The sequence below is a fragment of the Labrus bergylta genome, chromosome 20, assembly GCF_963930695.1.
Source record: "Labrus bergylta chromosome 20, fLabBer1.1, whole genome shotgun sequence".
NCBI lineage: Eukaryota > Metazoa > Chordata > Actinopteri > Labriformes > Labridae > Labrus > Labrus bergylta.
In genome coordinates this window covers 15855501-15966219 of record NC_089214.1, presented here as the reverse complement: position 1 = coordinate 15966219, position 110719 = coordinate 15855501, and the positions used below count along the sequence as shown (strand labels likewise).

The 110719-nt window shown below is 40.2% G+C and overlaps 1 protein-coding gene across 2 annotated transcripts; it reads left to right on the top strand.

Annotated features, from left to right (window-relative positions):
• Positions 1-33572: 33572 nt before the first annotated feature.
• Positions 33573-98611, top strand: tgfbr1b (transforming growth factor, beta receptor 1 b). Of its 2 annotated transcripts, XM_029278442.2 has the most exons (9): positions 33573-33637; positions 65194-65448; positions 68994-69263; positions 72605-72835; positions 74216-74383; positions 76864-77020; positions 81186-81310; positions 81631-81761; positions 90663-98611. In XM_029278442.2, exons 1-9 carry the CDS (start codon positions 33574-33576, stop codon positions 90786-90788), a joined length of 1527 nt encoding a protein of 508 aa, XP_029134275.1. In that variant the 5' UTR covers position 33573; the 3' UTR covers positions 90789-98611. The 2 variants fall into 2 exon arrangements, with proteins under 2 accessions (XP_029134275.1, XP_065804805.1); XM_065948733.1 differs by lacking the exon at positions 33573-33637 and having other exon boundaries at positions 60215-65448.
• Positions 98612-110719: the final 12108 nt, after the last annotated feature.

The following is a 110719-nucleotide window of genomic DNA, read 5'->3' as shown; positions in this document are numbered from 1 at the left end:
AGGTCCATCTGTGAGAAATTGACCCCACCCAGGAAATCATTGCACCAGCCTCCACTGTTTGGGACACTGATTTGGATGTTGTGGTGTCAAGAAGACAAATGATAATAGATTAAAATGAAGGTTATGAATGTACTGAACTTCCCTTTGCCATAAAAAAAAAAAAATACAACCCTTTTGCCAGTGGTGGCCACTCGTCACTCGTATTAGAGGTATTAGTGAACATTCAACAATTATTGATCACATTAAGACATACTTTTGGTTGTTATATGAGGCTAAGTCTCTCAACCAAAACACACTCAACAAGATGTTGTGTGGAAGTAATTAACTTGTATCTGAATATATGAACTGACCACAGTTCAGAAATAGAATTCATTTAAATCAAAACTAAACTGTGAGTTAAATTCCTTCGCAAAAGCTACTCTGTAAATGTATAGGGATGTTAGGGATGCTGCAGCACAGGCAGTCTGCCAACCTTGCCCTGTGTGCTTGCCAGCTTTTCTGCCAGCTTGATTGCTTTACGAGAGAAGCCTTCTTGCTCTGATGGACTTTCAAGGCTCGTCATTTACAAAGATGAAAGTGACGTTCAGAGATGAATAAAAAGAGAAGTAGCTCCCTCAATGTTATTTAGACTGCGATTTTCTAAGAAAGAGAAAAGACATACACTGTTCCAGACTCAGTAAACCCATTTATTTTGTCCACAAAACTTGCACCTGTAAAACCAAGTATTTTTTATAAGCAGCAGATCAGTTTGGGGCTCGAGCAGGCTGAGGTGAGTACCGCAAGGAAAGGATTGGAGTTTTTTTAGGCTTTATTAAGCCAATACCAATCCATAACAAAACAGTCTCAAGGACCAGCTCAGACACGGATTTTTCAGACACAGCTCGAGACAGACAAAGTTATTTTTCCGCGACAGGAAGTAAAGTGTTGGTGTTGCTGGACCTCACATCCTAAGCCTTACCAAGGCAGCTTTGATGCAACATAATTCTCCGAAAAGAGCCACAGAGGAGGGAATTAATAATTTAACAACAAGATGGCAAAGTTAATGTTCAGCTTAAGAGAAACTGAAACTTCATGACATGAAAAGTAAAATAATTTTTTACCTTTTCGGCTGCATTCCCTTCTGTCATGATCACTGTCACTCGAGCAACTTTAATCCTTTGTAGCCACACTCAGGGGAATAGGGTTTTATACTTCACTTTAAAAAAGGGGAAATATGCTTTGGGAAATAATGCTTTTAAAATTCTGTACTTAATAAAAGACAGTACGCCGACACATAATGGCAACTAACCTACGAGGAAAAAAAGACATTGAGTTGAAAATTGCACACGCGCTGTAAGATAAGAGACATAAATATATAGATGCTATATTTAATAAATGAATGGTGTCAGGCTGAAAGGGAATCTAACACGATTTAAAGTGCATGATATACCAGCATGAAGCCCAAAGGCACATACAATACTGTCTATAGGCTAACACGTCAAAAACACAAGGTAACATTTATATCCAAGCCCACATATCATTGTTAACACTTATTTGCCTGGCACACAGCCCACTTAAATGTGTCTCATGGTGAAAGACCCTCAAACTTGATATTCCTCTCAACATCCTCATCAGGTCACATTGCAACATAGCTCTTGCTGCAACTTCATTTAATTCTAAAAACCAGTATAGTGCTGATCAATGGAGGCACTAAAGAACCTCTGTCTGTGCATTGTATAGAGCCTATCCTTTTGTTTCTTGAAAATCAAACTATGACAACAGCTGTGTCCATCTTTGAAGTCCTATATCAAATAATCTTCTTGACTTGCATTGTTTGGCTGCTTCCACCCACCTAATGCAGTGTTACCAGTTCAATTGCCCGGTGATTGGTGTGAACATCACTCAGTACATCTACATGCTCAGTAAAGTCGAGGTACGGTTATAGCTCTTTTACGCCATTAATTGGATAATTGTAAATGTCCCAGTTTATGAGCACAAAAGGAGAATCACATTATTGATGTATGTATGTCTAGTTCATTGTTATACCTAAAGGCAGACGACAACTGTACTTATATGAACTGTGCTACGATTTATGCTGTTCAACTGTTTCATATTATTTTCAAATCTTTATTTTTTATACTTTATTGTGGGAGAAAGTATTATTCTTATTTTCATATTTTCTCTGCTCTGCTTCAATTAACAATTCAACAGTTCAATTAGCAGACGCTTTTATCCAAAGCGATGAACATCAGAGAGTAAGTACAACACAAGCAAGGATCTAGAAAAATGTATTTTGTAATAATGTAATATGTTGTCAGCCATATTTAACTGGCTTTTAGTTTTTAGACATGTTGGCTGGCCTTTAAATAATACATGAGTTTAATCAGAGGTTTACGTTAATGTTACCAAACTAAGTCGACCAATCTTTTTCTTTCCCTTGCTCGCTCACTCACTGGATCACTTGTATGCATGAGTGTTAATCTATGCATCAAAGGTAATCTATACATGCATGCGGGTGAGTCTTGTGCGTACCATGAAATATGATCCTGCTGGCTCCGACTTATCTGAAAGGAGTGATGTAGCTCCATTTAATCTTTACTTAATTACACAACAATCACGTCTTTAAATTGTTAATGATGGATCAGCGACCTTTCATATCACAGTGCCAGACTCAACACATGAAGGACACAGCCAGCGGTTGTAATACAGCGTATAGTCCAGGGCCTCCCTCTCCGATTAAATACAAAGACAGGATTCGGGAAATGGTTTTAACTCGGACTCTAATCAGTAGCCAGAGGGCCGAGCTGCTCGTGTACAGCTCAGTGGTGGCCTTGGCTGCGGCCTTGACTGTCACTCTGCTACCGCATACACAAGTAATCTGTTGCTTTTTTTCTATCATTGTACGTAGGCAGACATGCTGAGTGTGCTTCACGTTTATCTGTTTGTCATGTACGAATAATAAATACACAGATCAGTGGAGCCCTGTTTGAAATCAGTCAGTCTTTAACCCACAAGCTAAAGCTACTTCAGACTGCAGTTAGATTTCTGTTTTAAATGACTGTGTTGCTGTTTGAAAGTTATTAGTGTGTTTCACCTTTCTCTGTGGAGGCATTGAATATACAGCACAGGGTACCATAATGCAAAAGAATGAAACCTTTTCCCGCTCCTCAGACCAACATCAGTTCTTTGTGTTTGCTCCAGGCTGAAAGCCACTCACCTTTTTCCTTGACCTGTTTCTTCATTGGTCAAAGGGATTGTAAAAACATCAACTCTGCCAAAGACTCTGTAGGCAAAATGATCTGACTCGAACAAAAGCTTTCCTTTGCTGGTTTTATTACAAAGAAAGCTGCATGTAGGCTGTTCATTTCTTCTAGCTGGTTCCATCTGCACAAGCTGATGTTGACAACAAGTAGAACCTGACTTAAAGTTGTAATGCATAAAGAAGTTTGCCAAGAAGTAACAAGTTGCAACTTGTCCCACACAGTACAGTAGGCTGAATGAATTGACAAAATATATGTCAATCAATCAATTGCTATAAGCTCAAGTCCCTTTACCATTTACCATATAGGATGTGGAAGTTTTAGCTTGACAGGCTTGAAGTACTGACTCCTAGATTTGACTCACAGATGGTTCTCCTTTAATGCAAAATTTGCTGTTTTGTAAATTGTACTTTGTCTCACTTTGTGTGTCTGCTGCTGACTGTCTAAGTATACTGTCATGTTCTCTTTGTAGTTCTCCTGATATGCGGACGAGGACTCGACCGCGATTCCTATTTTGTTTGTTTTATTTTTTTATTTTTTCGAGTCTGTCTGTCTTATAAACTTACGACCTTATGTACAGGAGGTAACCGTGCTCAGGCCCAGTTAGTCCTGGAGCTGGCACTCAATCACGCTCCTGCTGCCAATCCTGCAGCACACCTGGGACCCATCCAGTTGTCAAGCTCCTGCAGTATATATACACACTAGTTTTCACTGGATTGTTCAGTTCACCTTTGTGTTTCTGTGCCTTCGTAAACCGAATTCTTAATTTTGGGGATTTTATGTTGTTTGACCTGAGAACTAACTTTGCTGTGGTTGTCTCAGGATCTTTAATCATCTGGAATTTTTTATAATCGTCTTCTCAGCTCCACACAACTCCAACTAACATCATCGCCTTCACATCAACGATCATTTAATGAATGACTTCAAACTATAACCATCTGTTTCTGTTGTGGGGTAAGAGCATCCCAAGAGGCTGAGTCTTTCTGAAATTAAAATGGGGAGGGGTTTGGGCACTGGTCGCAGGTTCAATAGCTACCCCAATGCTAATGGCTGCATCAACCCCCACTCTCTCCTCCTACATTTCCTATATCTCTACAGCTTCCCTTTCCAAGCCTAAGAAATCTTTTTTTTTTCATGCTTCTTCACATAAAATTGTAAAATATCAGGGGGTGTCATCTCCTACATAATATCATTATAAGATTCAGAGAAAGTGAAGAATTCTCTGTACACAAACAAGCTATTTGATGGCTGTGGTCATCGGGCCCTGTGACAGCGCTGCATTAAAAACAGACACGATGCTGCGGTGGGCATCACTGCATGAACTCAGGAACACGTCACTGAGCACAGTTGGTCACTGCATCCACAAATGCAAACTGAAATGTGATGCTGACATCCAATTAAAAAAAAAACAACAACAATGACATTTCTCAGTTCCAACATCAAACGAGTTGTCTTCATGCTATCTTCAGTTATATATGAGCTTTCAGTGTTTTGAAAATCATGATAATACTAGTTGTATTAATATAGCACCTTTTAAAACAGATGTTTGCAAAGTGCTATGACAGATTCAGCAAAGGCATGAACTCAGGACAATAACAGAGCAGACATCAACAGACAGGCCTCAAAAGGAAGGTAAGAGCTATAAAGCAATACAATTCAAAGGAATTTCATAAAAGATAATGAAAAAGTTTACAAGATGATGAGGATAAGATAAAGAGGAAGAAGACAACATTCAACATTGCATTCTGTTACATTAAACATGTTAGACAACGTCCCAACTCTTTGGAAATTGAGATGTGAAATGAACCATGTTAAAGTGTGTTACAGTGTGCTTTCAGTGTTCAGTATCACTTGTGACTCATTAAGGTCACAATATTCACCATTAACTAGTTGCTTATAAGAATGATAATTAGAAGCATGTTGGTTTCTTGGTCATGAGTGATGTTGCCATTGACTAGTTTCCCTATTGATTAAAGGAGTCAAAATGAGCGCTGTGCTGTTTACATCCAGGTAGAGGAGCATTATGGTTTTGTCAGCGCCTATTCGCATTTTATTCTACATAACCACATTCTAGCTTGATGTGCAGGTACTGAGCTTCTGAATATACTGTTAGAAGTTTTGTTCAGTTTTTGGTCCTTGTACTGTAAGTCTATGAGTCCGAAAGAGTCATATCCATATCCATATCCAAAAAGTCACAGACACTTTTTCGTAAGAGCCACTGGCCCACTTCAGATTTTTAAAATAATTGTACATCTTTTGTTCCTCAGTATTTTTAACCACAGTGAAGAGTTTCAATTTATCATTCCTCTACATTTGCACTGCCTGTAAGATCATTAAATAAATTCAAGGCCTCTGCGTGTCATTTAGACAACTCCCACACACGATTCAGTGGCTATTACCTGAGCTTCTGTAAGCCTGCGCCCACCGGATGAGGCAACCTCATGAAATTTAAGTGACAGAATGACGCCGTAAACAGCTACATTATTTTTTTCATCCATAGAAAGCCTTATTGTACCAGTATGGGATGCTTCGTGTATTAAAAAAAAAACATACATTAGAAATGCATCCAAGCTACCACATATGGTGACTTAAAATGGTGTGATTTAGTAGCAGCTGTAAAAATAAAGAATTCCAGTAAGTATAAAGTGGTATTTGAAGTTTTAAATAAGAAAAACACTATGGTGACCGAATTAGGTGGCTGTTTAAGTTCTATGGGGGGATTTTTCTGCTTTTGTTGGAGTCCACTTGTCCCATGAAGTAGAAGGGTGACTTCAAATCAATACAAAGCTGTTTTGCATTACTACCATTATCCTATAATGAATGGTTCTATTCTGAGGGTAGTAATCTTCTTCAGGTTGGAAATGCCCTTATATAAATATGACTCTATAGGTACCCCTATAGAGTTCTTAGAGGAAGCTTTCTAGCAGCAGCTGTACTCTAGCTTACTATTTTTTCCGCAGAAATTCAGAGTGAGCTGATGTGAAAAACGCAGCAGGACGGGGTGACGTTTCCAAACTGTAACTGCTGCATGGTGCATAGAGTGTCTGCATGTGACCACTACGATCTCTGAGCACATAATTAGCAGCTGCGTTATGTTTTCTGTTTGTCAGTATGTTGTTCTCCACTCTTTTGTTGATGTTATCATGCCGTTGGACTGCACATAGCATTAATATAAAGGCAAATATTGTCATTATAGCATTGTGTACTTCCGCGTTGTTGTTTTTTTACATCATGTCTTACCTCAGGAGACCCCCCCCCCCCCTCCCGTCTAACAGCAATAGTCTCCAGCTGTGAGGAGCATATGTGAACAGCCAGGTCAGGAGAATCTCCGGAGCAGTCCTCTCGTAATTGTCTAGATATTTTCCGGAATGCATATGTGAAAACGGCTTTACACATGTACAGGACAGGATGAGTAAAGAGATAAGATGTTCAACTTTCTCCACAGAGGGTGCCAAAAAATAAACACAAATTGAAAGTCTCCTCACAGGAGCCAGGCTTTAGCTTGAAGGTTTACCTGGATGTTGCAGTTCTGCAGGTGCCATAGACGTTATCCTAAATAGTTGGCACCAGAATTACTTGTCGGCTACTTGTAAATTATTTTTGTGATTTTCAGTGCTGGTCAAATGTTCTGTTGAAGCTGTAACACAGTAGCTTGCCACTAGCTGGGGCTGTAGCTTCAGTGTTTGGCCACTGCTATATTGCCATCATGCTCCTCTACGTTTAATAAATAGAGAAACGGGTCTATGGCAACATCACTTGTTGAAGCAACACACAGTAAGTGTGACTTTAAGACTCAAGTCACCATTTGAAGATTGTAGCTGAACTATGTTAATGTGCATCCAAACATACAAAATGTTTTCAACTGACCTTTAGTGGTCTTTTAACATTTATGTGAAACATGACGTCAGAAACTTAGCTGAAAGATTTAAACTAGTGATCTGTGGGCTCTTGTAGGTTTCTGTGTTGGCCTGCATGCATTTCTTTCTTACATGGTTAGCATCCAAAGCTTTGACACAACTGTGTGATCAGTGTTAATACAAATGTTTAATGTCTATCTTGCATACACACTTGAAGTGATATAACTACAGTACAAACTTTAGTAAGCTGTGCCAAAAGATCTCATGTTGTAGAATGTTGTTTTCGAAAAGAGGAAGATAACAGTTGATTAGTTACACACCTTTTAAGTGGCATGTCAGCTCACACTGTACGACTGAATCGTTTATGACGCCCGACCAGACCTTGTGATGTACGTGCTCACACTGTACGAGTGAAATCGGGACGGAGCGTTGACAATTGTTAATAAAGTTTCATTTGAAAACTCCAACGGACTGGTCGGTGAAAGAGAAGGAAGAGGAAGTTGTTGTAGGATTTAGGAAAGTAGATATAATCGTAGATATATGGATACAAGTTTCAGAAAAGTGCTGCACTGATGATCTGTACCGAAAACTCAAAAAAAAAAGTCGGGTGCCGTCCAGCCGCTGGTCGCCATGACTACAGTCCTCCCTTGTCTCTCGTGATTATATTGTAGTCACAGACAACTTCTGCCGGACCCTTTAATGACGTAATTGACAAGATTTCAAATTCTAAATATCAATCATGTTTGAAATAAATCGGTGCAGATCGGGGACATTAAGATTGGATCTTTGTACGACTCACACTACAAGATAATCTGAGCAGATAATCAGTTCCGAGCAGCCTTGAGTCGGGAGCGACCCTGCGATTGTCGGGAAGGAAGAATCACAGCTCAAATCATCCCGAGTATCCTACAGTGTGAGCCAGGCTTTAGAGGCACCACCCCTCCCCCATAAGTAAAATCTTTACTCATTACAGCACCATCTAATCATCACTGTACTCTTCGTCTTCGTCCATCATCTGTGACTCCCGTCTTACCTCTCTCCTCTACCCACCTGTGAGAGGATTTTTTGAGCAGGTGGCTTGGGGAGGTGGTGGTCTGCCCTTTGGTAAGAGTTAATTGTACAAGTATCCCCATCTGTTCCAGAATCCACTTGTGAATCCTGGAAGCCATCTGTTGCCAACAGACCCATCAACATTAGAGACAGGCAGGATGAAGGGGAGGAAGAGGAGACAAGAGGGACAGAGATGAGAGAAGAAGACGGAAACAATTCTAAGAAACGACATGAGGGAAGATGACATGAAAAATAATAAGTAACTAAATATAGGTATTAATATTGCTTGTAAATTGGAGGGAAAACAGTGAAGCATATATAGCAACACAATGTAGGCTTTGATAGCACATCTGGTTCTTGCATAAATCACTGCTTAACTGCTGCAGTAATCGTGTTTCCATTAAGACGGTTTGGACATTCTAGCAGAGATTTCTGAAAATGGTCAAAGTTAAATTCATTTATATGTGCATTTGATTCCACTTTGGTTCAAATGAATATCTGCAGTTTGGTGAAGATGGTGATCTGCAGTTTATTTATTTTTGGTGGTGATTAATTTTCCAAGTGCCATTCAACTCAACTAACTTCATTAAGTGAGGAAGGTTACAGTGCTCACGATGTCCTTGTTGAGTCAATGCTGCTTTTGTAATCATTGACTCAAATGCCAAGTATCACATATTTTAATTAGTTTCTTTCATGTTCGGCTGTTGACAGGGATGTGCAAAATAATGTGCATATAAACTGGAGAATGAATAAATGCTTAGCCCTGAACTGTCTTACTTAAACAAAATGGAATTCACAAGTTTGAGCAGTGGCATCCATCAATTATATTATCTTTAGAAGTCCTAAGACAACTTTTCTATTTGAGTTACTATCATCCCAAGAGTATTAAATATTAAGAAACAAATTGTTTAATGTTCTGTGTAAACGTTCATCTGAACAACATTTAGAATTTCTTTATGTTATGAAGTGCCAGCTCTCGGGAAGTGCTGGGAGAAGATAGGCCTGTGGAAATCGTTTCACAAGCCAACGCGGTCAGACGCGATTTAAGAGTAAACAAACATGACGGGCAAGCTAAATGTGGCTAGCTGTTAGCTGGTACATCCATTAGGGTAACATTTTGGTCAAACTCCTTTCCTTGTCAGTTGGATTGTGGTTTGTTTTATAGGACACGTTGTAATATAACTCGTGCTGTTGCCACAAATCAACAAGTTGGTCCTGAATTCATGACATACATTTAACCTTATGCTTCGCGATTGCTGTTGTCGCCATGATAAGTTTGTTGTGCTTCCTGCTTAAGTCAGCTTGCTTCCCTATTGACTATTGTTCCGTTCCACGTGACAATTTACAGAGTCCGTACTCGGCTGTCCTCGGTGTTCTCCCCACACCACAGGATTTCCGATCGTAAATGTTGAACACGTTTAATATTTACGATTTCAAATCGGGGCGGCCCCGATCGTCTTCCGGGCAGATCTGGGAGGTTAAAATCACTCATAACACACCTCACACCAGAGGAGAATCTGGCAAGATAATCAGTGGAACATCAGATAGTCAGGCCTTTGCTGACTTTCGTCGGAAGGGGGGAATCGGGCCCAAAATCACTCCGATTATCTTGTAGTGTGTACCCCACTTTAGTCAAGTAAAAGCTGCATGTAATCAGTAAACACCAGCTGCATTGGCAAGAAATAGACAATAGAATATGAGCGGCCGTGGCACAGTTGGTAGAGCTGGTTGTCTCTGAACCGGACAGGTCGGGGGTTTGATCCCCAGCTCCTGCAGCCACATGTCCAACAACATTCAAATAAGCAATGAGTACGGTATGTTATTCTTCTTTTCTCTAGTCCCTCAATTAAACTACTTTTATACACAAGGGGATGAGCCGGCTGTTCCGTCCATGTAAACACGCTGTAGATACGGCTTGGACAACATCACAGTCATGACTCACTCTGAGTTATTTTCAGAGGATATACTTGATTTATTTCTAAACGAAGGCTGTAGATGAAAATGAGTCATTTTCCACAGCAAAGCGGTCCACTGTCAAACTCAGACACAGTAAGTAAACTGTGTTCAGTGTCATCATCAGTACAGTTGTGCAACACAATACCAGACTGACAGAAAAACCAAAAACCGAAGAACCAGCAGCTTCACTGTCATACCACAGAAGAATGAATGCCTTCATTTCAGCAGCAGTTGGATTGCTGACCTGTTGCATGAGGACTTTTAGAGATACTGAATATGTAATACATATAACTTCAAAATAATTGTATGTGATGTAAAGAGTAACCATATGATATATCCATAGACATGTAATTGCTTTTTTTGACTCTTGATTGCACTTTAAAATCTCTACTTTGGGGTTTGCACACATGCACAAAATTACTTACATTTTTCAACCCGATTATACCAATCACAGTTGTTACTGTAAATAAGTTCAATCAAATAAGGCATTCATAGTATCATTATAGCAGTCCTGTTGGCCAGTAAGGGAACCCCGCGTTAAAACATAAGCTTATGGTCTGGGAAGTCACTCATTAGAATGATTGCCTTCTTTTACAATTTAAAACTTGAGTGTTGAAACTTTTACATGCACTGATTCTCTCAGTAAACTATGTGACTAAACAACTGAAGCCCTGACGTATGCTTCCATGTGTGTGGTTTTACAAGTCAGCTACAGTTAAGGTTAAAATAATGAGCTTGGTTTAATACAGAAAACAAGTCTGCAGGAGAGTACAAGACATGCCATTTATGCAAGTGTTAAACTGAAACCAGTATCTTTCATTTCATGACCAGTATCTTTTAAGTTAACACAAGTAGGCTCACCACCCTCTTTGACACCTCTTGACTTCTGTGTTGTACATGTTACATTTTAAGAAAGCTCCTTGTGTACTGCGGCAGCTGTGGTGATGTTGGAAGAGTCGGTCCTCTCTCAGCTGGAAGATTGGAGGATCGATGCCACATGTCCGATGTTTCCTTGGGCAAGACACTTAAACCCAAGTTGCTTTGTCAGCGTGTGTATGTGTATGAATGGATTAGTTACTTCTTATGGTCACTTTACATAGAAACCACTGCCATCAGTGTGTGAATTGGTAGGTGTGACATGCGGTGTAAAAGAGCTTTGAGTAGTTAGAAGACTATACAAGCTCAAGTCCATTTACCATTTACATTATCATCACATTGTTAGGTCACTTAAACATAATCAGGGAAAAAACAGACATCAACAACATTTCTATAAGGACAAAACTCAGTCAACCAGCATCACAGACCTGTAAATACATTTTGTCTTGTTGGTTTAAGGCCAGAGCCAGGCTAAAGTTGAATCATATTTTTAAAAGAAATGCTACATTCTGCTGTGACGGATCAATATCTCATGTTTAATGATAAATACCATTGAGCAGACCGTCCAGGTACAAGCCGGCACACACTCATAAAGCGAGATAATTTTTCACGGGCAATCAATAAGGCGGAGATTACATGCAGTGATCCATTACAGCTGCAGATCAGTGCAGATTAATCACCAGTCCAACAGCTACAGGAAGATTGAATTAATAACACCTTTCATACCGACAAAATGCAAAAATCAGAGCCACACAGTATCATTAAGATGTGTAATATGACACGCTCAAAAACAGGCAGCACTTCCTCGAAGTAAGTACGAACTAAAGTGCATTATATCAGGAGGCCAATCCATAAATAGTCTAAGTAGGTCTGCATAATGTGCTTAATGCTTATAGGTTCTGATCACATACTAACTTATTCATCAGCAAGAATATACATTTCTAAGCTTATATTAACAGCCTACTGAATTCTGATGCACAAATACCTACAGTTACAGCTGCATGCTCTTATGTACAATAAAGCAGACTGAAATATAGAATGTGAATGGCATGTAAAAAGAGGATAGAATTGAAGAAATAAAGCAATATGTGCAAAATGCACAGCATTGAACAGTAGAGACTGTAGACTCAATGAAAACAGTTGTATCAAGTGAAGAATCAGTATTGCTCACTTGTGTTATTGAACAACTTGTTGTCACATTTGATTGGCCTGCATGTTTGAAAATGAATAATAAATAAAGGAGAAGTTATCAGCAGTCAGGGTCAGACAGAGTGACTGACACTCAGAGGGAGGAGCTGTACAGTCTGATGGCCACAGGCAGGAATGACTTCCTGTGGCCTTCTGTGGTGCAACATGAGGAAATGAGTGTGGCACTGAATGTGCTGCTGTGCTTTACCAGCATGTCATGGAGTGTGTGGGAGACATTGTCCAAGATGTATCTTGGACCGCAACTCTTTTTTAAATTTTTAATGTATTTCTTGTGTGATAAGGAGAACACTTCTGCTCCTCTCTGACACCACCGTCAGAGAGTCCAGCTTCTCCAGCACAACACCAGTGGCCCGGGGAAATCTGTTTGTTGAGTCTGTCTGCATCCACTACCCTCAGCCTGCTGCCCTGGAAGAGTCCGAAATGTAACAACGACCCGAAATGTTGTAAAAAAAAAAAAAAATGTAATAAAACCTGAAATGTAATAACTGGTCGATAATGTAACAAGATGTTGAGCCCAACACCTAATAATAAGATTTTTCTCCTAATAGTGTAATCATTTTATTACATCATAGAGTGGGTCAATAATGAATGGATTAAAGGGCATATTGCTTCAATGTAGAGTGTAGTATCATACATATATGACCTCAATAATGTAACAATGCGTAAAAAAAAAACACAAGCCCTGCAATTTGACAGCTGGGTAGCCTCGTATTTTCTCCTTTACACTTGGGGTATCCTCTCTGAAATAAAAATTCTGCCGAAGGAATGCTACAAGCCAGTATAATCAACTGCTACTCAATATTATTATTATTATTATACACTCAGTTTCAGTTGCCATGTGTGTTTACACAAACAAGCAGAGAATGTGGCGGTATTGAAAAATGGCAATATAACAATCATCATGCAAATCAGAGTGCCAACTAGCATTTGTAGGTGAAGAGCAGAGCTACGCAGATGGCGTAGGCCTAGATTCAAGAAGTATAAATTAGCGGGGGGCTGGTTGGTGCAGTGGTTAGTGCCCCATGTATGGAGGCCATGGTACTCCAAGTGGGCGGCCCAGGCTCGAGTCCCACCTGAGGTTACTTTCCCGCATGTCATTCCCTACTCTCTCTCTCCCTGATTTCCGACTCTATCCACTGTCCTGTCTCTCCATTAAAGGCACAAAAAGCTCAAAAATAAATCTTAGAAAAAAAAAAAAAGTATAAACTAGGCTTTCGACATTCTGTAACATTTAGTGATACATTTCTTTGGGCAGCAGAAAATCTATATGCTGCTTCTAGTTGCACGTATACATTGAATCATTGTAAAGTACAAAGCAAGAGGCAAAAGACTTCTCCATTACAAGCATGCCTAATTAAGAGTTACAGCTAATTAAGCATCATGGCTAATTAAGTATTACTTATATTGGGAGAAAGCCTTTTGGCCACCATTGCAGGAGATTTTATTAAACAGAAGTCGATTTAAACTAATTAGAGGAGGCAAAATCACTTTCTAGGCTAAGTATGCTGAATAAAATATGATGATGGAATACTTCTCTGACTGTGGCCTGAAGGTTAATGAAACAAACTTGTGACCGGGGGTTGAAGGCTTGTTTTGTATGCACACACTGACAGGAAATGGGGGGGGGGGGAAGCGTTAGATCCCAGAAATACACTTGTAGTATATTCATGAAGCATCTTTGGATCACCTAGTGTGTACATCAATCACTGAAATGTGTCAGATATTTTCTGCTTGGCCTCCTTCCATGTCTAACAGAAATCATTAAGTGAAGAAAAAAATGTGCTTGCTGGCTTGAGTTTAGTTTGGCTGGCACAGTGATAGAGGAAAGACATCAAATTGAGATAAATGACAACAAATGTTTCCTGAGAGAAAGGCGTGGTGAGGACGTTGAGGACACACAGGATGAAGAGATGACAGGATTTGTCAGTGTGAATGAAATCGAAAAAATAAAACACTGAGATCGATAAAAAAAAATAAAAAAATGTTGTAAGAAGCATTTTAAGGATGGATATATGCTAGAAAATAAAGCCCTGGTTAAAGCCACAGATGGTCGGAGTGTCTGCTGTTAAGTGCAAAACTCAGACAATGACTAACAGCTTCTTGCCAGGTCGCGCACTGTGGCTAGAAACAGTGTCACTAGAACTCTTCAATTCAAAGAAAAAAAACTATTCCTTTTGACATTTTGACAATGTATTAAACGTGAACAATTAGATTGTTTTCAAATGTGGTTTGATTTAACTAAAAAAATATATACAGGAAACAGGAGCCCTCAGAGTTGACCCATAATGGACCCCCAATGTCAGCTAATCACACGTAGTAGTGTCAGTTGTTGCACAGCAGTAGTGACAGTATCAGAATCAGCTTTATTGGCCATGTATGCTTACACACAAGGAATTTCTCTTCAGTTACTGAGTAATGTACAAAAAGAAAAAACTTAAGGACTAATATATACAAGGCTAAATAAGACAATAGTAATTTTATAGTAGTAGTGACAATTATTGAACAGTAGTTACAATGTTACAATTCACTTAGCAGACGCTTTTATCCAAAGTGACGTACATCAGAGAGTAAGTACAACACTAATCCATTCATACACCGCCACTGAAGCAGCAGGAGCAATGACCTTCCGGTTGAGAGGCGACGACTCTACCAACTGAGCCACAGCCGCCCAGTAGTGATAGTTGTTGCACAGTAGAAGTGACTTTCATTGAGTCACCGAGACCCTGAAGTGTCTTAAGTATCTAGGACAGAGATAATATACTCCTCCTTTAAGTTTATAAAGCATACATCTGGAGAGAATTTGTATCTGACGGTGATTTAGTAGTCCCCTCAAGTTGAATGTTTACCTTAAGGTCTTGTGTAGGAGAATTGCCAAATATGGATGTGTTACATGTTCTTGAAGCATGTTCTTGATGGAAAGCAGATGCTTTGGGTGCATATAGGCGATTGTCTCTGTATGTTCGAGAGAGATCATTATTGGCTTCATGATCCTCCTGGCCAGATGTGACCAGTGACTCTGTTTCTTGCTTAAATAAAAATTACACTCTTTGAAAGCAAGTCAGTCTCAATGGCAAATTTCTTCCTCATCAAACATATCAACAGCAAGGAAATCCACATCAACCCCAACATGATGCTGGCTCCAAACACTCTTAAAGGTTTCCCCAATTCAGTGACACTCCTCCTGTGAGATCTGTGATGTCATAACTTAATGAGTCAGAAATCTCATTCTGTAGGTCACATCCACATGCAGCCAGGAAACATAAAGAGTGTTTTGCACTCACCACCCACTTTCTATTTTGCTCAACATAATTGCACATTTAATGATGCAGTGAGGCAGACATCAACTAATTAACTTGTAAAGCTCAGGAACACGGTGTGACCATGCTGTTTTTACAAAATGCCTTAAGGTGGTCATCTATTCACAGGATATGTGTCACTAAAGGCACTTAGAAGTGCTTGAGTAATATTTATCTTGATCCTGATGTTAATATTTAAGCCTCATTCAACCTGTGGCTCCTTTGCTGAATTTCATTACCAACACTCTCTATCCATGAATTCTGACTCTATCCACTCTCCTGTCTCTGAAATGAAGGCATTAAAGAGCCCATATTATGCCCTTTTTGGGGTTCGTATATTTAATCTATATACCTACTTTTGTACGTTCACAATAGCAAACGTCCGAAAAAAGTGTCTGTTTTCATGTACTGCTCCTCCTTGCTCCCTCTACGCTCTGAGTTTGTCAGCTACACTCTGTTGAGCCCACACTGTTAGACCCCACGTGGGCTAAGTCTGCTCTGATTAGTCTGCTGATCCGCTCTGTCGTTATTGGTCAGTTGCTCAGTACGCGTCTCGGAAATTTCAACAGAAGCTGCAGGGCTTGCCACAACGAGCCAATGGGCTTAGATCAGTGATCTCACACTGACAATGACGCCGCACTGACAAATTTTTATCGAGGGGGGCTAGAACCGAGCGTTACATGTGGCTAATGCTACAGCTAACAGGAGGAGGTAGGAGAAGCCGCGTTTCTGCGGACTTTGAATTTTTGCACATAGATGTGCCTAAAGATGCACAGGACACTTGGAAAACACACTGAAGAGCATATAAAACCAGAAAAAGCATAATATGGGACCTTTGAGAGCCCAAAAATATATCATGAGAAAAAAGTAAGCTGTACAAAAGAAAAATCAGACAAAAGATCAACCTGAGGCCACTCAAGGAAATTAATCTGAATAACAGCTTGTCCATTATCAGATTACATGAATACTATTTTTAAACAAACAGCACTTTACTGCACTTTGTTTTATTTGAGGTCTAATGTAAATTATATATACTTTGTCAAATCAATCAAAACTAAATCACAATCAGGTTCCAAAAGAAACACTTTACTTGTATCATGTACATGCAGGGTCTTCTGGTGTAGCTAAAAGGTATCAGGACGTGGCCGTTCTTCTCTTTCATCTTTTAATCATGTCCACAGCTGACCTGCAACCTTAGAAACTCGAACTGTGTTGGAGTTCTAAGGCAACATCTATGGTTCATTTCTTCATATAAGTCTGCATATGGTGGCAGGATAATTAAATTAAATTGTAAAGTCTTTTTAAGAAGACAGCTGGTGGGTTCCAAGATCATATTTCGGCAATTTCCACTTGCCGCTTATGCTCTTCTCACGGAATGATTTCCGGCATGCAGCAACACTCAAATGCTACGAGTGGATACTCACAACAAAAGCTGAAATCAGGACTCTTGAAAGTGCACATTTTTTTCCCAGGCCAAACAATGTATTTATACAAAAGGGTTTAGTCAAAGGGTTTAGTCTCCACAACTGGACAGCGTGACTCAGCCTTTCTATCACTGAACAGGACTAAGCCATTGATGTGCGCTGACATTTTGTGAATATGCAACTAGAGTCTGTGCAGAAGGGATTGGCTGGAAGAGCCGCGGTATTAACGTCATGCTGCTTCTTATTACATAAAACACAAAATCACACATTTCACTTAGCTATGAAGAGTTAAAAATCCCGACAGGGTACGGTTTATAGCGGAACAGATTGTGTCAGTTTAAAGCAGACACTCGGTTGTGGGTTCTCCCTCATTGTTTCTGTTATTATGGTGCACACTGTACACATTACACCACATTGCAACGGTTGACTTGATGAGAATGAATCTGCTGAAGCTCTGCAGTTGCAGTCTGTGGTGTTTGTCGGCAAACCTGCTGACTCATGGCTCTGTGTGGCACAGAGTAGCCATGGGCATCATTTTGCATTCCCTTTTCTTTAATAAACTGCCAACAAAAGCTCACATGAGAGGAAACAATGCTGAGGAGAGTTCCTCACTACAGAAGTAGTAGCTGGCTACAGGGACGTGGGTGGAGGGCCTTCCTCTTATCAGCCTCCCACAAGGCTTGTCTCTGTGGGAAGCTAAACAAAACCTTGCTGCTGGATACTCTCATTACCAACGTTGATCGTATCGACTTTTGTTTATTTGCTTTCTGATTCAAAAGGAACAAACTGTACTGGCACTTTCCGGACCAGATAGATAGATTTTTGTTTCACTTAAAGATAGTGGAGCCATGGTTAATAGCTGTTGAACTTCTATTACTTGGGTTTTTCCATTTGCCATCTGCTGTACTCAGGCCACCAGGAGCAGCCATTAAAATAATTAACTCATTGGTAAAATGAATGGAAAAACTTCTAATGGATAAAAACGTCACATCTCCCTGTGAGTGACAGACAGGCTATTAAATAAACTCTGACAGAGGTGTTGTTATTGCTGAAGAAAAAGTGAAATTATTTGAAATCAAAATTGAGTTGTCTGCCGTCATGGCAACCCGTCATCCCTTTTTCTGTCTCTGGCTCATTTGATTAAAGTTTGTGTTGTGCGTACAAACCTCTCCAGTCTCTCCAGAACTTCACACCTGTCCACCTGCTGGCATCATTCAATTTCCAACTTTATCTCAACAGATGACCCGGTCACCTGCCCACCCAGATGCTTCTTATTGCCAATCAGCATCAGTACAAAGAGGTAGACTATCAGTCAAATCTTCGCTTTTGGCTCAGTCCTCAAAGTCTTTTGAGATTTTGATTTGAACAACAAATTACACTTTTTGATGTCAAAATGTGTTTTCACATTCAGGTGAAGGGAAAGATATATGGATAGGTGACTCAGACATGAAAGACATGTTTCACCTATAGTTAACTTCTGAGTTCTCTTAACCGCCACTTCTTTCCACTGTTGGGGGCCAGAAACTAATTATACCATAAACAATAACTCAAACAGTCACACCCACCCCTGCTCTCAGGAAAGTTCATACACAGCTCGGCTGCATATCAGTGCTGGCAGAGATGTAGGCTATAGCTTAAAATAGTTAGTAGAGCATCCATACCTTTTTTAAACATGAGATATTAAAAAGCAATTTTTCATACACTAGATTGTATTCGAGAAACTTAGGTACAAATAGAAGCTAGTACCAGCAATAGTAAGTAATCCATCAATTTGTTCTTTCAGTCTAATTGTTTTTAAATAACACAGATTCATTCGGTGTTCTTGGACCAAACTGTTACGGGGACTTTCTGAAACTTCCTATCCCCTAGGGAGTTCCCTGAGAACTACACTATATGGGGACTATTTTTCTGACGGCATTCGCACCGCCATGGTGCTGTGAGAGTACCTACTCTGAAGCAGGAGCTAAACAGGTTCCTCTAAACGGGGTTCTAGGAACTAAAATAGTTCACAGTTCCTGCGGTGTGGAATCAATAAAAAAAAGAAGGAGGGTCGTTCCAACAGTTCCTAGAACTATGAAAAAGTTCCTGTAGTCCTAAAATGCCTATTATTGGTTAAAGGAAAGCTGAATTACCATTCTGTCAATAAGTTGATTGTCTTACCACCAAAACCACAAGTTATAGTGAGCCCAACTGTGAGTTTAACGTGATATCTTCCAGGAAAACACAGACTTTTTTTAGAAGGGCCCCAACGCTGTCCTCAGGTTATTTCAAAAGTTAGGTTGTGAGATTGAAAGTGATCAGCCAAGAAACTTCATTAAATGATTTGTTAATTGATGTGACCATTACAGACCTATCCAGTGATGATGAGGGCGATGATGACGATGGTCAAACAGTTAACAGTTGATCAGTGTGAAGCAGGTACAGTTATGTGAATAGCGTTATGATGGCAACATTTTCACCACAATAACATGAGGACAACAATAACCACACCACAATCTTATGAGGTAACTGCTCCCTTCAGGTGGGGAGTGAGTGTCTGCCTCAAGCGAAGGAGCTCAAGTATCTCGGGATATTGTTCACGAGTGAGGGAAAAATGGATCGTGCGATTGATAGGAGGATTTGTGCAGCGGCTGCAGTATTGCAGGCAATGTGTCGGGCCATCGTGGTGAAGAGGGAGCTGAGCCAGAAGGCAACGCTCTCGATTTACCAGTTGATCAAAGTTCCAACCCTCACCTATGATCATGAGCTGTGGGAAGTGACTGAAAGAATGAGAATCGCGGATACAAGCGGCCGAAATGAGTTTCCTCCCAAGGGTGGCTGGACCCAGCCTTAGAGATAGCGAGGTGAGGAGCTCAGACATCCGATGGGAGCATGGATTAGAGCCGCTGCTCCGTCACATTATAAGGAGCCAGCTGAGGTGGTTTCGGGCATCTGATTAAGGGAACATCCATCTGGGAGTAGACCCCGGGGTAGACCCAGGGCTCCCTGGAGGGATTATATATCCCTTCTGGCCTGGGAATGCCATAGGATCCCCCAGGAGAAGCTGGAAAACGTTGCTGGGGAGAGGGAACATCAGGGTCGACTTGCTTAGCCTGCTGCAACCGGAGAAGCAGAAGATAATGGATGGATGGATAGACCGCAGTCTTATCCTTATCCTTACTGCTTCTTCCAACAGTATGCCATGTTCTGGAAAATGCAGCTTTGATATGTTGACAGGTTTTCTGACTCTATCCACTGTCCTATCTCTCCAATAAAGCCCTTAAAAGCCAGAAAATAAATCTGTGGGTGATTCAGACGAGATTAGACTATTTTTCAGAATCTCTGGCAGCATTTAAGGAGCTGTTGCAGAAATTTGCAAATAAGTCAGCTTCATTTTCAATTATCCTAACAGCTCAAATAATTGACACAGAAATCTCTATCATACCATATATTCTGTCATAAGTTTGAATAAACTAAGCAGCAAATATTTATCAAGAGAAGATCTGAAATCACCCTCCCAGAAGTCTTCTTTTCTAAAAGTGATTTCTACAGTCCTGCACAGAAACCTTCAGATGTGGCATCATTAAATCCTTTTAAGATACAACTCACTGTATAAATGAAACTGAGGTTTTGGCTGGCTGGAATTCAAATCCATTGCACACAAGTTGGTTCACATTAAGACAAACTCACTCTTTACCTAACTTTACCTAAGTTATATGAGAACAATCAGCATGCAACAAGCAGCGTCTAAATGGATACATTCATATTTTATCACTTAATTCCATCCAACAATGTTATTGAAATAAATTGGAAATGCTGCCTGGGGAAATCAGAAGCTGCCACTGATGTGTGAAACACTTCAGTCATCACAAAATTAAATAATTTCAAAGTCTAAGAGGTTATCTGTTATTATTTGCCATTGCTTCTCACATAGGACCCTTTTTGAATAAAAGAAAAACAATTTTCATAGTAGATTTATATTTAACTTTTTTTAATTAGTCCTGAAGAATTGATAATTCTGCTATCAACATTTACTTGTGTTTCGGTTTAATGGCTGTGTGCTGCAGCTCTGCAGGCTGTAGTGTTTTTTTTTATCTTAATCTGAGCACTGCTCTTGAGGCCCCAGGAACCATAAACAAACTTTTTACATCTAAAGCAGATATTCAATAATTTAGCTCTGTTGGTTTTTGGGAATATCTGTGGATGTTTTTAAACATAAAACATTGCTTTACTGTTTATGTAGAGCACAGTGATGGGAAAAGGGATGACATTAGCCTACTTGGAAAGGGGTGTAAATAATGCAATAATTCAATTAAATAAACTTTATTTGTCCCCGGGGGGGGCAATTCAAAGGCAATAATTGAACGTTTCTACTTGTCCTCATCTGTCAAGATTAACCTAACTGTATCTGTGGTTTGGTAGAAAATGTAATATTAAAGTGGACATTTTTATTAAATATTTACTTTTTTGATGTAATTAATAAGAAACCTGGATCTCCACATCCTGTAGGATTCTACCCTAATAAGTTTTCTGGCAACATGTGCGGCTGTGTCTCTTTCACCATTGAGGCTTTGTAAATGTAATCTTACAAAGAGCCAACATTCACCGTGGTTAGGGGAAAGGTGGAGAGGGGAGGGAAAACATTAAGCTGGGTGAAGACTATGAGGAGTCATAATGATGAAAAGCCACAAATTCACCTTGAAAGAGAGCCAAGATCAAAATGATGCAGCAACCAGTCCTGAATCACAATGCTGAATTCAGTAGACTACAATAAAAGGAAATGTTCCCTTTTGTTGGTGCAACTCCTTATCACACAAAAAGAAGGACAAGTGGGATAAAAATGGTGGCTCTCCAAGGAAGATTAAAAAAGAAGAAATCAACAAAGAGTCAGAGAATGAACTGACAACAACAAGAATAGATATGGTCACAACATACCTCACAAAATATAAAAATGGGCATGGGGATGCATTTTAGTCGACCAGTTGATAGAGTCGGTTGTCTCTCATTCAGAAGGTTGTGGGGCAAGTGTCCTTGGGCAAGACACTGAATTCTAAACTGATCCTGCAGCTGCATCAGCGGCATGTGACTGTGTAAGAATAGATAACCTAATAATGATGGATAATTCACACAACATCCTCTGCCATCCAGGTGTGAATGTGGTGTGAGTGGGAAAGTGTGACCTGCGTTGTGAAAAGCACTTTGAGTAGTCAGAAGACTAGAAAGCTGTTATACAATCTGAAGTCCATTTACCATCCGACATGTTGTCTTTGTGCCATTTTTTTATTGAATTGTTTAAAATATTTTGCATATCACAACATTCTGTTTTTATTTACATTTAAAAACCATCCCAACTGTTTATTTGAGCTTTTATTTATTTAATTTCCATTTGTCTCTACAGTGCGCTCATGACCTTAAATGTGTTCTATATTAAAAAAAAACAAAGATACCAACAACATTAAAGTTGTATCTGTTGATTTTGATATTTTTCTTCCTTTTTCATTGTTTTCTGAAGTCCTGTAGAACTTTTTTTTTCCACTGACAGGATGTCAATGTGGAGACAGGATGTAAATTTGTATCTTTTGAAACTGGACATGCTGGATAGGATTCTGTTTTCTTTCATCCTCAGCTTAATGAAAATAGTGTTTTTCACAGACAGCAGTACAATGGAGGTTTTCTTTATCTGGCCCTGAGATAGACACAAAACAAACAATTTTGACATTTTCTTCACAGAGTGTAGATCACTGTGTGGTTCTGTCCAGCATTAAGCTTCTGTATTTTCCTGTTATGTTATAATAACATAAAAAAGGGGGGTGCCAGTGCATTCGGATTGGAGTAATAGTCCTCCACAGTTTGGATGGATTCATGGTTTGAATTGTATGTTCATTGTACTTTCATTGGGTTTTTATGCCTTTAGGGTATTTAGATATCACTGGAATTTAAACTAACCGACAACTCAACACACTTTTTTTACTAAGAAATCTTAAAAGCTAATAATGTGCAAACGAAATACAAGTGATTTATTATCAAAAAAAAAATCTGTGCATTGGTCACGGCTTCTGAACCAGCCCATTCCTACAAATAGGCCCGTTTTTCTTTCACTTTGGGTAAGGAAACCATTATATTGGGTTCTTGGACCCTGATGTAGGGTCCAATACTTACCTTTACCTTTACCTTTACCTTTCCTTGATGTCATTATATTTTTGGGATGTGGTTAGTGATTCATCCATCCATTATCTATACCACTTATCCTGTTCAGGATCCCAGCTGTCATTGGGCAAGAGGCGGGGTTACACCCTGGACTGGTCGCCAGTCAATCACAGGGCTGACATATAGAGACAAACAACCAGCTACACTCACATTCACAGCTATGGGCAATTTAGAGTCACCAATTAATCTAACCAGCATGTCTTTGGACTGCTTTTGGAGAACCCGCAGAGAACAGAGAGACCCTGTCCGATGGGGGATTCAAACCAGGAACCTCCTCGCTGTGAGGAAACAGTGCTAACCACTGCACCACTGTGAAGCCCACTGTGGTTAGTGATTACATGCACATGTATGGATAAACAGCTTAAACCCAAGGATGAAAAGTGAGTGTGAAAAGGACAGAAAACAGAAAAAGTTCTGAATCCCATTTAATTATCGTGAAGACATTTCTCTAGCAAAGTTCACAGTTCGGCCAGTAAATGTTCCAGTTAAGGTTTGTGTGAAAACTTCTGTTCTTTGTGAGGACACATGCAGCTCACAGGAGTTTTGTTCAAGTGTGCACAAAGCAACATTTGTCTGCAAGGTCCTTCACTTACGCAGTACAAAACTAAAAAAACATCTGAAATTAAATAGGAATGAGACTAAAGAAGCCTTCATTGCTGCTGAGAGAATCAAAACAAAGTTTTGCAAGTTAAAGAGCCGGGGCATCAGACTTCTGTTGAATTTGTTATTGAGAAGGAACTTTAAAACAGCCTCCCAAGGAGACTTTCAAAATTCTTAAAAAAAAAAAAAAAAAAGCTGATGATGCTTCTGAAGCGGTTGATGAATTTACTTGCCCAAAAGGCTGGTTCTGTGGATGGCCCTGTCAGGAATGTTAATAATTTGAATTTGAAGACTTTAATGGAAAAAAAAAAACATCTGTTTGAGCTCAAGATTCAGGCTGATTCAGGTGCTTTGAAGAATAGACAATGTGCTTCACTTGTAGGAAATAGGGGCATATATATGTTTTCTATGCCATTGTACTTGTAATTCACAAGACATAAAAGCAAGAAAGCCCCCAGTCACAGCCTCAGTGTGAATAGAATTGTGTATGCCCCACCATGTAATTGGCTAAAGAGTTGTACGTTGGAATCAAAGCAGCTCCTTTTAGTTAGAATATTCCTCCCTGCACTGTTCGCTGTTAAACACCTTTTACATTACAGCGTCTGAGAGCCATGCATAATGTAAATGGATATATCCTCCAGTGTAGGCAGGCTGATTACCCCCGCTGCAGTCTCATCTGCTAAAAGAGGTGTTAGGCGTAATATGCCACTTTTAGCTTGAGAGGAAAAAGACATCTGGAAGACACCAAGGTGCTTCAGTCCCCCCCCCCTGCCCTGTCCTTACACACACTCTTAATATTCATACACAAAATCAGCATAGAGAACCCTCAGAGTGTCATTTAGCAGGGAAATTTCCTCAGCTAGAGGGCTTCAAAGGTTTTTAAAAGTCCCACCTCCCAGCATGGTTATTAGGCGTGAGGGGAAGTATGGAAGATGCTTCCACATATCCATTGCTCTTCAAAGCAAGGATCTGCAAAGGCAGCATACATGAAACATGATCTGATAGGCGAGGAACTTGCCAAGGGAATTAATGCTGTGCCATAAAAAGGTGTTAAATGCCCCTCCTCACAGCTACTTTGGTACCAGACCTCGTTGCTGCAAAATGTTTTAATTTGTCTTGTATTATTTTCTCCTCACACATGCAAAACCCTCTCTGCACAATCCTGTCCATGTCACATACAGCAAATCAATATCTCTTCTCCTTTTCATATTGCAAGTTCAAGCCGTGATATTTACGCCCCTGTACCATCTCGTCTTCTATACGAATTTCATGGAGTAACAGTGGGACCAAGTCGTCCCACCTCTGTGAACTTTGGAGGAAGAGACAAAGGCATTACAGGGGGAAGACGGAGCAAGATGGGATTACTTTTAAGACAGTGGAGCCAGGGGGGGAGTACAGTACTGTGTGTGTTTTATTTCTGCGTGCATGTGTAAGTGGAGCCCCCGCTGTTTTATTTACACTTTGCGCTCCTACAACTCTGTAATGCAATGTGAAATCACAGACTTGGTTACCAATAGTAAGCCGTTGCAAAATGCAAAGTAGCTTCGTTGCCTATTCGTTGCATTATTTTATTTAAAGAGGACATATTATCCCCCTTTTCTACCTTTTCAAACAGTCTCCTGTGGTCTAAATGAAACATCTGTGCTGTGCTTTGGTCAAAATATAACATGAATCAAGCACCAGAGGAGGTTTGTGACCCTGTATAAACCAGCTCTCTTAGAACGCTCCGTTTCGGTGTGTGTGTCTCTTTAAATGCAATGACCCCCCCCCCCCCCCCCCTGAGTTTTCCCAGTAGACAAAAGTTTTGTTCTAGGCTGGGGGTGGTGTCCATGGGTGGAGATACCAGGGGAGGGGAGGGTATTTTTCCATCAGAATCCCACTGTGATGTCACAAGAACAGCAAATTTGAAACTGAGCATTTTTCTCTGTGTTGCTTCTTATATTTAATTTATCTCCACCCCCCTTACGAGCTAGCTCCGGCTACATCAGGGGTGCCCAGCCTTTTCTGAACCAAGATCTACTTTTAAAGTTGCCCTTTTTCAGAATTCTGAGATTAAGTCAGAATCCTAAAATAAAGTCAGAAACAAAAACATGTTTTTCAGTGGCCTTAAACCTCTTCCATACATTTCCATTTTAGGTTTGTATTTATTTCAAATGTGTTTTCCCCTCTAAATTAATTCTAATTTAGTTTTTGCAACAAACAACCATAATCTGCTCAATTTATCCACGCGTGCACAGACACATACACAACGACTATGCCTTGCATTTTTAAAAGTTCCTCTCGATATAACGTTATTTATACGAGTCCAGCACAGCATCAGCAATCATTTAATAACCAGGTTTCTCTGTCTGCATGAAAAAGCCATATCAAGATTATCAAGAATATGATCAAAACCAGGATAAGGCTCATAACCAGGATACTCAAGTCCTAACACAAAAAACGAGCATTAAAGGACGTTTATTTTTGATTGTACATCATATTCAGCGATACTCAAGGATTGTTCATATTTTTCACAACAACTTGTTTTTACAATTCATCAATGAACATTTTCTGACTGTAACAAAAGCAAGATATCCAAACTGCTGCCCGCTGATGCCTTCAGTTTTCTTTTTCTGTTGTTGGACTCTGTGTGTCATGCCTCGATTCACCAGCCATCTTCCAAATCAAAACCGCACACAAATTTTTCATCCGCCCTTTGCGATGCAACCTGCATCTTGTGGGGTCACTGGGTTGTTGTTGGTGTTGTTTGTGTAGTAGATGAAATGTCCAAATAATGATTTATGACATTTTTTTCCCCCAGCTGCTGAAATGAAGTTGGTGATGTACAAAAACATCTCAGGTATCCAAACATCCGCTGTAAATGTCACTCTTTGGTGACAGCACTGCAGAATTGACGGATCCATTTTGCCTTAAACTAAATTTTTCAGCGGCGAATGACCCATACGTTTAAAAAAAAAAACACACACAACAGCAACAGCTATATGAGGACTATAGCAGCCAGGGAGAGACAGCAGGGATAGAGCCGAGTCATTTGGCTGTATTCATTTTCAGCCTGTGAAACTCAATGAATTTAAAAACAACATAAAGGAATTTTATTATTTCCTATCAATTACACACAGCTTGCAAGCACATCTCCATCGCCTGTCTTTATTATTGTAAATGTCACAACTTCAATATAATGAATGAACTGCAGAAACGAAAACAGGATATATCTCAGAGTAATTTCTGCTAAATAGATGAAGTAAACAAAATTATATATTAACTTAAAGAATGCAAACAGTGGATAGTATAAAGTAATTCAAGAATGATGAAGTATGATTCATCTGTAAAGTGATGTGTTGTTAGGATTAAAAAAACACATTCAAAGATTAAGAATATATTCAAATCTTGGGGTGGCTGTGGATCAGTGGTAGAGTTGGTCGTCTCTCAATCGGAAGGTTGGGCGTTCGATCCCCAGCTCGAGCAACATGTGCGATGAGTTCTTGGGAAAGATTTTAACCTCAAATTTCTAAACAATAAGGAAACTATTAATAAAAAATAAAGCTTTATATACAAAAGAACATTTCACAGTATAATTAATGCACAAGTATTTTCTCTGTCAAATCAGAAAATTGTACTAAAAGCAACAATATGTAACTTAAAATATTACTTTCAAAGTAGATCTTATCGTACTAAAGCTTTCAACTGGGAGAATGGCTTCTTCAATATTTCTACAAAAAGGCCCAGGCACCTTCTTTTAGCACTTTGTAACTTTAGCGAGTCTGACACAAAGCCGAAGTGTGACGTTTTTAAAGGAGCAATATGTAAGATATGTACTGAATTAAATCATAATAAATGACCTTACTGTATTATTTGACCTTAAGGAAACATGCTATGTTGAAATGCTGGCTTCTCTGACAACAATGCAGCAGCCGCTATGTCCTCCCCTGCAGTATCCACTTTAAAGGCTGGGTGTCAGAGTTACATATTGGTCCTGTAAGTCATTACAACATCATTGCTCGTGCAATTATTAAATTGTAAAAACAAAAGTAGTAAAAGATTATTATTAATTTTTTATCAAATTGACTGATCAATTAATCATCTAACTGTTCCAGATGAAGTTCATACTCAAATACTGTGTGTTTTAAAACAAGCATATTTAGTCGTCTCTTCATATGTTTTGAGTGGGAATTTAAAAATATGGGTAAATTTGGCTGTAAAATAAAAGGTCAAATTTGCAGACGAGTACAATGTTTTGTTTTGAAATGCAGTAGAGTAGAAGTGGAAAACGCCTTAAAAAAAAATCAAAACTGAAGTACATTTTTTTTTTTTAAATGCTAACTAACTCATGTTTGTGCACAGTAAAATGCTTGAGTAAATGTGCTTGTACACATTCCTCCAACTCACATGTTGAACTTCATATCCAAATTAACGTTCTTAGCGAGATAGACTGTTGTGTCAGCTAAACCCAGCTTTCCCTCTCCCCGTCAACATTCATGAGTCAACTACATTATTGCAATCAAAATTGAGAGATGGCTGGATTACATTCAGCATCCAAGATTAAGTTGCATTACTCATGACTCTTCTGGGAGCAAATAGTCCACAAGTGTTCAATTTCCTGCTCGGCACAGTGTGTTCTAGCAGAGAAGTGGATATTTCATTTGTTGTTTTTGTCAGAGCTGGCATCAGAGTCTATTGTAGGCTCTGGTTTGAGTCTAAAATAAAGCAGGGGAGTGGTCCGACTGGCAGAGCTCCATCCACACCACCAGATATCAGGGTGGAGTCCCAGAGTGATCCCCGGACAGGGCACAGTCCGTTCCCTTTATTTTAACACTGCACTGCTGCCAATACTCTGTGTGTGTGTGTGTGTGTGTGTTTATTTCTGTGAGTTTGCAGAGATGAAAACAACAAACGGTATATTAATGCACAGAGTAATGCATCCATCAATCTACTTTTCTGTCATAAATTCAGAGGAATAATGGCCTCATGATTCAGACAGCAGAAGTTGAAATATATGAATTGAATCTTGAAGATGAAGGGACAAATTTTTTTTGAGGCTTTTTCCGAACACTTTTTAGGATATTAGGATGAACAGATCGTTTCAATATATTAAAGTTGACCCCTCGTGCTTTTTCATTACAATTTAGTGAATACCATTTACGAACTAAGCAGAACCCAGGAAGCTTTCATCATATAACCGACTTTATTGCATTCTTATTCCACATCAATAGCATGTTTTTTTCTGATACAAATAATAAGCAGACAGGAAATGTCGGGAGGAGAGAGTGGGGGATGGGCAGAGGTCGGATTCAAACCTAAGGCCACTGTGATGAGGACTATCCGTACATGGGGCACGAGACAAACCCACTAAGCCATATGATGCTCCGTTTTCCATGGTTACGTTAATGTCATTACCAGAGGGTCCTTTTTTTTATTTCAAAATAAAAGCATGGTTGAATTCAAACAATCTAGGTACTCTATAAAAATTCTAAATAAAAGCCTAACATTTTTTATTTTTAAATGCAGGAATTTCAAACCTGCAATTAAAATTTGATTAATCCTGATTAACTATTAAAATGTAGTGATTAATTGCAAACAAAAAGTGTTAATCGTTTGACAGCCCTAAGTCAAAATCCAATTTTCAAAATATGTTGAAAACAAATGAAAATCTGCTCCATCAACAAAATATGATCCTGTTCAAAAGAAGAAAAAAAAACGTAACATATAAGCTGCAGTCTATTTTGATTCCAATAAACCAGGTGTTAACACTTTTATTTTCAATACTAATGACCTTGGAACCAAATGGAACAAAGTGAATACCTGCAGAGGACAGAACACAAATGTTAATTTAAAACAAAGTAGTTAATCAAGTGGCCAATGTTTCATTTTTGTTCAATATATCAAAAGTAAATAAACACCAGAAAAACTCTAAGTGAGGAGAGAGCATGCAACTGTTCATCTCTTCTTTTCTGTCCAACAGTGTTTTAGAGTATCATACTTTTAGAAATCCACATCAAATCCTTTCCCTTTGATTTCAAACTTTCTCCAGCTCTCATCATCCCTCAGTCATGCCAATGTATATATTAATTTTTCATTTTAAATGTCTACGTTTCCAGCCTGAGTAATGTAATGAATCAAATACGCTCTATGTGTGAAAGATGGATGGTGCCAGCTCCAGGCCTGGTGCTGTGCGGGAACAGATCTAAAGGTGCTTAAAATACACAGGGGAAAGAAGAGGTAGTTGATTGAATGTGCAGTGACATCTCATCAAAGCTGATCTCTTGAGGAGTCGGTTTTCTCGGTCAGGCAGAGGTCAGCTGCATATGCACCGAAAGAAAGTGGTGGAGGAGTTAGCCAACGGATAAAGGCGACAGAAGAAGGCGTCAGTTTGTTCACAAGGTCAATAATATAAGCAGTTTACAAAGACAATGGCATCAGAAGGTAAAAATCCCATGGATGTTTCCATCGAACTTATTCATGTAAGCATGCTAAGGCTTGCTCAGTTCAACTCCACACAAATAGTATTCCAGAGTTCCAACAATTCATCCTCCAGGGACCATGAATTTCTGTACCACAATACAGAGAACTCAACCCAACAGTCATTCAGACATTGATCTCTAAGCCTCAAAAGAAAAATTGTCCAATTTCTTCAGTCAATAAGATGTATCCTCTGGTTACTCTGAATGTCTACAGTTAAGTTTGTGTCAGCTTATCAAGCAGATGTTGAGAAATTTCACTGAACAGGTGAAGCTCTAAATTGCCAGTGGTGGAGAAAAAGCAAAATCATACTTATTCATACTTATTAAAATCATGAATTTTATCTGCCAAATTTCTATAAAATCCATACAAATATATTTTCAAATACCGGTGGCCAAGTTGTTAGTTTGCAGGCACCATGTACAGAGGCTAAAGTCCTGGGTCCAGACAGCCCGGTTCAAATCAGAGCTGTTGCTTCTTTTTAGCATGCCATTCCCCACTCTCTCTCTATCCCCGGTGTCTGACTCTATCCACTGTCCTGTCTCTCTAATAAAGGCATAGAAAGCCAGAAAATAATACTTATATTCCAGTCTCGACCAAATTTGCAAACTCACACACTAAAAAAGTGTTGCCATCCACAAAACCCTATAACAATTTTAACTTCAACTTGTCAGAGCTCATTTGTTTGGCCTTTTGCCTGTGCTGATAGGACAGCTGGAGACAGGAAACGTAGGGAGTGAAAGAAAGGCCAACATGCAAGGGTGGAAGCACGGGGTCGAACCTGCGGGACATGCATCTGTAGCCTCTCAGAGACTCTGCGGTACCAACTGACCAAAACCGGCGCCCCTCATCGACAACCACCCTGAATCTGTCCCTCTGCTAGATTAGGTTTATGAATTATCGATAATCTTTCGGATCAAAACTATGCCAATCCACATACTGGAGGTTTGACATAGATCAAAACCAAAACTGTGTCACATATTTCTAAATCCAATTTTCTTTAGAACCACACTTTCATTTTTCCCGAATTAATCAATTCAATGCTTATTTTCAAGTAGATTACTTTTTGTGGATTTGGCTTTAGGGCATCACGAGTTCTACACTTCATTGCAGTCTGCCAAGTTATTTTATTGGCAGGGACCAATGTTACAAATAGTCACATAAATGGCCAACATTCAGCAGCTATTGTGCTTATATTATTCACTATTATTCTACTTAGCGTCTTTACTCTACATCCTCCTTGACACAACAGCATCATTAGTGCTAAGAGGCAATTTAAATGAAAAACTATTTGCATAACAACAGGGAAAGTCTATCGATGTTTCAATTGATAGACATTTTTCGATACCTTTTCTATATGGGACTGTTTGGGTTTTCATGCACAAGAACATTGCGCGTGTGTGTGTGTGTTTGTATGTGTGAATGCATTCTGGGTGTGATTTACTATTCACTGCTAAACTGTTGTTGACTCACACTCTTGCAGGTTGAAGGTTAGGTCTCAGGAAGGGGAGCCGAGGTTTCAGACTAATGGAACAGCACTTAAGATGGCAGCAGATATTCTCCTGTATGAGAGTGCCAACGGGAACATATTATAATGACTAATGAAACAGAGCCTCTGTCATCTGTGCTCGCTCTCTCCTGTCCTTCCTGATGATAGAGAGACATCTGACCTTCCCACTCCAGACATCACCAGAGGGGATGAAAATGTGAAGATGGTATATTTACATCACCTCCTTAAACCACATTTGTTGATTTTATTCTCCAAAATTTACTTTTTTTTATCCCTGCCCTTCAATTATTTTCCCTTCACCTCTTTCTTTGCAACATCACTCTGTGCTCAGGTAAAGATTGTCTCTGACCTTTACACTATTTACTGGTTGCTTGTAGTTTTTGTTGTTAAAAGTTTCAGCCTTTCCTGAATACGTCAGCTAAATGCCACAATTGTAAATGCAGATCAGGTCGGTAAAAGCACTCACACTTGAACTACATTTCATTACGGCTGAGAGCAGGTGGTGCCTTTTGTGTGTGTGCTTGTGTGTGAATGGATTGCTGTTTAGGGGATGAGTGCCCAAGGTTCCTCCAATTCAGTAACATCTGTTTGAGTCAATACAATTTTTGTTGTATTTTGAATAAGGTCCTACGGATTTTGTCTCTCTGTAACACATTATTTACCCATCTATATGTTGCTCCAAGCATTTGACCTGCAGTCTTATTCTTATCCTCCATTCTCCAATAAATATGCATAAGCAGCGTGTGTGTGTGTGTGTGCGTGTGCACGGCCATGCAGGGCTCAGTTGGACATCAAATAATAGGCCATCATCAATCTCTGTCACACTCTCCAGGGAGTAAATTGGATGTGCATGCATGCGCGGGCGTGCACGTATACGTGTGTGTGTGTGTGTGTGTGTGTGTGTGTGTCTACACCCAAAAGAGGAGGAGGAGTGGGGGCCAGGTCAAGTGCGTGCGTGTATGTGTGTAAGCGTGGCTACTGAAGCAATGGAGTAAACGTGGCCAGGACAAAGGGAGGGTTATAGGCTTTGGAACAATGTGTGAAAGATGTTTGTGTGTGTGTGTGTGTGTGTGTGTGTGTGTGTGTGTGTGTGTGTGTGTGTGTGTGTAAGGTGCTGATATTGTGAAAGGCATCTGTCTTTGTGTGTTTGTGTGTGTGCTTGTGTTTGTGTGTGAAAGACTGACATATGGACAATGCACACGGGTCTAGCCACAGCATGTCATTAAGGATATCTTATCTGGGAGGGTGGAAGCAGCAGTAAGACTGCTATCTCTGATTGTTTGAGGTTATTATTATTATGTTCCTTCAGTCTGAGCCACTGTGACATGTTCTTTCTGTCTGAAAAAAATCACGAGTGTCACCTTCCTCTCTGTCATCCTCTGCCACAAAAGTGTTTGTCTCCCTACCGAGACGTTCTTTTCTGTAGGGGTTTCTATTTATGGTAAGTCTGTGTGGAGAGGATTTATACATAACCCAGACGTTTAGCGTCTGACTAAATAAGGTTTTCAGAAAACATAGCAGAATATCTCTTTTTCAAATAAATAGGAAAATAAAAATGTCAAGGCACTTGAAAAGATAGAAGTTAGGAATTAGTTAGGAGTTTTCTTTTTAGACTATAGGCTACGAGATTCAGTAATTTATATTAAAAAAAATGTATTAAAGAAGTAATATGAGTTTAAACTGATAAATGTATATTCTGTCGCTGTAGTGAATAGCAACAGTGTTTGTTTACAGCAGTGGTAGAGTATCTCCAGTGGGTTGTGACGTGGCAGGTTTCTCCGCCAATCGGCATCGCCTATCACACGAGGAAGCACTCAAGGGGCGGGTCTTGAGACTCTATTAGCCAATTAGCATCTACCTTTCTCAGCGCTTGGAGAAGTTAGCAGTCTGCTGCCAGTCTGGTCCGTAGCCACGATGGATGCAACACCATGCCTTCTGCTCGTCCTCCTGTTCTGGACAAGGATACAAGAAAATAACGGTAAGTGCCCTTAAACGGACAACGCGGACTAGTGTTTTGTGTTTCTCGCTCGTCCTGACAAGTTAAACTCCTGCGTCCCACCAGTTCCGCTGGAAAAGCTCTTTGTTCAAGAAGCCTGAAGAAGCAGAGTGTGTCTAACTAAGATGGCGCAGGGTCGGTGGCCAGCCTGCTGCTGCCTGTCTGAGGAATGTTTATTGTCTGGGAAAAAAAGGAGCAGGCAGCAAAAAGTCACATTGGACTTAAAAGGGCCGAGGGCTATAGCTCAGAACCAAAGCTGGCCTCTCTTCGGCTGGGTTTTGGTCTTTGGAATATGCTTTGCCAACAAAGAGCAGTGGAGTCCGTCCGGAGGAACAGTCCTCAGTTTCGCAAATACAAAGTTGGCAGCATCACCGAGTGGATGTTTGCTTTTTGTGAAGCACTGGTTGTTCATTTACTACTTTGTGGTTAAAGCATTCGCCCCCTTGGAGTTTGGTAGGGGGGGGGGGGCGGGGGGGGGGTAAAGTGGTTGTTGCACTTCAAAAGTTTATTTTGTGTCATGGCTGAGTGGCTCTGTGTTTTTACAGGTAACCGTTATCTCTGGTGTGCACCTCATGTCACTTAATGTTATCACAGATAGTATGACAGTGACGTATTGCTCGGACGTGTATTGGATGCAAGTTTTTTTTGATGTTATCACAGATGGTATATGACAGTGACATCTTGCTCGGACATGTATTGGATATAAGTTTTCGCACACTTCCTAGAGATAACAGCGAATTTCTGACTTTTTCGACCCGAGTGTTTGTTGTGAAGTGTGATAACTTTTTTTTCATCCCCATGCTGTCTCACCTCTTACATAATTAGTTAGCTTAAGTTGACTCTTACACTTTACATTTGTTGTTAAAACTGTCTTGTCAGATTACCCAAAGCTACGACGTTAGCCTACTTAGCTCTTAGCTGCTTCCGATAAGCAGTGTTGAAACTACAAAAGAGTTTCGACATGTTACCTTTGTCGTGTTTCATAATGTCAAAACGACGCTTCGCTGTCTGGGAATTTACAGATTTTATGATAGTGTGCGATACAATTATCTTTTTTATGAGTAAAGAGGATCAACCATGAGCGAGTTTGTCCCGTAGTGTGCTGTCAAAAGATGCACTTCATCCTCCCAGTTTCACAGAGCACCGCGCCTTCATACGCCAAACTCCAGTCAAAAGGTGACACTTTTACGCTGTTTAGTTTGATTTTTAATTCCACATTTGTTGACGACTTTTATTCTCGATTGGTTGGCCCACTTCTAAGCAGCACCTCATTTCAGTAATCAACCTTGTAGTGATAGTTTGGGTTCAGGGTCTGTAACTGCAGTGGAGGAAGACTGGTTTAGCGTTTTTTCATTCACGCCGGATTAACGGAGGTCTTTTGGAAAACCCAGTCTTGTTAAATGGGGGTGTTTATGGTTACTGATGTGCAGAATGGCTTCACATGTGTGAATTGTATTCGGCATTTATCGCTCCTCATTAGAGAAAGGCACTGATACACCGCGACTGCTTACGATGCATGCATTTTTTTTTAAAATTAAAAATATGTAACGGAAGTGTTTCCTTTGTTTCAGTAGTCAGCACATTAAAACAAAAAAAAAAAAAAAAAAGGTATGGCTTTCACTCGCTGATACAAACAGCCGATAGTGTTTTTTCCCCTGTTGACTCGCACACTCAACGCATTTCCTTTGTGTGACATTCCTTTGTGTGGAGAGAGAGAGAGAGAGGGAGAGAGTGGGAGAGGGAGCCTGATTATGAGTGGAGGAGCATGCTCTTCAAACAGCATACATAAAGATCTCAGCAGAACCCAGTCATGCCAGGAAGCTCATCCGTGTCCTCATATACCCCCGTTGCTCCCTCACATGCAGGCTGGTTATTAAATTGATATGTTGTCTCAAGGACACACAAGAAGGGTGGGAATCCCGCTTTCTTTGTCCAGCAATAGGATTGTCATGGCCGGAGCTGCATCATTAACATCAGAAAAGAAGCCTATATTTGAAATGCAGATAACTTGATACACAGATTAAAATAAGGAATCAATGCTCATGCGCACGTCAGATGGAATAATACGCTTCTGCGTTAGATTTTAGGTATATTCTGACAGGATGGATATTTCTAACCCGAGAACACCTTCATTTACACCTTTACATGTCACGTTGCTCTGCCGTGTTCACGACCACACCCCTGCAGCTCACACACACTTGCTTCTAGCTTTATTCGCATTCAGCATTGCGCTGCTCACTCCGTGCACACCCCAGTGCTGGGAGCGGGCTAAAGTAGGTGGTGTCACTATTACTCTCCTCATCCCTCCAGCCTCAGTCATCCTCCTGCCTAACAGGATCCATCCTCATGCTCTGTCACTCATTTCTCCCTTTCTCCCCTCAGCCCTCCCACCCTCCAGTTTCATTTGTCTGCTCCCAGTCTTTCCTCCCCTAGCCCCTTCTAGGCATTGCAAGTGAACTGGCCACATTTAGCCTGAGTGGCTCGTATAAAGGATGAGTGTTGTGTCAGCACTTTTGGGTCCAATGCAAGCCACTGTCAAGGGAGACTGAATCAATTCTGATTGTCCCTGACAGTACAGGATGTTATCTCAGCTCTTACTACTCCGAGGATGCTACTATGCTTGCTATGGAATAAAATTTAACCATACCAATTTTTTAAATAAAGATTTAATTCGAAATTGCTTCAATATCACTAAAGTTGGACACACACTGTATGATTACAGGCTGGGAATGAGAAAATCTGATACCGATATACCAGCTGATATCTTTCTTCTATCTATCTTTGACACATGTATTATGTTGATCCCTCAAGTGCAGCTATAAAGCACTTGTGGAAAAAATATATAAGAAACACAAGATGGTCACTCAACTGGAAAGTAACTGTGCGTGTTCGTGCATCACTGCCTGACACTCTGGAGAGTGATGATGCTTGTTGTAATCTATATAGCTCACTCTGCTGGTGACAGAGAAATGCTAGTGTAATATAACGATACTCAAATTAAATGCAATTTGACTTGTAAATAAATCTAGTAATATCAGTGCACATCTGCAGTCAAAATTAGCCGTCACTGATAGTCACTTGGTATGCTTAGGTGGCCAATATTATCGGCCGGCCGATTAATTGGTCGGGCTCTACTAAAACTACTGCACACACTCGCACAGTGAGAGCACAGCCACAGCCTGGCTCCCGACTTTTCAAACTGACAAAATACGGACAAAACCACCGTGGCAATGGCAGGCGTGCCTGTTTAATCTGTCTTCTGCCTCCAAACATGCCAGAAACATAGGCAGGAAATATCTGTGGACCTTCAGCTGAAAGGATATATTTGTTTTGATTCATCTGCTAGTAAGCTTGTGTTTACCGGTGATGCTGAATAGCTACTTTAAATACTCGGTTATTCATGGTATTGGCACCTCTTTTTCGGTCTTACATTAAATGAAGTGGTTTGGGTGTGGGTGATGATGTTGGTGGGACCAAACACAAGCAACATCAAAAGATCACACTAGGCTCAGGGAAATCTCACAATTTTCTGCATTTCCAGAGTGAAATAACTCTAAAATTAATCTGCATTTTAATCAAAATTAAATTTCACATTACTTGAAGCTCCAGCAGTGTGCATGTAAGCATGCTTTATAATGCTAAGTCACAGGCTCAAGCAACTCTGAATGAAAAATAAGCAATTTTTACAGATTGCAGATTAATTTATTTTTTTTACAATTTTTATCTACTGCCAAAGCAGGTTCAAATTTCCATTCCGGCATCATCATTGCCACTTTTTGAAACTCTACTATTTGTAACTGGTCCAGTAAAATCAACTCAAGGGTTCAGGGTTGTAATCATACAATGACATAGCAATAGCTAAAGCGCTCTTCGGTTGGAAAAGAGCACTTCTTGAAAAAAATAGACACAAATCAGGAAGTAATATTTCACAGAAAGGCAATAGTCATGGGACTTTTCATCAAGACCACAGTTGGAGCCCAGCTTCCTCTTTTCTTTAGGGTTCACCAGAAACATTGTGGTGTTTTTTTATCGAGGTACTAAAGCTGTAACAAATTCCACAGAGGCTGTTGGAAGTCGATATTTGTCTCTTACTTTCATCTGCACTGTATTTTTGCCCCCCTCCCCAGCTGCTGAGGGCCAGTTGTGTGTTTCCACGAAATGCTTGTGAAGCGTTGTTTTTCTAGGTGCTCTGTGCAGCCGCTGTCAGTACAAGCAGTAGAGGAATGCCAGGCATGCGGGTGACCCTGGACGCCGTTGTCCTGGCCCAAGGAACCACGACTAATTTGAGAGGTTGTAGCCATGCCAGTGACCATCGGATTCAAAGGCACCAATGCGTTAATGACCGGCCCCCCACTTTGCTCTTCTTCATGGGGAGGCCAGGGAAACTACTCTGCTCTACTGCGGATTCTACGTCTGTGAGAGGAGAAAATCATGCTTATTCACCTAAGATAGGACCCAATTTTAGTGTGTAATAATTGTAGACAAGTTTCTCCTGATAAGATTTGTCATATTTATTTACAAATATCAGAGAAGTGAGGCGGTCCTGCTGGGCTTATGGGTGCTATTGACGTACAATGTCCATTTCCTTCAAGTCTTACACAAATAATGCTAGAGATTCCTGCACACATAAGTAATGCTTTAAAGCTTTTTTCACATGGACGGAATCGCAGAATTTGACAATGAAAATGCAATAAACTGTAAAACGCGGGATATCGTGAGATCTGCTGAATTGTGGTTCGGATTTTTAAGTGTCTTAAGTTTTCACATATGCACCCCTGAAAATTTCTAGATGTGTGCTAAGCCGTTGAAAGCATTAGAGCGTAGGCGTCTTTGGACATCAAGGGGCATGTATTGTCTCTGTCATATGCCAATGCCATCACTAATTACTGTGGCTGCTAAAGAGACAAACGATGAGTTGTGAAACCATCATCTTTGGAAAACTTCCATTAATGGCTGTCACCAGCGGTCCTTCTGTATGAAACAGAGATGATATTTGCTTGGTACTGAAAGAGTACAAGGTTGTAACATTTCTTTAAAGGAATAACTGTTGTAATCTCTAACTAATGAAACTGTAGTGCTTATGAGCGTAGTTCGTTTAACTGTTAAATGTGTAATGCTTTTTTAGAAGTTGTGTTTTGAAAATTAAAAAATGCGCAATGTTTTCAAATGAGCATAAGAATGTCAAGGTCAATCATTTTCCCAGCTCTTCAAACCAATAGTAAAGACCCTTGTCTGTGTCAGTGCACCCTTGGGTGGCTGTTTCTAACTAGAATCTGTTTGAATTGACCCTTTGGCCTTAAAATGTATCCTCTTGTGCTTTACAGTTTGCATCAATTTTAGGTACAGGATCTGCTTTACAATGTAATTTAGCATCTATTTCTTGGAAGCCTTTAGCAGCCCTTTTAGGTAACCCTCAGTTTTCAAGGTAACCAGTAGCACATTTTCTAAGGTTTCAAGTAATCTATGTTTTCACTGCGACATTCATCTACTGTTTCAAGGCACCCATTTGCATTATTTTTAAGGTACCCATTACAATCAACTTTAAGGTGCCTTAAGAAGGAGTTTCAAGGTATAGTAGAGGAACAGCCCCCTAAGAAAGGATTTAGTTTAAAGCACAACCATATTGTTTCCATAACTTTAACATGTGTAATTTATGAAATGGCTTGTTGTATAAAAATATGTTATGGCAAAATTAGCTTTTTTTTGCCACTTTTTTGCATCGTACCCAAAACCATAAATAGTTAATAAATAGGGCTTCTCCAAAAGGGACAGCTCATGTATCTCTGGAAATTAAGCGGGATTCACATTTTGACTGGATGTCATATTTAGCGTTTTCCAGCACCGTGCACTGGGCTTCTGATTGTGAAATGTTCTTCTGTTAAAGAAGTTTGTCATATTCTGACAATAGGAATAATTAAACCCCAATTCTGGTTTCTGGTATCTGGTTTCTTCAACTTTCACTCAGAAGCAAAATCAGACTTTCAGTTTGAAAGAAATAATGATTTGACATTATCGCTATAATCATCGATATCGACATTTTTTTTTCAGCGTGATAACATTTTTAGTCCCATTGCCCAGGCAACTGCTACACTTGATACTTGCTGTGCCAGTGAGTTCAATCAGACAGCCATCATTAGTCACTTTAATGAGGTCAAGCAATAAAAACACAAGTATCAGGCTAATTGGCTCAGAAATGGTAGAAGTTCACATACTTGCAACCCCCTCCACACAAAAACACATTTGAGGCTTTGTCCTGCTGCTTTTTATTGGCTTGGATAACAGTTTTATATGCAAGTATAATTTGTATGCATCTAAACAGTCAATTTCTCAACAACAACAAAAAAACCCCAAAAACAACTGTCTGCCATATTGACTGAATGCAACAAATCAAGTCTGATAAACTGTTTGGCTTCTTTCAGAATTATCTTTTTTTCCCCTAGACTTGGCTTTGTGTCAGAAAAAGAGAGCTGCCTGTGTCTTAAACATGAAGCCTCCGCCCAAACCATCTCTATGAAGCTTAAGCTCACATTTTACCCAACCTGATCACGCTTACGTCTTCACAAAAAATACAGCCGCTTTCACCGCATGACATCATGTAGTTATATGTGATACCTTACTGCGCCAATGTTTGTGAAGTTTCTGTATTTTTCAAAAGGCCACTCTAATGAGGAGATCACTTTGAAGGCAGAGGAGAAGCCAGTGTGTGTATTTCTGTAAGGGCCAGGATGTACATCATGTGCTTTCTCTAGCAATGTTGAACTGAGTGACTTGGCATATTTGCCATTGGTGCATTTGTGTGCACTCAAGCAGAGCTCAGCAATTAGATGGAACCGGGGACCCTTTGTTTAATGACCAATAACAATATTTTTGTTGCAGTGCTGAACCACAGAATACTGTTTGCCTACCAGTTTACTATTTTCTGATAGTTGTAGGCTTTCTGCAGTAAGAACATCATAAGAGGTAATTTAATAAAAACCCTAAACCCCGTCACCTGAATTTGTCTTACGGCTTTACTGCAGAGCCATCGATCTTCCTCTTTAATTCAATTTCAATTTAATTCCTTTCCTCATTGTTTTTAACATGGGGTGAGCTGATGTGTGAACACAGAATATTCAGGAGAATTCACCGGGAGGGAGTGGTGACGTTTACGGTCCTGCCACTGGAACTTGACCATAGAATGTATGGATGTGACCGGCCTGATCTCCATGTTTTCTTCTCCTCTCTCTTGTTGATATTGTAAACATGACAAACTACAGGTGGCATTAATTCAAAGGCAAAACAGATCTCAGCGGATTCTGTTGCGTTATTCATCACTTCTGCATTGTTCTTTTTCCATCCATGCGTTGCCTCCTGAGACCCTACCCCTCCTGTCCTACAGGGATAGTCTCCCACTGTAAGGTGCAAGGGGCAGTCCTCCTGAAATATTGTGGAAATTGTCAGGATTGTAAATGTGAAAACAAAATAATGTACGGACAGAGAAAGGCTCAATGTGATAGAAGCTGTGGAAAGAGCTTAGTGATTTATCCTCTTTTCCACATTAATTAAATTCATGTCCAAATAAAGCTTGAATAGAAACTAATGCGTGTAAATAGGTTGACTTCCTAATCGAAACAGTGGACTGTTTATTGGTGGACAGACGCATACTCACAGTTTTGATGCAAGTGCCTGTTTACATCAGCCGCGTGGTAGATAACTCTCTGAATGGTTTTCAATCAGTTTAGTTTGTTTTTTTAATTCAGAGGAAATCAATACTCCATAACCTTTCAGGTGACATGTTGACACTTTGTATTTTTGGCATAGAAAATCGTCAATACACTGACAGTACAAAGTTATTCATAGTGATTGTCAACTTTTTAACTCCAGAAGTGCAACATATTTCTGGTCAGTCTGCATTTGTAGGTCTTGAGGTCTTTTATGTTTGGTATGTCGCGGCTGAACTGAAAGCTCAGCTCAGCCTTTATGTGTGTTGCTGGAGGTCTGACCATCATGTCAAAGTGCTGATTTGTCTTTCGTCTAACATCCAGTAAGATTTCTGACATCTGGGATAGTGTAAACTTGCAGCTGATTTTTTTTTTCCACCATATGAATGAGAGAAACAAAATGGTGTTGCTTGGTGCAAACAGATCTTATCTTGCAAAATCTCTGCCAGGCAGGATTTGAAAACAGGAATGTCTTGATTTGAAAGCAGAGAGAAAATCATCAAGTCAATGAAGCCTATAGGAGCAGATGGAGGTAGTGATCCAGGAACATTGAGTAACTTTTTAAATATAAAGTTAATGGGCAAAATTATCTGCCATTTTAATAGCAGATGGTCATATTTTGTTTAAAGATATTGTTGGGCCTTTTTTGCCCCTTTTTTGAGATGTGACAGGAAATGTTGGGGGTGACATGTTGCAAATGTTAAGGGTCAGCCTCAACATAAAACATTTATTAAGAGTTAAACTAAGACGTAAAAACACGAGTCGAAGGGAATCATGCTCAACATGCGTATTTGAAAAATTAGCTGCTTGTGTGGGCAACCAAATTCATCACATTTTCTACCGTTTTACCTGTTTTAATTGCACCATATCCAAAAACACTTGTGTTACTTTTTGTCATCAGCTGTTGAGATATCTTGCAATGCCATCATTTTCCTCCAGTTTAAACTTTACAGCCCTAGCTGATGGCTGTTTTCTTTAAGACTCACAGTCATGCATTCTTGCACCTCAGGCTTCTCAATAGTTGTCTTATTTCTTAATGCATTTCCTTCATGCTTTGGGATTTTTGTGTCACACTACACGCAAAGTATGGTGAAAGAATGATGTGGAGAAAAATAGAATTGGCAAAAAAAACATTATAAAATAGTTTTTGGAAGAAAACCGGTATAAGGCAGCGTAATAGTTTGTAACAATATCCAGGCGAGCCGTGGACTTCAGAGCCAAGTAGACAGTCAGCCAGTTGAGTCTGAACCGTGAGTCAGCTGCTTCAAACTGCCCTCCCCTTTCCGGCCTCCATTAACTTCCACCCCCACCTTTTCCACTGTCCCTGCTCAACACAGGAGGGTTCTCTCTGGAAATGTTGGTGTGTGTATCTGCCCGCTTCAGAAGTGATGGAGTAATTTATCTCAGACCGCCCTGCAGTTGGGACCATTCGGCTTAGACCATATTGTGTAAAATCAGAGAGGCATGCCAGTTTGTTTTATAAAGGTAATTTGAGATTTGTGAGGAGTCTTGCAAGTATCTATGGGCTGGGTGTTTAGAATCTGAACACCAACATTTAACATTGGAATAACTATTGCTTAAAACTGAAGAACATTAGGATAAAATGTTATCATCCTTTGCCCTGTCTCAGAAGCACAGATTGAAATATGTTTGTGGCCTCTAGCCGTAACACCACTGAAATTGAATAAGTTATTGAGTTAAAGCATAACCGTAGTTCCACAGTTCTCTAAAGTGAAACTTAATTTTAACGTTGCACCTGCAGCTCTGCATACATTTCCCCCACATCATAGTGTTCTAATACCATGTCTTCATTTGTATCTACTTCGAGGAAGAGCATAGCAATATATAAAGATTCAACATCTACATGTGTTGTCTCTGGAAATTTCACAATAGAGCACATGCCATGTGTGGTTAGGCAAATTAAGTCAGACATGTTAGTTATCAACTGCTTACATTGAAACAAAAACATTTTTTGAAATGTTTTCATTCTCAACAAATATAATCTACAAGAAAGTACTATGCCGCTCTTCAAGCAGTTTATGCAGACACTGCTTCTGTCACAGATTATATCAGCTGGATCTAAGAGCAATGCATAAGCAATCCCAAGAGGTCTTTTGAAAGAAAAACACCTTGAAGACACAAGACTTGAACCTACCAGCTTTACATCTTGACTGCTTGTGGATAAAAATCAACGTTGTCACATGGCTTATTTATCTATACACGCAACATCAAAGGATGCACATGTTTTTCAGCACCACAATGAGTAAATTGGAGTATCCTTTCTGCCGGAGTGGACTTGGCTCTCATTGAAGCAGAGCCTTATTTTAACAACCGAGACAGCCTTGCCCTGACTGACAGGCAGGCTTATTTGAGTGAAGTACATCTGTGATAGAAAACTTTTCCTTGAAATATATCTAATATAAAGAGACTGTGTGTGTGTTTGTGTCTGTGATAGGATGAACACTGTGTCTGGGATGAAGCAGCTGCCTGGGTGCAGGCTGCCTAACCTTTTAGATCAAGCTGCTGCATATTTATAAGAGCAGTGGCTCAGACAGATGTACTGCCTTGTCCCCTCCCATTTTTTTTTCTGTATGTCCCTCTATACCTTCCTCTTTGTTTTGTAGGAACAAAAAAAGCTGCCTCAGCTTTATTCATGTCATGTGATGGAGTAAGCAGGTTTCCATGTGCGCAGTGTTTTATGAGGTCAAGTTGCAGGCAATGCTGCTGTCTGTGTGGGTTAAACATCTTTATTTTCAACACAGTTAGCACAGCTGTGACCAGTTTTGCTACAATCAATTTCTCCATATTTCTGCTCAAAATGTATGCATCATTTGTTACTAATTTGATTAGGAACACGGACAACCGTGGGCACAGTTACATCCAGTGCCCCCCTGCTCAAAGGAAAGGATTTTATTGAGAGGGTGGCATGTTGCTCTATTTTCTCCTCGGCCTCTTTAGGCTACCTGCACTCTTCAAGCTTTGGTTTCAAGTCTAAAGCTGGCCACTGACTTTCCAGTACACTGTGTTGTATTTTTTTTTTTGGTTTACACCAAGTGGCAGAGCTGTGGCTCCTTCTTCGACCTGCAAGAACAAACAATTCAGGCGTGCAGATAGCAGCATTTCTGGTCTGCTGTGTTTGCAAGGGGGAGGTTCATCCGGGTCTCGGGCAGTGGGCCCCTTCATCCAACACACAAGTAACAGGGAGCACATCTGGTATGGACAAAGAGCAGGCCATAATGGAGCTTGGAGGGTGAGGGGGGGAGTAGGGTGGATGGGGCGGGAGGGGCCATGACCTATGGAAATGACTTTGGGAACTGAACGGTCCCACAGAATGAGGGTGAATCAACACACACACACTCGCACAGACTATCTAAGGAACAGAGTGGGGGCAGGGCAACATGTGGACGCTAACATTTTTTTGCCTCCATTGTGACGATAACAAAGTAATGTTAAACGTAAATGCAGTTTGGACACAGACTGCAGAAGTTGCCCATACCAAAGGATGGATTATACTATTTATAGGGGAAAGTTGTTACACCTGAAGGATAAGTGAATGAAATAGTTAAATAAATACAAAATATCTATAGGAAATGATTTCTTTCAAGAATATGAAACTTTTGGTACACATATCCTCCTTTTGAAATATCTGTATACAGAACACTTACAGCATAGCTCTTTTTACACATGCACTCCTGAAAATGTCAGGGCCTGATATCTTCCCAAGTTCCTTACTCACATATGTCCCTCACAGCGTGAAGTGAGAATACGGTAATAAAGTAATACCTTCCATATGACGAGGGACTCGTGTGGTTATATCTGTGGGTGTCTTTGAAAAGGAAGGAAGGAAAATAATTAAAGGTGAACCGATAGATGGCCAGGTGACCGGAAGCTGCCGGTTTTCAGTCCCCACATTAAAATATTGTATTAATAATCCCCTAATATTATTTAGTCACGGAAGAACACTTTGATGATACAACTTCAGTGGATGAGCACGTTATTAAAGAGTTTGAACTGATCGGAGGAGTATCTCTTTGCATGAAATATTATGGATTAATATTGATTAATAACGGATATAAACATGATACACTCTTTGCAACCACAAATAATGTTCACTGAGGTAGTGCAAAACAGGCAGACAGATCTAAGTGATAATTTCTTCAGGAGTCAGGGAGAATTGAGAGTGAAGCAGTGAAATTCACTGTTTCTATCACTTAATTTATTAATGAGTTACATTTAAAACCTCGGGCTAAAGAGTGTTAATGATGGCTGCTTGAATCTTTCTATGTGGAAATTTATTACAGAAAATGCAATTCATGTATTATTCTAAACGATAATTCCTTTTTTGTTATACTTTACATACAAGGAGACACTTCAACCATAAGTGATTGCATACAAATAAAGGAGAATACAGAAAACAAAGGGTTTGAGTGAAAATGAAAGATTTTTGTAAAAACAGTTACCTTACCCAACAGTCAGTTAATTTTCATCCCTGAAAATGTCCAAAAATCATTTGTTTTTGTTGCCAATTATAGTGCTTTAAAAAGAAAGAAAATTGGTATCTGCAATTTTGATCTCAGACCAGATCAAAATTGGTATCTGCAATTTTGATCTCAGACCAGATCAAAATTGGAGATCGGAATCGGCCGAAGACTAGTAAGTAGTACTTAGTACTGCTGCTGATTCACAGATAAAAAGGAGAATGCCTGTCATGTTTCTAACATAACTCCTGTCTTGGTCTGCTGGAACACTGTGTATGGAAAGATGTAGAAGACATGTTTTTACCTTTTATTGGAGAATTTTCTCAATAAAAATAATGAAAGGAATAATAGACTAAAATACTGTAAACAAACAGTGAATCTATCAGCCACCATTCAAGAAAACCTCCAAAGTGCAATAATACGAGGTGAAATAAAAAAAACAACAACCTAACAATAGGATTTTAAGAGTATTGCCATAGAGGAGAGCCAATCCCTGTACTGGGATTGTGGTTACCATGGTGACAAAAGTAATTAATTCAGCACACGATTTGGGTGAGGAGAGAGGTGTGATGTGTTGATGTGACTGCACACTCGCCAAGGTGTTGCTTGTAGAGTAGATAATGGCGTGCCCGAGGTGAGGTGGATTGCTCTTGGAAAGGGGAAAATACGAGTACTACACTCTTGCCCCGTTATTTAAAGACACTGTGTTTGCCATTGGGACCTTCATCCAAGATACTCCATTGAAGGATTGATATAGGATATAGTCCATCACTGAAACAAGAAAGAGGAACAAGCTGTTTTTGTGAGAAATGGTTTGGATCTGAATATCCATTTCTAGGTTGTTTTTACAGAAACCTCTTCCCAATGTAAAATACACGAATGACGTAAAACCAGCTAAATCTGGTCTTCTTCTTCTGCGGCTTTTCACTAATGTGTGGGACTGATTTGTGCAGATGAATAAATTATCATTAAATTGTTGTCATTTGCCCAAAGAAAAATTAACATCAATACAGATAAATGACACCAGCTGTTGCTCAGTAATATTGATGTTTAAGATGAGTGATCACAGCCAAGGTTACAGATGACATAACTGATCTTTTTTCCTTCCAGCCAGTTGGACCCATTTTCATGAAAATTAATGCATCGATGCAGGGACAGGACGTAATCGATGCTGACGAGGGTTAGAAAAAAAATCATCTGCCAGCCGCTAAATGCGGTTGTTTTGCGCAGCGTTGAGTGAGTTTATTTTACATTTTACACGGTGGTGTGTAAACAAAGGTAATGTCGGCGAACAGAGGGATTTGTGACAGAAACAACGTTAATTGAGTCCCGGTCCTGTGCTTGCTGATTTTAAGAGCAGAGTCAGCTGGTCCTGCACATTCAGGGCGCGGTCACACTGGCCATCTGCACGATTGCCCCCCCCCCCCCCCCCCCCCCCCGCTGTGCCATTCCCACATCGCATGTCGGAGAGCGTGACAGCTACTTTGTGGCTTATATTGTGTCATGTTAGTCAGACACAGCCATGAAACTCCGGATTTCTTCATAATGAAGGCTGTCAACGTTGTGTACCCGCGTGCTTGTGCTCCTGCATGAAGTGTACCGTGCCGAAGCACACCTCTCCGAAGTGTGCCAAAGCCAAGGAAGTGTACCGTGCCTGAGCACGGCACGGAGCGGTCACACTGGCTAAATGAACTAGGGTTGAAGCGTCTTGGGCACGGTACGGATGGCCAGTGTGACAGCGCCCTCATACCACAGTGCTCCGCTGCAGGCTGAAATGGCTTGACTCGGTGTCTCTTTAGCTGCCCGGAGCATGGATTAGCATCTTCATTAAAGCCAAAGGTGTGTTTAAACTGATGCCTCGCTGTCTTAAGTCCAGGATAAATAAAAGAAGGGGGCTGTGGCGGTGACTTGTGATTAAGTGAGCAGCTGTAAACATAGACTCCCGACAGTATCACCGCTAAGTGCACCGCCGCTAAAGCTGCGTTCGTTCGATGATAAACACTTTCTATTTCCAACAAGTTTTTCACAATAAAAGTCCCCGGCCTATCTGTAGTTGTAGTGCTTTTAATGTGAAACATTCATATCAGGAAATGGGGCCTCTTAAGACAACTCGTCTGAATTAAAAAGGACAGAAACAAAACTAACCCTGAACAAAGCTCACAGCTAAAGGCTACAACATCCTGAGAAGGGAACACACAGTGACTTAAAAACATCTTTCTCTCGTCTGATAAACTGAAAACACAAAAACGTAAACTTATTACCTATACTGGACCTCTCTGATGTATTTATTTTAGCTTACAATGTGAAGATATTGATTATGACATTGATGTCTAAAGCACAAAAGGAGTTCATATTTATAAGACTGTTTGTCTCTGTTTATGAAAAAAGTAGCCATTTGCAGTAATATAGAAAATTGAGGATGAATGGTGATGCATCGTTATATTGAATTGAATCGTTGACTGGATAATCGAATCGTGAGACCAGTGAAGATTCACAGCTAAAATGATTCCTTGAATAATATTCCTTGATGCTTGTCAGCTATATCTCCACCTATGTTTAATTTATAATTGAAGAGACTTTTTTGTAATGTTTTGATTGTTATTCTGCCCTGTTATGTAATTTGGACATCAACCTGTATTATTTTGTCCTCTGTGGCTAAGACTTAATTGGAAGCAGTGTTATTTAAAGGGGACGTGTTCGTGAGACAGTTTTGTCAAGTTCAGGGTCGTCCTGGTTGCTGTGATTTAAACTGCGCGACAGTTCAGGCGGGACTGTTGTTTAACGCAGGATCGCCGTTTGAAATAACAACACTACTCCCACAGATCCCAGCGAGTCACTCACTGAATATTTTGATTCTCATTCAAAGTGCCTCATGTCAGACCTGGACTCTTTATTTATGGAGCTTGAGTAAAAAGGACTTTGTTCATGACACAGATTGACACAGACGCTTTATCTACCTCTAGGGAGAACGTTTCTCTGCTTACTTAAAACGTGCTTTTTGTTCCATAGAAACCATATTAATCCAATCTGTAGTTATTCCTCCTTTTGTATACTCCAAAGATTCAGTTTGAGACTGGTTATGCTGTTAGTAGTAGACCCCTACAGTTTTACTCTCTCTCTCCCCCTGACTGAGTGCATACATAGAATAATGAATACATGCCCTCAAAGTCAAGGTCTGTTTTGGGGCTGGGTTTGTTGTGGCTGGTTCTATGTGGGCCAAATGGGTGAATCAAGAATGCACGTGATCCCATGAGGAAAGGATGTTGGCCTATTTGCCAGACACTTGAGGACTAATACCAAGATGAAAACATTCCCACATGTGGTCTGGTCATAACTTTTCCTAACATTATGGGGAAATAGAACATACAAATAAGACTTACAGGGAAGTAGACATTACTCAAAAGATGCACACCAGTAATTTACAGGACAGGACTTTGAAGAAATATTAAAGAAATGGCAAGAGCAGAGGACAAATCTCTAGTATTGATCAATTTTCAAAACTCTGGATCCTTGTTTCTCCTTGGACCATGCTCATCTTTCAGAGTCTCCAAGGGAGTGATGATTATTCCATTAATCAATAAGTAAATAAAAACCCAACCAATCGATAATCAACTAACCTTTTTTAACATTCAAATATGGCAAAAAAAAAAAACTGTCAAGAGCCTCTGAAATATTTGAGGGTTGTACTTTTCCCGGTTTTGAAAGTCTACATTTTTGAGATGTTATGATATGTTCACAATACAGTGGTCTATGTTAATATTTTTGCACCAAGAATAACCTAACAATAATTTTTACATCTGAGATGGCTCAGAGTCAGAGCCGGTCGTCAGGGGCACTGATTAACAGACCGCTATCTTGCATGGAAGCCTTGATCTTCTTTGGATGAATGTGTGTAAAAGAGTGTAAATTGCTTTGAGTGGTTGGAGAGAGAAAAAAGAAGCTTTGTACGTGTAGTCGATTTAGGTAAAAGGGACTAGCTTTGGTGTTTTATTCTGATTGAATTTAATAAAAGAAGGGAAACGGTTCCATTGATTATCAAGTGAGATGGACAAACAGTCACACGTTCACTAAAATGAATTCTGTTCTTCCTGTGGAGTGGCACAAAACTTGTAGAAATTGTCAAACTGGAAGAATTTGAAAAAAAAACAAAAACAAGTGGCAATAATAATTTTCTTCTTCACTGTTATGATTAAAAAACTGTAGCAACATGGTTAACACAGAAGCGCAGGGTTTGGGTGAATGGAGCTGAGAGGACTGGCTCTGTCTTTTCCTCTGCAGCACTTCATCCTCATCTCTGTGTGCTGCATTGAGCCTGAACACTGAATGCTAGATAATTCAATTATTTCCTTGGACGTTTCAAGGCTGTGTGTGTGTGATTGCCAAGGTATGTGTAACTTTATGGTTTTGGTGTAGGGGTTGTGGAATAGAATTGCTATTGATTTGTATAGTGTGAAGCCATTGTCTTTCACCGTTTCTTCCTCCCTCCTGCCCTCTACTGTAAGTCGATGTATTAGATTAAACTTTATCCCCGCTTTTCATTTCAAGCGTCTCCTGGGGCTTCCACCATTCATGTTGTACTGTATCCACAAAAAGAACGACCACAGCAGTGTGTCTTTCCTTCACTTGTTCTCTCCCCTCTTTTTCCTCCTAACAGTGTTGTGATAATGGCTCATCTAGCCATAATCAGATTGTCTAGAATGGCATTAGGTTCATTTAGACGCATAATGGATGTTCACAATGCACCTTAAAAGCCTCACAGGACCAGCGCCTGGCCTTGTGTTTGTATACATGCACGCCAGTGTTTCCCCTAGGATTACAGCGTTGCTGGGGGGGGGGGACACACGCCGACACAAACACTTGGTGTTTATGCGTTACTTTTAATGACAGCTGTCCTTTTCTATCAGAAAGGTTAAATGACTTCTTTCCCCAATTTCCCACTCTATTTGTTATATTTTGGCATACTCTCTCTATTGCACTGAGCACCTTGACTAACAGATGCTTTGGGACTGAACTGAAATGGCTGCATCTCCCTTTAAAAGGTGTGTTTATACACATGCAGGCCCTTTTAAAATGTCTGCATGACGTCTGGATGACCTGATGTGCCAATGCAGTTTGAAATATTCAGGAAAATTCTTAGTGATTCAGAGGACGGGGATGATGACTTTTATATCCTGAACGGTGTGTGACCTGGGCAATCTTTGTGCAAATAATGATGCTGTTGCTTCCTTTTTTCTGCTCGCCGTTATGTTTTAATTTCCTCATTCATTCTCTCAGCCAGTGGAAGCACACACATTGAATAAAGTGAAAAGCTATCAGCTCCACTGCCTAATGTAATTTTTAGCAAAATGTCAAATATTTGCTTCTTTAAGCTTGTAAAGACATGCTGCCATAGATTTGAATATCCCTGCCTTTTTCAATTTTGGTTGGACAAAAGAAAAAGGTAAACAATGCAATTTTCTGCAGGGAAAATTAGTAGTTGACCTTTTCACTGTTTTGTGCCATTTTTTTTTAGTGAAAAGGCCTGTTCTTAGCTCTCTTTTTGCATAATTTAAGCTCTGGTAATTGCACTCCTGCAGTTTAGCCAAACTTTAAGTGCCTAAATGCACTCGCACATCACGGACTGTGCTGGTCATTCTGTTCTGTAATTAAAGCCATTATGTGAAGACTGACTTTCAATACCAGCAAGAGGTCCATGCTGTGTAATGAGAAATGCCTCTGTTGCAGAAAGCAAAGGGGAAATACTGAGAAGGCTGTTCGGATAGAAATTTTAACATTATACTGCATTATTTATGATCATGTTGCGTGTTACCAGTGCTACTAAACAACCCGCTTTAACAAATTGAAGGGACACATTTACAGTCACCCCACACATGGTTATCTGTAAAACTTGCGCCCCCCTAATATAATGGTAGGGGAAACACTGTATTCCTTTTAATGGTTTTGAGAAGTAAAGACACCTGCTAATCAAAAAGTAACCTGCACTGTGTGGTGGCCTGTGACAACTTTTTGGCGTTTATCTGAAATAGTTTTTGGCCCAAAGTGTCCCAGCTAGGGGTAAGTCACCTCTGGTCATATTTACTTGACCAAATATGAAACATATAGCGATAATTATGACAAGTACATTTACCATTTTACCAGATCAAAACGTAATGACATAAGTTAACAATTATATAAGATAGAGAAAAGGAGAATTTCCTTTATTTCAGTAGCCAAGACCAAAGTGTGACTTGCTTATTTTCAGATCTAAAATGCATTTGTTTTCACTATTGCGTGGTGCACTGTCCAGTTGAAAGAGGATAAATGTATTTATTACTTTCCTTTTTTTTTTTTTTTTTTGACACGCTCCAATCCTTACTTACTTTAATGTTCCGATGTGTCGTTCTTGGAACTTGACAACATTAATTTCAAATTCTCTTTAATTAATTTCACCTCCATTTCAAACCTTTCAAGTTCCACTGGCCTTGTGATTCATCTTGGCTATGCAGAACAGCGTTGTGATTGGCTGCCTGCTTACACTGAGCAAAGAGCCTGATTGAGATGTGAATTAAATATGGCCCTTTTCATAAAGGTTCTCAGGATTGTCAGCTCACGCATTCTTACTTTCCTTTCTTTTAATTCTTTGAATATTGCAACTGATGGTCTCTAAGCACTTACAAAGTCAGCTTGTATTGAACTGTATTTGTCGACCTTGTTTAGGCAGCAAACATCAAAAGTAGAGTTCACATTAGAACTGTAATGAGCTGTTCATATTCAAAATATACAGTCTATCAGCGCATCAGGCGGCCTGAAGTAGTTTGCAGTTTGATCCAGCAGAGGGCGCCCTGGCGGGTTGAATGGGTTTGAATGTTATGTATCATTTTCTTAATCCGTTAGAAGTAGATTTCTTTTTTTTTTTTTAAAGGAGTGACAGCACTAATGTAAATGCAGCAGGACATGCCAAGGAAAATTCACTGTGAGGGAGTGAGAGGGGTTTGTGACGTTTACTGTCCTGCAACCGGCACATACACGATGCATAGCTATGTGCAACCTCCATGCATGTAAGGAAACTGCTGCATCATATTTTCTGTTTGTCAGTAAGTCCTTCTCCATTCTTATGTTGATATCATGATTGTGTAGAGCTACAGCTATCAATATATGAAGGCAAAGAGTCTCATTTCAGCATTGTATAGCGGACTCAGTTGCTTCGTCCGCTACCTCTTCATTGTGCTTCTTATGCCATGTCTTGCCTCCTGAGACCCCTTGGAATTTATTACATTTCTTCTTTTTAAATCAGCTGAACACAAAGCTGATGAGAGCATGAAGCTGTCCACTGCTTTCTTTTTTCTATACAAACAAGCAGACACACCAGGCCTTTCAAAGTATATCCTTTCCATGCAGTGCTAAAAAGCTCTCTGAGAACTGCTGGAAAAAGCTTGTGTTTGAGCAGTAAACTCTCCTTTTAGCTCTCCCTTCTGTAACTTCTTTTTTTAGTCACGTGTACATTTTTAGGTTTTTATCGTGTTTTTGTTGGTTTAGATCTCCTTCTCTCTTATGTGTTGTTCATTGTTCCATTTGTATTGAAATCTGTGTGTTATGAGGGATGTCTATCTCACTGGCTGCAAACAGATCTTTTTTTAAAGATTTATGACCACTGCGCCACCAGCGCCCCGCTGCAAACAGATCTACGGTTTCAAATAAAGTAACCTGAACCTGATCCTCCCTTTAGCCGTTACAATGAAAGGCATTTTCAAATCTAAGAAATTAGACAAGAACTGTCTCCTCAGTTATCAATAATGAATGCTATTCAGATATGTTAAACCAGATCCTTCATATTCTCTGTCAATAAAACATGTGGTTAGGATTCAATTCATGAATGTAGAGTCTGGCGCCCTTCCCTTCTTGTTAACATATTTTAAATAATTTTCCTGCCTCTTCAAATCACGTAAAGCCTTAAGAGAGCTGTTGGCCCTCACAAGAATTCTTTGACCTTTTTACTGCAAGAGCCACTCGAAAATGTCATCAACTGAGCACAAAGCACTCTCTTAGATTAAAATAAAAACTTCTACCATGTCTGCATATTTAGCAAGCAAATAAGCCCAAGGTGTTAATCACTGTGACATTCTTAAATAAACAGATTTGGTTAATAGATACAAAGAATTCATCAGTTTGCATTTACTGATTTTGATGTACAGTTGAAATAAACCTCATCCAGCCTGGATCTAATGGGGGAGGGTGGGGTCACTGGACCTCCTATGACAAGAGAGACGAGTTTAGAAGGAAGCCACTAATCTTCTGTTAAAGGATTAATACTTGAAGGAAGAATCCATCGGAGAAAAACTGGATTGAATAATTGATTAAAAACTTTGATCCAGCAGACAAATCTTTGTTCAGCAAGTCTGTTTAAAGGCCTCGGCCCCTAGCTGGAGACATGATAATCATTCAAACAGCTCTTCAAGGTGCACAGATAAAGCTCATGAAAAGTGTGCGAGCTAAAGCCGGGTGAGACTTGGCTGGGAAAAGGCTAGATAAGGACAGCCTTTTTGAGGATAATTTGGTTAACTCACTGTCTCAAGCTCGGGAATTAGTTCCCATGATGCTTCATTGTGGTCTGAATCGAACACAAAGCCTCTTCAGTAGCGATGGGAAAACTAATATCTTACTATGAATTGGCTGTTAAATCAAATTATAAAAAAAAAACAACCTTTCTGGACAGTTGTTCTGTACATCAATTAGTATGTTTCATAGTTGGCTAATGACTTGCTGAAGGCGACTTGAGTTCTTGTTGTTCTACACCTCTTGTGTTAAAGTCCAGTCACAGTGTGTGAAAAGTGGAGCAATGAAGGTGCTCGGTATTGAGTATGTCTTCGTAGCTCAGGTATGATCGATGTGGAAACAGATACTTTGTAGCTGTGGTTCTCCTTGGTTTAATTGCTGTACACAGCATGTTGTCTCATCTTCATTATGTTTCTATATGATCGGAATAGTGTAGCAGAAGGAGCTTGAGTTTCATCTTGACTGCATCTAATGTTGTGAAACATGGCCATTATACCCAGGCCTCCATTCTCCACACAGACACTCCGCTCAAAAATACAGCTTGTGAAGAAAGTTTAAAGGAAAGTCCTAGCGGCAGACATGAACAGAAAAAGTAGTTTGTGAATGTAATCCTAAATCAGAATACAGTTCTGGTTCAAATTGTAAAATAAGAAATACACTACATGAAATATGGTAAGGTATTCTTACACACTTTCAATCTGAGCGGAAGACTTGATTAGCAGCACTCTATACCTCAATCTGTTGCCAACTGAATATGACTAAAACAAGAGACAAATTAAGTAAATGACACAATTTCAACCATTGAACCAGTCGGCAATGATACTTAGCTTAACTTTGCACAATCTATTGTTATACATTTATCTTTGTTTCTGCTTATTTCAACCTGTGTTTTTCCTGCCTTCCCAAGGGACTGCCAGTAAAAAAATGTTGCACCAATGGGCTCCTACAGCCGGACATCAGGTGTCTCATGACTCAAGATGGAGAGCAACACAGCAAAGAATCCATTATTTGCAGCACACACATTTTGTAAACGGTGCTTTTTTTTCTGTAAGGTACCTGCTGAACCTCAAAACCTGAAGCTGTATTCACACATACACAAATATGTCCCAAGATTTTTAGAGTGAGCTGCATGTGTGAATGCAAATGTCAGAATTTCTCCCCCTGAAATATAACCCAAACGTTTTCCTGTCAACCTCTGTATAACATTTCTGCAATAATTTAAGGTTAGCCGATGAGTGAACGCGGCAGGTAAAAGTCAGGTATAGTCAAGCAGGCTAGCGGGAGGGGAGATGATGTTTGTATCATCTGACCAGTGAGCGACTGTACCAGTGGGATCGTTATGTACGTAATCAAGCTGCTTAATGCTCTTCTCGCCAAAATGTATTTTTCCCCGATCTTTATTTGATACTGTGGAAACATCAAAGAACATATAAACTTGTCTTTAAAGTGTGAGACTCACTTCAAGGAACAATCTCTGTTTTTTTTTATTATTTTATATCAACATGTCGTGCTTTCTGAGAACAGAAAATTGGAACTCTAAACATGTATATATTTTTATTATTGTTTGTGGAGAACTTTACCAAAATTAAGGAATCAAATTCATTTTGGAGAACAAAAGCAGTTGAAAGACAACCACCCTCCCATCAAATTCCAAAGACTTGTACTAATTGTAGACTCATCACTAACACAGGCTTTACAAAATCTTCCTATCAGTGGTCCACTGAAAATACAACATTCTCATCTGCTCTGCTAAAGTGTGTATCTAGTCTCATTCACAGCAGAAGGTGCTTTGCATAGACTTCAGGGGTGCTAACACAGCTGTACGCACACACTGTTCAGTTCCACACCAGGCTCAAGTGTAAACATAACCAAAGCTGGGCAGATTACACTGAATTCATTTCATGCTTGTATTCTGAAATATTGACTCGTACAGCCGTGGCTTGTAGATTCCTTTATTTTATTTGTGCTTGACACTCGCCTCAGTTTTTTTTCCCTTCTATTGTTGTGATAATGGAAGGGAGAAAGGGAGGAGGGGAAAGAGGAAGAGGGTCCAGAGGATTGGAGGAGAGGAGGTATATAAAAAAGGGATGAGGGAGGGACAGAGGGAGAAAGTGACAGGTGGGGGATGTTAGTAAGAAAGCAGTGCAAATGGAGGAAGAGAAAGGAGGGGTGGATAAAGGGATAAATGCGGTCCAGCTCATTAATGCTGACGGGCGGCTTTGTAATGTTTTGTCCTTCGGTCGCCTGGTTACACAACCAACAATGCACAATGCGTAACGCGTCTATGAAATCGGGTTTTGCGGATCAATGATGCAAGTCAGTGCAGGCTGGCCATAAGGGTCCATCGTAGACTGAAACTCCGATAGGGCTGCAGGTGATATGTTTTGCCTTCAGTGTTGACTCAATAATTGGAGACAACAAAGGGATTTCAGTAAGTGACAGGATACACTTCACTTTGGAGCACTGGCTTTATACATAAATAAAATCCTGTTTGTTTGATGGCGGGAGTACATGAAAATCCCAGCAATCCCAGTCCATTTATAGTAGAGCAACAAAAAAAAATATCAGCATCCACTCTGATGTCTATTGTTATATTTACTGTTCCGTTACACTTCTATGGACCAAAACATTAACAGAGATTCAATGATATAAGAAAAACAGCACATTTTACATATTTAGATGAATCCCTTACCTTTTCAGGAAATTAAACTTCTCAACATTTAAGAGGACACACTTGAGCTCTCACTTCTCTTCTTATATCTGACAGCTGTCGTTACTACATTGTCAGTCATTAAATCAATTATAGTCTTTACTCTGATTCTTTGTCAGTATGATTATCAGATCAAAGACGTTAGATTTATTTAATTCTTGAAATGTAATGTCTGACTTCAGAGAGACTAACAGAATACTTGACTAAATGCCCTGATCATGGAAATGTATCATCAGTAGATGGTTTGTCAATCATTTATGTATGGTGGACTTAACCATTACCATCTGTGATAATGCCTGAGTGAAATTCTGGTCCGGATCTGGACAGATGGCAAAGTGAGGCTAGTGCTACACATGGGGACTGTTTAACTGCCTTGCTCAGGGGCACCTGTGCAATACTCGGGAAGTAATCTGTCACCTCTCCAGCTACTAGACCAACTTCCATATTTTTGGTCCGCACCGGTTCCCAACCCAAGTCACTACAGTCCGAGTTACTTGACAAAGGCGTCCTTTAAACACATTAACCTTCAGTGTTCATGTTTTCTACACACTGTTCAGTGGTGTTAAAGATTATCATCATTCATACAGAGTGGACCTAATGGACTGTAAACACGTGAACAGACCACTGGTCATTATAGCAAAAATAAAAATAGGATGATGGAAGGTGCTAATAAAACAGCATTTACCAATCAGCTATGTACAAAAAAGTTGAGCAACATAAGGATTTGGAAAATATTTCATATCTTTAGTTGTATTATGATTTTTTCTTCGGATTTTTTCTTCGGAATAATTTTTTGGCTTTTGGACAGAACGCTGAAAATAGACATGACAAGTGGAGATTTAGAGTTAGGGGTGATATGCAACAAATATTGTCTGGATCAGGAGTTAACCCTGCAAACATTGCACTTGGGGCAATAGCCTCTGTTCATGAGACACGTCTGCTCTACCAACCAAGCCAAACCAGTGTATTCTTTGAACCCTTTTTTCTCTTTCTTCCATTGTTTACTTTTTAACATTATTGATTGTACTTTTTGTAGGTTGATATAATTGATCTAGGTCTTCCTCAGTCTCTGATTCGAACTGTGTTTGTTGCAGAGGCTTGTTATTTACAACAGCTACTAAAAAATAAGTGCTTTAAGAATCAAGTATTTAACAAAGCTTTGTCATAGAGAAACACAGTGATCTGCGTAACGTGCACCCACTGTCACAATTAAAGTTCCCATGAAACAGAACTTGGAGAGTATCTAACTGCCATGTCTTGATGTATTTTCATCTGAAACCATATAGAACCAATCAAAAGATAGAAGTCAGGTCATAACTTGGGAATGAATTTGGTTAAATCGTTAGCTTTGAGCTTTTAAATTGGTCGGAAAATGTGTTAATGCCCCTGTGTAGAATGAGTCATCAGACATCAGACAACGCTTCACAGGGAGGGAAAATAAGGTTATTTTATGTAAAAATACTAAGGTAATTCTCTACTGAAATATATTTGGAATATAAAATGAACATTTACCACAGCACTGCTGGAGTAAAACCAGGGAAATGTATTTTTCATTTCATAGGGACTTTATATAAGATGGCTGTGCCCAGTATAGGAATGATTCCCCCAGGGGACAATCTGAAGCTCAAAATCCTTTGCCATTGTTAAGATAAAATGCAGGATTGTGGGCACTCTGTAAGCTTCACTAACAATTGTAAAATGCTCATCACAGCAGTTGGAACTACCACATGCCGTTGATCCTAACCACTATTTTACTTCCATGCCCTATGTTGATGCAAAAATACAATTATCAGTAAAGTCCTTTGCTGTTAATTTCACTTTTGTTTGACATCTTCCTTCCACTCACAACGCAGCAGAAATCCACATTTCCTGACTTTAATCCACAGTTTGAGTCCAAATACCCTTGATGCTAGGTTTCCAGCTGTGCGACTTGATTTTTACTTATCCCCTTCTTCCTGGTTAGCACTCTTTGGCTCCATGCCTCCAAAGATGTCTTTGACAAGTAGCTGCAGGAGTCCTGATTTTCTATCATTTTTTTAAGTAGCCAGATTTCAGCTGTTTGTTAATTTCTCCTTGCAATTACTAATTCAAGCGTTTACAAAATGAACGTTGTTTTTGTAGTTTTCTGCAGACTACTTTGCATACTGAACACAATATTGCTGCTCATTTATCATTGATGTTTGTGAATGTATATGCTGGTCTGGTAGGAATAGACCAGTAAAAACAGCAGCATTATGCTACTTGTGCTTTAAAGGAAAAGACTAATGTGACTCCTCCTGTGTATGGCACACTGGTTGGTGCGGCAGTTAATTTCTAGTGGCAGCCAAAGAGTATCATACCTTTGTCCTGTGGATACCAGGTGTTATAGTGTCACATCGGACAACAAGAGGAAGGACAGATTTCATTAACCTGTTCAGTTTACTTAGACCAGATTTTTTTTGTATGGCAGACGTAAGAGAGGAGACAATCAGAAGTTGAGCAGGGCAGGTGGACGAGGGGAACTAGACCAGCAAATCAAACATCCAGAATAGAAAACAGGCTGATGGCAGGACAAACGCACGCACACACACACACACACTGTGCATATGAAAATAGGCCAGAGCAGCCTTGGGAGCAGCTAGGCAGGCTATTGGTCCATGTTGTGTGTGTTTAGTCTGGCTGTCTGCTTACTGTCATTCTAAACAGTGTCTCGCTTTAGTCAGCCAAATTCTGTCTGACCACATGTAGGAGCATGCCCTTGTGTCTATCTTCCCTCCCATACTTTCTCTATCATATCAGACACACTGTTACGGTGTGTGTTTGGTCCCAAGTACTCATTCTAATACTGTGACCGTTCTTATTACAACAGACACATGCTTCGACTGTCGACTGTTTTAAGATTCTGGGATTTAATTAGCTGCACTCTGTCCTAAATACTGATGTTCCAATAGGGATTTCTCCTTGCATGTCCCAGTCCCTGATGAGCCTCATTTCATACAATACTTTTACAAGTTATTATGTAGCCACACTATGTTTGTGTAGAGTAAACATTTTGTTTGAGTGTCTACTCTGTTTAGCTATTACCTGTGCTCCATTCAAACGGACTGCAATTCTGCTTCTTAACCGTCAGTACACCCATGTTTACAGTACTCTTCTTACCTCCGTGCTGTGAATTTGCATGTTTTTGGTTTGTGTTTAAGATTCTTATTATTCCTATCTCCACTCTTAACACAATGAAGATGAATTTTTAACCATTCTTCAAACAAATTCTCAGATGGATCACCTCTTAAATGTACTTGGAACTATTATAATAGAACAAAATTAAGGTTAAGGCCCATCCATCATTATGTTCAAGAGTCGAAGATGACTTCTTTTAATGCCTTTTTCGTCGTACCAACATTTCAGAACTGAAGGCTATCACAAGTAGAAAAAGACAAAACAAAGACAGCTGTCTGCTGGAATAATAAGACAAGGAATTTAATAAATGTATCAACCCATCATTCAAACACTTACACATTTTATAGATAACAAGTTGCCTTGTTTGTGCTTATTACTTATTTAATTCTTTTTTTAAGCAATCATAAATGGAATATCTGTCCAGACACAATTTTGATTACTCACAGCTCTCAATGAAAAAACATTTTGCTGTCAGGACCACAACAATCTTTTGAATTGGTCCTTTTCAGTAAGAAATTTAAAGTCTTTCCCAACCTCGGGGTCCCAACCCCACATGGGGTGGCATGGAATTTCAAATGGATTAACCTGCAATTTTTTATTTATTGATCGATATTATTGATTAATATATATTGGCTGTAGCCAATGCCAAAACAAGTAACTTGCAGAGTCTCTGTCATCCATTGTGCAAAAATGTCCTTCCAGCCTTTCTTCCTTGTGAAAAAGCCTAAATGTAAAAAAGTCTAAAATTAATGTTTACTTGCAGTAGAAAAAACATGATTGAAGACAAATTATTTTGAGCAAAAAGGATTTACGGGGTCAACAGAGTTTGGTGAAGTTAAAGTGGGGTCACGAGCAAAAAAAGGTTTGGAACCACTGAATTAAATCTCCAAGATCCTGGCAGGACAAATCATAGAGACCATTATAACAGCTTATTGTGTCTTTATCCTAAAGCATAATGTCTTCGGAGCATTAATTCTCAGTAAAAAGGTTGTTTCTTATTAAAACCTATTTTCGGATGCATCATGTGCTAATTGGCCGTTTGCACCGAGCCGTGTCACTGAGAGGCAAAGTGCCGCCTGAATAGAAAGCAGCAGGCTGTAGCCTCGGGGGACAGGACTGAGGGCACAATATTGTGATTTTGTTTCCCAAAAAAGAAAAGAGTTTCAGTTGTTTGTTTACCAAGGCTTGGCATTGCAATTTTGAAATCACTGTAGGTGACAGCTTTTCAATAAAGTTTTCTTCAAGCTGTGGCACTCAGATGAAGCCTGCACTATTCTTACTTTCAGCACTGTTGCCCTTTAATAACAGAAGTAATAGGTGTGTTTGTTTGTTTCCTCCACGTCTTTTGGCTGACTCATCTGTCTGCATGTAGAGACTTGTTTGTCTGGTTAGCTTTTTCTCTTCCTCTACTGATTCATTCATCTGCTGGACGAGTATTATTCAGGACCAGTCTTTAAGTCTGCTCACAGTATTATAATTATCACTTTGGTGTATGTTGCCTTAAAATGTTCAAACCAATTGTGAATGGTAACAGAATGATTCACACAACCTTTTGGCGTTGCAGAGGCAGGAAGTTTACACAATTAGCGGGGGCTCCACATCGGGCTCTGGTGTCCTACAGTGATCCTGTCTTACCCCTGTAACGCCTCTGTTACTATCCCGATGTCGAGGCAGAGGTGGGACAGCTTTGTTTCCGCCATAAATGGGAAATGGTTAAAAGACTTGCGCATGTAAAGTGATTTTATAACCACTAAAATCTCTTTTTTTACACTGCTGGTCACACCTACCATTTTTTTTACCAGCAAACATTAGAATAGATGATTGTTCCATTTTAAAACATGTGGTATCCAAACAGTATCAAAACATATAAACGCACTCTTAATACCTACCTAGAGAGTGATGCACCTTATACACTGGTGCAACCAATATACCAGTATAAAATGCTGACACGTGCAGTCATTGCCACGAGTGTACCCAATGCACGGGACCTGACGAGATTGAAAATTCATCCCCGTTCATTGTGTATTGCAAAGCTGTACTGGGCTGTATAGTGGCAAACCTGTATGCCTGCGCTATTTTTCATATCTTTTTTACCCCATTGGGTCATAATCATGCATTTAAAGAAAACTGTGGTATATTGTTCAGTGAATAAATCTTTTGATTAAAAGTTCATGAGTGACCAATGGCAGCGGAGAACTCTCACCGTAGGCTGAGAGCTCAACTACCGTACTGTAGCTAGTAGGAGTTCAAACTCCACAAAGTGGAAACAGATGGTTCTTAAAGAGCTTCACAGCTCTACAGAAACTCACCGTTTTGGACTTTGTTTAACACAATAGAAATCATCATGCGGCTGGACAGTTTAAGCCTTTTCTCTTTCTGAGAAACCCCCACAACATACTGCGTCTTATACACTAGTGCAACTTGTATCCGGATTTTGCGGTATGGAAGGAGAAACAGCATGGAAGCTGAACTAGAGTCATTACAGACATACGGCCGATAAACCGATGGTGGAGGATTTAAAAATGAAAGATCAAAGTCGTGCTGTATTCAGGTGGATTCAGGCTGATGATGCATAGCTGAAGAACAAAACCGTCTGGCTGGCATAGAGAAGGAAAGCAAAGAGTCTGATGGAAAAGTAGTTAGGCAGAATGACACTCTTGTTGTTGTTTAGATTGTCCTTGTAACATTTGGTTTTAAATTCTGAAGCTAAAGGTCACAAAGAGTTAAGGATTTCATTTTTGGATGGTGAAGCTATCTACCCTACCTTTACTTTAATTCTAATTGTTTTCTGGCCACACACTCTTTTAGCATTATGCTCTTATCCACTAGATCATTTCCATTTTGCCAGCCCTGTCACAAATTTATAAATCGTGCTACGTTTCCTCGCTGTGGCATGCCTAACATGTGGAAAATTAAAGTTGTTTTGTAGTCTAGACATCTGGGCTGTACTTCGACCAACACACACACACATGTTGTGTGTCAGTGGACAGATTTATCTGACTCATGTGTTCAGAGATTTAGTCAGAGAGGACCAGAGTCAGCTGGCTCTTATTTAGCTGTCTACTGTTGTCCGATCTGCCCACCCCCCCCACACCGCACACACACACACACACACACACACACACACACCCTGATGCACACACAGTTGTTGTTGTTGTCACTGAAATGATTTCCCCCACCCTGACTTTGTCTGGAATTCACCTCCAGACAATTCCTGAAATTCCAGAAGCGATAAAGCTTCCCTGTTATAACAAAACTCAGATACAGGTACAACATTCTCAGACTGGTACTGTATTTTTTCCTAGAAACATACTGGCAACTTGTACTGGCTTGATTTGTTGTATTTAAATCCCCACTAACCACTGTGAAGTTGTTGCACCACAGGGCAGATTTGCACTGATGTACCTCTCATACTGTTAATACCATCTGCCTGTGTGTGCCGATGTCAGACACTCTCAGTGCTTAACTTCCCTGAATGTGGCCTGCCCTGTTAATTATTCAAAGATCTTGTCGTAGTAGGTGTGTGTTGCTTTAACCTGGCCAGCCGTGCATGATGTGTGTCTGAGCTGCATAATGATACCAGACTCTCGACTGTCTGTCTGCCCGGTGGTTGGGGGCAAGGACACGTAGGAGCGACTCGAGACAGAAAGAGAGAGAGGGTGACCTGGTTTATTCATAGCACTCCATAACACCATTACTAATGGTTTCAAGCCTAAGGGATTTCCAACAGACTTTCTTACATTAAGCACATGCCTGACTCTGTGAGTGTCTGGCCTGGCTGTTTCCTAGTGTTAAATGGTGATTAGAGATGGTCTGACCTGTGGCCCTTTGCACCTTTTTTAGAACCAAAGAAATACAGCCATAATAAAAACTAACTCTCTTAATGTCTCTGAATGATTTCCATAAAATACAAAAAAACAAACAGACAAAAAATTCTAGTTTACACTTTCAGCCTAAAACTCTTCCAAATCATCAAATAGCCTGAAGGCAAATCCATACATAAAGGGGTGAGGGTTTTTCTTAGCTGACTAGTGGTTCACTTTAATCATGCAGACCGATATTTTCTGAGAGTTGAAATTGTTCCACTCTCATATTTCTGTTGTTGCTTTCAGCTAGTTGAGTTTGGTCATCTTTTTTCAACACAGTCCTCAGTATTTCACTCAAACGTTCCCCCCTGGATAGACATCTTCTGGGTCCTCTCTGTACCTGCCAGACAGAGTAAGATACTGGGATGCTGTTGCCCTGTCCTCATGTTTAGCTCTTAGACATATTCTGTTCCAGTGGAAGGCCCTTATCTGCCACATAACTCATCTTTTCCGTTTTAATTTCTTTTCTGTTACTAGAATAGATAAGCTACTCTTGAAGAGGTTTTTACAAAAGATGGCAGCCTGTTATTACTTACGTAAATAATCTTCTACTCCAGCTGTACTCCAAATGTGTGTGATTGTGTGTGTGTGTGTGTGTCTCTCTCTCTCATATGCACATAGTGCCAGCAAATTTTCCTCTGAAGTAAACATTCAGAGGAAAATTAGTCAGTAAGTTACAGTTAGTGCACACAAGTATGAGAAGAGTGATGAAATGTCTCATATTCTGGGTAAAACTCCTTCCCAAGTACCTAAACTACACAGACACACACACACACAAACACTCACACACACACACACACACACACACACACACACACACACACACACACACACACACACACACACACACACACACACACACACACACAGTAAGGATTTTAGTGGATTTAAGAATCCTGAAAGAGATTGGTGTGTTGGACCTTAATAAAAAGGATCCAAGTACTGTAAGATTTTTAAACAGAAGAGTGATTTGAAAGTGACATAAATGTAATTTAGAAAAGGTTTGGTCTTAACATGAAAGTGTATGAAGACATAATTGACAGTGGAAAGTGTAAGTCAAGCCTCAGTTGTAACATCTCCATCTTTCTCCCTCCAGCTCTCCAGTGTTACTGTGACCGCTGCAGTGCCAACTCCAGCTGCACAACGGATGGCGTCTGCTACGTCGCCATCCGCAAGTCAGGTAGCCGGCTGACCATCGAGCGGCGCCAATGTGTACAGGAGACTGAGCTGATCCCGCGAGACCGGCCCTTTTTCTGTGCCCCGTCTGTCAAACATGACGAGGGCATTTACCCCATGTGCTGTACCGAGGACTACTGCAACAAAGACCCCGACTTTGACCACTTCATCCCTGGTAAAAACACACACACTCACACACACACTCTAGTGAGGACCTGATATTATCTGAACTGTTACAAAGCAAGGGATCGACATACTGTACTTTTACAAAAATATTTTAATATAAAGCTTGTATTCATATCAGGGTGTTTTTGCCTCAACATTTATTTAGTTTTTGCACCAAACAACTTTAATCTGCTCAATTTATCCACGCACCCGCACAGACACAAACAACAGGAATTCCATTATTTATAGGAGTTCAGCCCAGCATCAGCAGCAAGCGGCTTTACGTTAACATTATTAATTGCATTTACAAGAGGGGTGTAGGGACAGTGGACCCTCTGTGTCTCTCTGTGTCTCTCTCTCTCTCTCTCTCTCTCTCTCTCTCTCTCTCTCTCTCAGTAAATGAAAAATTAAATAAAAGCAAGTTGGAAATATACTTGGGTGGCCAGCCCATGTATTGTCTATGTGTGGGAAACACTGCCCATCATGCTATCTCACAAACAGATGTCTCATTCATGCCGTGAACGCTACCTTGTAGTCAAGAAGTTAGACGCAGTGATTTAAACTGTCACTTATGGTTTCTTTTATTCACTTCTAGGAGCTGAGAAAAAAGCTGTGTCCTCTCTTTCTTCAGTTTTTTTTTCTTTGTGTCAACCCTCCAAGTACTGTTTACTGAAGATATCACTGCGATTAATAGGAGTTGTGTGTGTAGGAGAATGTATTGTAATCCCCTTTAGAGAAGAACTGATCCCTCTAGAAATACCTCTAGTCTTCAGGAGAGACCTCTGACACACTTCTGAAGGAGGTTTCTTCAGATAAACTAAACTGCAGAGTCCCCCCCCCCCCCAGAAGTGTCTTTAAAGCTTAGGTTACACTCAGTTTGTAGAGGATTTTCTGTCACTTTTATAACAGTGGACAAACAGCTTTTCAATACTTAATCAACATATAAAAGTCTCCTTAAGTCATCAAACTTCAAACGACAGCACCTCGCTAGAATGTTAAAGTAGACTTTCTACAGAATATTAATACATGCATGGTAGCATGCAGTAGGACAGCCGATATGATGAATTGAATATAAAATAGTTTTCTAGTGTTGGTGAATTTATAGTTAGATTTAGATTATGTGGGTTATAAGTTAAATGAGCCAAAACATGTTATAGTTTGTCATGATGCATCTTCATAAACCTTTCACCTGCCTGCAAGTTTGTGAGAGTGCCTTTTTTTTTGTACGCCATCAGCATCATGCAATGTTGAGAATTGCACTCAAAAACATTTAAATAAAGAGTTGTGAGAATCTCACAGAATTAATAAGTGACCTATTCCACACTGTGCAAGATTCATTACTTTTTTTTTTACTCCTCCCTTTAATTGAATTGGCTTGTTTAATTGCATTTTGTAATATCCTAACTTTTAGATCCCTGAAGTGAAGCTCTCCCTCTCTGTCTTTGCACAAAACAGAGTCCAAATATGGATTTGAATTGGCATTTCATAAGACAGTCATTTTTAATTAAGTTTGCATTTTACAGACAAACCAGGCCTGAGCCACAGATATTAACTGTATGTGTTTGGCCTAATAAGACCAACCAACACTGAATATATTGTTTTTAAATGTTAATCATGCTGACAAATCAGTTCAATGCCTTTCTGTCTGTGTGCTGCCCCCGGTCTAGAAGAGAACACGTGCTCCTTTTTAACTGCCTCTCTCACAATGTTAGAGACTGTTGTTCTGTTCACATTTTATCTTCCAGTCCCTGTTACGTCCCCTCTTTAGTTTTTCATGGGTCTTCTCAACTGGCCTTGCTGCCATTATAACCAGTGATGGAACATCACTGAGCAGCGGGTTTGCGAAAGCCTTGAAAGTCTTTATCTCATTCTTCTCTCAAAATCTCTTTAAAACCAGGTGTTATGGTGTAAAACAACTAGCAAATAAAGTATAAAAACATTCTGATTGTGGGGCTGATGAGAGTCTGTGGGGGGTAGGGGATTTGTGCATCTCTATTAAGAAAATACAAAATTCAGAGGCTCCCATATAAGAGACTCCCAGCATACTACAAGAGGAATCCCACGTACCACCAGTGGAACGTACACCACAGTTTGAGAATGAGTGCTCTAGACCACCCCAAACCCACTTCTTTAAACAATGTGCTGCCCCATTAGATAATTTACTAAAACATGATTCATGATTCTATGCCCCACATTAAACAAATCTGTTGATAGCATAATAACTTTAGCATCAGAGCCATTTGTTTAGAGTGGACCTTTTAATTTAAGCAATGGAGAAAAAAACACCATCGATCTGCAAAATCAATTTCTAATACCATCACTTGATACCACTATTTACCGTCTCCAGTTCCTCTCCAGCAGTTTACATTTACGTAATGGAGACATTTGTTTGAGTGCCAAGAAGGCATTTCTCTGATGAATACTGCAGATGAAGCGAGCAAGGTTACAGACTCTAAGCTCGAAAAAGGAGGATAGATAACGCACAGAGTCACCGCCAGCCTCAGTGGAATAGCTTTTACATCGTAGCACACTCGGTTATTTGATTTTATTTTTTTTAAAGGTGACAAATAAATATACAAATATTAATGTGCTTGCGTCTGTCTTATAGATATAGACACAGCAGCATGGCAGCTGGCAGGCATTTGGAGCAAGTCATTTAAAGGCTATGCTGACATCGTGTTTACATCAATTTACATAACAGTGTCGTTGGTGACACGTGTACACTTGTGAATTTCTTTCATCCGCCTGCCTTCATCCATCACACAGACAGTAATGAACTAGTCAGTTAAGCTTTACTCACCTCTTAAAGAAAATTGATGTTCAACCCCCCAAACCCCACCGCCTGCTGTTCATGATAATGTGGGAGACTGTTTATTTTGTGTATCAATCCAAGCTGATCAACATTACCTCTGATTAGGATTTGATGGCAGAGGCTACTTGTATATAAAGAGGGTTTTGGAAACAATATTTGTCCTGTCATCCTCAGTTATTCCTAAAGTCAGTCAGGACGAGAACATGTCCCAGCATGCAATGGGTCAAAGGCAAAGAATTACTCAGACTAAGACAGTTGTAAATATGGATGATTCAAGTTTTCTAGGTCGTCTGTCACTTCTGTGTTCAGACTGTTTCTTTTATCTTCATTCACTTTGCTACACAGTAGAACACATTGCCTACACGCTGCCTCTTTGGACCATGTGGCAGAGTGTGTGTGTGTGTGTGTGTGTGTGTGTGTGTGTGTGTGTGTGTGTGTGTGTGTGTGTGTGTGTGTGTGTATGCTACAGGCCAAATCTCCCATCACTCGGGCAGATGGAATGTGCCCCCGCACCACTTGGCCTGTTAGCGTCCTGGCTGGAGTCTAGCACTTTAGACTGCCACGTGCCAGCCCATCAGTATGTTCAAAGTTAACCTTTCAATCAGTGTGTGGCCTCACTTGCTCTTTCTCATTTTGATCATGTCGTTTCTGACATTCTAATTTTGGGGCTAGGCTTAAGGTCACTTTAGATCTGTCATATTTTCTAACCCTCTTTTGTGTGTCTCTCCGTTTTTGTCCCGCAGTCCCCACTGCTAAGACTCCTCTTCTGGGCCCTGTGGCCCTCGCAGCAGTCATCGCCGGCCCTGTGTGTTTGCTCTGCCTGTTGCTGGTCTTGGCGTTTTATGTTTGCCACAGCCACAGAGGTCTCGGGGCGGGAGGTGCCGGGGCCCATCATCACCACCATCATCGGGTGCCCAACGAAGAGGACCCCTCCATGGACCACCCCTTCATCACTGTGGGAACAACACTGAAGGACCTCATCTATGACATGACCACCTCAGGCTCAGGATCAGGTACGGTGGCCCATGTGTGATTGCTTTTACCTCGTTTCATTCATGAGATGTTGCCGTTTGCATTTAAAGGTCGAACTATATTTGTACTTCTGAGCTCAGCAGTCATTACAGTCTCGGCTACAGATCAGCTCAAGGAAATTAAAAGTTTTCGCAGTACAAAAACTGTCGGCCTCACGGAGCTGCGATTGGCATATAATCATGTCTACCAGAGTGCAGCAGTCCTCAAAGGTACTCTTGCCTCCTAGTGTCCTTGACCCTTCTTAGAATGAACAGATGGTTGCAAAATATTTCATCTGCTTCTCAGTAGCTGTGTTCAAATGGAGTCTTATGTTCTGAATGTTACTTTTTTAAAGGAAACCTATCTAATTAGATTAAGCGGCCCCAAACAGATGTAAATATTTACTGAACAGTTGTTAGACATCCATCTTTATGGAGCGGCTCAAACATGTTCCTGTTACTGCTGAATAGGCCAGTGGGGGGAACTTGCTGGAGAAGACGATAGACATCAATCGACATGCTTTAAATGAGACGAGGGAAATGGTGAGCCTGCAATGACAGCTACCTTTGCTCGTACACAAATGTACTGAGAGTTAAATGTTATTAATGTGTCTAAGTGTTTATCTGGATGCACAAACCAGTTTTAATTTTGACAGCTATTTTAGATTGAGTCATAGTCTTAGGAGAAAATGCTTATAAGTCCCCCCACACACCTTTATTGTTGTAATCTAGTTCTAGTCTACGTCAACTCATAAACATTTGAATCTGCTTTGAGCCGATACAAAGTCATTACATTCAAGTTATTACCTTTGGTGAAATGTTCACTCTTTAAACCCATGTAATAAGCCTGACAGGTGTCAGAGATTGGTATCAAGGTTGTATCTAAACTCAAGACATGAAAAACCTTAAACATTTGATGTAGTGCAACATATAAATGCAGATAGCTGATAATAATAAAACACGTACACAGAACATATTACTGCACAGTCATTACTTTAAGTATTTGAGCATCATACTAGACAATACTGATATACTCTGAATTCAGGAGGTCTACTTGTCGTACTCTCACAGTTTGTAAACAATACTTTCACGACTAACCCTGTCAAACATTTTAGCACAAAAGATTTAACCTTTAAAAGTTTTTTAATGCATTTCTTGAAAAAGGGAAGTCTTATCCTTTTAAGGTTACAGATATTGGGATACTATATAGACATAACGAAGTCACTGCTTTTTCAGGCTATCATTAGCTTGTTAATGCTCGTTCAACGTTGTAGTGTTGACTGTCATTCTGCCTCACCAACACACACGTTCTCCTGCTCTTTGCCTGGCGGTGAAGACACATCTTTCTACTGCATGACTTTACAAGTCGATAAGATCCACGGGGGGGAAATCATATTTTCCATGATATTCATCAAATCTATTGTTGATGAAATTTACACTGGGAAAGAAAAATACATAAAATCATGAGCTGGTATAAGTCAAACAAAACCTATATGAAGTATTTTAAGATTAATCAACATCGACTTTAATTTAAACATTTCTGGTGTTGCTCTATAAATGTCTTTGTTTAAGTAGACAGCTTATACAGACGTAGCAGTGCACACACTGTAAGCACACATGTACAGCAACATGAGCCTAAAGCTGCAAATATCTTAAATAGTGATTGTTTATTATAATGCTGGACTGGCCCAGATTCTGGCTGCATTACTGCATAAACACATGCATGCACACACAGACACACACACGCACTGGCAGAAGCTGTCCTTTTTCATCGCCATAAATTAGCACCTCTCTGTGGAGACTGGCACCTCCAGCGCTCTGCCAAGGAGAGACTTGGATCCAGTTTTTCTAGCTATTTGAACCATATTGCACAATGTGCGTGCGTGCGTGCGTGCGTGCGTGCGTCTGTGTCTGTGATGCCAGATTTGCGTGGGCTGTTCTAATCACTATGCTGAGTCAGAATTTGGGTTTGGTTTAAAATGGAGGAGCATCCTCCACTATCATTTCCTGTTTCCTCATCAGTCTGCCAAAAGTGTGATCTGACAGGGTTACAGTTGTTGTCCTATTTTCATCTGAAAAGTAACTATTTAAATGAGAAGTCTTAACTGAACGCAATTTGGCCGGTGAATAAATCTAGTAATATTGGCGCATATCTAAGATAAAATTAGCAGATACTGTTATTTACTAGATATGGTAATACGGTCAGGCTCTAGCTTGAATGTAAAGATTTATCAGAACCCCCTTTAGACTTGTGGGAAAAGTAGCATGAAGTATGGGTGCATACTATTTTTATGTGGTGTGCATTACATAGAGTTGACTGATGCTTGGTTAAGTTTGGTGTGTCTTAAACAGTCACATTGCAGGATGTTCAGGAGATTAAATGAAAAAAAGGTTGTGTTTTAAAACTATAAATCAAAATATATCAATATTGAAATGGAAATTGAGGTTTTTTTTTGTCTTGCATCATGTAAATTTAAAACACTCAGTCAGTGAATCCTGATCATTGCAGCTGTTTTGCCCAGTCCTTTTTTTTTTTTTTACTGATTTGCTGTAATGAGAAACAAAAGTGTTCCCAGAAGAACAACACAACATTGCCTTAAACCAAGCATTCAAATGAGAGTAAGCATGTAACTCAGGCTCAGTTTTGTCTAGATTACTGCCTGATCTATTAATTAGTCCTGAACAAGGCTGGAACATGTCTGCTGTCGACTGTCAGGGGAAAAGATGCGAGGGCTTAGAGTTGCTCTTCAATAATTAAGAATTCAGATGTAATAAAAGGAAATGATGCAATGATATGACCCTAAGTCATCCTCATTTTGAGTGAGGGAATAAAAGGATTTGCATGTAATGCATAAAATACTGTAATGACAAAGGAGAGAAGTAGAGAGCCTCAGTTTACACTCCACACCAACCACAGTGAAGTCAGGATACTCAGTAGGATTTGATATATATGAGTGTATTAAGTTGTTTTTTTTTCATATATTTATATTTATTATTAAATCCTATTTCATCATATATTTTTATTCAGGCCTTTTTTCTTTTAAAATATAATTTATTTCAAAATGTTTCAACATCTTCTCATTGCTACAATTTTAGACTTGAATGTTCCAAACGATGTTCTTGTGTTCTGACTTTTTAAAGACATGCTGATGTAATAGTGTAGGTTATCAACGCTGTCTTTTGCCTCTTAAAAACACATCAGCGATACGTTACACCATGTTCTTTTACCTTCAAATGTAACTTTATCCCAATTATTTTCATCCTCCATCTTCTTGCTTTTACGTTTCATCACACATCGCAGTCAACTTGAAGAATTCTTTTATTTTTTGTCTTTTCCTCACCAGGACTGCCACTGCTGGTCCAGAGGACTATCGCCAGGACCATCATCCTTCAGGAGAGCATTGGGAAGGGGCGTTTTGGGGAGGTGTGGCGGGGGAAATGGCGTGGTGAGGAGGTGGCTGTGAAAATCTTCTCCTCCCGCGAGGAACGCTCCTGGTTTCGCGAGGCGGAGATTTACCAGACTGTGATGCTGAGGCACGAGAATATTCTGGGCTTCATCGCTGCAGACAACAAAGGTGAGAGAGAGCTTCAGAAAAGGCCCTAGAGGTCCAATCGAGATCAGGCAGAACATAAAGCTGCTGCACATAGTGAAGAAGAGTAGAATATAAAGTAGATCGCAGCCAGTAGGAAGATACAAAGATAATGTAACAGGAAGAATTGAATGACGATAAAGAAAGATAAATCATCAGATAATTGAGTTTTAATGGAGATACCAACCTGTGGAAAAGATTTGAATCAAGCGGATGTTATATTCTGCAAATGACAGCGTGGGCTGCAGTATTTATATTGAACCTTGAGCTTGTCAGAGATGCAGCTCTGCTAAAGGTGAGGAGATCAATTTGAATAGACTGGCTGGTAGACAATGTGGGGGAGTTGAAGTTCACAATGATGGCCAAGCAGACATTACACATTCTAACAGCTCCAGCAGCACATACACACTCTCATACATAAACACTCACACGCAAAGAAAATCAAGAACCCTGTGTCCCTGGAGCTCATGGATTGTTTGTGTCCCCCTTAGAGTTTCACTGCTGTGGGGTTTTGCAGGTCTGTAAATATATGTGGAATATAGGATATGAAACATTTATGTAAAACTTGGTTTGCTCTGTCTAGATACATCCTTGTAGAACTTTCAAACAACTACACTAAAGAACTACGCTCAGACAAAAGTACAGAATATATCCAGTAAACATGTTGAACCTGATTGACGTAGTTTGAATCAAACGTCACACGCTCCTCGCACTGTTTCTCATTCAAATGACACGTATACATCAGAGATAAATGGTTAGATAAGGGATTCTCGCTTTCAGCCGATGAATTCCATAGCAGGTATAAATCTGTGCTTCCGCCAGGTTATCATGGAACAAAAGACACTGGGTACATTGATTTGTATTCATCATTGAATCTGCCCACACCACTGACTTGACTGATGCGTCTGGAATTATAACATTAAACAACTGTCTAAGATCAACTGACGACTGATCCAAGGAGTGCTGAAAAGGACCTTTGTAAAGTTGTATGCTGGAATCAAAGAGGAGTGGTAACAGTTTAACCACTATAGACTGGAGATGCTTATTTTAGCTACAAGGTACTGCTTATCATTTATGTAAATATAGAAATGTGTCTTGTCCTTGCCCCACCCTTAAAGCCTGTAAAACTGGTATTTTTGCATGGATACAAACGTAGTTGCAAGACATGTTGCTCTAAGTGCAAAAACCGTATGTTCAATAGCTTACATGCAGAACTTAGACTTGCAGTGACTGTCCTATAAGATTAAATCAGTCATGCTCCAGTGCTTCAGAATGCATTGGTCTTTTTTTTCTGGTAGAGCAAGTAAAAATCCACCTTCATTTTTAACCCTTTATCTCCCTACTCCTTTTCCTGTCTGTGTGTAGATAATGGAACGTGGACTCAGCTGTGGCTGGTGTCTGATTACCATGAACACGGCTCCCTGTTTGACTACCTGAACCGCTACACCGTCACCGTGGAGGGCATGATCAAGCTATCCCTGTCAACGGCCAGCGGCCTCGCCCACCTTCACATGGAGATTGTGGGCACGCAAGGTGAGGCTCACAAACTTATATATGTCTCATTAATTTAAACTTCTCTTTTTTGTAATTTTTTTCAGTTTTATATAAATGTTATTTTTTTGTTTATTTCTTTATCATTGCACATTATCAATTCTCCTTAAAGCGACAGTAGGCAACTTTATTTCATTTATATTTGGTTATAACACATTTTGATCATTTCATATAACTGACAATATAATACAAAAGTGGTCCTTGAAATAAATGTGTCTAATCCACCCCATGTTTCTACCTCTGAATCAAACAACCAATCAGATTAATCCAGGATGTAACTAGGCTCAGTTGGTAGATTAGGTCGTCTCTCAACGGGAAGGTCGGGGGTTCAATCCCCAGCTCCTGCAGCCACACGTCCCTTTGGGTCTCTTGGCGGCGTGTGCAGAGGCTCTGCTTGTCAACAGACAAGGCAGGCAACCGCTTGGGGCCCCAGGCCACTTAGGGGCCCCCAAGGGCAGACTAATTCTAAACCACAGCAGTGGCTCAACATGCGCAAATTTTGCAATGACAGTAGGAACCCCCCCAAATGGGGCTCCATCTTGAGAGCACTCACTCTCACAGTCCTGCTTAGCATCTCCTGTGAAAACCTAGTTTGTCATTGAAAATCACTGAAGGAAAATGAAGACAAATTATCTGTCTTGGGAGTAAAAACACTTCTGGATATAATAGTAATTGGAGGGGCCCCAACCGACTCTAGAATCGCCACTGGGCTTGTGCATGTTTATAAATGGAATTAGTTAGTACTGATGGCCACTTTACATAGCAGTTTAAGTATGTGAATGGGTAGGTGAGACTTGCAATGTAAAAGTGCTTTGAGTAGTCAGAAGACCTCTCTCTCTCTCTCTCTCTCTCTCTCTCTCTCTCTCTCTCTCTCTCTCTCTCTCTCTCTCTCTCTCTCTCTCTCTCTCTCTCTCTCTCTCTCTCTCACCCACCTCATATCAGTGTTGCAGAAAGCATAACGACTGTGCAGCACAAACCGCTTGCCACTCCTGAGCCTTTTAGGGATGTATATTGATAAGCTGTCAGTGTTTCTGTCATCTGAGTGACATGACTAACAGAGTGGAGCAAACAGTTTGCGGGCACACTGTTGGCTGGCACGTTTGGTGTGTCATTTTGGTGGGTGAGGTTTACAGGAGGGATCTGCCACTTACTGTTCTTACTGCCACTTTAAGAGCCTCACCTTATTTAACAGGCAGATTCCTGTGCTCATAAGACTCACCAGAAAATTTAAAGGCGTAAAAATGAAAAACACGCTCATGAAGATGAAAACAACACTGAAACAAGACACAGTCTCTAAAGCAATCAGGGCAAGAGCTGCGGTTAAATTGCATAGCTTCAACTTACACCACCTCTCATAGGCAGTTGAAAAAACTAATCTAGAAGTATGACTCAAATGGAGATGGACAGGTTTGCTCTCTGCTGCAAACTGAGGTGAACAGAGGTCCACTAGCGCTATAAACATGTCAAGTGCAGTTTAGATTTGTCTGAGTTGTTTGGATGTATAGAAAGAAGAAATGGCGTTCCTTTTTAAGAGTTTTATCAGTTTGAGAAGGCAGTACTTGTAGAAGTATTCCTGCATTTGGACTGAAAAGGCATTTCAAGGTATATCTTGTGTGGATAAGATCACTTTTTACTCCTCAGTGCATCAGAGAAATTGTTTTAAGATGCACAAACACCAATAGTTGTAAAGGTTGTAAATCCGTCTGTTTAAGACACGTGTAGTCTTTAGTCTTTTATTGGTAAAGCTGCATAAGTAAGGGACTCCTGTTGATAACCTCGACCAGGTCAGTTCCATTGGATAGTGGCAGATGAAGCTAAACTGAAAATAAATCAATCTGATTGTCTCTCTTACTGTCACAACAAAGGGGTAGTAAGCAGCCGGCCCCAGGGAGGCATCGCATGCAGCTCTATCATTTATTTAATCCCTTAAGCGGGGATTCAGGGTGAAACCGTCTGCGGTTAAATTGGATTTTACAACCCTGTAAAGTTGTCACTGTGGGAAATATTTTAATCTTCCATCGCCAGGAGAAATTCAGCCTTAATGTGGCGAAGCAATCCATCAGGATTGTGCAAATGCATTTATTTGATCGACCAGCACTGCATGAAATTTGCAGCCAGATTTAGTCTTTTTAACCGAATTAAGCCATCACTGGGTTACCATCCAAACTGCTCAGATGGTCAGGCTACCTTCATGTGAAGCAGACTCATGGGGAGGCGCAGTAAGTAGATTCTAATAGCACGGCCGTTATAAGGGTATTCCTGCAGTCGTGTTTCTTGATGAGGGAGCAGCCTGATTTTTAACCTGTTAATCCAGCTTGTAGTCAAGTGTCAAAGTTAAATATTGACACACATTCCTGTTATTTATGAACTATTGCTTTACAAAATCATCCTGATTAACTTTGAGAAAGTGTACACTGTAAGTTTTTTTTTTGTTGTTGAATGTTGTGTACTCTGTCTTGCAGGTAAGCCAGCAATAGCTCACAGAGACCTGAAGTCAAAGAACATCCTGGTGAAGAAGAACGGGACCTGCTGCATTGCTGACCTCGGTCTAGCTGTCCGCCATGACTCGGCCACCGACACCATCGACATCGCTCCAAACCACAGAGTGGGAACCAAAAGGTAACCTCATGCTGCATGAACCAATCTTTTAAAACACAACCTGATTTTAGTCCTTTTGTACTTTCTGAGCAGCAATTTAGGATCTGGGTGGCTGAGGGGGGGGGGGGTGGGGGTCATCTCTTAATCAGAAATTTGGTGATCTATTATCCGACTCTGGACGTCTTCATGTTGAAGTTTACTTTCTGATGTCGATGTTTACCCCAAGGTGCTCCTAAAGGCATAACCAATAATTTGTGGATGTGATTAGTACCGATGGGCAGTTGGGCCCTAAAAGGTGTAGTGTCAATGTGCTTAGAGTGGTTGGAAGAGATATAGTACAAGCACTATAAAAATGCAGTCCATTTCATCATCACTATGTTCATCTGTTTTGTAGTTCTGTCATGATGTAACTGGGATCATCTTGCTCAACTCTTTGGCTCCTTCAGCTATTATAATGACATGAATGTCCTTTGGGATGAAAACATTTCTGTGATGTTGTCAGAGTGTGGGCTCTGAGCTCGGAAGAGAGTCACAGCAGAGGTTTGGGTTTTAAATAGAAGAGTCGAGGCCTTTCAAATTTCAGGCTATCTGCCTCGACTGTTTTAAATCAAAGAGGTTACTTTTGGTTTATCAGGACTTCGTCTCTGATCAGATCAGTCTAGTGTCTTTTGGCTTCTCCAGCTGTGTCATTGGTGATCAAAAAAGCAGTGTGATGAGGTCAGTCAGGACCCAAGGACATCAAAGACCTTGAAATGAATCCAAACAATGTCTGAGAACAACTGAAACAAACCAAATATAGCGATAAAGGACAGGTTTTCTTAGTGAAAGCTGATAAAACACTGCTACGTTGAAGTAGACACACAGATACTTATTCATTGCTTCTTACCATTTCACCAACCACAGTTGTTTTCACAATCACTTGTCCTTTGTGTGTCCCTTGTTCTATCATGCAGACATGTCTAGCCAATGTAGCCATAGGGTCGGAATGATTTACATTCAGCCCACTTTTCCTTCCTCCACTGATACAACTATAGTGTTCACGAGGCTCTGTTATTCCTCCCACTCTTTTTTCTTGTGTATGACTTCTCATCGTTCCTTTTCCATGTGGTGGTTTGATGCTGCCGGCGTATCACAGGGCCACTAAATGATTCAGTAAGCCCTGGGGTCAGTGCACACAGACGCTCTGGCCTTGGCTGAAATTCATGTTACATATTGATGACCTGCTACAAGCAGTGCTGTGTGTTTGCTTTCTATCATGATGCCAAACTTCCAGCAAAGTAGCAGTCCAATCTAAGAGTTCAACTTAATTGGACAACTTGTTGCTTGGTGCAAAATGTGAATGCATCGTGCTTTCATTTGAATTCAACAGTTATTAATGATGCTGGTAACTGCTGAAAGCATCCGATGTTTCTCTGTAAAAGCTTTTCCTTCAGGCTCTGACAGATTGTTCCCCTAAAGAAACTGTCTATTCATCTAAAGTGCAAGGGGTCAAGGTTGTACATCATGCTTTAAGATGTAAAACAGTAAATCGACTGCACTTATATTTTGTAGCTCTCCAACCACTCAGTGTACATTCATGCTGCATTACCATTGCACAAATGGTTGACAAAAGGACAGAACCCTATGATGACAGCATTTGCCTTCTTGAGATTCTGTGTGTTGAATGAATGTATTCAAAAGCATCATTGAAAATGGGGAGAAGAACATACAGGCGAGCAGATACGAGTTTGAAGCAGCTTCAGTGGATGCAGGTCGATCACACCAGCCACACACCAGTAGGGCTATATACACATCACACATCATGGCTTTACACCCATTTGCTCATGGTCAATTATTATTGATTATTTCCTGCTGCGTTCACCAATCAGCTCACCCCGACTTCAGACAGAAATTTTACTAGTTAGCTGGAAGGAAACGCTGCAGGTCAGTTTAAATCAAGCTGGGAAATTCTGCCATCTGCATCACCCTCAAAATGTAGGCACATTATCAGGAGTTTTTGTGTTCACATGTGAAAACATGTCACTTTCACACACACATTAATACACTGATGGCAGAGGCTGAAATGCAAAGTGCGACTGCCCATGGATCTAATAACTCAGATTACAACACATTCACAGTCTGAAGGTCTTCTTTAGCAATTTGGGATGGTCGAGAAGACAACCTCGACCACTGAGCCAAAGCCATCCCTGTTTGGTTCCTGAAATTATGAAGACACAATCATGTTTATAATCTCCAACAGACTCGGCTTCAACTACAATCTTTGTTTGTGTCTTTTCTTTCTATTATTAATTATTTAAATAAAGACAGCTTCCTTTTTAAATGTCTTTACTTGAGCTTCCTATGAGTCTTCTGTCAAAAATGTTTTTTATTTTCAGCTCGTTAGTTTCCCTTTTTTTTTTTTTTCAACTGGGGCAGCATCAAATGTTTGCAAATCGAGGCACTTCATTCATTATTTGTACACATTTCATCCCAGTGCTGAAGTCTTTCAACTACACTGTTTAATCCATCTCATAACAGATCATCAGAGACTGAGCACATCAGAGCCCAAGGTTTATTTTTTAAATAGATGCGCCTGTCTCTGTAAGCACAGAATGCCCCCATAAGCAAATGTGAGGTCAGCTAATATGAGGACTTTGTGTTTATCTTTCTTCCATAACCTGGTGCTACGTTCACTTAGAATTTAATCAGGATAGCTGAAATGGATCGCACTGTGTAATGGGTCCTAATCATAATGTGGCACTTTTTAATTTGGAGGCTGAATGATCACCTCACTAATCTTTTCTGCTGCCTTCAAATGGCTGGAGGAATTGGATGAACTGAGGGAAAACGTTTCACTTTTAGAACGCACAAAGCAGTGATGATGACTGATAATTGCAAAATGCTAAGATTTTATTTATAGACTTGAAGACGTCATATTTAATAGCAGAGATCTACATCGGTTCATGTCAGCGCTTGTGAATATTCAATTAACTTGCATTAATTAGCAGACATTCAATCAGTTCTAATAATTTAATCTAAATTCCCTCAATTTTAACTTTAAAAGTAAGACACAAACAGTTAAGGGTGCAGGCAGGAGACAGACAACACTCCTGAAGAACACTTTCAAAGGATAAGAAGTGTTTTCTAAAGCAGCAGGTGAGGTTACCCATTAACTGATATTTGGTGGGAAGTTCTTATTTCTCCTCTGTTTGTCTGGGATGGCACTGGACATTAACTCTGCCTGACTCAACAAACAAACACACCATTGAAGTGTTTACACTGGACCTTTATTTACTGTTACCATCCTCTGTATCAGTGAGTGAAGATAAACGCAGTCCATGTGTTGCTGAGCCCAATACTCTCAAAGGGAACCCGATGTCACTGAGCACCTGAGGAGCTTGGTTATTGAAACATTTATGACATTATTACTTTAATGCTGGCAAATTTAATAAAATGATCAAAACCAAGCATTCTCCAAAAAAAATAAGAACATGATGATATTGTCCCCTAATCAACTTCCTTTCTACGTTTTTAATGGCTGTTCAGTATATAGACATCAGAGGCTTGGTTGTTGTAGATTCTTCTTGTGTCTCCGAGGTGATAGCAGAACTTCTGTGATCTGAATTTGTGATTTTCTCTTGTTGTCAGTCATGATAGTGGTCTCTGAGTATAAGCTTAATAAAACAATAACAATGAATACTGAATAAAAAATGTAGTAAGTAGTGGAGCTTTTCTGTCTTCAGAAGATGCATCACGCCTTGAAGTGAGTAGGAGGCTCTAATGTGGCCTCGCTGAATGAATGCTTGAAAAGGTTTGTTAAATGGATTTTATGATCACAGTAGACTTAAGAAGCTTTTAGGAAATAGGGCCCTGGCTCTCTGTCAAGTGTAAGATCCAATTTATTTCCTTAAACCAACATTTCACTTTGCACTCCCACTGTTAGCTGATTGCTGCTGCCCATGAACTCATCTCCACTTTGTTTCTGAATGTGTCTCAAACACGCTGCTTACATGGCCGTTTATTAAGGCTCATTTGATGTCCGATGATTATCCCCTTATTTAAAAGTTGTGTACTTTTATTTCAACAACATTTCCCATGAAAAAGCATCATATTATCTGTGCTAAAGAAACTAAAAGTACCATGGTATAAAAATGGCTGCATGAATAAGAATTTGTTTTATATAACAGTCCATCATCTTTCTGCTCAGGTATATGGCACCAGAGGTCCTGGACGATTCCATAAACATGAAACACTTTGAGTCTTTCAAGCGGGCAGACATCTACGCCATGGGCCTGGTCTTCTGGGAGATCGCCAGCCGCTGCTCTATGGGAGGTAAGGATCAAATGAGAGCTGGGTGGAGGCATGTGAGTCATTGGCTGAATGAAGAGGAGCATGGCAAATAAATAGAGACTGATGGATGAATAAAGCAAAAGAGGAGGAGAGTTAATTATAGAAAAACTGACACACAAGTATCTTGGATGGAGGGAAGGTGCATGATCAGACAGACGCTGCTACATGTGTGCATCAGACTGTCTGATCATGCATCAGTCTGTCTGATCATGCATCAGACAGACTCGATTGAAAGCATCAAACCATTTTAATGAAAAGCATAAACTGATGAATTTTTAAACTGATATTTTTTTTCCTGGCAGGCATCCATGAGGACTACCAGCTGCCCTACTATGACCTGGTTCAGTCAGATCCATCAGTGGAGGAGATGAGGAAGGTTGTTTGTGAGCAGAAGCTTCGGCCCAACATTCCCAACCGCTGGCAGAGCTGTGAGGTAGGACAATGGTCAAAGTGTCAAACATGTTGGATCATTAACTTTGCCAGCTCAGAGCCACACAGAGCTCCTTCATCAGCCTGCATGAGTCTCAGGTTTGACCTGTAAGACTGAGGTTGAATCAGAGTTTTGCACAAGCAATAAAACACAGACATCCCCAGGTAACTTCATTGTTTGTGTTTAAAGTCATGTCATTAATGTCTTGAACTATATATATTAAGTGGATGTTGGGCTTTAGTAAGCCAGCCAACTCAAGTTAGCATGAATTAGGCTAAGATCTCCTTCATCACCACTAAGAGCAACAGATATACATCCGTTTTCGATCTACTCAATTAAAACATTTTTCACTGGTTACATTTATTTTAGAGAGAAGAAAATTCCTGTGGACAAATAAATCCCACTAAAAGCCCTTCGAACAATGAAAAATGAAGGGTCTTTGAGCTTTGATTTGTAACCAACAGCCTGTCATCATACTCATAACTGCAAATGTGTAAAATAATACAGATGCTACATTCCCTAACTGCCCATTGAAGTTTTTGACTTTGTGTGGCAGCTCTGTTAACTGCAAGTCTAAATACAAAATGACACAACATTACATCATTGAAAAAAAACCCTGACTAAACCACATTATTTGAAACTATTAGGAGCGTTTCCCTGGAGGGACAGGAGAGTGTTTAAGAGTCAGAAACAGCATTAGGGATGTGAAGGAGAGATGCAGAGTTAGGGAACATAGATATATTGCAATAGTTACGGCCAACAGCTTTATACAACTTAGTTTAAATGGGGCCAATTTGCCCAAATGTAGACAAATATAGACTCGAAGAAACTCCACTTGAAGCCGTGATGTTTAAGTTTTAAATGACGGAGTCTTGTTCTGCCAGCTGTTTAGATTCTGTTATTTTCAAACTAGGCATGCATGTTGTTTCTTACCCTCCAAGCCCCGGAGTCCTTCTCAGTAACACTGCTCAATCATTTGATACACTCAGACACTCACACACACCCACACAAACACAGGCAGGCTTACGACCACAGTCCCCAGAGAGGAAGCATCCACTCAGCTTGTTGGAGGAGAAAGTGTGTGTGTGTGTGTGTGTTGTTTGCCGTGCAGTCTCTGGTTTCAGTTTGAACAGAGTATAACATGCAGGCTTGGGCATGCACACTTGTGGTATCAGTTTGTTTACTGCAGTGGGAATCATTACTATTTAATTTGAGTCGATTCAGGTGAATTTAAGGCACAGGGCTGTGGGAAGGCAGAGACATGACCATACAGTTGGACAATGTCTGCAGTTTGTTTTTTTAAATGTTAACCATTAACATCATTGTACTCAAATAGTGTAATTGATTCTACTTTTGCTTGCACTTTGTAGCATCAACAGTTTAATAATAATATTTTCTTAAAGACATTTTTTAGACGAGAGGAAATAGGGTCAGGCTGTTGTCTCTATTTTCATGCATACAGTTGTGGATACTTAAAATGTTGTAGGCTGTTTGAATGCCAGGGGCTCGTTGGGGACAGTTATTTAAATACTTGGGTGATTTGCTGTTTTGCCAAGTCAGGTTGCGTAATTGTTGATCCAACTTCAGTTCTTCTTCATGAAATCAGATTATTTTATTATATAATTTTCCCAAAAGTCAGTTTTTTTTTCTCATTTGAATTTTTCTGAATTCTGTGTTTTACTGTGTGACTATGTTTTGTCACCTGAACGGAGAACACACTGTGTTTACAATGCTTCACTCGCCAGAAATGGTTGTAGCTTTTTCATTCCAGAAGAACTGATTCCGCATATTATACAGCCACAAGGTCTTTGGTTCTGCCGATGTGTTTGTATGAGGGCGACTTTACTGAAGTAATGAGCTTTTGCTTGTCTCTCTGTTTTTTTAATTTTAGTTCTGGATTGTAAGTGGTCATTGCATGTCAATCGTATGCTGATAAATCCTACAGAAAAAGTTTCTCTCCTGAGTCATATAAGTTAAATGTAGGAGATTGACGCATTTCTTTTTTTGATGACTTTGACGTCTCAGATTGCCTCTTCGCTGGTGTCAGGCTGTGTGGGGATGACTAGCCCCACCCTAGCAGACTCTCAACATCAGGAACTGTTGAAAACACTTAGATTGATAGGGAAAATCTGTGTGTGTGTGGGGGTGTGTTATAAATCACACACATTTCAGCAAATTCAGAGATGTTCTGCGTAACAGTGGATTCAATTTTCATTGTCAGATTCTGTAATTCCGTCCGTCCTCTCCGCTTAGATAACTCATTGGATCATATTGTTGGATTACTTTGTGAGGGCCTACTGAGTGGACTACTAATTGTCTACCTCATCTTCTCCAACCAGACTCCTTTTCAAACCCAGCTTTGTCATAGCTGTAAACTCTGCCTCCCACACATACAAAGCTGGATATCAGTGCACATCACGTAATCTCAGAACTCGCAAACTGTTTTATATTTCAACCTTAGCCGTCGTTTTCTCTGGTGCCCTCCAGACGACTGTGATAATGTGGTCTGGACTGAATCTGTTCTTCTTAAGGGAAAACACTTCTTGATTCAGAGTTACACATATTTCAAACACAAGGCTTGAGAGGACCGTAATAATGGAATTTGCAGCTCTCATCAGCAGAAGATTGGTGGATATTACCCTCAAAAGATTGGCTAATAAAATGATCGATTTTGTTTTCTCTTCCTTTTAGAGAACAAATCATCAACATAACCTTTTGAATCAGACAGTGAAGGCTTTTCTCTCTATAAAAGTTTCAACATGTCAGTGCCATCTTAGATAAATCTTGTCTCTGATGTCAATAGAAAGCTGCAGTTCAGGGTCCACTTTTCTTTGTCACCTTGTTAGTGCCATATCTCATAAATGCTCAGTGCCCAATGCTATAGCCGGACATTTTTTTATTGGGGTTGTACCAGGATATGAAAACATCATAGACGTTCTTTGAAATGCTTCTTTTTTTTTTCTCAGAACCACATCTCAAATTCACTTTAGAGGCCTTATCAATCTGTGTTGTCTCCATACAAAAAGCCCCTCCTTAGAACTTTTATCAAACCAGACTTTTTATTCCCACCACATTGAAATGTTAAACATTATATATTGACAGGTTCAGCGCAGCACAAACTGTGAGAAACTGCAGAATACTTTCTGTTAATAGCTATTCACCAAAATATGACCAATATCAGCTGAGAATGTAGAGTAAACATGAGTAAATCATGAGTTAAATAATGAACATCAATAATGTAATCATTTTACGTCTCATTATCCAGTCTAAAACTTCATACAACTTGACTTCACAAGAAAATATCAAGTCAGAAAATTTAGGGTTTTGGGCACCGGTAGTGTAGTGGTTAGTTTGCGCGCCCCATGTACGGAGGCTACAGTCCTCTTAGCGGGCGGCCTCGGTTCAGGTCTAACCTGAGGCTCCTTTCCTGCATGGCATTCCCCACACTCTCTCTCCCCGTGTTTTTCTTACTCTACCCATTGTCTTGTCTCTAAATAAAGACATATAAAAAAGGTTTTGGAGTTGAATGCAAAATGAAAATGTCATTATGTAGGTCTGACTTTTCTTTTGAAACATAATGTTTCTCTTGGGACTTGACCAGTTTCAGATCATGTATTATAGAAACTCAGTATCCTAAAGCACAATTAATACTTTCTATACAAATAGACATAAACCGCAATATTGGGCAGGCACTGATTTATTTGATCCAACTCTACCATGGGTAGTCATGCTTCCAGAGGGTCCTTCTCTATTACTTATAATTGTTTTTCAGCTCTTTAAATCAATTTGGGTCTATAGTTGGCCTCCATCTAAGTAACCTAAAAGCATAAATCTGCCCTTCTTATTTATACCATTGTCAGGCAAACCCCTTTGTAACCAGTGTATTCTAACAATGATTGAATTGGCTTGAAATGAGATATGTGCAGTGTGTACTTGTGTCTCCTGACATTCCTCCTACATTAAATTTGGTTTGGATTTGGTTTCACTGTCTGGGCTGGGAGTAAACAGAGAGAACACACACAAAGAGAGCCACTGATGTACCCACAGACAGACAAACAGGTTTATCCAGTAAAATCTACAGAACCTGACGATGCTGACCAAGGGAGTGTTTGTTAACCCAAAACAATCCATTATTAGCATAAAAATGAAAAGAGTAATGGAGAGTGCTGATGAAGCATTCCCTCTGAATATTGACCCAGCTTAAGAAAACAACTGTTTTGCTTTGCTTACTTGTTTGTGCAGCATATTGTTTGTTGCTTCAAACAAGTTTAGCTTTTTTTTTTTTTTTTTGGCAAGAAAATCTTCTTTGATTTGACCCTACAAAACCACCCCACTAGACATGAGAAGTATACCAAGAAGAAGTCCACACACTACACTTATTTTAAATCAAGTAGTGTGAACAATAAGTAAGCTTCCCTGTGTTCACACTTGGACATTAACCTTTGAGAAACTGTCCTGCACAGTAGAAAATAACTTGGAATACAACAGAGAAAATAAATCAGTACACAGCTCAGTATGTAGTAGGGTACATACAGAGTACATACTTCAGATACTTCAACATTCTTTGTGTGATATATTTGAGTCTTTGAGACACTTGGGTTAGTTGCTGATGTGGACAGGGGTGAATGTCTGTTTTGTGACGACTAGACAAAGAGGGGAATATGTCGAAGAAGTGATGCACAGCTTACAGGTATGAGTCTTCATAGTGCTGTGCAAGCCATTGTAATTTCATCGTTATCACAATATGAGCATTCACAAGACACCTCGCAAAGGTCTGAATTTATCTCAATAAATAAGAAGAAATTAATTCACTTAAGCATGCATCGGCTTCTCACTCAGCATGCACATATTTGACCTATTGGATAGAGTCCAGAGTATGTTGTCCATTGCATGGGTAGAAACGACCTACGAATCAGTTCAAACAAAATATGTACTGTATTACCCGCAATTCACACATACTCCGTGCGCCGCGGTCCGTCAGAAAATTGACTCGCTGCGTATTTGAAACGGAGCAGAGCGTGTTGCCGTCGGTGGCTCGCACCGGAGACAGACCGCAGCGCGCCCTGTGTGAACACAATGATTGACTAGAGTGGAAGCTAAGTACAACGTAGTGCGCGGCGCTGACGGACAGCGGCGTGCACAGAGTATGTGTGAATTGGGCTTTAAGTGGACGAATGCAGTTTTCATTCTCATGGTATATACAACAGGTTCTTCTTAGATGATTTCCAAGGTATTCCATACTGCTCACACACAGCTATTGGAATGTTTTTCCACTTTTTTTTACTGTAAGGCCCTATTCACATGTCTCCTGAAAACTTCATAAAATATTCAGGGTGGGCTGCATTTTTGAGTGCAAACAGCTTAATCTTCTGTTGAAAAGTTAAACTTAACAGACGCACACAGTTTGAGCAACTCTGACTTTCTCCAGATTTGTTTCCTGCCAGCCCCCTCGTACATTGACCATGTTTAATTGAGTTAAGTTGATGTAAAAACACAGCAGGGAATATTCAGGAAAATTCAAAGCAAACGAGCCGGAAGGGGTGATGATGTACATCCTGGGACCAGTGTGGGGGATTTCCTTACAGTTCTCTCACATGCCACCATTAATCCACTGAATCAGACTTGCAGATTTATGGAAAGAAAGTCCTGTCTGAATCTTTATAATCTGAAAGCCCTTACATAAGACAAAAGCTTCCTCTTGCTCAGAGGAAATAGGCTGTTATCATGTGAACTTTGTGTTTGTCACATTGTAAGATTTTCCCTAATACACCCGAAGAACGGTAGTCTGGAAAGTGTCTGCTGTCCTTACACGCACTGTAGGAAGTCCTGTGGAAGCAGCGGCAGCACCTCATCACCAGACAGACGCCAACATACTGAGACAGAAAATCACACACACACACAGACATGTTGACTCACACATACCAGATGAGCCAAGTGAGACATGAAGGAATCTATGTAACCTCTGGAGGCTCTGTCCCTGAATCAAAGCTTATTGGCAATGTCTAGTAAGAAGTTGTCAATTTAATGAGGCGAGACGAATGAATTAAGTTTGATTTGACCAAATTTCTCAAGAGATCAAATCAAATGAGGCAAAGACTAATGCTCCTGTGGGGAACTTTTGGCGGGCCCCTGTGGAAATAGTTGAACCTTGTTGTCTCTCTGCTGAATTTGTCATTCAAAAGTATAGGTTTCTAACCAAAAACCTCATCCTGCTTTATTTTAACAATAAGTCATAATACTTTTTTTTAAAGAAAACAGGGGTATTTTGTTCAGTAAATAAGGCTTTTTTTGATTCAAGACCTCTTGATTAAAGTCAACAAGTGACCAGTGGAGTTGTGCTGGTTGTGGGTCCGTACTTCAATACTTTCACTGTAGGCTGAGAGTTCAACTACTGAACTGTAGCTACTAGGAGTGCAAATGTCACAAGGCAAAAAACAGATGGTATAACAGAGCTACAAAGCTGCACTCGAACTGCACGTTGTGGGCTTTGCTGAACTTGATTGACACTATCATTCAGTAAGACAGTTTAACCTTTTTTTCTCTCTATGAAACCCCCCAAACAGACTGCGTCTTGTATACAGGTGCGACTTATATTCCTGATTTTAAGGGTCTATAAAAATAATCAGTCTTCTCTCTGATGGTCTCCTTTGCTTTTGTAAGTCATATTGAGGAATCAATATTCATCTCAGTCTTTTTCATAACCAGCTTAAAACTCCTCACAGGAGCTTTAAATGTTTAAATTATTTATAAAAATCGGTCAGAATTGTTCTCCCCTAAGGGTTATAAACTAAAGTGTAGTTATTCTAAAAGCAGACACAGGTAGAGGTGTTAGATAGTATTGCTTTAAAAATAAAAGTTTTTTTTACCGGTTTGGGCACATAAAATCTTATATTTTGTCCTTAATGTAAAATAATTTAACTAGTAAATGCTTTTGTAATGCAATCTCACCAATACAAATGGCAAAGAGAAACAGCAGTGGCAGACAACACCCCCCACACACACACACACACACACACACACACACACACACACACACACACACACACACACACACACACACCAAAAAAAAAGGTGTTGCAGTGACAATAATAATAAAACTGATGCCAAGATGATTACAACACAAGCTTCTTCATATCCACCAAAACCACTCAAGAAACCAAAAGCTTTCTTAATTTGAATGCATTCAGTCATGAAGAAAAACATCAAAATAACTGAGTAAATATTGTATGAAGCTCTTGAAAGGAGCACAGCAGATTTGCTGAAGATGGTTCTTGCATGTTTTGGGATTATATCCACATGGGTTGATGCATTTGTTATAGGTCACTTTGGATAAAAAATGTCAGCTAAATAAAAGTACTGTAATGTACTATTGTGTATTGTGATATCCCACTTCTTAAAGAAGCATTTCCTGTCAGCAGATGGCAACATCTGAAAGCCTGTTAGAAATGTTAGGCTGTTAATGTTAATTAATGTTTAATCTTACAAACAGTTAAGGCCTGGAATATCATTAACCTCATTTCTGCAGCTATGCCAAACAGCGGGTAGTATAAAGTGGTTGTTTCCTGACTCCTTTACTTACTCCTTGTGGTGATTTGAAGAAAAGCCAACTCTTCCTAGATGGTTTCTGGAGCACTTTCAGGCAGTCATAGTTATAGTCACAATCATATAAACAACAATCAGGCACCAGCAGGATTTTTTGGAGTTATTACAGCGAAGGGAATATGTTTGGCACATCTAAAGACAGGTATACACTGTGTAATGGAAAAATTATATGTTCAACAGGTGACACATCTGGCTTGTACGACACCCGATTTGCATAACTGTCACCTTTATTTGAATGACCAGCACACAAACGTAACCGTCACCTTATAAGGTGTCATGAAACTAGTCTCTAGGCAGATTACATAACCTGTCCACCTGAGTCTACCAATGAGAGTGCCACAGGTCAACATGGGTCGACTAATGAGAGTGCCACAGGTCGACATGAGACAACCAATGAGAGTGCCCTGCTTTGTGAAATCTGGTATAAATGTCCTGATGTAACCGCTCCCGAGTGGGACTCTGCTATGCATTTGTGCTGATTGTCACTCCTGCATAAGTTTCCCCCTTTTGCAAAAGAATCCCTTTATGCTCGAGCAATAAAATACACAAAGACAAATCTTTGACTTGAGATCTTCATTTAATCACAGAAACTGTATGATTGTATAAATGTCATGGTGGAGTGTCAACTTGCACTGCACAAAATAATCGTTTATGATGCACAACCAACCTAACCTCCTGTGCACTGCATGGCAAGCGCTGCACTAAAAATATGCCAATTCAAGATATTAGTCAGAAATGGCCCCAATTTGCACAGTGTTAGCTGGGCTTATTGGGACCACTTGAATTACACATAATCACCAATTTCCAGAAGGAAGTTGAAACCATGTTTGTATTGAGTAAAATGTGTAAATTATGTGGACATTTCAAAAGCAGATGTTCTCCTTGAGCCAGCTAATAAACATCCACATAGTGTAACCAAATCCAGTTAATGAAACTAGGTCCAGAGTTTTTGTTTGATTTGGAGGAATGAGCAGGATTAATAAATGCATAGAGCCTAATTGCATTAATCTGAATATTTGAAAAGGAGGTATTCTTTTTATGAAGTTTGTACAGTGCAAATAAAAGTGGCTCACGGAGAGAGCCTTGAGGAACCCCAAAGATTATATGGCATCCAAATTTTCTCAAAAGTTGTGATGTGGTTCAGCTCATGTCAAAATGGAAATAAAAAGTGCCTGAGCTTTTATAAATATCTGCTTTCAATACATATACATTTTTTTATGTTAGACATCAGATCTGTGTAATTCCCATGGCATCATGTTGTAATGGAGTCATATTAACGTTTGTCATCTCTCTCCTCTGCAGGCCTTACGGGTGATGGCAAAGATAATGAGGGAGTGTTGGTATGCAAACAGTGCTGCCCGACTCACCGCCCTCCGAATCAAGAAAACGCTCTCTCAGCTCAGCCAACAGGAAGGAATCAAGATGTAGACACGACTACAAAACACACACACATACACACACACATATCTGACTGTCACCCATATCGTTAGCATTAAAGCATTGTTATCGTCATTATTATTATTCATGGATTGTATCTTCCCTTTGGTTGTAAAGGGAAGTGAAGACTTTCCCCACTTGTGCTCTTTTTTTCTCATCCTATTTCATTCATGGACAAACTGCCGAGTTCTACATCCGAAACTGAGGAACCATGTGTATACGTGTGTCGCACTGGCCTTCCATACACACATGAATGGCTGAATGGATGGATCTAATGGGATATCAGAGGCATTAAAGGAAGCCTCCACTCATCCTCCATCTTCCTAATTCATTACATGAATTTTTCTGAAAGACCCACTGGGGCAACTGGGGTCCATGTAGACTCCCAAACTCACCGTTCATTACAAACCAAACCAGTTAGAGCTCAGACCCCATCAGCTCACTTAAGGCCGGACAGGGAATCACTTGAGGAACCTCTGAGCTGCCAGAGCTTCGCACTCATCTCCTCAAGTCCTCTCATCACATCCTCATTTGTATATTAGCACGTCAGTCATCTCTTCAGAGAGTAAGCTACTCCTCAGTAGGGCTGCAAGTTACCTATCTTTGAATTAAGATATATAAAAACATTCTGCTGATCAATGCACTAAATCTGTATAATGAAAACGAAACTGTAGGAATGATCCAATCATGTTATCTGTTAGTTGCCCAATACATTCTGAGATGAATGTAACTATGTGCATTGATGTTACAACACTGATGTGTCATATATCATACTGTATTTGTAATGGCATTATTATACTAAATATCCAACCAAAAGTATTGTTACAATAGCTGTGTAATTTATCTGAAGTTAGAAAATAGACCATAATCCTGTTGGTCTTAAGACTCTTACAGTTCCTTTAAAAAAAAAAAAAAAAAAAAAAAAAAGCATTCATTATGTTGCTGCCTCTTGCAACATGTATTTTTTACATGCCCGGTTGGAGTTTTCCTAATTCTTTCATTTACAATTACCAATTCTTGTGAGCATCAAAATGAGACACTCCCTCTTAATATTCAAGCTAATTACACAGCTAGCTGTGTCAAATACATTATTCTAATCATCAATTACTGCATTTGAAGGTCTACTCTTTCTCTGCAGCAGACTGCGGCTTTAAAGAACAGACTGTTCTTACAAATGCAGCTCTGATCGCAGACTCAGGAGGACTTACTCTAACCATATACATCAGCAGAAAGAAGTCTGGGAAACCTTAATTAAAACAGGCTCCAGATCCGGGTTCAGATGATGTACTAGTTGTGTCATCACTTCCTTATTTCTTAGGACCCAGGATCAATCGTAATACAACAAAACAAAACGAAGCAGAAAACAGTTCTGACTTAAAGTGGTGTGCAGCCCTACTCTTGAGTGGTGTTACAGTAGCATTGGGAACCGAAGCATGGACCTTTGGGGTCATGGGACATTCTGTAAGCCGCCCTGTGACGTCTCAGACAAACAGCTTCATCTGTTCTTCATCTAGTCAAGCTGTCAGCAAAATCTCTCATTTCTGCAACATTTTTGCACCTGTTTCATTTTTATTTTTTTTGTTACTGTTGTATTCCCCAGCTCCCTCTTTACTGGCAGGGAGGTGGACAGGTCAGTTTAATTTATTGTGTTTTTAATTTTCTTTCTGTTTGGCAGGGGATCTCTTATTTCTTTTTTTTTTTTTTTTTTTTAGCTTAACAAAACTGGACATGATGACCTCATTCATTTTTGGCAACATGCTGCAACATATGCAATATACAGTAGATAAATGTGTCTATTTTCTATACTCTGCTCTGCTAAAACCACAAAACAGCAAGAACAACAACAACAACAACAATCAGCTGCCACCATGCCTTCCAAGCCAGCGGTTACCGGAAAGTGCCAGTGCTTTAACAACCCAACTCCTCTCATGTCGGCTGCTGTGGAGTGTGTTTGCTCTCTCGTGTATGCAGCTCCGTGCTCGTGTGTGTGCCAGAGGAGGCCCAGAGGAGCCAATGCCGAGCATACAGCAAGCTCGTACTATGCACACCTAAGAAGAAGGGATGGAATGCAAGAAGTGGCACACATCGCACGTCTCACAGCACCTACTACCAGCCGACACTCTGGTGCCATTTCACGAAACCCCTCTCACCTAAACACCAGACCACCTCAGCAACAACTCATCGTACAGCTTCTCCTCCTCGTGGACAGAGTCTGGAAACTGACCTCCAGCACCTCGAACTGTGTTAAGTTGGAAAACAGTGCCGCACGAGCTCATGGCGGCTTTGGAAAAGAGACACAAAGACTTGTAAGCATTACTGATGTTGCCCTATAAATGTAAACTCTTGGATTTCTGATTTTAGTTCTACTCGCGTGTTTTTGCGCTGTCAGCGCGGCAGCAGCGCGGATCAACCTTTCAAGCGTTTTTTTTCTTTGTAGGATAATCAACAAAATTGAGGTACATTCGTTAAAATATAGCAAACAAATACTTACTAAGCCATAGGTTTTCCAGGTTGTGTATTGTTTCTCTTTGTTTCTTTTTTGTGGCAAGGTCTTTTTCTACCAGAATGTACATTTAAGAAAAACAAAAGAAGAAAAAAATGCATTAAATTGACAATTGTGTCATTTCAGCTTAGCAAGCCTTAAGGGACCAACACATAAGAGTCATGATCTGCTCTTATTATTTTTTCTTTCTCTTTGTTTTCATGAAAAAAGTTTATATATATATACATATATATATATCATTGATTACTATGGTAAAGGTAGTATCATTATTATCTTAAGGACAAAAAATATATGTAGCACCTGATTTAACAGTTTGTTTCAGTGTTTGTCCTGTTGCCAAAATTGCCATTCATCTAAACCCAGTTGGTGTATTCTACAGATTTGCTTGAGTCTGAGTTGCTTCAAAAGCAGCTGTCTTTAAGTATACAGGTCTGTAACAAATCTATAATTAGGAACAGTTGATAGGTGCAAGGTTTAAATGAATTCAGTGTATTAGATCTGCTCAGAGAAATCCTGCAGAGTCTCTTGATTGTTCAGCGTTAAGTGCACTTCTGAACCACTGGGGGGTTTACCTGTGTGGCAGTTTGGACGTTGGTGACTCCGCCTGTCTTCATTACTTTTTTCTTTATGGATACATAATGTATTGATGTGCTGCTACTTAGTTGTCCACCTCGCTTTTGAAAGTGGAGGTGAGAGCTGCCGTTGGATGTAAAATATCTTCAGATTGCCTGAATCTGATCAGTGTGCCATGAAGCTTTGACGCAAATCCAGCCCATCATCATACATATGGTTGGCAGTCCTCTTAAAGACTTTGTGAAGTTTGATGATTAGTTGTCAGCCAGCATCCATGAAAGTGCGGGAATCCACTTTGACAACCGCTGCAGCAGCCTGTTTCACTGACCAACTCTTTATCTCTGGTTCAAAGAGCGAGTCAGTTCATTCAGCTGCTTTTCAAGCAGCATGGAAAGCTGCAGCCCATCCATGGACCGCGGCTGAAAACCAGGGTGCCAATCTTATCAATGGGCACTGGAGTAGCCACTTCTTAATTCCACTTAATTACCCACACATAAAATGCAGTTGAAAAAGCCTTTAGACATATTTTCTACTGGAAGGTCAAGTGTAGAGGCGGAGGCAGGAGAGCTAATAACTTAAGAGGTTGTGACTTTGGTAAAAAGTGCTTGGGTGCTCTTGGAAAAAATAAATCCCTGTTGATGCCTTTTCAAGCAACTGATTATGTGATGACAGATGGATAATGTCATAATTTGTACAAAAATTTATTCTGAACTCCTTAAAAATGCCATTCAATGATTTTAGAGGTGAATTTCCGGATAACTGAAGCAGTATGATAACAATTGCTCTCCAGAGAAGGCTTAGGCACATCTCTTGCTGGTTTTCATTTCCGAAGACATTTTTATCTTTCATTCAAGAGTTTGGATAAGCTTATTTCTTCCTTGATTTAAACATGCTGTTAGATTTCTGAACCAAACAAAAATTGGCATCGTTAACCTGCGAAGTGAAAGAACATATCACCAGCAATAACCTGTTTGACCTGTACGAAACATTGATGTTTTCCCCTGAAAATGACATAACCAGTTGTCAAAGGCTTTTTCAGTGATTCTCTTGTCCTTAAAGAAAATTGGCTTTGATTTAAAAAAAAAAAAAGACAGTTAATCAAAAAGCAGACGAGTAGTGATGTGTCCACTGTTCCGAGTTGTTCTTGTGAGGAAAGTATTCTTAAAGGTGTAAAGACAGCAGTGGCAGGATGTATGCCTTGTAAATATCTTGTCAAGTGAAGAAAGTGAAGTGGAAAGTGCTGCTATATTAGATTTAAAAAGGGTGATAGGATGCTAAACTAATTGTTTAATGTGTACAAAGGCGGTCAAAGTAGTAGGGAATATGAGGCTCGCCAGGGAAAACCAGGTCCAAGGAACCATCTCTCGAAGCTATGTTGGTCAGGGCAGGGGGGGGAGATGGGGTTCAATGACGGTGTGGGAAACTAAATATTACGATTTAGAGTGTAACTTTAAATAATCCCTGGCTTGCCGTGCTGGGCCTCTGTTGGATTGAGACTGTACAGTATGTGTATTCCATATTCAACGTCATTCTCTGGGACATTAACAACAACAAAAGCTCAACTCAACAGCACCTCTGGTATGCCTCAACAAGGACAACTTTCATTCTGTCTTAAAGTCACCAGCAGCCTTGTAATTTTTTCTCTTTTTCTTTTGAAACCCAAGATGACTTAACTGTAAAAAGACATGTTTGCACCCAGCTGTTTGATCTCTTGTACTCTTTATACAGCAATCGTTCTATCTTTGATTCTTGCCTTTCTCTCTTGTCATTCCGTGTTCTCCAATTGACCTAACAGATATCTCCAAGCTTCAAGGGCCACATTTCACTGCAGCCAGTTCTTTGGCTGCAGAGCTCCTTACCACGTTGAACCAACTCTCCTCTATCCTAGCCATCTTTTTTTTTTTTTTGTACCGTAATGTAAATATGGGGAGAACTGCCCACACCTTCAGACAGTCTCTCCCAAAAAGAATTCCCAATGTTGAAAAGAACAGATTGTCTTTTTTTCTGGATGATAATGACCGAGTCGTCGAGAGATAGGTTCAGGGACTGTGTCCACCGATGGTGCTTTTTGGGCTGGCAGTGCCCACAAACTTAACTCCCCTGTTGCTAGGTTACGACAGCTGACCTGCCAAATCCTTTGGTGGCCAATAAGTCTGTTTTGAATTGCCCTATATGCTGATTATTATTTTTTTATTCAAGGAAATTTAACAAAGAAAATGTTGAAACCAGTTGAGTCATGTCCTGGCAGTATCAGCAGCGACTCTAGACCTGAATATTTTTGGGGGTGCTCGATCATCTAAAGTGTGTGGGGAGGGGGGGAGCAGTCTGGCTGCATGTGTTAAACTGTGTAAAGTGTACTGAATGATACCCATTTCAATGGAGAAGTCCCACCCCTTTTGATTTGTATTGTTCAGGGAGGGAGAAGTGATTTCATTGAGTGTAGCAAAAGAGCAAGTTTTCAATGCTTAAATCTTCAAATTGATAGTTTTTGTATAGAAAACAGGCACTGCCAGTTTAAAACACACTAGTTGGACACAGACGATTATACTTTATTACCTTTTGACAAAACCTCCACATCTGAAATGATGGTTCATCGCCTAAACCCGAAAAAACAACAATGACACTTAACCTCGTTATTGTGTTTGTGGAGAATCTGTCTGAAAATGTGCTTTATCATCTTCATATTTTAACCGGCTGTCACCTCTTGTCACAGTCTCCGAAGGCTGGCTTTCAACCGGCCTCTGATTGGGGCAGTATTGAGCAGGGTTTGCCTTCAGACACTTAGTGACTGCTTCTTTTACAAACTAGTTTCAAACATGTAACGGCCTGTGGTGATGAAGCAGGCCCAACTGTCGAGCCAATCCTTTCCGTGGACTGGAAATACCAGGCTTGTTTTTTAAAAATGTTTTTCCTTAATTTTTTTCTAAACTTTGGGTTTAGCAACCATTTGTTCCGATGAGATTTCTTGACAGCTAATTGGGCCATGACCCATTCAAAAAAAAATGTCAAAGAAAACCTGCTGTACCTCATCTTTAAGAATCCTACCTAGCCTTCTCTGTCCTAAGCTCAGATAAAATTTAAAAAAATAGGGGGGAGGTCATTGTACCCGGTTGATGTACAGCCATCATGACATTTCTCACCTTGGTTCACTGGTCAACATAGTTGAAGTTTGTGTATGGGAGCAGCATTGTGTCTTGAGCCGTTTTGTGACCCAAGAATTAAGATGCTCTCAGTTAATATGCAGCCCTTTAGTGCTACTCTTAATACCCTGAGGAGAAGAAGAAAAATCCAGCAGTTTGTTTCTGCTCTGTGTGCATTGATGGAGGGCAACAAAAAAAAACAGGGAGGCGAAATAAACTATGCCAGCAGCTTTACCGCTTCAAACCACGCACTGAGTTAATCCCACAGCTGTGAATGTATCGGCCCTCTCAGAGACTTCAACCAATCTGAGCACAACCCGCGTTTAACTCAGCCCAAAGGTCATGGCAGCAGCTTTTTTGAACATGCAATTTATCCACCGCACGGGTCTCTCTCTATCTTTGTCTCTTTCTCTTGTTATGCAAAGTCTGGGCCAACCGTGTCTGCCCACTCAGTCCCTCTGGATCACACAGGTTGAATGACCTACCTATGCTAGCATGATCCACTCACTGTGACGAGGAGCGCGTTTGGGTCGAAGAATTAGCACGTTCTCCCATACAGGCTGCCCTCCTCCTTCTTCTCAGAGGCTCGCAAGACTGTCTGCCTCCGCTGAAGCGTTTGAAGTAGTCGAGTGTTCGGGTTTTGGTAGGGCTTGTTTGGGGTCACTTAAGGGTTCAGGCAGTTAAAACACTTTCTCCTCTCCGATGCTGCAGTGAGGCCTTTGTGGCGACAAAGGGTAGCAGAAAGCTTTATCACGTTTTATTTGGTGCCTAAGTTTGACAAGACTTCTTTTACTTTTCACCTCGAATGACAAGACTGCATGTGATTGTGTGTCTGCATTGGTGTCTGCATTACCTGCTTTATAGATGTCATCCAAAAGCTGAGAAGTATCTTTAAAAAAAAAAAAAAAAAACAGCATAATTAACATATTAAAAAGGTCACTTAATCGAAAAGAAAATACCTCCTTTTAAAGACCAATGTGTTTTACCTCACTGTATATATATTCTTGATTTGTTTACTCCAAGTTTGCAATTTATCTTTCTCTTTTGTTTCTATGAAATGCTTAAAAAAGTTGAAGAGAATAATTTTGTTTACTTTTCAATGGTACTTTTTTTTTTGTCAGATGGCATTGTATTGTGTTTGTGTTGTGCCCAAGCAGTATACTATTCCTCTTCTACCATGCTCTGTATATGACCTGTTGGTTGTGTTCTGCGTGAGCTGTACAGTCAAAGCGCTTTACAAATGTCCAAGCCCCCTTCTGAGCTCTGGTACAAATGCCTTGTTCAATATGTTTCTTTTGTTTTAATGAGAAAAAAAAAAAAGAAGAAAAAAAAACAAAAAAAAAGGAGTCACAGTGGAGGTCGGAGGAGGCTGGAAGTGAGGGGAGGGACTGTAAAGGGAAAACCCCTCGACAAGTGTTGAACCCTCCTCACCTCGCGACCCTCTTGGATTTCTAAACATATTATAATCTTGACTTTTTTTATATAGTGTGTACAGATGAATGAGATCAACATAGGAACTAGAGGATTGACACTTATGTTAACTTCTAACATAGCTGGAGTAGAAAATGGTGTGAATAAAGAAACCAAGTTTCACTACAGGAATAGTGTCTGATTGCTTTATTTGAACTGTTTTATATATATATATATATATATATAGTCTATTAATCCCTGAGGGAAATTCTGGTTTTACACTCTGTTATTGAGAGTCATGCTTCTCACACACGCACAAACAGGACCTGTGGAGAGATGTCAGAGTGGGTATACGCAGGGAGCTGTTGGGGGTTTGGTTCCTTGCTCAAGGGCACCCTGGCAGTACTTGGGAAGTGCCCTGGCACCTCTCCAGCTACCAGACTAACTTCCATATTATGGTCCGCATTGGCACTTGAACTGGCAACCCTCCGGTTCCCAACCCAAGTCCCTACTCACTAAGGTACTGCCGCCCCCCAATCATATCTATGAGCCAATGTTTCAGGCCTGTGCACACAATTTTGTATCTCACCAACTGTGACCATGGGAATAAAATTCGATTTTAACATCAATTTGGAGCCAACAAGGCCAGCACATGGCTGAAGTTATCATACCTCTATGTCCGGGTAATGAGCGGAGCGGCAGCATTTGCTTCTACAAAATAGTCAAAAACACCACAGGGTCTTTTTTAACAAGCGAGGAAGCACATCAGCTTCACCGTTGAAAGTAAATCTATTAATTATCAAAAACGAAGACAGTGTTGTTTAATTTTATTTCACCAACCGTCCTGTGAGGCTGAATCCCACCGCCATAAGAGGACGGCTATTTGGAGAACTAGCCCCAGAGAAGGAGATCATTTCAGAGACACTTCTCTGCATTCTTGTGATTTATTGAGTCATTTTGCTGCTGTGTTTGTTGCTATACTTCCAGTAGAAACAATGTCTGAAAAGTTCATGAAGGGGCAAAACAGTGATCCAGCTGGGACATTTTTATTAATAAGCATCAGCACTGTCTTATAAATAAGGGCTAGAATAAATAAGTCGACTAGGTGTTTTCACATTTCTAATACTCAGATGGATTCTATGTTATTAATGAGCTTAATTAATCTTCACTAAGATGGCAATATATGTGAATTAATAAAAAAAATTGTTACTTTTTTAACATTAAAAAAACATATTTTGCCCCCCATTTGATGACGATTTTGACATCAAGTCGGGAAGTCGGGCACCTCATTCTTTTCCGAGTTTCCGACCTGAGCAGGTGTTTATGTGCATTTTACATCTCGGAAACTTGTTTTTCTGATGTGTCCGACACCACATGAATGCACCATACGTCCCAAAGGGTGGCCAGGGCTGGCCTCTGCCCACTTTGAAATCTGATTGGCCAGCCAATCCTAAACTATTATTAACTGCCTGGTCAGGACTTGTGATAAATCAACTATTAGGGCTCAGTTCAAACAGGCTGCAGGTAGCTTTATTTGCTCAGCACATTTTCTTTGTTTAGAGCCTCTGTATACCTAAACAGGTGATAGTGATTGAGAGCATGATTAGACCTCTTCTCAGGAATATGTGGGCGTGGACAAGTTTGTTAAACAGACAGCCATAACAGCAAGGGTGGCTTGTTGACCTGTTATCATACTTACTGGTGCTTTGAATTTATTACATCATAAATCCTCATCATAGCGCCGTCTGTCCTGGTCTAATCAGCTGGAATCATTTGAAACACCTCAGTGGGTCTACAGAGGCTTTAAACTGTAGATTGTGGCTTTGATACAGGCACATTTTTGAGTCCTTAAGAATGGTTCTTAGGGGTAGCAGGTGACAGAGTGGTTGGTTTGGGCGCCCCATGTGCAGAGGCTGTAGTCCTTGAAGCAGGCAGCCTGGCGTTTTTTTCCTCATAGAAAAGCACTGGCTTTGTGATCGGGAGCGCTCCCATGAAGCATTTGTGCACTAAGAAGAAAAGCGCTGCACGTCCCCTTCTGTCTCTATAATAACAATCTGTTGCGAAAAATCCGCTGTATGACCGACACTGCTCTGTTTCTTTTTATGTTTTTGTATTTTAGATCGTTTATTTTCCAGATCATACACAGAGCAAAGACGATAGACCATGTTCTACTTGAGCACTCAGAGCGGCCTCACAGAAAAGGCAGTGCAGCTCGGAAAAAAAAAAGAAGCTGGGCGCTGCCCTTTTTTCTCCAGGTGCCTGCTTTCTGCTGCAAACGCTCTCTACTCATTGAAAACAATTTTTTAAAAAAAGACTCTGGCGCATCAGAAAAAACCCCTTGGTGGACAATGGCCTTATTTAGGCCCCCCTCAATCAAAAAAAAGTCTGGACACACCTCTGATTATGACATGAGGACAACAACATGTGATCATTGCAGTGATAACCTCACGTGGGCTTATTGAGGATCGTATCGAGGATTACACTTTGATTCAGAGAATTAACATACAATTGAACATAATTAATTCCCGAAGACAGAATACACTAGGAGAGTGTTCTCTTGCTAAAAACATATGGCTTGCACTTATCCATCTGTGTAGATGAATCTGATGCATCATTTAATCTCACTCTCAAAGCCTTTTTTTTTTTTTTTTTTTTTTTGCTTTACTGCTGCATTCTCAGTGGGCTACATAGAGTGCTGTGACGGTAGAGTATGTGATGGCATCAGGCTGTGCAAGTCGACCCTGACATCCCTCTCCACAGTTTTCCCTCCAACAAGCTCCGGGTCTACTCAAGGGTCACTTCCCAGTTGGATGTGCCCTGTAAACCTCCAAAGGGAGGCTCCCAGGAGGCGTCCTTATCAGAACACCTCAACATGCTCCTTTCATTGTGTCAGAGAAGCAGCTCTTCTCTTTGCTCCCTCTGATTGTCTGACATATCTCTAAGATAATATGTTACCAAAAATCCGGATTGAAAATAAATTTGACTTTTTTGCTTTTGTAGGGTTGCTTACTCCTAACACATTTTTTTTTAGGACAAACAACATCATTTAAAAAGGTCATGTATTTCTCAACTTGCTGTATCACAGTGCTGCTGTCGCCCTCACTGTGTCCTCTTTCTGCGCTTCGACATTAATGGGTGTTACTTCTCCAATGTCCAAAGTCGAAAGCAGAACACAGAACAGTGAGTATGTTATTCTTCTTTTCTCTAGCTTTATACACAAGGCCGTCCCGTCCATGTAAACACGGCTCCGACAACAATACAGCTGACGGGACTCGAGCTTCTCACTCATTGTACACAGTCATGACTCAGAGAGACATTTACACATGGATAGACTTGATTCATGATATATTTATGTGTAAACTGTTGCACGTTGTTCCTTTAAGATGTAATTTAACTTTATAGTTTGACCCGTGTCCCATCTGTTAACATTAAGGGGGCGGGGTTTATGACCTTTACTGCAGCCAGTCAGCAGGGCGAGCTCTAAATATTTTTGGTTCCAGCTGTTGTTTCCTCCAAGTTCATATGCAGTCTACGCTTCAAACGAAATTTGACCAACTGAACATGATTAGCATTGGAATTACATTAATAAATTTATGTTTACTCTAGTTAAAAAAAAAAAAAAAAACAGAATTCTGCATTTTTCTTGATGCCACGTGTCTAACACAAACAGTTAATACTGTGTGTCTATGTACCCATGTTGTCTGCCTTGTCTCTCCCTGTAAAACATACTGAGCAGCAGGTGGGAGCACAGGGACTTATCAGTACAAACCCCCCCACCCATGGGGACTGTAACACAGCCTGCAGGTGCAAGAGAAATCCCCTCAGGCACGCAAACAGCAGCAGAGCAGTATCAACAGAAGGCTTCAGCAGACTAACAGGTCTGTGCAGAACGAGTGAGACTCTTTGATACAGAGAATAAATATCACTCTGACAGCTGTCTGACGCAAAGATTTGTGTCACTCAGAGAAGTTGAATGCTAGAAGAAGAGTTAACTGAGAACACTTGAAATGTTATTCATTTTGTTGGCCAATTTTCCTGTAATGATTCCAGAGCAGCAGGGGAAATGAGGACAGAGAGAAATCAATGCAAATCTACAAAAAAAATGCACCAACAATATAGAACAAAATGCTAATATGGCTGAATTTAACCTGCGCACATTACTGAAGAAAACACATTGTTTTACTATACAAAGTATTTTAGCAATGCATGATATATGACTGAGATGAAACCCTTTCATGCATGCACTGCATTCCTAAAAAAAGAAACGTAAATTAAAATCTGGGGGCGCCAGTAGCTGGTTAGTGCACGAGCCCCATGTACAGAGTATATAATCCTCTAAGCGGGCGGCCCGATTCCGACTTGTGGCTCGATCCTCTCCCGCATGTCGTTCCCCACTCTCTCTGTCCCCGATATCTGACTCTAGCCACAGTGTCTATCTCTAAATAAAAAGCACCTCATTATATTGAGTTTGTCATGTGGAAATGTCCTTTTAACATGATTTAGTGATTTTACCAAAGAAACAGTCACCATTCCAAAAGACTCTTCCTCCTCTGTCAGCAGGCACTACCCAGACGCTCCCCCTCACCTTAACCAAACGGAATATTTTGAGTTGTGTGAGAGCTGGTGACATCAACAATCTACTGCTTTGAGGTGCCTTTGGAGAGGCAGTTTCAGGTCCTGAATGTCCTGGAATTATCTCTCGACTATGTCAGGAGTTTGTGTGAACAGAGCTGTCAAGTGGAAAGAAAAGCTCGATGTCAGGGAAGGCTACATAGAACATGATGTTGATTCATTAACTGGGGACATGTTTAAAGGATACAAAACGTCAAAGGCTTTGATCAGAAACTCCAGGGTTGTTGTGCTGTGTGCCACAAAAGTTTGGAAGTAAGGGTCACATAAGGGTGCTTGTAATCCGCCTGCTGAAGTACGGTGACTCCTTCCTCTCTGGAGCTTCTAAGTACCCTCAGACTTTCTGTCATCACTACATTCATAGTGATGACAGGAAGTTCAATGACACAATAAATAGTATGTAGCTACCTTGTGTTGAATGTTAATCAAGAAATCAAAAGGCAACCTTGAAGAGAAAGTGAGTGCTTTTAGTCCTATTGAGAAAAGAAAGGGTAGAATGCAACTGAAATTAAGTGAAAATATTTTTTAAATGTTGGCAATATGGTACATGTTTTTTACAGGAAACGATACTGGCAAACTTTATTCACCATTTTTTTTTATCACATACTGTCTTAAAGGTCACGTATTGTGCAAAATACACTTTACCACTAATATGTGTCCCTAGTCTTTCTACAAACCCCACAATAATGAGAATTAAGTCCATCCTCTCCGTCTTTTGCCTGCTCCACTTTTCAGATAATGTGTGCTCCAAAAGGCCGTTTGAAGATTTTCCCTTTGTGACATCACAAAGGTCAGTAAACTCTATCGTGGATGGGTGACACTCCCACAGCTAGGTGTTTGTTCTGCCCTCTGAGTCTGCCTTCTCACTGTCAACAATAGAGCACGGTGCGTATGTGAATATGGAGATGCAGGGGTCAGGATTTAGGACTCCCAAACAAAGGCACACCTGAGGGCATCAAGTCCTGGGGGAAAGTATGTATCTTGTATGTATTCATTCTGAACTAAACTAAAAGAAAAAATGTTATCCCACAAAACTTGTTTCAGAGGTGTGGAAGAAAGAGAAATTGGAAAGTTTGTATTATTTTTAAACGTATTATTAAGGCAAATCCAAGGAGAGAAAATGATTTATATCAGACATAGAAAGTGGATGACCTTCATATTTCTCTGACCTGTCTCTCAGGGTTACCGTCTACCTGGCATAACAGGTAGAGAGGACAACACCATCAGGCTCGAGTGGAGGTGGTTCAGAAAGGTCAGAGGGCACATATTGCACCACAATGACTGGGAAAGTGTGGGCAATAGACTGTAAATATATGAATGTAAATATAATAATGGATGGCGCCTGAGTGATTGTCATCCATCTGTTACTGTGGGAAAATACTGGAAATGCTTTCTCCACCTAACTTTCAGTCAGCCTAACGACAGGCTGAGAGCTGGAGCTGAGTTGGGTTTTAAGCCTCTTGATCAAGTGTTAAATCGCGCCCACCTGTCAATCATGTCAGCTTTGTTCCTTTTTGTGAATAACGCTTATCCTTCATTAAATCAACAGATAAGTTATCAAAAAAAGTCACCCCTCCGTGCAGTGTGTGCTGATCGAGACTTGAGCTGCTCTTGAGTGGACTACAAATCCGACTGTGGTTGGACTCGGTAGCTTCGATTAGAGTTCCACTCAAGGTTTGAGTAACCGTCCTGATGTTTGTTTCCAAACTCCAATAACAGCAGCAGCTGTGTGCAGGATACAGACTGCTCTGTCTTTACTCAACCACAGGTTCTTGTCTGATTAGGCCTGTATAATAGATAATGTGCATTTATTAGGAGACTGAGGCTTCAAAACTGACTTTTAATCCCAACATTGATTCCTTTGACACCGACTAATGAGAGGCCAGCCCCTCATTTGTGAGTGGAATAGACTGCAGTTTGTTTTCATGTTGATCAGGCCTGTAGTGAAGCATGGAGGCTCATTTTCATCTATCAGCTCCACTGACTTCAGAGACAGAGCTGATTAAGAGCAGTCGGCTGACAGCTGTGATTTACAGGCCATGCGAAACACACACATTCACACTAAGTCCTTCTCTTTTGCTGATGAGGAGGAAACTTAAATTGTTTCTGGTCACGTCTTCTTTTGCTCGATTGTTAATCCTACTCTATTTTTACCTTTTCTGATGCTATTTCTGAACATGTTCTTTTTCTAGCTGTCCTGTAATTTCTTCCACCACCGTCTCCACTTTGTGTGTTACTAAGAATAATCTCTTTGATTTGTTGCACATCTAACAAACCAAATGCACGTATTTTTTGTCTTTTTAAGAACTTTCCTAAGTTGTTTCCATGAACACTGAACAGTGTCCATTTAATCATTTCTGGACAGGTTAAGACATTTCAAACTAACTTGTGATAAAAATCAGCCACCTCAGAATGGAGAGAATATTGATATTCAAACAATCAGAGCACATTTTCCATGTTTGAAAAGGGTGTAGGATGATGTGGAAAAAAACGTAGTGATTTGAATGGTTTTAAAGTCGAACAGGACGTTGAATTTCAGTGTTTTTAGTTTGATGAAAAGTGGGTTTAGTTGGAGTTAGTTATAATTCTTATGGCTCTTTTCTGGAGAATGAAGATTGGTTCTGTGTTTGTTTTGTATGTGTTCCCCCACACTTCCATACAGTAACTAATATATGGGAGTATTAGGGAGCAGTACAAAGTGTAAAGTGACTGTTGATTTAACATCACTTTATATAAAATGCAATAGATTTAGATATTTTTGCCTTGATATATTGTACGTGTGATTTCCAGGATAATTAATTGTCTATAATTACCCCAACACATTTTATTTCAGACACTCTTTCAATTTCTACATCATTTTTCATCAACTTTCTTGGTCAAGCTAGTTGATCGGTTCCCAAATATTACAAATTTGGATTTACTTAAGTTCAATGTTAGTTTATTTTGGGTCAAACAAACTCTTCAGTTTCTCTAATTAATTTCCCACTGTATCCAAAAGTTTTTAGTCTACAGAAAACTTGTTGATGTACAGAATAAATAAAAATCACTGAACCTTGGGGAACTCCGCACTTTAACTACATCTGTTCTGATTTAACCTGATTGATTTGAACATATTGATGTCTATTTTCTAAGTAACTGATGAGCTAAGTGAGCGCTACTTCTCTTATTCCATATTTCGGTTTTGTTTTTAATAAGTTATGGTCAAATGTTTCAAACGCTTTTCGAAGATCCTGGAAAACTCCTACAAAAAAAGAGAGATCCTGGCAGAGTTACATTTTTTATGGGGGCTTTGCCTCAGTAGATGCACAAAAACACACTTATGTCTCGTGTTAAAACTCGACCTCATAAATTAAAGGAGCAGTATGTAACACTGACACCTAGCGTTTAAAATTGGTACTGCAGTCCAAATTTTAAACATTGTAGAGAGCTGTCTCCCCCCGCCCCCTCCTCTCTAGAGTTGATTTTCACGCAGGTTGCCATGTCGCGGACAGTAAAGCTTCAGTGTTTAGCCGTCTCTGCATCAGACTTCAAACATGTCTCCGTTCTAACCTCTTTTCATTTTTCAAAAGCATCTCCAATATTTGTCCTAGCTTCACCACATTTCTGCGCGTGGAGCTTATTAGAAAAAGGCTGAGGCTTTTTTGGTGAGGTAGAATCCGTTATGTCTGAACCAGTGCGCTTCTCCGCTTCCATCGCTGCAGCACCTGTTGGTTTAATGTTTGCCTTGCAAACCGAGTGGCCAGAGGCAAAACGGCCGTGTGTGCCTTAAAACCTCCCACATTCTCTGGTCAAAACAAAACCATCCAGGACCGGAATCGAGACTTAGAAGGACATACTGGCTGCTGCATTGTTGTCAGAGAAGACAACACTTCAACATAGCACGTTTCCTTAATGTCTGATGATACAACAAAGTCATTTAATGATCTAATTCTGTAGATAATCTTACATATTGCTCCTTTAACCCACACCCGTTAAACAAAAAATCTCTGAAGGGACAGACACCACCAGAGGAGGGCTAATCTCTATTTCCCTTTTAATCAGTGCTAAATGATATGCTTCTCTGCAGGAGCCTGCTCTTTTATTTTCTAGCATTTATAATCCAAAAACTGTTTAAAAGTCTTCCCAACTGCCAGGAATTCTATAATGCCTGTGAAATTTAGAGCTGGAATGAGCTGGAATTTAATTTACTACGTGCTTCTGTTGAACGATATGCTGTTTAAAGTAGTTATGAAAAACACCAGGGACTGGCTGTTGATACAGTATGCTTTATTAAAGAGAGTACTGAGATGCAGACTGATTTCTTTCTCCAGAAATGTAATTAAGTTCAGAGAACAGATCCCGCAGCAGGTGAGTGTTTATTGTTACACTAGCAAAGGTCATAAATAGGAAAGAAGAACAAAACATGATAAATAAGTAAAGAAACTATAAGCGAGTGGACAGACTGTAAAAGAGGTACAGTGGCTGGATTCACATTAATGCACAAAGGACATGATGAGTGAACTGAAGTGTTGGTGTGTGCTCTTCTGCTACACATGACAGCAGCACAAAAAAAAAGGAGCTGTGTTATCTCTGCACAGATGAAGCAGACCTTGATTGAAGACGCTGCACAGTGGCGTCAGAGATTCTGAATGGTTTGGGACGCAGGTCCAGCCGTACGTATTTTCGCATCGTAGGTGACATCATTATCCGATGCCCCACCTCCCAGAAGTGCGTCGTCATGCTCCCTCCAGGTGCTGCTCCAAGGCTTACTGCAAATCAAGCACACCTGTGCCCTGTCTCCAATCAGAGGGGGAGGATAAAGAGCAGGAGGGAGCTGGCAGCCAGTTGCCAGTGGGCTGTTGCGCTGTGTTTGTTTTGTGAGTCAGATTTTCCAGTGTTTCCTCCTTAGAAGGACGGGGGCTTTGTCTTTAAGACCTTTGTGTTTCTTGCTGTTGCAGATTTAGTTAAAAAAAAAAAATTGCCAGAAAAATCAGCTTCTCTTTTGTTTGTGTTTTGTAAAGAAAGCTGGTTTTGAGTTTTACATTTTAGTTTTGTTTCTTAATAATTTATTTTAAAGTAGCTCATTCTTCCTTTCCTTTCCTTGAATTTTGATTGTTACTCCCTTCATCCCTTAGCCAATCTCTGGGAATGTAACAGTCTAATTGGAGAACAGTACATTATACCTTACAGTGTTGGGGAACTTAATCAAAACTGTAGTGCATTACACTAAGTTTTTTTTTTTTTTTTAAAGTAATGCATTACTTTACTTTAGGGGCTGCACGGTGGAACAGTGGTTAGCGCTGTTGACTCGCAGCGAGGGGTTTTCCTGGTTCAAATCCCTGACAGACAGCTCCTCTGTGTGGAGCTTACATGTTCTCTATGTGCATGCGTTGGTTCTCTCCAGGTACTCTAGCTTCCTCCCATAGTTCAAAGACATGCTCGTTAGGTTAATTCGGTGACTCTAAATTGTCTGTAGGTGTGAATGTGAGTATTTCTATTGTCTGTCTCTTTTATGTCAGCCCTGTGACTGACAAACAGTCCAGGACGTAACCCCGCCTCTCACCCGAAAGACAGCTGGGTCGGCTTCAGCCCGTCCTGACCCCAAACAGGAAAAGCAGTACAAGATAGTGGATGGATGGATTACTTCACTTAATTACTCATAGCTGAAAGTAATTAGTAACATTACTAGTCACATTACTTTGTCATACTCTGTAATGTCACCTTAGATACGCTGTCACTTCATCGCCCATTAAAATCATAAAGGTAAACCTTACAAATGCCCGCATCAAAACATATCCTTGTTCTGATGAAGAGGACATACACAAGATCTCTCTTGACAACAACAAGCCCATTTATCTCTGCTTTTGTTGATACCTGATGTTGTTGAAAAACAAGCCTCGGCTGCTTGGTTGGTGTCGGCATCGTGCTCTTTTCTCCAGCATCACTCGTGAAGGGGTGTTCAGTTTTGTGTTGCCTTCATGTTTACCTTTTGCCTTTTCGTGCTGGGAAAGATGTGATGTCTCGTTCACAGCGGTGGAGAGTTTTTTTTCTTTTGTTTTTTTTCTTTTTTTTTCTGGCCCGGGCACAGTTTACACTTCACCTTCAAATTCTGGTCCTTTCCCAATCTCCCTGCAGCTGTCCTATCAAACTAAAGGTTGAAAAATAATGTGTATTTTGGACTCAATTACATACTACCTCTGTCAGGGATAATAGTAGCCCTCTATATATCCTCCTTTACACCTCGTTTACTGAGTCAAGGGAGCGATGAAGAGAAAGATGACCTGTCTAAACAAATCTGTTGAGTCTCTTGCTGACAGCTGTCGAGATGCAGCTGCCCCTGAAGACCACCATTAAGAAGATGAAGACTTTACTATCTTCATGTCCTTTACCCTGATGACCACTGATTTAGGAGGAGAGTGCGTCCACATTACGTTCTGCAATCCTAAAAATGAAGCAACACTCAGAAGAACACAGTGTGGACTTTAAGTTCATACACAAACTATTTCATATAAAATCAGATATGAGACCTGTAAAGGATAAAACCCTCAAGATGTTGGTGTGTACAAAAGCTAAACTCTCTTCAAAGACCGTTGTGGGCTCTTTTCATCGTCTTTATGCTCTCGGCCAGTCCCTAAAACTTTCTATACTGTTTCTTCCCCTTCCCCTCCTCTCCTCTCTGTGTATTTCTGTGCTATGTGTCACACTGGAGGCTCAGAGCAAGCAGTGGAAATGAAAGGTCAATAACAAAATGAGGAAATCGATGCAGTGAATCATTAAGCGAGCTGCTGCTTCTGCTGCTTCTGCTGCCTGCAACCACACACACTGCAGTGCTGGGGTGTGACACTCTGCTTAGGAACCTGCAGCAATTCTTCTTAAAAGTGCAAACTGCAGTATAGAGCCTTAGGGTTGGGACACCATATGCAGTCCTATATGCAATCTGTATAGGTACGTGTGTTGTGTTGCAGGACAGATTTCCCAGGAGAGAGAGTGTAAAACTGTGCTGCAGCAGGTTTCCTCCTGAGCGTGGTGTGCATTATGATGGAAAATGCAGGAACACACTCCTTTGCCCAGCTGTGTGTTGGTGTGTGTGTGTGTGTGTGTGTGACTTTGTGCATCATGTTGCATTCTCTTCCTCCATCATCCTCTTAATACTAACCATTTTCAGCCCTTCCTACCCATAAATCTTTCACAAATGGTCTGATTACAGCTCTGACACGTTGAATCCCTGCCGCCTTTGCTCTGTGCTTTTGGTAATGATGATATTTCATCCGCATTACATTGCAACACTAAACACCCCTTTGGAGGAAGGGGACTTTGGCGATTTGCCGGTGAAGCAGGGGATGGTACAGTATTTTGCTCTTCTGTCTTTTTTTTGTGTGCAGAGGCTAATAATAGCCTGATGGGCACAGATGGACAGTGATGTATGGATGTTTGCCGGATGCTGCTGATGCTGCTGCTGCACACACACACACACACACACACACACACACACACACACACACACACACACACACACACACACACACACAGAGTGCAGCATCTGGCAGCAGGCTAAGGAGCTGAGGCCTGACGTCTTACTGCAAACAGTTATGAAAAATACATACGGTGTTTTTAAGTTGATGTTATGCATAAGTAATTATTTTAAACGGACAGATTATTCAATAATGGAGCCCTGTGCTGTCAGAAAC

Bases quoted from the DNA above. Each gene is read 5' to 3' on its own strand.
- tgfbr1b (XM_065948733.1), top strand. From the start codon at position 65,112: ATGAAAGTGTATGAAGACATAATTGACAGTGGAAAGTGTAAGTCAAGC. The intron at 65,449-68,993 runs GTAAAAACACAC...TTTGTCCCGCAG, and splicing joins CTTTGACCACTTCATCCCTG to TCCCCACTGCTAAGACTCCT. The intron at 77,021-81,185 runs GTAACCTCATGC...CTTTCTGCTCAG, and splicing joins CACAGAGTGGGAACCAAAAG to GTATATGGCACCAGAGGTCC.